Source organism: Apodemus sylvaticus, chromosome 2 (genome assembly GCF_947179515.1).
Source record: "Apodemus sylvaticus chromosome 2, mApoSyl1.1, whole genome shotgun sequence".
Taxonomy (NCBI): domain Eukaryota; kingdom Metazoa; phylum Chordata; class Mammalia; order Rodentia; family Muridae; genus Apodemus; species Apodemus sylvaticus.
The window spans coordinates 175,661,453-175,805,631 of record NC_067473.1 but is presented as its reverse complement, the minus strand read 5'-3'; the positions used below and the strand labels follow the sequence as shown (position 1 = coordinate 175,805,631).

The 144,179-nt window shown below is 42.3% G+C and overlaps 1 protein-coding gene and 1 pseudogene across 1 annotated transcript; both read left to right on the top strand.

Annotated features, from left to right (window-relative positions):
* Positions 1–23,066: 23,066 nt before the first annotated feature.
* Positions 23,067–23,265, top strand: LOC127677730 (translation machinery-associated protein 7-like; annotated as a pseudogene).
* Positions 23,266–24,642: 1,377 nt separating this feature from the next.
* On the top strand, positions 24,643–115,800 carry Slc15a5 (solute carrier family 15 member 5). The gene is made up of 9 exons (XM_052172743.1): positions 24,643–24,982; positions 30,762–30,984; positions 41,982–42,151; positions 58,482–58,705; positions 64,569–64,755; positions 76,822–77,004; positions 83,373–83,504; positions 112,698–112,806; positions 115,653–115,800. Exons 1-9 carry the CDS (start codon positions 24,643–24,645, stop codon positions 115,798–115,800), a joined length of 1,716 nt encoding a protein of 571 aa, XP_052028703.1.
* Positions 115,801–144,179: the final 28,379 nt, after the last annotated feature.

Below are 144,179 nucleotides of genomic sequence, written 5' to 3'. Positions count from 1 at the left end.
GTTAGCCCAGCAGACTCTCCTGGCACTTTCAGGGAGCGCGCACATACCTCCATCCTGGCCACCTGCCAGAACCAGTTAACATTCATAGCCCGAGGGGAACTTTGCTCGGGCCTTGGCCTGCCAGGTTTTTGTCTAGACTTGGAGCCTTAGCAGCTAGGCTAGCCTTGTGTGCACCAACACAGTTGGGAGATTGGCTGCCCAGCAGAGTTATCATCACTCAGAAAAGGTCCGGCAGCATACACCATCGGCACTCCCTGAAGGAGCAAACGGGCACCACCTGGTTCACAGAGACAATCTAGAGCAAGGCACACTAGGGCTGCAAGGGCACCCAAGAGGAGGACAGCACATCAGCAATCTGCTACAGGGAAAACCCAGCCATCCAGTGTTGCAGAAATAGCCCTAGAGATTCACAGGAGGGTCAAACACCAGCCAGAGACAAGACCAACTAACGCCAGAGAACAAGATGGCAAAGGGCAAATGCAGGAATGCTACTAACAAAAATCTAGGCAATATGGCAGCATCTGAACCAAACTCTCCAACATCAGCAAGTCCTGGTTACGCCAACACACCAGAAAAACAAGATTTGGATTTAAAATCACTGGTCATGATGCTGCTAGAAGAACACAAAAAGGACATAAATGAATCTCTTAAAGAAATACAGGGGAACATGAATAAGCTAGAAACCAATATAATGGAAACACAAAAATCACTTAAAGAAATTCAGGAGAATAAGGCTCAAGAGATAGAAGCCAATAAAGAAGAAACGCAAATAAAAAAAAATTAATGCAGGAGAACTTGAGTCAACAGGTAGACATAAAAGAGGAAATGCAAAAATCTCTTAAAGATTTAAAGGAAAACACAAAAAAACAAATGAAGGAACTGAGCAAAAACTTCCAGGATCTAAAAACAGAAGTAGAAACAACTAAGATATCACAAAGGGAGAAAGCTTTGGAGATAGAAAATCTTGAGAAGAAATCAGGGACCATAGATGCAAATATCAACAACAGAATACAAGAGGTGGAAGAAAGAATCTCAGATGCCGAAGATACCATAGAAACCATTGACTCAACAGTCAAAGAAAATGCAAAATGCAAAAAGCTTGTATCCCAGAACATCCAGGAAATCCAGGACACAATGAGAAAACAAACCTAAGGATTATAGGTATAGATGAGGGTGAAGATTTACAACTGAAAGGGCCAGCAAATATCTTCAACAAAATTATGGAAGAAAACTTTCCCAACTTAAAGAGAGAGATGCCTATGAATATACAAGAAGCCTACAGAACTCCAAACAGACTGGACCTGAGCAGAAATACCTCCTGTCACATAATAATGAAAACCCCAAATGCACTAAACAAAGAAAGAATACTAAAGGCAGTAAGAGAAAAAGGCCAAGTAACATATAAAGGAAGACCTATCAGAATCACACCAGACTTCTCACCAGAGACCATGAAAGCTAGAAGATCCTGGGCAGATCTCATGCAGACTCTAAAAGAACACAAATGTCAGCCAAGACTCCTATACCCAGCAAAACTCTCAATCACCATAGATGGAGAAACCGAGATATTCCATGACAAAACCAAATTTACAGAATATCTTTCCACAAACCCAGCTCTGCAAAGAATGATAGGAGGAAAACTCAAATACAAGGAAGGAAATTACACCCTGGAAAAAGCAAGATAGTTACCTTGTTTCATCAAACCAAAAAAAAGATAACCACTCAAATATAAAAATAACATCAAAAATGACAGGAAGTAATAATCACTATTCCTTAATATCTCTTAACATCAATGGACTCAATTCCCCAATAAAAAGACATAGACTAACAGACTGGATAAGGAAACAGGACCCTATATTTTGCTGCATACAGGAGACACACCTCAGTGTCAAAGACAAAAACTACCTTAGAGTAAAAGGCTGGAAGACAATTTTACAAGCCAATGGTCTTGGGAAACGAGCTGGAGTAGTCATTCTAATATCATATAAAATTGACTTTCAACCTAAAGTCATCAAAAGAGACACAGAAGGACACTTCTTGTTAGTCAAAGGAAAAATCCACCAAGAAAAACTTTCAATTCTGAACATCTATGCGCCAAATGCAAGGGAACCCTCATTCGTAAAAGAAACTTTACTAAAGCTCAAAGCACACATTGCACCTAACACAATAATTAGGGGTGACTTCAACACTCCACTCTTCTCAATGGACCGATCAGGAAAACAGAAACTAAACGGGGACACCGTGAAACTAATTGAAGGTTTGGACCAATTGGATTTGACTGATATTTATAGAAAATTTCACCCTAAAGCAAAAGAATATACCTTTTTCTCATCACCTCATGGTACCTTCTCCAAAATCGACCATATAATTGGTCACAAGACAGACCTCAACAAATATAAGAAGATCGAACTAATCCCATGCCTCCTATTAAATCACTATGGAGTAAGAGTGGTTTTCAATAGCAACAAAAACAACTGGAAGCCCACATACACATGGAGGCTGAACAATACTCTACTCAATGACACCTTGGCCAAAGAAGAAATAAAGAAAGAAATCAGAGACTTTTTAGAATTTAATGAAAATGAAGGCACAACATACCCAAACCTTTGGGAGACAATGAAAGCAGTTCTAAGAGGAAAACGCATAGCCCTGAGTGCCTCCAAAAAGAAAATGGAGAGAGCATACACTAGCAGCTTAACAACACACCTGAAAGCCCTGGAACAAAAAGAAGCCAATTCACCCAGGAGGAGTAGAAGACAGGAGATCATCAAACTCAGGGCTCAAATCAATCAAGTGGAAACAAAGAGAACCATACAAAGAATCAACGAATCCAGGAGCTGGTTCTTTGAGAAAATCAACAAGATAGATAAACCCTTAGCCAAACAGACCAAAGGGCACAGAGAAAGTATCCAAATTAACAAAATTAGAAATGAAAAGGGGGATATAACAACAGAAACTGAGGAAATTCAAAAAATCATCAGATCCTACTACAAAAGCCTATACTCAATGCAACTGGAGAATCTGGAGGAAATGGACAATTTCCTTGACAGATACCAAATACCAAAATTAAATCAGGACCAAATAGATCATCTAAACAGTCCCATAACCCCTAAAGAAATAGAAGGGGTCATAAAGTCTTCCAACCAAAAAAAGCACAGGACCAGATGGTTTCAGTGCCTTCTATCAGACCTTCAAAGAAGACCTAGCACCAATACTCTTCAAACTATTCCACAAAATAGAAACAGAAGAAACACTACCCAATTCCTTCTACGAAGCCACAATTATGCTGATACCAAAACCACACAAAGATCCAACAAAGAAAGAGAACTTCAGACCAATTTCCCTTATGAACATCGATGCAAAAATGCTCAATAAATTTATCAATAAAATTCTTGCCAACCGAATCCAAGAACACATAAACACGATCATCCACAATGATCAAGAAGGCATTATCCCAGGGATGCAGGGTTGGTTCAATATACGGAAATCCATCAATGCAATCCACTACATAAACAAACTCAAAAAAAAAAAAACCACATGGTCATTTCATTGGCTGCTGAAAATGCATTTGAAAAAACTCAGCATCCTTTCATGCTTAAAGTCTTGGAAAGAATAGGAATTCAAGGCCCATACCTAAACATAGTAAAAGCAATATACAGCAAACCGGTAGCCAGCATCAAACTACATGGAGAAAAATTGAAGCAATCCCACTAAAATCAGGGATTAGACAGGGCTGCCCACTTTCTCCTTATCTTTTCAATATTGTACTTGAGGTAGGTACTAGCTCGGGCAATTAGACAACATAAGGAGGTCAAAGGGATACAAATTGGAAAGAAGTCAAACTATCATTATTTGCAGATGATATGATAGTCTACCTAAGTGACCCAAAAACCTCCACTAGGAACTCCTACAGCTGATAAACAACTTCAGCAAAGTGGTAGGTTATAAAATCAACTCAAGCAAATCAGCAGCCTTCCTATACTCAAAGGATAAGCAGGCTGAGAAAGAAATTATGGAAATGACCCCCTTCACAATAGCCACAAACAGTATAAAGTACTTGGGGTGACTCTTACCAAACATGTGAAAGATCTGTATGACAAGAACTTCAAGACTCTGAAGAAGAAGGAAATGGAAGAAGACCCCAAAAAATGGAAAAACCTCCCATGCTCATGGATCGGCAGGATTAATATAGTTAAAATGGCCATTTTGCCAAAAGCAATATACAGATTCAATGCAATACCCATCAAAATCCCAACTCAATTCTTCATAGAATTAGAAAGAGCAATTCTCAAATTCATCTGGAATAATAAAAAACCCAGGATAGCTAAAACTATTCTCAACAACAAAAGCAATTCTGGGGGAATCAGTATCCCTGACCTCAAGCAATACTACAGAGCAATAGTGTTAAAAACTGCATGGTATTGGTACAGTGACAGGCAGGCGGATCAATGGAACAGGATTGAAGAGCCAGAAATGAACCCACACACCTATGGCCACTTAACCTTCGACAAAGGGGCTGAAAACATCCAATGGAAAAAAGATAGCCTTTTCAACAAATGGTGCTGGTTCAACTGGAGGTCAGCATGCAGAAGAATGTGAATTGATCCATCTTTGTCTCCTTGTACTAAGCTCAACTCCAAACGGATCAAGGACCTCCACATAAAGCCAGACACTCTGAAGCTAATAGAAAAGAATCTGGGGAAGACCCTTGAGGACATCGGTACAGGGGGAAAGTTCCTGAACAGAACACCAATAGCGTATGCTCTAAGATGAAGAATAGACAAATGGGACCTCATAAAATTACAAAGTTTCTGTAAGGCAAAGGGCACCATCAAAAGGACAAATCGGCAACCAACAAATTGGGAAAAGATCTTCACCAACCCTACATCCGACAGAGGGCTAATATCCAATATATACAAAGAACTCAAGAAGTTAGACCCCAGAAAAACAAATAACTCTATTTAAAAATGGGGTACAGAGTTAAACAAAGAATTCTCACCTGATGAACTTTGGATGGCAGAGAAACATCTTTAAAAATGTTCAACTTCACTAGTCATCAGGGAAATGCAAATCAAAACAACCCTGAGATTTCACCTTACACCAGTCAGAATGGCTAAGATTTGAAACTCAGGAGACAGCAGGTGTTGGCGAGGATGTGGAGAAAGAGGAACACTCCTCCACTGCTGGTGGGGTTGCAAATTGGTACAACCACTCTGGAAATCAGTCTGGGGGTTCCTCAGAAAACTGGGCATGTCACTTCCAAAAGATCCTGCTATACCACTCCTGGGCATATAACTAGAGGATTCCCCACAAGGTTGTTCTTAACTGCCTTACACAGAAAGTGACCTCATGGTCTCTCAGCAGAGCAATAAATAAACTACAATATATTTATGCTGGCTAGCTTCATGTCAACTTGGCACAAGATAGAGATAACTGAGAGGAAGAAACCTCAGTGGAGAAAATGCCTCCACAATATTGGCCTACAGACAAGTCTGTGGCCTATTTTCTTGGTGACTGGTGTGGGAGGATCTGGCCTACTGTAGGTGTGATTCCTGGGCTCGTTTCCCTGATTTGTGTAAGAAAGCAGACTTAGAAGCTATGAGGAACAAGGCAGTAAACAATACTCCTCCAGGCCTTTCCTGTGGCTCCTGCCTCTGGGTGAGTTCCTGCCCTGACTTCAGTTCAGAGATAGTGTGATTGCGAAATGTAAGCTGGGACAAATCCAGACCCCAATGCCCCAGGGTGGTTATGGTCATGTTGTTTAGCATGGCAATAGAAACCCTAAGACAATGCTCAGCTGACAGAAATAAAACATAAGAGTAAAAATTAATTGATTACTGCTACACAGCCAATACCTGGATCTAATGGTACGGGTGACTGGGAAGTTGCCTGAGAGAAAAGAAAGCCGGGTGGGTCCTATGTCTCACTTCATCCACCCTCCCGGTCTCCTCGCTGTTTGTTTTCCTTATTCTTTATTCAGATGAGTTTTACTCACTTTTGTGTGCTATGTATTTCTTGATAATCAAATACCTTCTTAAGGAATCAGAACAAACTTTAAAACTCTTGGAAAAAAATCCCAGAAGTACACTTCAAATACCTCGGTCTGAATTGTTTTAATTGGGTTGAGCCACTGGAAATCAGTGCCCCTCGGCAGTGTTCTTTCAACTCAAGTTAAGTATGGAATAAAAACAGAGGCTGGGCTGGGGAAAGGCTCCGTGTCTAAGTCCTTCCAAGTATGAGGAGGGAACGCTGCATTCCCAGAACCCACATAAATATCAACCTGGCAGGGCAGCTGGCCTGTAATTCCAACCTTTCAAGGTGAAGCTTTGAGACAGGGAATCCCATGAGGAAGCAGGTGGGTGAGCTAGCCATATCAGTGAGCTCTGGATTTGCCTGAAAGATCTTGCAAAGATCTTTGCAAGAATAAGGAGGGAGCACAATTAAAATAATTCCAAAATCATCCTCAGGACTCCACACGTGTGTGTACACACATGCACTCATACCCACACACTGTGTGCCTATTCATGTGCACGTACACATGCATACCCACCTGTAATGGTTTGTATATGCTTGGCCTAAGGAATGGCACTATTAGAAGTTGTGGCTCTGTTGGAGTAGGTGTGGCCTTGTTGGAATGTTCTGGTGGGTATGGGCCTTCATCCTAGCTTCCAGAATTCTGCCAGCAGCCTTCAGATAAAGATGCAGAACTCTCAGCTCTGCCTTCACCATGCCTTCCTGGATGCTGTCATGTTTCTGTTCCTTTATGATAATGGACTGAGCCTCTGAACCTGTAAGCCAGCCCCAATTAAATGATGCCCTTAAAAGACTAGCATTGGTCATGGTGTCTGTTCACAGCAGTAAAACCCTAACTAAGACACAACCCCACATACATGTATATATACATGCATACATGAGCATATAGTACATATTCAATAAATATTTGCTTAGTGGATTGATGTGAAAAAGAAACCATGGGACGATAGGTTAGACTTTTAAATTCCATTCAGATAACATTCATGGGCTGAGTGTGAAAACTGAACTACCAGCAGTTCACCCAGATTCTAGCACATAGGAGAAGGGATGGAGAAATAAAAATGATTTCCTGTAAAGGAATGGAATGTCACACTTGCATCACGTTGGCTTGGCAAGAATTTATTCATGTGAACATGCATAGCTACAAGGGAGGCTGAAAAAAAATCTCATCTCTAGGTATCATCCATGAGTGCTTTTAAACTGATGTGAAGCTTTCTGTTCCTCACTGAGAAGAAAGACAATAATAGAAAACTACAAAACAGAAACGTCTCCCTTCCACCTACCCCTACCCAGTTATATTCCATTTATTATATCCTTAAAGATGCCCTATAATGTGAATTTGCTATTTATAATATTTCATAAAAATAATAGCTTTATATTTTAATCTTTCCATATGTGGTACCATTCTGGATTCCGCATCACCCCGAAAGCTCCCTTTTTTTTATCCCCATTAAACATTTTGAAACAATTTTCCTGGTCAATACATTCATTGACTTTTCTTAATTTAGCTGATACTGGACAGTGCTTGTTATGTGGATGCCGTGCAAGCTGCTCATTAATTTCTTCCAAGTTTTTTTTCCCCAAAATCTTGAGCTCTGAAATCAGAGACATGGACAGAGGGTGCTGTGCTCCACGCTGAGATTGGTACTAGGAAATAGCAGATCTGGAAGAAGGAAAGCTTGTTTTTAAGCTCCTTTATAGATAGTCCTTCCTGTACGTGCACACGTAGATGTGTGAGCAGTCACACAGCAATCCCACTTTCTGTTTCCCTCACAGTCGCAAGCAACTCCTGTTCTCCTTTCTTCCTGCCCTCTTTTTTTAATGAAGAAAAAAAAGCATTTATTTCATATTATATATATTTTTATTACAATCTCACAAACTTCTGGGCTCCAAGACTATGTTTATATGCTCTTTCAAATGTCAAATCAATGCTTGTGTATTTTCTTTTTCTTTGTTTGTTTCTTTCTTTCTTTCTTTGGGTCTTGAATATTTTTTTAACTTTTTTCTTTTTTTTATTGGATATTTTCTTTATTTACATTTCCATTGTTTTCCCCTTTCCAAGTCTCCCCTTCAGAAACCACCTACCCCATCCCCCATCCCCTGCCTTTATGAGGGGCTCCCTCACCCACCCACCTATTCCCACCTTCCCTGCCTGGCATTCCCCTACATTCGGGCATCAAACACCCTCAGGCCCAAGGGTTGCTCCTCCCACTGCCTTCCAACAAGGCCATCCTCTGCCGCACTTCTCTCTCTCTCTCTCTCTCTCTCTCTCTCTCTCTCTCTCTCTCTCTCTCTTAGTGGCTCTCTGGAAACAAATACCACCACCACCACTGACTCTTCCTACTACCTAAGTTCCACACTGAACAGTGTGTCCTGTTTTGTGAGATCGGGACTTATCTGAAAACATGACTGTAATTATGAAGGAAAAGCTATATGGAATTTTGGTTGAACTCTGTGCTTCAAGCCTAGGTGCATTTGATACTATCTATGCAGAGTGCTTTCTGAATGGTGCATGAGGGTGGGGGCTGAGGTAGGATCAGATGGGAAATGGCTGCACTTCCTGTTTCAAGTGTAAAGCGATCTATAGCTGATATTCCCCTTTGTGTGTGAGGGTCTGGATGCTTCCCCTGTGTGTCTCCCCTAAGCATGGATAAACCCCGATTGACTTATATACTTACGTGATTCAGCCATGTTCACACTTTGCATCACAAGTCTAAATAAAGTTTACAGAGGGAGCACTAATTAGTTAATGATATTTAATTTTGCATAATCTGGAGGACTTCATGGATATTAATGCAAATGTATGTAAAAGTAACAAAATCCATACTGCTGTGATCCTTCTTTTAAAAGGACCAGAGCCCACCCGTGTGTGTCTTTCAACCAAAGTTAGCTTTCCCCTCTTACTGGACTGGGGCTCTCCTGCAGTCATGGCGGTATCATGGAGGATATGGGAGGCTAAGGAACAACGTGATCACCATGAGTTTAACAGTAGCCTAGGTTACAAGGAGACGCCCCCCTGAAGATAATACTGATTAGCCTTTAATCTCTTGCCTTTAATCTCTTGTATAGATTTGTTCCAAGAAATACATATATGTACAGCAGTGAGCAGAGAAGAAAGAAGGCTGTCATCATGAGTGTGGGGGATTATGGGATGAGTGCGGGGGATTATGGGAGGTTAAAGAGAGGGAGACGAGAGAGGCTGGAGGAAGAAGGAGAGAGAATGATGTCATCTTATCACAATTAAAAACAAATTATAAAATCAGAATTAGCATGTTTTAAAATATGAACACAAAGATGATACTAAGCTGACAATGTTTGTTTTTTAAAGAACAAATTAGAGGAAAGAGGGAAAGCTCCTTAGCCTAGAATTACAACATGGCTTGAAACACATCAGGGTTGTGAGGCCTGCTTTTGTATTAGGCTCTAGAGGACATCGGTGCAAGACAAACGTCAGCCTGACTTCTTGAAGGCCTAATTTATACCAGGTTATATGCACTAGACCTTCCTGCCCACACCCTCTGCCAGATCTACATCTTAAATCCTGAGACTCGGGTGCCTTTGATTGCTTGCACAACAAAGAGGGATATAAACCCTCTTTATAAACTAGTATAAACCAAATAAGGAAGCTTCGGAGATGCCACAATGCAGCTTGGATAATTTATGATTTATATGGTAATTTATTTAAACATATCCTTCTTGCTAGACAAATAAATTGTTTTCAGAGTGGTTTCTATTACAAAAAAATAATACAATGTGCTTATGTAAACATGTGTATTTACCTAAAAGAAATACTTTCTTACACTGGGAGAAGATGGCATCCTGGAGAATGATGGGAGTTTGAGAGCCTGGATCGAGGCAGACGGCATTACATTTCCGCAGCCTTTTTCTCAACACTTAACATCCCTTCCACACACATGCACTTTGGTTGCTTTGAGAACTTAATTAATGTTGATCAATTAATTGCAAGCAAGAGGGGAAGCAAAAGCCTCAAGAATGTCTGAAATACTTTCTAGTATGCCACATTTGCATATTCTTCCCACAGCAGGCACAGTTGACGTGCCTCAAGTAATATTCGAGAATATAGTTGTGTACGTTGAAGGAAAAAGGTCTAAAGGTCTGTACAGGTCAAGAGGAAGCTGTTGGAAGAGTTTAACAGATTAATAAGCAATAGTATTACCAGCAGCAGGTGTAGATGGGACTTATGTGGAACTTCCTATTTAATGTCATTCATAGTAATTTATTGATAATTAAATATACTTTGGTTTCCTATCTCTGTGAGAAGCATATTCAATTTACCTTACAGGTTCACATATATTTCCAGTCTGCCCACAGTGATTTTTACAGTAGTCTTTTTGGTAAAAAGGAAAACATATACGTATGGATTTTACTGATTGTGTACAGTGTACCAAGACATACTACACGTCACACCAGTTAATCCCCCGGCAACAGCCTTATTGTCACATGACCACTTTACATCAATAAATGAGAAATCAGAGGTTTGTAAATGCCAAGGAACATCTTGGATATTTCACATGTAGAAAGCTGGAGATTAGGTTTTTGAATTACAGTTCAATTGGCTTCAATTCTTAGCAAACCTTCTTTCTTTCCTTTGTGCTAAAAGAGCCCCCAGCCCCAGCCCAAATGCATGTTGATTCTGCTTCGAAGAGGAGAAGACAAGGAAAACATATCTTCAGGCCAGGCCAGTTGAACTTTGGGGGTTATCTTAATGGAGAATGCTGACATCAACCCAGGTAATGAACTGGGAAGGAAAGCCACCCAGGACCACCCTTGAATAGCCATCTCTGTAATTAACCATGCGACACACTCTGCTTCCTCCTCTGAAGTCATTCCCAGGCAAAGCCTTCAGCTGGAACACTGCAAGTGACTGCCAAATTCAAACAAACATTTTAAGTCTATTTAATAGATCAATATAGCAATTCACTCCCAGACCTCAGAAATCATTTGTTTGGACCTGATGCTTATGAAGTCAGATTGAGGTTGTGTAGGAAATCACACACACACATGCACACACACACACACACACATACACACACACACACACACACACATTCACACACACACACATGCACACACACACACACACATTAAAAAGGACTCATATTAAAGATGTTAAAGAAAGGAGTTACTCATTTCCAAATGAGTAAGTCATTAGAAAGGCTGTGTCTTCAAGGGTTGTTCCTTCCCTCCACAGAATACACTCCAGCATATGGAGACCCCTCAGAATTCAGCCAGGTAGAGACTATAAGGGAAACCTAATATAAACTGAAGGAAGACTTTTCTTCTTTTTATAAAAAAATTACTTCTATTTGACAGCAGAAGGATCTCCCAGAGGAAATAGTAGAGAACCTGTTGGTTCTTCACTTAAAGTCAGCAGACGAAATGCCCAAAGGGAACAATTTTGCCCCAACTCCCTAGAGGAGCAGACTCAATGTGAAACTAATAATTATTTCCTATCTCTAACCTTGATGACACGAAAACCAGAGTTATGTTCTTATTTGATCCAATGTTGAATTGGACTGAAGTCTGCTAATTGTGTGTGCTGAAACAGCAGCCAGGAGTCCACTACCATGATACAAAGGGATTTTTAAAAAAAAAAAAAAAAAAAAAGGTTTTTGGGTGGATCCTCAGGAGCAGAGCCATGGCACTATATGGAAATTTTCATTATAGCTGAGAAGTGCGTTGAGGTACTGAAGTACAAGATTTCCCATTTGAGATGAGTGTGCCTGTAGCTGCAGTGCCAGTTACAGTGAAGCCCTACACAGTCATTCAAGATCACAAAACCAGCCACTCGGTCAACAGTGCTTTATTACCAAGGCCCTTCCTAGGTGCTGCCTATCCAATGAGGAGGAAGGCTTAGCTCATGCATGTAAATCAGGAGGAGGAGAAGGAGCAGAAAGACACACAAATAGATCATAATGAGGTACCAAAGACCTACCACACTGCTATGGAAAGTCGGAATCAGCACACATCCCCTGCCATTGTCTGGGCTATCAGGATCCCCAGCACACAAATAAAAACACAGGGTATGGTGGCATATGCCTGTAATCCTGTCACCAGCACAGCAGAGTCAGAAAGGCCTCCGAGGCTTGGTGCCAAGCCAGTCTGGCAGGATTGCTGAGTTCTAGTTTCAGTGAGAGACACTGTCCCAGAAAATATGGTGTTGAGTGATTGAGGAAGATACAGGACACACACACACACACACACACACACACACACTGTCAAACCACAACAATAACAACAATAACAAACAAACACAAACATGCAACTGTTTGTGTTTGTTCGTTTGTTTGTTAACCATGATATAGATATAGTGACAAGCACTGTATGAAAGATCCCAGGAAGTCATGTCACTTGCTTGGCCTAACATCCTCACTTCCTCGATTTGATGCCATTTAATAACCTTTCCAGTCTGCTGTATTCCTTTGCTGATGCTGGCTTTTCCACTTGATAACTGTACCTGTGCACTCTAAGTAGAAATGCTAAGCACAGTTCAGTCAACCGAATTTCGATCTCAGTCTGTGGGTGTGCCCTGTGCTGTGTGCATACCCTATGTGAAGCCAGCCACTATACCAGTTCCAACACTCTTTCAGTCCCGTCATTTCCTGTTCTTGCATTTCTATCAGCATCTTCAACAGCCAGTGACAGGACTGAAAGAGCCCATCTAATATGATCATCCTGCAGGACTGTTCTGATAGGAATCAGTATTTTCATTACCTAAATCTCAATTTTCAGTCCAAACTGTGTGTATAAGACATTGCATTTCCTCCCGTTTAGAATCTCTGACTCACACAGGTTACCTGTGAGCATGTGAAGATGATAAGGATCAAGACATAATTTTGGTAGCTATTTGGACAGACAGGACAATGTCAACATGGCCTTTCTATTCTCATTTTTACTAATCTGCCCTGACATATAGATTTTTTTTCATTCATTTAACAAATACTCGTTGAGATTTATTTTTGTGCCTTAGGAATGCTGCTGTGGGAATAGGGGAATATAAGAAAAACAAAACAAAAATGTACTGTTGTGGAACATAATTCAGTTCAATTAAATAAAGGTATGTGGATGAGTGGGTGGGTAGATGATAGATAGATAGATAGATAGATAGATAGATAGATAGATATACAGATAAATGGATGAATAGATAAATAAGTGGATGGATGGATGGATGGATGGATGGATGGATGGATGGATGGATGGTAGATAGATAGATAGATAAATAGATAGATAGATACATAGATAGATAAATGGATGGCTAGATAAATAAGTAGATGGATAGATGGTTGGATGATAGATAGATAGATAGATAGATAGATAGACAGCTAAATGGATGGATAGATAAATAAGTGGATGGACAGATGGATGGATGGGTGGATGAATGGATGCTAGACATAGATAGATGATAGATAGATAGATGGATAGATAGATAGATAGATAGATAGATAGATAGATAGATAGATAGATAGATATAGATAGATAGATATCAGAGCACATTGTGTGGGTGGATGTATGAATGAGTAAAGTAGAAGGGTAAATGGATAGAATCGTTGAGACCACTAAGAGATCACATTCAATGCAGGTGGTAGGTGTACAATTTTTGATATTCAAATACAAAGACTACCCAGAAGCTAAGGAAAATTGGTTACGCTTGAGCAGTAAGTAGGGATGTGGTGGGTTATTTTCAAGAAATTTAGAGTAAAGCAAACTGAGAACATTGTCTCTCAATAAAGGCTCCGTAGAAAGCACAGAAGGAAGCTAGGCGTGGAGATACCTGGGAGTGAGGCATTCTGAACACTAGGAAATGAGATGGGAAAGACCCCAGTAGACCTAGATTACAGATGGACTCTACCTGATCCCACAATGCAGAGTGATGTGTGTTCACTGGTGATGTAGCTGCCACTCAAGGGTAAAATGTGAATACAAGAGAACTCAAATCTGCATGCCTCCACATCCCAGTTGTCCCTTATGGCACCTCCACAGACTCTCCAAGGAAATAGCCACACATTTTGGGAAAAGAAAAATGAGAGGCTCAAACTATATGGAAACACATAAAATAAAATTATAGTTATGGTGGACATGTAGAAAAGCTACAGTAAAAAAGTAAAATGAGAACTTAGACTCAAATTTCATTGTAGATTTTCTTCCACATCCTTTGAGCTTTGACTCATACCACTTAAGCTTTGGCAATAATCACAAGCCCCAAGTGAAAGCATGGTTTCCCTCATATGTAGCTCTGGCACTTAGACCAGTCAGTGAATATTCTGTATAACCTTAGTAAGTCCTAATTTAATCGACATCAAGATGAAGTCAGCATTTCCCAAGAAAAATAAAAATGAGCTTTATTCTCATTTTTCTCAACTTTGTTGACAGTGATATTGATAATTCACAACCATGAAAATCTTTAGCCCAAGAAGCGCCGTGTAAGAAGTAATAGAGTGATTGTTTTAGTAAGGTTTGCAACCATATTAAATTTATATTCATTTTATACAATGTAAATATAATCTACATGTTTGACTGGAGTGAATAACTAAGGCCAGAAGACAAGACCAGTTCTTTTGTTCTTGGTCATTTCCTACTCAAGGATACATTGTAGCAAGTTTCAATGGAAGTCCCTTTTCTTCCTTTCTTTCTTCTTTTTCTTTTAAAATCCTATTCTAAGCAATTCCTCCAAGGACTTCTTCGGAGTTATCTGTAGATGGGAAAGGCAATTCGCAATGCAATAAAATTTATAGCTCATAAAATTATGAATAAGCCGAACGTAAAAGAAGAAAAGTTAAACTAGGTTTAAAATGATTTTTATAATATCAACCACTTGAATTGACACAGAAAATGAGTCACAAATGTGAGGAATGCAACAGCTAAGTGGTAACTGTGGTCCGGGTGTTAAATGGAGACATCAGCACAGCCGAAGAGATTCTTGGGAAACAGTTGCTCATTTGTCTCAGCAGAAATGGCCGAAGTGATGTTGGAGTAGATTTTTTTAAAACATATTAACTGGATATACCTGCAAATAAACAAGCAAGTGTTTTTTAAAGAAATGTCTGGAAACTAGAACATGAACTTATGGGATTCAGTCAGCCCAATTACGGCTGCTTTCATATCAGAAAAAAAAATACAGCAAATAGAGAATTAAACAAAGCTGTGTGGTGGAGGCACACATCTTTAATATTGGCACTCAGGAGGCAGAGACCAGCCTGGTCTATGGCGCTAGTTCTAGGACAGCCAAAACTGCATAAGGAAATCATGCCTTGAAAATGATTAAGTGGGCCTGAGAGATGGCTCAGGGGTTATAAAAGGCTTGCTACTCATCCAGAGGACAGAGCTGGGCTCTGACCCCCAGTCTTTTTGCACCTCGCAATCTCCTATAGCTCTCAAACACCAAGGGACTCAGCCCTTTCTTTCCACCTCTATGGGTAGTCACATAACATGCGGTATTTGTTTACTCAGATGCACACACACACAAATAAACCTTAAAGAGAAGTTAACCATGTAGACATCTTTAAGTTTTAAAAGCAGCAGAGTTCTTTGCTGTTTCATGTGTCTACAGTTCTGTGGAGGGACAGATCTCAGCTGTCACTCCTTGAGTACCCTACACCTTGTCTGTCACTCCTCAGTGGCCTGGAACTTGCTTAGCAGGCTAGGTTGGTTGACCAGAAAGCCCTAGGAATCTTCTGTCTTTGCCTCAAGTGCTTGGACTTCAAAACCATACCACTATACCTGACTTTCCTTTACATGGGTTTTGGGGTCAACTCAGACTCTCAAGCTTACAAGGCAAGCACTTTACCCACTGAGCTATGGCCCTACCGCTATGATGCTCTTTTGTAAAAGAAGTACTAACATTTACATCACATTAGAAGAGTTGCTGGTTTTCCACTATTTACCTACTTATCCTATGTCTGAATCAGTTAGCATTCCATCACCTTGACTATATTTTTAGGAAAACAGCCTAAAGGAGTATAACAGTTCCTATCCTGTAGCTATGAAAAAAAAAAACATTCCCTGACAAAAATCAACTTAGAGGAGAAAGGATTAATTTGGGCACACAGTTTCAGAGTAACTGGAGTCCATTACAGTGGAAAGGGCATGACAACAGGAACAGGAAGCTGGGAAGCCACATTTTTATACACACAGGATGCAAGGATATAGAACAGGAAATGGGATGGGGCTCATCAAAGCCCATCCCCACTGATGTACTTCTTCCTACCAGGCTCCACCTTTTAAAGCTTCTGCAACCTCTATAAATGGTGCCACCAACTGGGGGATATTCAGTCAAACGCATGTGCCAGTGAGAAACATTTCTCATCTAAACCCACAGAACAAGGAGAGGCTTATTTTGCCTCCTGATTTCAGAGGTTTCCATAGACAGGTGACTCCATTGCTTTAGACTGAGAGGAAGAAAACACTGTGAGACTAGGAACATGTGACATAAGAGGCTGCCAACCTCGGGGCGGACAAGAGACACAGCAAAAAAGAGGAAAGGAGCAGAGGCAAGCTGTACCTTGACATTCCTGTGACCCTACTTCCTCCAGCTAAGGCCCAACTCCTAATAATCTCTTTCCCTGTGAACATCTGTTTTTTGTTTTGTTTTGGTTTTTTTTGAGGGTTTTTTAGGCTAACATACCTATAATCCAATCACATCTCCACACCTTGAGCTAGGGAGCAACTCTGTAGTGGCTATTCCTGGTTGTCAACTTGACTGTATCTGGAATGAACTACAATCCAGAATTGGAAGGCTCACCAGTGATCCTGATCTTGAGGCAAGGAGATACACATTTCTGACCTGGATCGTGGCATGGAGATCTTGAGGCATCATGGCTACAAATCCCAGGAGACTAAGGCAAGGAGATCTCTGAGTTCAGGTCATCTGGGACAAAGCAAGTCCCAGATCCAGACGTAGTGGCACACACCTTTGATCTGGGCTACACCCTCTGGGGGAGATATACATAAGGACATTGGAAGAAAGATGATTTCTCTCTTCTCTGCTTGCTTACCTTGTGTGACTGAGCAACTGCTAGATCCTTGGACTTCCATCCACAGCTGCTGCTGACCATTGTTGAGGAATAGGACTATAGACTATAAGTCATCAATAAATTCCCTTACTATATAGAGACTACCCATATGTTGGGACTCCAGAGAACCCTGACTAATACAAACCACTAAACACATGGCCTTGTGAGGGTACTTCCTATCCAAATCATAAAACCATGGATATTATTAGCTGTAACTCCCTCAGAATATAGAAGAGTATCTTAGTCACTGTTCTATTGTGCTGAAAAGACACCACCACCACATTGACTCTTATAAAGCAAATCATTTAATTAGGGCTGGCTTATGGTTTCAGAGGTGTAGCCCCCTTCCTCACTGTGGAAAACATGGTGGTGCACAGGCAGACATGGACCTGGAGAAGTAGCTGAGAAATCAACATTTGCCTCCATAGGCAGCAGGAAGTCAGAGACACTCGGCCTGGCTTTAGCCTTTGAAAACGCAAAGCCCACTGGAATAACACACTTCCTACAACAAAATTACAAAACAAGGTCACATCTCCCAATCCTTTCAAGTACCCCTTGAAAGTGCCACTCCCTGGAGACCAAGCATTCCAGTGTATGAGCCTCTAGGGGCCATTCTTATTCAAACCATCACAGAGGCCAAGGAATATAGAAATCCTGTCCAGAACTTTTGGTCTGCCATGGGGTTTTGTCTCTGATAGAATTCTTGTCCAATTGCACACACTTTTCCAAGATGACCTCAAGTGTCCCATTGACTTTAATGATCATCTGGATATTAACGATTCCCAGATGAAGATCATTATCATTCTTGTGCCCTAGGCCAAAATATCTATCACTATTTCATTTTCCCATTGGAAACTTTGATTAGAACACCCAAATTCAAACTAAATATTCAACCATAACCTGCTTTTCCTTCTAAATTCTCCAACCATGTTAAATATCCCTCACCTGAATCTATGTGGGCTGAGAGGCAGCAGGAAAAGAAAGTTAGCATTTGTAAATGCCTCTGGTCCCAGCCCAGTGAGCTGACATGTTTATTCAGCAACATTTATGTGTATGGAACTTTTATCTTTCAGGTTTTAGCATTTCTGGGTCTCAAGTGCATTTCCGTTATTTTTACCATTTTTCTCTTTTTGTTTGAACTGTGAACTCTATTTCTAAAGCCCCTTGGAGAAGAAATGAATGGGTAACGGGGCCTCAGAAACCCACTCATTTCTTCCTCACTCCGATCCACAAAAAAATGAGAGGGAAATCCTCAGCCTGGTGGAAAAGAGGGAATCTGGCCATTTTCAGACACAGAGCCAACCTAGCATCCCATGGTTATCAGCTTCTAGATTTAAGTCTTGATGTTGCGGTAAGTGGGATTCCTGGCTTAACCTTTCCCAAATGGTAGTCCCTTGCGTTCCTTTGGCTCCAGTAAAACATCACCTGACTGTATCCTCAATCTCAGACTTTATCTTCTAAGGTCCTGCGTTCTTTGAAACACCTCCAGCACAGCACGGGCTATCAGGGAAAGAGCTCCTTGTGAAAAATATCGGAGCCATGGCTATCAGTGAGAAAATCAAGTCACTGCACCTCCATCTCCCAAACAGGAAGAAGCACTGACTCCTTGGTCCTTTCAAACATTCCCACCCAGAGCATTTTTATTTCCCTAAGCTTCTGGATAAGCAATTCCTCTTTCTGTCTTAAATATCAAAACCCTTCCTCCTCAGGTTTCGCTGTTTTCCCTGTCTCACTATCTATTTACCCCAACCCCCACCATACCCCACCCTGCTCCTCGCTCCCCCCACTCTCTGCCCCTTGTGGCCACAGCCATTCCTATAGCTCCTTCTATTGTGTGCAAAGGGCAACTGTGGCTAGTTTTCTGGCTGAGCTGCTTCTCATCATCAGACATGAAACAATACCTCTTCTGAGCCTCTTGCATACATTTGCAAAGTGCTAGCTATCATGAATGTGCCACTACTCCCAGTTTATGTGACACTGGGAATAGAAGCCTGGCTTTGTATAGACTAGGTAATCCCTCTACCAACTGAACTACATCCCCAGCCCTGAAGGTAATCTTATCACAACTATTTGTGCATATAGGGCATATCTAAAAGGAATCGGAAAGTTAACTTCTTACTATCTGGCAGAGTGTCTGACACAGAGCAGATGCTCTCTGTGTGTTGAATTTTGATTCCCTCTAAATGGTCTAAATTGAGGAATTTGTTACCTAAGTTTATGGTGTATACATGCCAGCCTTATGCTGTCTCGTCTTATACCAAATTATTATGTAAGTTGCTTGAGGATCTATTTCATAAAATGTAACTACGAAAAGCTTCAAGTCTGCATTTTGACAAGTTGTAGATCTCCCTAAGAGTCTATTACAAGAAGAAGTTTATAACTAAGGCTCAGGACAAATCATGGGAGAGGAATCAGGAAGATTGTAAAAGCCGGACGCTCAGGGCACTTGTTGCTAGGTGGTATCTACTTGACAGGGCAAAGGTGCCCTGGAATCTCAACAGTTTGGTTGTCTGAACAAGGCCAGAATAATGACAAGACCAGTTTATATGCCAACATGTGCAGGGGACATTCTACATGGCCCTGCCCCTGGAAGAGCAGCAGATAGTGCATGATTCCTGGAGGAAAGGTCAGTTGTCTTCAGGGACAGGTTTTCACACTAGCTGTCTAGTCTTCAGTGGTCAGCCCTAGATCTATGTGCACACCAACAATGCTAAGAGGATGCAGTAGACCATGCCAACCGTGCTAAATGGCCGCATATGCATGAGTAGTGGTAGGAAGGGACTTGGAGTTCTTTTAGAATTTTATGATATAAACATATACACAAAACTCTATGCAAATTTGCTATGAAATCCATCATATGGGCCAGAAATGCAGAGCCTTCCCAGGCCTGTGAAAGAGCTCTCTATGGCTCCCACAGTCCCCCAGCTCTAGAGAAGACACTGTGCCTATTTGTGCATGTCGCTTTCCAGTACAAAAGTCTATTTCTGAAATCTGTGTCAGGAGCTAGGCAAGGAGTTAGCGAGAGACACCTCACTCTCTGTTCTAATTTTCTCATTAGTGAGGACGACATCATCGAAAGAATATCTGCCAACAATCTGATATAAAAATGTACATGTGTCGTGAAAAATAATTGCTGTTCAATTACCACTGAATTATAACGCTGCCACACAGGTGCAATAATGCAGGGGCCCTGTAAGTATGAAAAACCGCAAAGCTTAGGTAATTATGTGTATTTCTATAAAGACCCTGCAATAAAATTTTCAGTATTTAAAGAAACAATAAAACCAGGACCAAAGAGCTATTTATAACTGTATATTTTTAAATTTTCTTTTCTTTCTTCTATATATATTTTGAAAAGCCAGGAATTTTTTTTTAACTCTGGCCTCCAGGAAGATAGAGAAGTAATATCTCTTCCTCTGCTTACAACTGTACCCACAGGGACAGTATTGAAAAGATAGTCATCTAGACAGAACTATGATAATTGCATTTTTAAAAAATAGTTAAATCTTACTTACACTCTGTGCTTAGTTTATGAATATGAAGAGTAGAATTTATAGGCAGATGGGTCTATCAGGACTGCAGGAAAAGATATATTTCTTATAAATTCCCAGTCTTTAGCAGGGGAAATTAGATTCAGATAGTGAGTCTTAAATACCATCCAGTCCGCAATCTCTACTCACTGCAGGAAGCAGAGCGCCCTGTGAAGTGAGGGTTTTGTAGCTCAGATTGTAGCTGCCCTGCCGGCACACAACAATCTAAAACCAGATTTCCCCAACACTGTATATCTGACTAGTTCTGAGTTTGGTGGGCTAACTACAATTTTTACTTTTTAAGTCAAATAGCAAGGTTCTGTGATAGACTTTTACTGGTCATTGTTGGACTAGAGGCTGTCGAAATAAAAATTGTACTCACAGCAAAGGGGCATGGATTTTATTGTAAACAAAAAGGTTTTAATTCATTCCATTTGTTTGGATCCGTCACTGCCCACTGTCCCAGTTTTATTTCTTTTGCTATGACAAAAACCTTTGACCAACAGCAGCTTAGGGGAAGGAATGATGTATTTGGCTGTGTACTTCCAGGTTAGTTCATCCTTGAGGGAGTCAGAGCAGGAACTTTAAGCAGAAACTTGAAGCAGAGAGCCAGGACGACCTCTGCTGCCTGGCTTGCTCTCTGACTTGCAATCTAGTTTATAATTTGGTTTGTTTTCTGGCTTATTTGACTCTGTCTTTCACACAGGCCCTATTTTGCTAACTTTGATGTGTAGCCCAGAACCACATTCTTCAGGGATGGTACCGCCCACAATTGGCTGGACCCTCCTGGATCAATTAATATTCAAGACACTCTCCCAGACAGGCCTGCAGGTCAATCTGACCCGAACAATTCCTCAACCAAGCATTTAAATATTCTGAGAGGCTGCAGCTGAGGCTGTGTCTGTGTCTGTGGCTGTGTCTGTGTCTGTGGCTGAGGCTGAGGTTGAAGCTGTGGTTGTGGCTGTGGCTATGGCTGTGGCTGTGGCTGTGGCTGTGTCTGAGGCTGTGTCTGTGTCTGTGGCTGTGGCTGTGGCTGAGGCTGTGTCTATGGCTGAGGCTGAGGTTGCAGCTGTGGTTGTGGCTGTGGCTGTGGCTATGGCTGTGGCTGTGGCTGAGGCTATGGCTGAGGTTGTGCCCATGCCCGTGCCCATGCCCGTGCCCATGTCCGTGCCTGTGGTTGAGGCTGTGCCTGTGTCTGTGGCTGAGGCTGTGGCTGTGTCTGAGGCTGTAGCTGTGGCTGTGTCTGAGGCTATGGCTGTGGCTGTGGCTGTGGCTATGGCTGTGGCTGAGGCTGTGGCTGTGGCTGAGGCTGTGGCTGTGGCTGTGGCTGAGGCTGTGGCTGTGGCTGAGGCTGTGGCTGAGGCTGTGGCTGAGGCTGTGGCTATGACTGTGGATGTGACTGTGGCTGTGGCTGAGGCTGAGGCTGTGGCTGTGGCTGTGACTGTGGCTGTGACTGTGGCTGTGGCTGAGGCTGAGGCTGTGGCTGTGGCTGTGGCTGTGGCTGTGGCTGTGACTGTGGCTGTGACTGTGGCTGTGGCTGAGGCTGAGGCTGTGGCTGTGGCTGTGACTGTGGCTGTGGCTGTGACTGTGGCTGTGGCTGAGGCTGAGGCTGTGGCTGTGGCTGTGGCTGTGGCTGTGGACAGTATATAGCCTTCATGGACTCCCCCAGTGACCTGCTTACAGTCAATAGACTCAGCTCCTCTTTTGTACAGGATTCTCTGGTTGTCAAGCCCACAATGGCCTCCTGTGACAGATGAGAGTCATTCTCCATCACAGGCTGGACTGTGCCCCAGACAGGCTTCATGGATATCCATTTTCCAATAATAAATACACAACACAGAACGTCACTGTGGTCTCACAAAAGTGCCCAAGTTCAAGGGAGGCACTGTGTGATCATCTTATACAAATCAAAATAGGACATAATATTAGTTTCTCTCCCATTACTGTGATAAAATGACCTGATAAAAAGAAACCAAAGAGGAAATGGTTTATTTTGGTTTGCAGGTCTAGAGGGCAGACTTCACCATGGAGGGGAAGACTTGGCAACAGACAGGGAAGGCACAGTAGTGTGAGAAGGAAGATGGTTGGTTACATTGCACCTGCACAGAGGAGAAAGAGAAAACAACACCTCAGTGTCTCCTCAAAGTCCCAGCAAAGACCTTCTTCATCAAGGCTCTGTCTCCTAAAGGTTCTATAATCTTCCCAGAGGTGCCGAGTATTCAACACCTGAGCCCTTGGGGGCATTCCTGCTCAGCCCACAGCAGTTATGACAACCAAGCAAGGGACAAAGGCTGGGCAGATCAGAGAGAGCATCAACCTGACCATGGAGATGGCCATTAGAGGCCAAATCAAAACATTTCACTCTGTCCTGATGGGACAAATAAGAACCAAAGTCCACAGCCTTGATGAATCCTTGCTTTTATACTCCAACATGAAAATAAACCTTGCAGGGTCTGGTGAAGGGGCTGGAGGTGCCATGTCGGGCAGGGAAGGTGGCAAAAAGAACCCCCCCCCAGAAACAGCCCAAGAAGCAGGCCAAGGAGATGGATGAGGAAGATAGAGCTTTCGAGCAGAAACAGAAGGAAGAACAGAAGAAAGTTGAGGAGCTAAAAGCCAAGGCCGTGGGGAAGGGTCCCCTGGCCACAGGTGGAATTAAGAAATCTGGCAAAAAGTAAGCTGTTCCTCACAACTGAAGTGATGGTGACCCTCCTCTTCCATTCCTATTTAAACATCTGGATTCTCTGACATAACATCTTTGCCACCTAATAGCTAGAATGAAGTGTTATCCTAGAGCCTGTTGTTGTACATTGTAATAAACTTTTGTAAAAGAAAGAGAGAGAGAAGAGAAGAGAAGCAAAAGAAAAGAAAAGAAAAGAAAAAAGAAAGATGGGAGGGGAGGGGAGGAGAGGAGAAAGGAAAGGAAAGGAAAGGAAAGGAAAGGAAAGGAAAGGAAAGGAAAGGAAAGGAAAGGAAAGGAAAGGAAAGGAAAGGAAAGGAAAGGAAAGGAAAGGAAAGGAAAGGGGAAAGGAAAGGAATCTTGCTTGTTAACGTTTTACAACCCGATCCAGTAGTTCCATCCACTGCTGTCTCCCAGTAGTTAAACCCCCGAATGGTGAGCTATTCTCATCCACTGCTGGCCTTGCGAGCCTGACTGGTGTCCTCTTACTTTCCACCATGCAATGTCCACTACTATTTTCTCAGCTACAGAGTCAGAATAATCCTCGACTCAATGTTCCCGTTCCCTGAGCACGTGTAGGCTGGCTGCTGGGTCCCTGACCATTGATTACTAACCAGTGAGGCAAATGGCACCTTCTGAATCTCATTTCCTCAGAGAGGCTGTTCGACAACTATGGGGTCAACCTAAAGGAAGCAGAGTTTATTCAATATTTTCTCCTTTCATTAGTGGGTTTAAATTACTTCCTTGTAAACTCTGCTTGTTACCTAAATGTACTAGCACTTTTGTTTCTTAATTAACTTTCTTATCAGAATCCCAACCAAAAATAACAAGAAATGCAATCGTGATAAGGTACCCTGCCCCCCTCAAAACACATTTCCTTCTGTGCTTTATCTCTTGGCATTGTTCTGGCTTCTTTAATTAAAATATCAGAAATTATTAGACTCAAATTATTTCTTGATCTAATGCTCAAATTCCCCTGAAAAACTGCTTCTTCTGCGTCCATATTTAAACCTTTATCTTCGTGAGGCAGATGAGCTCCCATACATACGCAACTGGATTCACGTGATTCAATATAATTTTGGACGAAGCGTCTAATTTGGTCTCTAAGTAATGAAACAAACAAATCAGATGTGGCTGTGCTGAGCTTTGAGTGTTTAAACGCTCAGGTCTTCTCTCTTGGGCTTCCAGATCATCAAAATAAATAGCAGTCATGTGCAAAATAGCTCAAGAATTTTTAGCATGGAGATGTGAAATTCTAGGCAGCCATCTTTTTATTTCTTTTTTTTTTCATTAGAGGAATAGGTTAAAAAAAAAAAAAAAACAGCGACACTAAGTCCAAGCGACTAACATAAGCAGTAGTCAAGGAAAAGCAGTCATGTCCATTACAGACTTCATCATAAACGATGAAAAAACACCCTTACCCTTACATGGTGGCGCTGCACAGTGGAAGACAGTGGGACATGTTGGGTGTTTCCGAGTTGGAATCTGCTTGCTTCTGGTGGAGCTGTGTGAGAGGTTCACTTTCTTCGAAGTCGTCTGCAACATGATCCCCTTTTGCACAGAGAGGCTTGGCTGCTCCAACCACCAGGCGGCCATGCTCAACTTGGGCTTTATTGGAGCCTCAGTCCTTAGCCCTGTGTTCATGAGATGGCTGGCAGATGAGTCCTTTGGAAGGAGCAGACTGGTGTACATATCCTTAGCTCTGCATTTCCTAGGTGAGTGGCTCCTACTAACAGTGGTTGGGGCAGGACACAGAGATGCATATGCTCTTGTCAATTCTTGCCCCACCTGGTTCTTAATATAAATATAATAAGCATATAAATATAGCACAAAATATAATAAGATATGTCATTTCAATTTATTTCATTCCTTGTATTGTTTAGGCTGTTCATAGATGTGTCTATTGAGTTTTCCAGGATTTTTAATACTTAGAGCATTGTGATTATGATATTTTATGCTAATTATATCTTTGCATGTCAATCTCCTGTATGCCTAGCAATGCCCCAGCCTGCCTCTTTGTGCTTTAACTCAAATTTGTGGCAGATCCTATATGAAACATGGAATGCATTTGCTTCACAACTGGGAGAAATATGCTGAAAAGGTTATGGAAGTTCATGTAGAATAACTAAGAAGTGTTTGGCTTTTATAATTAATCCTGTGGTAATTAGGGTTCATAGTAAGATATGATTTCTGTGTTTTAAGATCCAGTGATATAATTTAAAACTAAGCGAATTCAGATAGGACAGTGTAATTGTTTACACAAAGAACAATGAACAGAGAAGCTTGGGGATTCTTGGTGAGGCATGAAGAGCAAGCTGGTTGATACTCTACAAGTGTGCAAGTGTGTGTGTGTGCGTGTGTGTGCGCGCGTGCACATATATGTGTGGTGTGTGCTAGTGCACACACACAAGTGCACACACACACACACATACTTGCATTTAGGACAGAGAACAACTTATGGAAGTAGGTTTTTACTTTTCATCTTGTTTGAGGCAGGGTCTCTGAACTGGCTGGTTTTGTGTGCCAACTTGACACAAGCTGGAGTTATCACAGAGAAAGGAGCCTCCCTTGAGGAAATGCCTCCATGAGATCCAGCCGCGGGGCATTTTCTCAATTAGTGATCAAGGATGGGAGGGGCCCTTGTGGGTGGTGCCATCCCTGGGCTGGTGGTCTTGGGTTCTATAAGAAAGCAAGCTGAGCAAGCCAGGGGAAGCAAGCCAGTAAGGAACATCCCTCCACGGCCTCTGCATCAGCTCCTGTTTCCTGACCTTCTTGAGTTCCAGTCCTGACTTCCTTTGGTGATGAACAGCAATGTGGAAGTATAAGCTGAATAAACCCTTTCCTCCCCAACTTGCTACTTGGTCGTGATGTTTGCTCAGGAATAGAAACCCTAAGACAGTCTCTCTTGTTTCTGCAAGAGAGACACATATCCCAAAGTAGCCTGCCTATGAAATTCCAGCCAGTTCGCCCACCTCTGCCTCCTACCTTAACCTAGGAGTGCAGGAACTTAGGATGTGTGCTACCACATCCAGCATCTTACAGGGCTTTGGGGGCTGTCAGTTTACAGTATAAGCACTTTTACCCACTGACCTGTCTTCCTGCCTCTGGTCCACATCCATATGCTAAACCATGCAGTCACCCTTCCTAGACAAGCAGCTGTCAAGGGAAGATGGAAACAGCAGCTGTGAATCATTTACCTCAACAAACAGCACACGCAGCCACTGAAACTGCTTAAATGGAGACCCCAAGGGTTTTGCATGGTGGTTTAAGCAAGAGTAACGAGCAAGGCATGATACCGTGGCGACCGTTTCCAGAAAAGCATTAGTGTGAGGAAAGATTTGAGATGAACTCCAAGGTTCTGAGCTGAAGAGCCTGGGTATGTGCTGTTGTAGGGAGAATTTCCTGGTGAAGAGGTTCCCTGTCAGCGGCAGTAAGGGTGAGACAGGCAGACCTGGGTGAGGCGGCCCTGGCAGGCCTGCTACTGTGTGTCAGGGAACACTGATAAGGAGAAAGACAAAACAAGATAAGGAAAGATGAATTCTCCTTGACTGGACAGCAGGCCACACCACCGGCATTAGGTCATTTTCTTGTTCAATGTTGCTATTTCTATAAGTCTGAACTCCTGGATGAATCACCACACTGGGATAGAAAATGGAGATCTTAACTTTGGAATTTTTCCAAGCAAAAAGAACCAGATGGATCCCCTGCCACATGTGCTCTTGTTCTTAGTAGGTTAGTTGGTTTTCTTCTGTCTCTCTGTCTCTCTCTCTCTCTGTCTTTCTCTCTCTCTGTCTTTCTCTGTCTCTCTGATTCTATATCTGTTTTTGTGCCTCTGATCTGTCTCTCTGTCTCTGTCTCTTTGTCTCTCTGTCTCTCTCTCTGTCTCTCTCTTTCTCTCTATCTCTCTGTGTCTGTCTCTCTCTGTCTCTCTTTCTCTCTGTCTCTTTGTCTCTCTCTCTCTCTCTCTCTCTCTCTCTCTCTCACACACACACACACACACACACACACACACACACTGAGTACTGAAGCCAGGCTCCATGCTACACAAACCCTCTACCACTTAGCTACATGCCTTCCCTTTTCACCTTCTTATTTTGAGACGGGGTCTTTCTAAGCAGCTCATACTGATGCTCTGTGGCTCTTTTAGGCTGTGAAACTGCAGTCCTCCTGCCTGAGCTGCCCATGGTGCTGAGCTTGGCTTTGTTTCCTTACTATAAGTCACACCCTGATCTTTCCACTCACTGCCAGGACACTGCAAGCTGTTACTAAATATTAGAGATTTCAACTAAAGTACAGCCTCTGCCTGAAATACATGTTCTCCTTGACCATGGCGTATCTACTGGGCTACCAGGCATCTGTCCAGCTCCAGCCCATAGAACATTTTACCAATACGACTTCGTCAAAATATACATATTGCTTCATAATTACACACATTGTTTCTATTAACTAAAAATAAGTCCAAATTCAGCATCTCAGAACCTTTATAATTTATATGAAATGTGCTCCTCTGGAAGGGTAGGTGCTCACCTCCGATGATGCTGGGATCCTGGCTACATCCCTACTTTTTCCTTTTCTGTTCATTTTCCTCTCTGCCTGAAAGAGTTCACTCCTTTCACTCTGTACCTGAGATTTGTGAAATCTCCTGCTGTTTTGTCAAGACCTCTGTTTGTTGCTAGTTTCTGAGTTTAGCCATGCTGTTATCAGACGTAGGCGATTGCATGGGCTGTGGAGGGAGATGGCTCAGTCAGTAATGTCAGCTGAGTTCACCCCCAAAGCCAGTGTCCATCAAATACAGGATGTGGTGGTACCCATGTTTAGCAACATTGGGGGATTAAGACAGGCTGCCTGCTATTGTGTAAGAGGCCTCTCTTAGGAAACACTAACCTTCTCTCTCTCTCTCTCTCTCTCTCTCTCTCTCTCTCTCTCTCTCTCTCACACACACACACACACACACACACACACACACACACACATCTACTTACTCCAGATAGAGAACCTATAACAAACCAAAGTAATAGTTACATCAAAATTCAATTTGGTGAACCAATGAATTTTCATTTGGGGTTACTAACAGGAATGTGGGTGAAGGATTAATTATAGGAGTGTGGAGGACTCAAAATAGGGGCACCACCACTCTCCAACATGTGGAAGGACTTGAAGCCAATGTCTCTAAAGCTCTTTCCATGACTTTCAGACAGCTCCAGGCTCAGAGTCTCCCCTCTCTGCATCTTGGATGGTCCATCTCCTCCTTCAGCACCTGTTTGTTGCCTCTTTGACTATGGGAAGGAGACTTGGTGAATCTTCGAAATTTCATCTTTTCCTGGAAATGGGAATTTAGGTTACCTCCTAGATCTCCTGACCTCCTCTCTTTCCTAGAAAGAATGTCCCAATTCAGAGGAAACCACTACACATCTAGACTACTTGACAAGCAACAGGCCATTGAGAGGCCCCCATCTCCGAAATCAAAGTGGGTGGCACCTGAGAGATAAGCCCCCCAAAGTCCCCTGACCTCTACAAGCAAAAAACACACTTACCTTTCTGCTATGCAACTGCTTTCTGTATGTCTGCCTTTCTGACATGCCTACTCACTCCTGAATTGTCCCCCCACCCCGTAACCTCCCATAAGATATGACAGCACCCCTTTCACAGAGCTTATAGATACAGGCAGACACCTTATGCAGGACACAATGCCTCGCATCAAAGAGATAAATTCTTATCAAACGTATTGCAGATTTATTTGCATTTTTATCACACATCAGTTTTACTGAAGATAGAAGTGAAGTCTTGCTGTAATGAAATCAGAGTGTTGTGACATTTTCCCAAAGGATGCAGGTAGAACATCTTTGTGACATATACAGGGGTATTATGTGGTCTGGAAGTAGATTGCCCTTAAATAGGCGGTTACTGAGTGGACCAGCTGGACTGAGCACGCTCTTGGAGAACTTGGTACTGGCAAACCTCACATCATACTTCTGGGGAAGAAGATCAAATACCAGAGAAATATATTGATTCACATCTGTCTGACCTTGAAAGAAAATATTTCAAAGCCAGTGCCTTACAGGGTCCACCCTTACCGTCAATCAGCACATTGCTGAGTGACAATCAAATGCATACATTCGTCATGTGGTAAAGCCATATGAAGAATATGTTAAATGTTAAATAAATATGTCAAAATTGTATTTCTGTAGGACTTCTTGTGTCATTGAGAACTAACCACCCACAACAGCTTTGCAAAATTTTATACCAAAAGTGGTAATGTCAGAGTAATTGAATGGAACAAAAGTAATCAAATGAACTAAATGACATTAATAGTGTTAGGGATGTGACAGTTACATAGTTACACAGTGTTAAGGACAGTGACAGAGAGCATGCCTAACATATAGGAGAGTCTGGAGTCTGGGCCTAGTACCTCAGGAAGGGAGGGCAGAAGGAAGAAAGGGGAAAGAGGAAGGAAGGAAGGAGGAGGAAGGGAAGGGAGAGAGGAAGCAGGGAGGGAGGGAGGGGCAAGAGGACAGGAAGAAGGAGCTTGATCACCTGACATCCCAATGTTAGTTTCAAGAGGAAACAATCTAGCATATGAAAATGCTTGGCAAGGAATGGACAAGTTAGCAAATGAGGGGGCTGGTCAGTGATTCCCATTTGATGAGCAGAGTCACCCAGCCAGGAACCACAAGGTAAAAGCGGGGATGATACCCAAGCTTCCCTGTCACGCTGTGCCCTACCTCCTCCTCGTCACTGGTCTGCACGACCCAAGACACACTCCTGCACCCTGTCCCTGGGCTCTCTTCTCTCTGTGTGTGCCTAGAAGGCTCCAGGAAGCTATGTGAGAAAACTGGGAAACAAGGACATACCCGCCCAGAGGATGCCCTTAAACTCCTGACCTTCCCTCCCCCGGAGAGCTAAGACTACAGGTATACTCTGCCTGCCGCCGCCGCAAACGTCTTAATTTTCACATGAAACGATTCTGACTTATTTTAACGTTCTTAAAAATTGACATAATTTCTTTATACATTTTTAGAGGAAAGATGGTTTAGACAGGAATCAGAGGATGGCGTGGGGGTGGGGGAACAAAGCCCAGAACCTTGGACTAGTTGAAACATGCAATAAAGAGAATTCTTTGATATAATTTCTTTATATATATGAGTCAATTACATATGAACCAAAAATTTTGCAAGTTTGTTATTTAATTTTCAAGTATATGTGTGGGAGAATGCAGTATGTGCATTGGAGTGAAGCCACAAAGACCGAAAGAGGGCATCCGACATCCACACCACAGAACTGAACCTGAGTCCTCTCATGAGAGCAGAGCAAACTCTGAACCGCTGAGCCGCTTAGGGAAATCAAGCCATCCCTGAAATTGCAAAGATCAACATTAAGTATGCTAGTAAGACACCCACACAGCCATGAGCCTCCGGAGTAAAGCGCTTATTTAGGATATGCTCCGGTGAGCCTGCGTCTGTGCCACAAGCAGTCTCCTTTTCTGTCTACCCACAGCCACTGCCTTGTTATCCGTGCTCGCGTTTCCCTTGGAGGATCTCTACAGAGGCGCTTATCCTGCGTTTAACAACACATCCGTGGAAGAGCGGACTAGGCTGTTTCATGTAGCGCTGCTGACCCTCTGCCTGGGCACAGGAGGAATAAGGGCTGTCATTTGTCAGCCGGATGCGTGTGGCTGTCCGGAACAGGAATCAAAGAAGCCAGTGTCATTTTGTAACTGGTAAGTGGCATTTGTTGGGATAGAAGACAGAATTACAGCATCGGGTCCTTGTTTAGGTTTTCTCACTGTTTGGCCTTTGTCATTAGTTGGGCTGGGCAAGTGACAGTGTGGTGACATCTGTGATGATGGGTCAGTCAACAGTCATGGTCAAGGTTGGAACACTTGATGCCCTTCCAGAGGACTGCAATTTGGTTCTCAGAACCCAGCTCAAGTAGTTCACAGCTGTCTATAACTCCTGCTCCAGGGGGTCCAGTGGCCTCTTCTGGCCTCTGCAGGTATACACATGTCTATGTGCATAAAGGCATTCAGACACACACACACACACACACACACACACACACACACACACACAAATAAACAATAAAATAAGACCAAAAACAATCATGATCAGATATAAACCAAGATCAGCAATCCCCCAAGAAAAGCTAATTAATTTATTCTCCAAGTAAGAAGTTATTACTGACTAGGTCGTTTCCTCTCTAGTTCATTCCTATCTGAAGGTGGCACCAGCACTTTCTCAGATATGACTGCTGCAGACAAAGAACTTGGTGCTAGAGGTGCTGGTCAAAGAATGATAGCTAACCTAGTTATGCTGGCATTGCCACAGACCAGACAGGCAGGGCTGGAGAGTTCACAGACCAGAGGAGATGACAACGGAGAAAAAAGTGTTTCGGGCATGTTAGATATCTGCCAGGATCCTTATTTCTCATCCATTTCACCCCAACACCTGAAGAGTTTAAGATTTATGACAAGCAAACTATCTTTCTCTGACGGTTGGCAACTTGGCCTGGAGAATAAGAAGGTGTGTGTGTGTGCAAGTATGTGTATGTGTAGGTGTGTCCGTGTGCATGTGTTCCCATGGTGACCAGAGGTTAACCTCTGCTCTCATTCTTCGAGAGCTATCGAGATTTTGAGAAATGGTCTCTCATGGTCCTCTGAAACTTGCCAATTACCTAAACTGGATGGTTAGTGAGTTTCAAGAAGCTGCCTTTCCCCACCTCCCTAGAGCTGGAATACAAGGGTGCATCACCACACCTGGCTTTTTACGTGGGTGCTAGGACTCGAACTGAGGCATTCATGATTTCACAGCAAGCCCTTTACCTTCTGAGCCATCTCCCTAGGCTCTGTATGTTTTCAAAGGAACCCATTTACATATTATGAAATAGAAATTAAAAAAAACTATTGTCATATGAAGTTAATGAAGACTCACTGTTCATAGATTACTATGAATTTCTTTTGGGTCTGAACTACTCATTAGTGGGTGCCAAACATCTATGAGCCACCATTAAAGTCCACATGACAGTCATTTCAAACCTTCCACCTAGAGGACGGATTAGTTAGTGTTTGAGAAAGTGCCATTTAGATCCAAAATGCCTTCCCAAAGGCCCATGTACTGACAGTTTGGTCCCCAACCTATGATGTCATGGAGGCCCTTTACACAGCAGAGTCTCATAAGAAACAAGTGATGGTTTTGAAGGAGATGCTGGAATCCTGGCTCTCTCCTCTTGCTCTACTTGCTCCTTGGTTACCACTAGGTGAGCAGCTCTGTTTGAGCATTTGGTTACAGCCACAGCTGCAGTAGAGCCTCACCAGAGGCTCTAACACAATGGGTCAGCCAGCAAGGACTTGCTAAATTCCTGAGAGCTATGAAATCACACTGTCCTCTTTTGAAGGACACATTAGTGCATACATTTTTTCACAACAACTGAAAGCAAACATGGAAGCATTGTGTTTACTCTGGTTTTTTTGTTGTTACTTTATTTTGGTTTGGTTTGGTTTGGTTTGGTTTGGTTTGGTTTATTCTTTGTGTGTGTGTGTGTGTGTGTGTGTGTGTGTGTGTGTGTGTGTGCATGTGTACATGTGTGTGTATATGTGTGTGTGTGTGTGTGTGTGTGTGTGTGTGTCCCAGTAAATCAGGTTCCCAACATTGTCAAGAATAGCTATATCTCCACTACCATTATTTCACAATACATCATGGCAGACGCCAGCACCCAGACAAAAATGTTGAAAAAAATAATCTTAACAACATTGGATGAGGGGCTGGAGAGACAGCTCAGTAGTTAAAAGTACTTGATGCTCTTCTGAAGGACTCAAGTTCAGTTGCTACTAATGCCCATGCATGGCTAAAAGCTACTAATGACTCTACTTCAAGGCATCGGACATCCTCTTCTGGACTAGGGAGGTACCATGCAGGCACGAGGTTCATGCAGACATGGAGGTAAACACTTGCACATTTGTCAAAGCTGCACTAAAGAAAAATGTTTAGAGTCAATGCTATCTATGTATGCAACTATCCAAGTGAATTCTTCCTCCTCCTCCTCTTCCTCCTTCTTCCTCTTCTCTCTCTCTCTCTCTCTCTCTCTCTCTCTCTCTCTCTCTCTCTCTCTCTCTCTCATACTAATATTACAAAACACTGAAGCCTATTTTGGATTAGGTCCTAATATCTGGGAAGGATGCAGTTTATCAAAGGGAGATAGGACGCTCACTCCCTAGTAGGAAATTTTGCCTCCTTGACCTGCCGGAAGGAGAAAGAAATCCTTTTTCATTCTATTCAGAAGTTTTAATCCTTAATTAGCAACATCATTTTGATTAAATAAGGCTCTGGAGGATTAAGACTGGAGAGCGATCAGTTGTTCTGAAAGATAGCTCCAGAGACTTTATTGTACTGTGGTTTTAGTCATTCAGGGTTGTGTTTAATCAAAGTGACATTTCTCGGTGTTGATTACAAAGGGGACATTACATGAATGAACTACTTTCTTTGGGAAACAGAGAGGGCTCCCAGTGGATTTGTACTTTAGGGGTTTGGGTAAGAAGATGGGGACAGGGGAACAATGAATTTGGGAGGCTGGGAGGAGCCAGGCCAGATTCAGGAACAACACATTTAGCAAGTACTTTCTATTATTGTCTAATTTCATTAAAATCTCTGATGAGAATAATCAAGTGGTGTCTCTGGAGCCTGAAGACATGAGAGTCTACAAAAGTAGATAAGGCGCACTTTTACTCTTAGATGTGATTAAACACTGCCTTCCGGGCTCACTTAAGGCAGGACTTCATTGTTTGGGGTTTGCTTGAGTTCTTGCTTTAAATACCAAACTACAGGACACATTTTATCATAATCTACATTATAAAGTTTGTAGAGAAAAATGACACAAATGAAAAAACTCTGTTCTAGAACATTCTGAGTGGGTTGGTGGCAAGATGGACAGATACCCTACTGGTGGGCAGGCAACTCACTGGCAGAATCATGGACTGTCACTTGGGAGGTCTATGGCTTCCAGCAAGGTTGGTTGCTCAAAAAGACCTGTGTTTCCCAGTCACAGTGTAGAATACCCCAGAGGGACACGTCGGTGCTCATACACAGAGTATCCTAACCTACAATTGGCATTTTAATCTTAATATCTGTTATTATTATTGAACATCGAACATGTTATAGCTAAAAATATCCTTATCCTTTTTGCTAGGAAAGAAAAGGCATTTGATAGGCAACCGTCGTTAAAATGGACTGTCTGTTAAATCTATAGTTTTCTCAAAGTCCAAAAATCCCCTAATAATCTGAGTTTATAGTTGAGGGGTAGAATGGTTGCCCAGTGTTCATGAGGCCCCGGGTTCAATTACCAGTGCCACAAAAGAAAAATAAAACTCTAGATGTTGCAAATGTGAAAAAAAAAAGTCAATTTCAAAAGTACCTCTCAAAAGACACCGCGCCACTTAAGTCTCTAACAGCTGAAGCCTGCGTTTAGCCCTGCCTTCCACACACATGTCAGACGTTCATAGCTGTAAGACCTTCAGTGAGTTGTGCTGGTGCTCTTTACCACCCAAAGCTTCCCAGCAACCCTGGTAAGCAGTATAGACTGGAAGTTTTAGCAATTGAAAGCATTGATTCCAAGTAAGGTTGCCAAATGTCGTGGAGAAACCCACTCCTAGCCAAAAGTGCCATCTGGAACAGTCTTCCACTACGCCGTACCTCACGGGAAGCGTAAAGCTGAAACTCTCTGAAGTCGAGATCTGCCAGCGTCCTGGTGTACGTATGTACGCAGATCAGAACCCATCTATTTCAGGGATTTCTGGGTTCTGAGGCAAGGAGTTCGGAGCCAGCACTCTGGAGATTATGTAAATGAGTGCACCTGAGCAGGGTTTTTTCTGGAAGCCAAAGGATGGTGGAAAATTAAATCTGTTCATGGCCATAATTTTAAAGCCTGCCACCTCCCGCTTCAAATCGCTCTTCACATTTTTCCCACTTACTTTACTTGATAATTTACATTCTATCTCTATTTCACGGTGTGATGCTTAAGGGTTCCTACAGCGAGTCAGACAGAATCAAATCCCAAGTAAATCATTGGGTTCTTGAAACGGACAGAAGATGAATTTATTCCATCCCCCAAGTTTCAGAAATGTGCACCTAAACTGACCCAACCTGCTGTCCATCCCAGACAGAAATGCTCTGAGTTGAACGTGGACTAAAATGTAGAATCTTTATTTTAAGAAGTGTTTGTTCTACCAATTTTTCCAGAAGCCAAACCTTGAAGGTAACCAGTTTCAGCTTTAGATGCACATTAAAGCTATCAAAGTATTCCTGGGAAATATCCCAATTCCTGGACCCCAGGGCTCTTGGTTATATCAGTTTGATATAGGACACAGGGAAGGGAAATTGCTTTCTACATTTTCAAGCCCACAGAATACAGCTGAAAACCACTGGTGGGTGCTTGTCCAGGGGTCGAAGGCTCTCCTCAACTACATGATAATTTAGAGGCCAGTCTAGGTATAGAGAGATCTTATCTCAAAGAAGCTAATAAATAAATAAGAAAAAAAAAAGCAGATTTTATCTATTGTTTGGGGGAACTATGTACATTTTGTGGTGGATAAAATGGTTATTTACAAATGAATTATTACCAGTTAATCATGTGTGTGTGCACATGTGCATGTGCATGTGCGTGCACATGTGCGTGTGTGCACGCGCGCGCGTGCGAGAGTGTGTGTGTGTGCACATGTGTGTGTGCATGTGTGTGTATGTGTGTGTGCACATGTGTGTGCACATGTGTGTGTGCATGTGTGTGTGTGTGTGTGTGTGTGTGTTCTGAGAAGGAAGCAGTAGAAAGATCCAGAGTTCAAGAACTGCCTTGCCTATGTACCAAGGGTGCTGTGATTCTGAGCTACACTTGAAACCTTGCTGCAATCTCCTACTGCCCCTTAAACACAGTAATTCTCAATCCTGACCCAAAACATCCCACATTAGATTCCTGACAGAAGGACTGGGCATTGGGAAAAGAAGGAGCAAAGGGGGAAAATGGAGGGCAATAAAATGGAGAGCAGCACCAGGGACAGAGGCAGGGACAGCAGGAGAAGCTGCCATTAATCAGTTCCATCTACAACGTCTACCTGACCCTTGGTGCTGACTCAAGATTGACAGTCATCTGTCAGCGTCTCTGCCGTCTCTGCCAAGGAGAACAATTCCAGGCAACAAGAAGAGCTACAGAGTTTCTATTTGTTCCTTGCTTCTGCAAATGCACATTTGCCAGAATATTCTTTCAAGCATTTCGGGAGACTCTGAATCATGCTAGAACAGTACCACCCACCATGAAATCAGTGTCCATGTGTTTCAGTGGCCCTTCTGCATGCCCCAGTCCCAAATCTACAAAGTCATCATTACGTCTTTCGGGGAAGAATACAATAATCTCTCTGGGGTCCCCAAGTCATCGTTTCACATTAGGAAGACTGGAAATTTCCAGAAAGTTGCCTCCTCACTTGCATAGTTTCTTAGGTTAGTCAAGACCTCTTCTGGTTATTTCTGTTAAAAAATCATGTAAGGTAAATCTGTCCATCTAAGAAATAGCAAAGCAGCAGTGTGACTTTCAAAGTATGATGAAATAAATTAAGAAAATGTTTAAAACAAAGCCAAAATTCTCGTTTCATGAGTATTTTTTAAGTTTTTATTAGATATTTTCTTTATTTACATTTCAAATGTTATCCCCTTTCATGGCTCCCCTCCGAAAACCCCCTATTCCATCCCCCTCCCCCTACTCACCAAACCACCCACTCCTGTTTCCCTGTCCTGGCATTCCCCTATACTGGGGCACCAAGCCTTCTCAGGACCAAGGCTCTCCTCCCTTTGATGTCCAACAAGGCCATCCTCTGCTACATATGCAGCTGGAGCCATGGGTCCTTAGTTTTTAAAATCACCCACACAGTTCCAGTTATTTGCAGTTCCATTCCCATACTAAAACGTGGACTAAAGAATTGTGTTCCTGCCACGGCTTTCAATTTCCCTTAATCACGGTATTTGTTTTGCTTTGGTGCTTTGCTCTCTGACTTTCAGTGTGAGAGGTGTTTTATACTTTCAATTTACTGGTGAACTCTGAGATGAAATGAGACTTAATGGTAAGCTGTAAGACTGTAGGGTTTTCTTTTATTTATTTATTTATTTATTTATTTATTTATTTATTTATTTGCCAGTGATACATACATAATTTCACCCTTAATTATCTGTGGCTTGTCCTATCCATGGAACAGCAAAGACAAATGTAGAGTGTGTCTGTGCTAAGTAATTCTTTTAGAAAAATTACACAATCAAATAGGTGGGGTGGCATCTGCTAAACTACATTTAGTGCTTTAAGTGAAATCCCCTCCCGCACACAGATAATTCAGCTCTGCCCTTCTTTGGGTTTCCAAGAGAGCTCTCCCAAGATTTAAATCGTGGAGTATTCTTCTTCATCTTTCTTGACCCTTTTTGGAGCAGTTGAGTGTTTATCAGCTTGTGGTACACTGAGGAGCCGCTGCAGGACTTCTTGCATTTTTTCAATAGTGCCTGCTTATCTTTGAGAGGGGAAGGTGCGCTACGAAGTGGACATAACTAAACACTGCTTTTGGCTCCCACCTCTCTGTTGCTATAGCCACAGTTCAGGAGGACAGCTTGCTACCGCATGGAAGGTTAACCCCAGGCTGAGTCTAGGGAAAATTCTAACTTGGCGCCTCACCTGAGTTATGACAAACAAATTCTTGTTCACGGTTTACATTAACCCAATTTGGTTATCATGGTTTTATTTCACATTCTCCCAGCCCTTCCCCCGTCAATCATTAGGAGTCTACTGGCCTACATTTTTCTTAGATGTCAATGTCTTAGGTATTGCTCTCTCATTGTGGGTGTATAAGAACTAAAATGGTGTCCGTGAGGGGCGTGACAATCCACATGTGAGAAGCTGAGCTGTCACAGGTGAAATGGCTGTTTTCTTTGGAAGGACAGGGCCGGGAAGAAGTAGAATATGTCAGAACACTGAAGAGACCCGAGGTGAACTTAAAAGGCAAGACAGGACAAGCCAAGGGAGAATAAAAAATGTCACAGACACAGAAATGGGTGGGTGTCTCAGACAGTGCCAGCCGGTGGTATACCCCCTTCCCACTCGTACATCTCCCACCTGACACCCCAGCCCTTCCCTGTGGTGCCCCTGGCCAGCTCTCTCTGACCTGTGGTCCAGACCATCACCATGGCTGTGACTCTGTGCCAGGCCTTTTCTACAATCATGGCGCTAACCACACGGTCATTTACTTCGTTTTCATTTAAAGTCCGACATAATCAATTCCAGGTTCACTGTCCCCCAAGTAGCAACCCCCAGCTATCTGATAATAAAACTCCAACAAATGCCCATGGTCAACCAAGCTCTGCAGGACCCTCTTCATCTCCAGACATTGTACCCTTTTCTTCCAGACCTGTCAGACCTGTGCCACAGTTCTTGTTTCCTAAATAAGAATTGGAGGAAAATGGAACAGAGGCACTTGCTTAGCGCCCTATACCTTTTTTTTTTTTTTACTTAAGCTCTTTAAAATAATCTTTGTCTAAAAGACGTGATCTTTATTTTTAAAATTACACTCAATTCCAGGGCATGGGGTGTGAATGATTGCCAAAGTTTAGCTCCAATTCATGTCTTCTGATTACCATTTCAAAGAAGAAGGACAATATTTATAATTAATGATAGATGAAACACGCTGATCAAATGTCAAAGCCCGGATGAATAGGGAAGTAATAGTGTCATAAAACTGGTAACTGCAGAGTCCGGGAAAGGGGCGCCAAAAGATCACTGAGCCAGTTCCTGCTTTTAGGCTGCACAGTGACAAATGGCGCTGCCTCCTGGGCCTGCGGCACAGCTACATCAGGGCAGATAGTTCATCTCAGTTCTCCAAGTCTCAGGTTTCTTTCCTGAAGAAAAAGTGGGAGAAAACTCTGTGAACTCCTGTCTGGCAAAGAATTTGTAGAAACCACATTGGAAGCTTGACCTGTAAAAGACAATAAACCTAGCAAGTGGATGCCATCCAGAGCGTGGTGGGACAATTTAATGACAAATCCCAGGCTGAAAGGAAAGAATTGTAAAACTACCTAACTGATAAAGAACTCATTTACAGACACATAAAGATTTTAAATTCAATATTAGGGGGCCAAAGTAACCTTTGAAAATTGTGTGTGTGCTGTGTGTGCTGTGTGCACTGTGGTGTGTGTTGTGTGTACTGTGTGTGCAGGTACACACACTCATGCATAAGTGTGTGCAAGTGAAAGGCCAATGGTGGGTGTCTTCCTCTGTCGTTCTCCACATGGCGTTTGAAGCAAGGTCTCTTACTAAACATGGTGTTTGTGAATTGGCTACAGCAGCTGGCCGGTCAAGCCCACGGTCCTCCAATCTTTGCCTCCCAGCACTGGGATTACAGGGATTTGCAGTGCTGGGCTTTTTACATGGAAGCTGGAACATCAACTAGGCCCCCAAGGTTGCAGAACAGTCACATTATGCACTGAATCATCTTCCCAGCGCCAACTTTCTTTTTAGGCAGGAGACATATTTTCACAAAAGCTTTATCAAGGAATATCTAGAAAGCCAGAACCCATTAGAGGAAGTTGTGTGTCATTAACCACAATGAAACACTGATACAAATCTACCACCCTCAATGTTGATCATGATGTAAATGGATTAGAGCATTCGCAAATATGATCATGTTGTAAAATGTCTCAGGGTCTCAAAAACCATTTGTTTCTTCTGCTATTAGATATACATGTATTATAAACCTCAGCTGTTCCACTCCTCGACTTTTACCTACAGAAATTGAATGCTCATATCTGTACAAACACTTGAGCATCAGTTTTTGTAATAGCTATGAGCTAGAAAAAAATGTTTATCAACAGATAAGTGGACAAATAAAGAGTAAATGTTTATATAACAGACAACAGATGCTACTTGGTAGTAAGAAAGAATATCCTGATGAGACAGGATGAGGGAGGGGTGAATGAGGGAGGTGGAGAGGAGATGAGAGTTGGATGGGGTAAGGTAAGATGGAGGCGGATGGAGGAACCAATGGGAAGGTGGATTAGAACAGTGGTTGGATGAGACATTAGTAGAGTGTAGAGGAGGATGTGCAGGAGTGTGCTGTGGATCTGGATGAAATGGTGAGGACCAGGTGAGAAACGATCAGGTCAGATAGCAGTCGGACAGGGTGGATGGAAAAGCATGAGGCGGACATGGGAAGGAATGGGACTGGATAGGATGTGGATCTAGGACATAGACATAAATGGTAGAGGTGGAGAGGGTAGACCCGGAAGCTGATGGGAGTGGTTGCTGATGGGTAGTATATGAGCATGGTGGGTATGGATGTACGGATGGTGGATCTCAGTGGATAGGAATAGATGATTGGAAGTGTGTACGGAGTGGATGTGAGCAGATGAGGTTGGATAAGGTAGAGATTGGGACTGTTGAAATGAATAGGAAAGGACGGAGGGCATGGAGAATTGGTGGAGATGGACCGAGGATAAATACTGTATTAAAAAGATGGATGCAGATGGGCGGTGGGTGGGTGTGGGTTTGAGGGGGCATGGTTGGACTGGGTAAACGGATATTGCATTATGTGGATAATGGATGGACAGTGAAGTGTGTGGGAAGGGAGGTTTGGATGACTGCATGTGGATGAGTATTGAGGGATGCGCATGCGCAAAAGTGAATGACAGGTGAACAATGGAGGGGGACCGGAGCAGGGTAGAGGAAGGAGGCATGGGTGAACATGGCAGAGTGGGAAGGGGTTCAGGTGGGAGGACAGGGAATGGAGAGGAGGCTGGGTGTTGGATGGATGGTAGAGCCGTTTGTGGATAGGGGTTCTGGGGGCAGACGGGGTTGGTGGAAGGAGTAGCAGGTGGAAGGCTAGACGGGTTGTGGATGCCGGATTTCGATGGAGGGTAAAGGGGTTTGTGAGGGACAACGATGGGTGTAGAAAACATGTGAAGGGGAGTGGGCAGGGAGGGTAGGAGAGGCAGCTGGTAGCAGGTTGGTAAAGGGAAGCTTTCACAAACAAAGCAAGAATATGACAGTGTAATGCCATTAGAATACGCACAGCTGAAATACAAATGCTCACATAACAAAACTTCATACATGAGGGGAATATCTGTAACTAAATGAGTAAATTGTATCATATCATATCACATTGCGTCATATCGTACCTCAACAAGATTTTTCACTTGACATGGTTAGGATTATAACTTTGAATTCTAAGCTCTGATGCCAAATGCAGATCCCGTGAAAGGTTGGGAGGTGAGAGTTATTTCCCAGAAATAATTTGCAAACGCCAGGGTAGGTAGCTTTTCTTGATGCCAGTCATTAGGAAAGGAGGTTTTGTTCAAACCTCTCTTTTCTTTGACTAAATGCCTAACCTGACTTTAAACAGGGTAATCCCAAAATTTCTATGTTTTTTTCCTGTACTTAGAGATATATCGTTCTTAAATGATAGGCATTTTCCAGGCTCCCGGGATCCACTCTCTCCCTGCCTCTATTCTAAGCAGAAACAAGGACAAGGAACATAACAGGGAGGCGGTGCTCCTAGGCTTGTGAAACAATGAGGAAATGCTAACTGTGGGAGACGAGTGGTCCCTGGTACTTGTTCTTAGTCCATAAGTGAAATCAGTTGCCGCGACTCAACTTGAGATGTTATGTACAATGACCTCTGGGATTTTTCTTGTCACTCTCTCTGTGCCACAGGGCCTCCTGGTCCATGAACCTGAATGCAGCTGTTGTCTTTCTGGGAATCTCAAGCATCCAGTACTTGGGGTCCGGGGCCCTTGTGGTCCTGCTTCCTACTCTGTCTGCGTTTGCCGCATTGGTAACTCTTTACATGAAGTACTGCGACCTGATCTATCGGCCAGAAAACCGTGAGTCTCTTACCTCCTTCTTAAGTTCCATACGGTGTCTTTGAACTCTCAGATCTGCATGAGCCTAGTTACTACACCCGAGACCAGCAGAGCCGGACAATGTCTGTCTACCTTTACCTCCCTCGTGCGTGGGGACTCCAACTCCAGCTCCCAGACACTCACCCACTTTCATGGCTACTCTGTCCTGCTCTGGCAATCACAAAGCACAACTGTTCTAGAATTTCACTCATGTATGTCGTGACAAACATTTACATACAGACACAATAATACACACTGTTAGTTACACACTATGTGGATACTTACGTCTAATACTTAAAAATAAACTTCTCAGTGTCATCACTGTCTATAGGTAGAAACAGGGAAAAGAGTGAGAGACACGCCTGCTCGCACTCTTAGGAGTCCCACAATAACAGCAAGCTAACAGCCGTAATGTACACACGGAGGGCCTGGTGCAGAGCCCTGCGAGCCCTGTGCGTGCAGTTTCCCGTCTCTGTGAGCCCCGACTAGCTGATTTGGTTGTTCGTCCGGTGTCCTCCATCCCGTCTGAGTCCTATAGGACTTCCTCCCAGGTTCCCTATCTCCAAATCTCTGAAGGAAGGACCTGAGGACACCTCCCTCCAGTTTACACTCTTTCCACATAATATCTGGCTGTGGGTCTCTTCACCCCGATCCCCTGCCAATCTTCTGACAGAGGAAGCCTCTCTGAGGACGAGTGGACAAGACACCTACCTATCTACGTGCACAGTAGAACATCATTAGCAATTATTTCATTTTTTCCAGGTCTTTGGGTGGTCTAGTCTCCAGTTCCTGACCATCTAGACTGTGTAGATAAACCAAACACTGATTGGCCACTCCCACAAGCTCTGTGCAACCTCTGCCCCAGCACAGCTTGCAAGCAGGACAGATTGTAGGTGGAGGGTTTTGAGACCGGGTTGGTGTCCACATTTCTCATTCCTATTTTGTTTTCTGAGCCAAGATCTCATGCAGAGGAATTCAAGCCTAGTGGCACATGCCTGTGATCCAAGTACTCAGGAGCCTAAATTCTAAATTTATTTATTTTTAAAGGTTTATAAGTTACATATTAGAGAGAGAGAGAGAGAGAGAGAGAGAGAGAGAGAGAGAGAGAGAGAGAGAGATTAGATACTGGTACTTTGTGAGTGCATTTGCCAGAAGTGGCCAGAAGAGGGCATCAATATCAGATTTCCTTGGAGCTAGCCTGTAAGGCTCCTTTGTAGGCTGGGAACTGAACTCTGGTGCTCTGCAAAAGCAGCAAGTGTTCTTAGTCACTAAACTAAGTGACTAAGCTTCTCTAAAGTGTCACTAAACTAAGTTCTGAATTCTCAGCTTCTGAACATAATTTTAAGAGATACATAAAATAGAAAACATGCATATTATTGGGATATCATGATTTTCAATCTAGGTATACATATATCACCTGTAATGTTTAAATTAGGTCTAACCCATATTATCTCATTATAGTTAAAAAACATTCAAAGTTTTTTTAAAGCTTTTTTAAAATATTTGAACATGTGGTACACACCTGTTCTTCCATCATTTAGAAGGAAGAGGCAGAAAAATCAAGGTCTCAAGGCTGGGGGTAGGTACTACAGCAAGTTTGAGGCCAGGTCACTGAGGTGCATGAGACCCTGTCACAACAAAATGAAACAAAATAAAGCACACGACACACTGCTGCTCTCCATAGTCTCCCTGCTTTGCGATAGCACCAGAACATCCAGACTCATCTGACTGTAGCTTAGTGCCTACCGGCCAGCCTTCCCCAACATCCTGATGTTAATCAGCTCTCCAAAGGAACAGAACTCATGGACTTTGTTATTTCCTTAAATCAGGAATTGTAATGTCTTGCCTTTCGCGGTCATAGTCCCACTGACTTACCTACATGTAATGTTACCTGTAAGGGAAGAAAATCAGGTCTGTACTCAGTACTCATATGAGTCCTTCATGCCGCATTCCTGTGGGCTCAGCAAAGCAGGTTTCCATACACTTTTTCCCACTCAAAACACAGAATATCTATGTCCACTAATTCCTCCCATCTCTCCTGGAAGATCACAGGAACTGACTTTCTACTTTCTATTTCATTTCTGGGCTTTAGTTTACATTAGCTTCTTCTCTTGTGGTTTTAACTTTAATATGAACCTATACGTTTATGTTTTAATTTTGTAATGTGGTTTTGGTGTCTTGTCAATAGATAGTATCTCTCCCTTTCTGACCTACTCTCTTTAAACAAAAACCTTCACATTTCACATATATAATAGCATATGACAACATTTTCTTCATTTTTAAACTTTTTAAAAATTATTTATTTATTTTTATTTTTATGTGCATTGGTATTTTAACCTGCATTTATGTCTGTGTGAGGGTGTCAGATCTTGGAGTTAGGGACAGTTGTGACACAAGTAGGGACTTGTGGGTGCTGGAAATTGAACCCATGTTCTCTGGGAAACAGTCATGCTCTTAACTAATGAGATCTCTCTCCAACCTTCATTTTCTTCATTTCTAACACTGGATAATACTCCAGTGTATAGAACATATTGTCACTGGGTATTTTAAGACAGGTTCTCACACAGCCCAGGCTGACTTAGAATTCACTGTGCAGTCAAGAATGACCTTGAACTCCTGATTCTCCGTCACCCAAACACATGGATTGCAAGCATATTTTTTTTTGCAAGAATACATTTTTTCTATCCACTCATCTGTTACTGGACAGTTAAACTGCATACACCTCTCATGTAACATAAAGGATGCTGTTTTGAATACAGTCACGCAGACACCTTCAGAGTCCCACCCCTTGGAATCATATGCCCAGAAATACGTCTGTCTCCTCCTCTTTTACTGCCTAAGAGCATGACCTGCTGCTTCCCTCAACACCTGCCTCTCCTGCACTCCCATGCCCGGTGCCCAGGGACTCCTCACACGCTCAACATGTTCTACCAGCATTTAGTGACTTCTTTTACCATTAACTGTGGCCACACTGGTGAATGTGAGCTGAGTTCTTATTTGATTTGCATCAGCATCTCCCAAATGATCAATCATCAAATCTTGTTGATGTTTATCAGCCACTTTTATGTACTGTTTGATAAATTATATTTTCAAGTCCTCTGTCCATTTTTAAAATCAGGACATTCGGTTCTAGTCATTTGAACGTGTAGAGCTCTGTTATGTCCTGAATATTGACCTTCCTTGTATTGGATGTGTAAGCTACGGTCAGTTCCTTCCATTCTACATTGCCTTTATGCCTCTTTCCTTTGACATGAAGTTTTTACATTTACCCTTCTCTCTCCCTCTCCGTCTCCCCCTCCCTCCCTTTCCCTCTCTCTCTCTCTCTCTCCCTCTCCCCTCCCCCTCTCTTATCTCTCTCTCCCTCCCTCCCTCCCTCTCCCTCTCTCTTCTTTCTCCTCCCTCCCCCTCCCTCTCTCTTCTCTCTCTCCCTCCCTCCCTCTCCCTCTCCCTCTCCTTCTCTCTTCTCTCTCTCTTCCCTCTCCCTCTCCCTTTCCCTCTCCCTCTCCCTCCCCTCTCTCTTCTCCTCTCTCTCTCTCTCTCTCTCTCTCTCTCTCTCTCTCTCTCTCTCTCTCTCTTTCTCTCATTAGCTTTGCCTTGGATGTCATATCCAAGGAACCAAGACAAATACAAGGTCTTGAAGAGTTTTATTTTAATGGTTTCTCTGAGACTTTGCTGTCTCTGGGTCTCTAATCTCTGTCAGTTTAACATTTTGCAGATAGCATGAGGTAAATGTACAAATTTGTCTTCTGTATCTGGATATTCCTTTTCACTTCTCACTTTCCTTCTGTGGAACATTTGCATCCTGTTGAAGATCCATGATTACTTGGTTTCAGGAACTTAGTTTCTGTTCTCGGTCCAGAACCATGCATTCTCTATTACCATTGCCTTGTAGTGTGCTTTGAAATCAGAGAGTACTGAGCATCCAAATTTATTTTTCTTTCTCCAGATTATTTTGACTATTCAATGGTACATGAGATCCTATACATGTGTTTTTTTGTTTCTCGTTTGTTTGTTTTTGCTGTTCTGTGTGCGCAACACACACACAAATTGTTGCTATGGTCCCTTTGGATTGAGTTAACAATATTAACAGTTTTAACAATATTAAGACTTTCAACCAGCAACCACTGGCTTTTTTCCATTTGTTAGTATCTTCTTTAACTTATTTACTTATTTTCACTTTTTGGGTGGAACAAGATCACATGTAATCCAAGATGGCCACAAAGCCAAAGACAACCTTGAAGTACTGATCCTCCTGCCTCCACTTCCCAAGTGGTACTGATGTGCATCAACACACTCATTCTCCTCCATTGCTTTTTACATTTTTTTTGTATTTTCCATTAAACTGCACTTTCACCTGCTTGGGTAAATTTATTTCTAAATATGTATCATTTTTGTGTATGTGCTACCGCCTCCTTAACTTTCCTTAAGAGTAATCATTGCTAGTATCTTAGTTCACAATCGTCTTTTGGTCAATGTGAGTGTATGTGCACATGAGTGCAGATACCAGTGAAGGTCAGGAGGGGGCATTGGATCCTCTGCAGCTGGAGTTAGAGGTGCTGCTGAGCCTCCAAACAAGGCTAAGAATGGAGCCTAGATCCTGTGGTAGAGTTAGCAAGCACTACCAACTGCCAAGTCATCTCTCCAGCTGGGTCATTAATCATTCATTTTAAAGCCAAAAAGTTGCTAAATTTACTAATTAGCTCATAGGTGTGTGTGTGTGTGTGTGTGTGTGTGTGTGTGTGTGTGTGCAATTGTGCATTAGTATCCCTCATCTGAGAATGATGTTTCTGTTTCCTGAAATTCTAGCTACCTTTCTTTCTTTTCTTTCTTTCTTTTCTTTACTTACTTACTTACTTTAAATCTAATTGCTCAAAGCTAAGACAGTCCCACAGTGTTCAGTACTAATGGCAGCATCTGACCTACTAAAAGGCCTTCACTCTCCCCTCACTGATAGCTGCAGGTTTTCACATATACTTTCGTTGTGTTGTGTTGCTTTTCCGATATTCCCAGACTGTCAAGTATTACCATTCTAGGTCACTACATTTTGTGAAAACCCTTTCTGCATCATTGCATTGACCAGACCTATCCTTCCTTCCTTTGTTCCTTCCTTCCTTTGTTCTTTCTTCCTTCCTTCCTTTGTTCCTTCCTTCCTTTGTTCCTTCCTTCCTCCTTCCTTCCTTCCTTTTTCCTTCCTTCTTTCCTTCCTTTCTTCCTTCCTCCTTCCTCCCTCCTTCCTTCCTCCTTCTTTCCTTCCTTCCTTATTCCCTTCCTTCCTCCTCTTGTTAAGATGATATAATGTTTTTAAGATGTCAAGCCATCCTTGCATTTAGATATGAATTTCATTTTTTGTGGAATATTGTGTTCTTGAGTTTACCTTATTTGTTGCTACTTTATCCATTTTGGGCGCTAGGTTAATGCTGCACCACACAGAACACTGTGACCTTTTTCTTTTAAATTCTTCTCTGGAGTTTGTAAAAGATTGTCATTGCTTTGCCATTAATTCTTCTTTAACTGCTTGGTAGCATCCTCTGTGCTTGGCTTTCTCTTTACTATGAGGTTTCTGATGTGACCTCAAACCCCTCCCTAGTTAGAAGGCTTTTCAGATTATTTATACTTTATGATTCCATCCTAATAGTTTGTGTCTTTTTAAGAACTTTAACCATCTCTTTTCAGTTGTACAGTCAACTTGGTTGCTTAGGGTACCCTCTCGCTTACCTGTGACATCACTTGTAGTGTGAATTTCCGTGTCTTCCACTTGTAGTTTTGGATCTGGCACAGTTTTCTCTCCCAGCCTTTCATGCTGCATATAAAGGTGTGTCTATTTTTTCTGGTATTAACAGAATCAAAACATAGTTTCTTTGGTTTTCATTTGTCTGATAGGGTTGGGAGGTCAGCTGATCTGTTTGTCTGTCTGTAATTGTTCTGTTCATGGGCTCTGCTCCCCTCATCTAATGCTGGGCTTTAGTCTGTTCTGATTTCTTTAGATCCCTAAATCAGGACTTACTGTTTTGCTGAATCCTATGAGTTTTGCTCTGCTCTATTTGTTGCCATGTGTCTCTGAACTTTTTCTAAGTCCTTTTGGTTTCTTTTCTAACTGGCTATTTAAGAGAAGCTTGGTGGCAGGCAGATCTCTGTGCGTTCAAAGTCTGCCTGGCAGGACTATACAGTGAAACCCTGTCAAGAGAGAGAGAAATAGAGACAAACAGACAGACAGACAGACAGACAGACAGAAACAGAGAGGCTGTCTTTTAGCTGATCCTCATCAATGCTTATTTCAATCTTTAGTATATGTACTTATCCATTATCTATGACAAAAATTCTATATGTTATCTCTAATGTATAATATATATTTTAATCTAGGCTTGCGTGTTATTTTCCATGCAAAGGTTTTTGTTTCCCTAAATATAATTGTGTTATCTTTCCTTGGATTTAATGTTTATAATCAAACCTCTCTACTGTCTGTTTCTGGTGGATTCAGAGCCTTATAAAAGAGTTCACCCGTGTTCTCTTTTAGTTTTCTATTGAGTTTTTTGTTTTTTAATTTTTTTTTTTTTGGCTTTTTACCTCTGAACCAACAGCAATTATATTAGAATAGATTTTAAGGATAAAAACATCTTCTGTCTGTATTACTATCAAGTTATTCCAATCTCATTTATCAAAAAGTCCCCGTCTTTGTCCTCGATTTGACATGCCATCTTCATTGCATCTTGAAGATTGGAAGTTTCTTTTGTCCCTTTGATCAGTCTTTCTGTTTACCTTGTTCAATCTTGTCTTCTTTCCCCATCCCTCCTGTTCAGCTACAAAGTCACCAGCAACCACAACTCCATGAGCTGTACTAGTTACCAATGTCAGTCAGCAGTGTCACACCACCCTTCACTGTCACTTACCAGTGTGACATCACTCACCGTTGTCCCCCACTGGAACCATCCTGCAATGTGACCCACCACGATCACTCACCGTGGTCACAAATGAGCATCACCCATGAGCAACATCTTCCAGTCACCCTCCAGCCACAGTCTCTCATTAGCATCACCCACGAGCGTCGTCTTCCAATGTCACTCAGCACCATCACTCAGCCATGTCACATGTCACTTTATTTTACCGCGAGCCTGTGCAGCAGGTAGGAAAGGCAGCAGTCCTGCCTTGCTGGCAAGGCTCCCATGCACCACGTCTCTGCTCCCGGTGCACCCTAAGCTCATCATCTCAAGTCCATTTGCTAACTTGTTCAATCTGTCCTTTCATGGCCCAAATGAGAGATTCCTGTATCTCATGCCACCCAAGACAGAAAAGGCTCAGGGTTTGGTATTGTTCACCAGAGGGTAGAAGCGAAGAGCTACGATGACTTTCTTATGACTAAAGCCCCACAGAAATGAAAACGGAACCCCTGTGTCTCAGAACTCCAGGTTCTGTTAACCATGACTTCATGGTTCCTGCTGTCTTCTTAGGGTTTTACTGCTGTGAACAGACACCATGACCAAGGCAATGTTTAGACATTGTAAAGGACAATGTTTAATTAAGGCTGGCTTACAGGATCAGAGGTTCAGTTCATTATCATCAAGGCAGGAGCATGGCAACATCCAGGCAGGCATGACACAGGAGGAGGTGAGAGTTCTACATCTTCATCCAAAGGAAGCCAGGAGCAGACTGTTTGCAGCAAGCTAGTAGGAGGGTTTCCAAGCAAACCTCGCAGTGACACACTTCAACAAGGAAACATCTACTCCAACTAGACCCCTCCCTGGGCCAAGCATATTCAAACCATCACACATGCCCTCCTGATAACCAATAAGCAGAGTATGTATACAAAAAGTTATCTCTGTAGATCCCAAATACCAAACAAATACCAAGAAGTGTAAAGTATAGGCTTTTGGAAACTATGTTGGCATTTACTGGAATGCCTAATTACCAAACACTATCAGGGTTTTATGGATATGATTTTATACACAAATATAGATACACATGGGAAGGGTTATCTAGGTGATATTGTTAGTTGCCTAAAATATTCTGAGCCCTGGGTTCAACCCTCACGCACAATGACAGAGACAGAGATACAGAGACACAGAGACAGAGACAGAGAACAATAACATGGGACACATTTACAATCCCAAGATGTCAAACTCTAGGCCAGCCTGTTTACATGATGATGCTCTGCCTCAAAAAAATAAAAATAGCAAACAAGCACACACGTATCCATCACTTTAGTTAAACCTTTTCAGAACAATTCAGAGTATGCCCATTTACTTCCCACTACCCTATTTGAAGAATATATTTATCTGAATAATGAAGTACTTTCCTTCAAGTCTTGCAGATTCATAAAATCAACTGAATTCTTGCCAACTTAGTAGAGCCAACAAATTTCATATTTTGTCATATGTTACGGTGATCCTTTTTGCTTATTAATAAAAAACAAATTTGTATGCTACAAGAATACAATTAGCCTAGAAGATATTCGGTGGCTTATTCATTGAAAGTCTCTCTACACGATGACTACATGAGAGTGGGTGCTTTGTTTCTTCATTTGATGTTTTTGTTTGTGGTTTCTGCTTCGCTGGATCACCCAATGATTGTGAGGTAAAGTTCTGTCTTTTCCCCAGCAAAGGATATAATCCTTATTTTGGCTTCTTCCTCTCTGATGACTAAATTGGAAATCTCTCAAAGCTGTAATTCAAAGCCATAGGTGACCTTAAAGAAGTGATTTTTTTTCCTATGCTACCTTTTATCTTAAGGTAACTTTTCAAATGTAGACCATGCATCCCATTATGTTTAGCTGTCAAGCACGCCCTTCATTTGCATTTCTTCCCACTGCTATAATTTTGAGAACTGGCAGGTGACCAAAGGAGAAAAAAATATGCCTCTACCATGGAGAGTGCAATGTAGGCGGTTTTTTTATTATTATAATTAAGTACCATAGATATTCATGATTAGATCAAGGTCAGAGGAGCAGAACATCAGAACCAAGGACTCAGAGGTACAAAGAATAGAAAAATGGCTTCCTAAAAGTTCTTTTTTTCAATAGTAATAGCTGCAATCCTTGGGTTTTGCAATAAAACATTTAAAATGGCTCATCTGTTTTATTTTAGAATGTGAATGCCTGCTGTGTGTGTCCTGAGCCTTTGAGACAGAACTCTATATCTCAGCTGAATTTTCTTCCCAGATCTGTGTGTGTGTGTGTGTGTGTGTATTTTATAAGTGTACCTTGCCCCGCCTGCCCACACACACATCTCCCCTTTCTCCTCTGGGTGCACAAAAATAATTTGAGAATGGTAATGCCAGTGGAATTTTCTTTTAAGGCTGACTCTCCATGGCATACAATTATCTGGACAGTAGATGTGAGCTTTCTCTTAAGCCTGCTGGATTCATCCATAAAGAGAGTATAGTGTGGGTGATTTCAACAGGGGGACCAACAGTGGTGGGGTCAGCTGACATGCCCCTGGCAGACACACCGTCTCACAGCTTCTTTTTCAGAGTGGCCTATTGAGACTGACCAGCCCAACACTATAGGGTTCTGTCTTGCTGTGTTTCCACATACAGCACACACCCTGTCTTATACCTAAAGCATACCTTATATCTACAGCTCACCCTGTCTTACATTTACAGCACACCCTGTCTACTACAGCACACCCTGTTTTATATCTACAGCTCACCCTGTCTTATATCTACAACATTCCCTGTCTTTTTCTTTTTTAACTATGTTTTATTATATTTAAGACAATATATATTTTATACCAATCATAAACATGATGGACATGTTATAAAATGAACATAAAAAGATAAAGTCTTTCTGTTTTTTTGTTCCTTTTGTCTTTAGTAGAGCTTGAAATCTTGGCTCTTACTGTGGTACAAACCCAAAATAAGAACAAATTTTAGACATTGGAGTTCACTGTAATATGGATGTATTTCAATGTCCCTCATATTACCAAAGGATTTTACCTCCATAGTAGCTAAGCTAAGAGTTGAGTTTTGCTGCGCCAAGGAAGGAATTGTAGGCACAATTATTTGAATACAGATTTCCTGCTATGGTCAAACCTATTTGACTTGAGTGATTGTCATCATTCTCAGCCCACGGGGAACAGGTTACAATTCATTTAAGAAATGGTGTGTGTATTAAGATGGTCCAGTCATGAAGTCATTCATCAACTGTTTCAATGAACAGAGGTTCTGCTTGGAAGGTGGCACAGATATCAGGTGAGAGTAAGATTCTGGTTCATTGGCTGTGATGATTTTAAAAAGCATTCATTTCAGAAAAAGAGTAACTTATAAGGTCATCTTCTTCAAAATTGATACAATAATTATAAATATCAAGCAAAACATTCAGTCTCACTCTTTGTTGTTCTCTTACAAACCACCTCACAAGTCAATTGTCTACATTTCTTTTGGCTGTATAAATAATTTTGAAACACATAAGCTGTTCTGAAAAACCATAGTATAGTGTAAAAATATCAAATAAACAATCTTACTTATGGAGAGGTTGAGATAACAGAAGCATGATTTCAAGACCATTATGTGGTGCACAGCAAGACACTGTCCCATACAAACAAGCAGAAAGTGTATTGGACATATCTCTCCAATTACCAAATTAGAGAGACCACTGGGAGACAGCCAACAAATTTCTAATTCCTCATATCTTTGAATTCCAATCAATTAGGATATGTTGGTAATATTAATTTTCATGTTGAGAGATATTAAGGAAAATATCTGTTATTTTTGGTGTTAGAGGTGGAATTATGTTTTATGGGTTTGTTGAAAGATTACTTTCTTGCTTTTTCTAGGGTATAATTTGTTGGTATTTTCCATCTATTATCCTTTGTAGGGCTGGATTTGTGGAACGATATTGTGTAAATTTCATTTTGTCATGGAATATCTTGGTTTCTATTGTAATTGAGAGTTTTGCTGGGTATAGTAGTCTGGGCTGGCGTTTGTATTCTCTTAGGATCTATATTAAATCTGCCCAGGATCTTCTAGTTTTCATAGTCTCTGGTGGGAAGCTTGGTGTATGATAGGCTTGCCTTTATATGTTACTTGACCTTTTTCGTTTACTGCTTTTAATATCCTTTCTTTGCTTAGTGCATTTGGTGTTTTGATTAGTATGTGATGTGAGGAATTTTTTTGGAGTCTATTTGGAGTTCTGTAGGCTTATTGAATGTTCATGGGCATCTCTTTCCTTAGGTTAGGTAAGTTTTCTTCTATAATTTTGTTGAAGATATTTACTGACCCTTTAAGTTGTGGAATCGTGGCTCTCTTCTATACCTATTATCTTTAGGCTTGGTCTTCTCATTGTGTCCTGGATTTCCTGGATGTTTTGGGTTAGGAGATTTTTGCAATTTGCTCTTTTTTGACTCTTGTGTCAATGTTTTCTATGGTATCTTCTGCACCTGAGATTCTTGTATCTATTGTATTCTGTTGTTGATTCTTGCATCTATGACTGCTGATCTCTTTCCTGGGTTTTCTAGCTCCAGGGTTGTCTAACTTTGTGATTTCTTTATTGTTTCTAGATTCAGTTTTAGATCCTAGATGGTTTTGTTCATTTCCTTCACCTGTTTGATTGTGTTTCCCTGTAATTCTTTTAAGGGATTTTTGTGTTTCCTCATTAAGGGCTTCTAGCTGTTTACCTGTGTTCTCCTGTATTTCTTTAAAGGAGTTATTTATGTCCTTCTTAAAGTCCTCAATCACCATCTTGAGAAGTGATTTTAGATCCAAATCTTGCTTTTCCAGTGTAATGTTGTACCCAGGACTTGCTATGGTGGAAGAATTGGGTTCTGATGATGCCAAGTAACCTTGGTTTCTGTTGTTTATGTTCTTGTGCTTGCCTCCTGCCATCTGATTATCTCTAGTGCTATCTGCCCTTACACTATATCTGACTGGAGACTGTCCTTCCTACGATCCTGGTTGTGTCAGAACTCCTCAGAGTCAGGCTGTTTCTGTGATCCTGTGATCCTTTGATCCTATTTGTGATCCTGAAATCCTGGGTGTGTATCCGAGTTCAGGGGAGTCAAGCTGCCTCTGGGACCCTGAGATTCTGGTGTGACCACGCTACTGGGATCTTGGGATCCTGGGTGTGTAAAGGGGCCTGGGAGTTGAGCTTCCTCTGGTTGTTGTGGGACTGGCTGCAGAGTTTGTGACCAAGGTCTGCTCAGTGCACAGGCCCAGTGGGTCCCAGTAATTCCTGGTGGGACAGATGTTGTGTCCTCCTCAGCTCTGATCCATGTCTGGAGGTCTGAGCTTGCTTTAAGTGCACACATCATCCAGCAGAGGCACTCAGGACATGTCAAACAAGACCAGCCATGCCTCAGTATACCCTGTCTCATGCCTAAGCACATTCCTGCCTTTGGTTCTCCTCTCCAGTCCTAATCATTCCCCCACTTTGATAACCTGATGACAGCAGAGCTCGGGACTCCTTTCAAGAACCACGTCTCTTCTTTATGCCTGCCTCTCTCTTCCAGCATTCCCAGGACTGTGACTGGAGTGGTAGCCATGGGCCTTTCTCCCAGCCTTAAAGCACATTGTTACTTTCCAGTGAACTTTTGGACTTAGTTATCCAGCGTCATCTTAGTTATCCATGTGTCAAATGTGATGTCAGCTCAGCTCCTAGTTCACCCAGCTACAAATGTACCTCTCCCTTTCTTCCTATCTCTGTGTGTCTCTCTCTGTCTCTGTCTCTCTGTCACTCTCTGTCACTCTCTATCTCGCTCTGTCTCTCTGTGTGTCTCTGTCTCTTTGCCTGTCTCTGTTTTTCTGTCTCTCTCTGTCTCTGTCTCTCTGTCACTCTCTGTCACTCTCTATCTCGCTCTGTCTCTCTGTGTCTCTGTCTCTTTGCCTGTCTCTGTTTTTCTGTCTCTCTCTGTCTCTGTCTCTCTGTCTCTGTCTCTCTGTCTCTCTCTGTCTCTGTCTCTGTCACTTTCTGTCTCTGTCACTTTCTGTCTCTCTCTGTCTCTATCTGTCTCTGTCTCTCTCTGCCTCTCTGTCTCTCTGTCTCTGTCTGTCTCTCTCTGTCTCTGTTCTCCTGTCACTTTCTGTCACTCTCTATCTCTCTGTCTCTCTGTTTCTGTCTCTGTCTCTGTCTCTCTCTGTCTCTCTGTCACTCTCTGTCTCTCTGTCTCTGTCTCTCTGTCTCTGTCTGTCTCTCTCTCTCTCTCCCTCCCTTCTTCCCTCTCTCTCATCTTTCTCTGTCTCTTCCTCTCTCATCTTACTATGAACCCCTGGTTGGCCTGGAACTCACTATATATACTAGAGTGGCCTTGAGCTCACAGAGATTCACCTCCATGTGCCTTGCAGTGCTGGACTTGAAGGCATGCACCACCATGTTCTTCCAGTTCTTTCTGAACTTATTTTCCGAAATACCTCACAGTCTGCCCCACAGAACAGTGCTGCTGATTTGAGGATTATTACTTCTGCTCAATAAAATGGGTACAGGAGAAAACGTGTAGAAAATTATGGAAAGTTACATTTGATGTCTGATAAAGCTAATAATAAGCTATCAGGATATACCTTTTAATGTTTTTTTAATATTTACTATTTTGGTGTATTTCACAAACATGTTGACAATCATACTTAGGCTTTTCCTCTGTTTTCTATAAGAGAGTCTCATAATCTTGCTTCTACCTTCAAAGTGCTGGGATTATGGGCATCTGTGTGATTTTTTTAACTGATTTGTTAAAGATTAATTTATTTATTAATTAATGTTGTCTATACATGTGTCGGGGTGGGATATATACACATGTGTGCAGGTGCACTCAGAAGACACAAGAGGGTGAAAGAGTCTCTGGAACTGGAGTTAGAGGCAGTTGTGAGTCACCGGAGAGTGCATGAGTGCTGTGGACCTAACTCAGGTCCTCTGGAAGAACAGGAAGTGCTCTTAACCACTGAGCCATCTGTCCTCCATGCCCGAAACTGATTCTTAACAAGGTTTAATAAGCACCAATCTAAGCTAACTTTCTTTAGAAATAACATTGTAGCAATATTTAAATTTGTTTACGAAGAGTGTAAGTGTATAGCATATATTAGAAGCAAATTCAACTTTTCTCTCTCAACAAGGTATGCCTGGCTTATAGTAAAGTCATAGTGTGTTTAATACAGATATTAATACAAGACCCTGAATTTATAAATATGGGAGAAAAGTGGGAAAATATCTTTAGGAACTAATGACTAGCCTCCTATAAATAATTGTTGTTTGATGATAAACCCAGAGTAATTTGGATCAAATTGAATCATAACTCTGCTGTCTACATAGCACTGTTTTTCTTCCAAGAGTTGATCAGTGTTTTAGTTACAGTTCCTATTCCTGTGAGAAAACACCACAGCCAAAAGCAAACTGTGGAGAAAGTGGTTTATCTCAGCTTCCAGGCCGCCATAACACTCCATTGCTGAGAGAACTCAGGGCATGAACTGGAGAAGAGACCATGGAGGAGTGATGCTTACTAGCTTGCTCCTGGTGGTTTTATTAACTTGTTTTCTCACAGCACTTGGGATCTCAAGCCCAGGGGTGATACCATCCATGGCAAACTGGGCCCTCCCATACCAATCAATCAAGAAATGTTCCACAGGCCAGTCTAGAAGGGGCACGATCTCAGTTGAGGTTCCTTCTTCCCGGATGACTCCAGCTTGTTTCAGGCTGACATAAAACCAGCCAGCACAAGCAGTCAGAATCTGAGCCAAGGAGAAACACAAACAAGAATGTAAGAGTAGGTCAAGGTTAACTCACCTAGCCCAGGCCTGCCCATGTCCAACTTCTAGACTTCATCAGCACACATCCTGTTCCTGTTTAACTTAAAGTCAAGTATCTCACAGAAATAGCTAGGATCACCTTGTGACTGAGCAGCTCGTGCTGTGATGATGAAGCCCTTTCTATATCACTCTGTCTCTAAGGAACACAAGCGAGGTCACTCCCACCTGCTTCTATCTTCTCAGCTCCACCAATCCCAGGCCTTCCTCGGTGCTCAGGGACAGTAGCAAGCAAGAGTAGAGAAGGATCTGAGCCTCTCCCCGTCAGCAATTATCCCGACGCTCCTGCACGTGACCTAAAGATACTTCACAGAGGCCACCAGAGAGCCACGAGTGTAATCATTCTTGGTCACTACCAATTTAGGCTGGATTTGATTCAGTGACTTGAGGTGAAAGGGTGCATATTCAATTACCAGGCCCCCAGCTCCTCAATTAATCAAAGGCTGACATAATCAGCCTATTACGAGTCTTACGGAAAAGATCAGACAGAATCAATATCGCCAACTTTATAACCATAGAAGGAAATGTTGATAAGTATTCCTTATTTAAATGTAACAACCAATAATTTGTCGGATGCCTATCATTCATCTCATCTAGAATTTTCTTATGGAAAATTTGCACACAATAAAATGACACTCATTCTATTTGAAGTGTCTCTGGATGACTTACTGAGAGAAACTCAAATGTTTTCACGTGTACTGTGCCAAATTAGGTGTCTATAATTCATGGAAGGATTTGTCTGGTCAAAGGGAATAGTATGAAAAAGTGGCCCAATCAAGATGGTGCAGCTGGACCACACACACACACACACACACACACACACACACAGTCTTCCTTCTCACAGGAAGGCTTTGTCTCCTAAGAGAGACAAAGAAAATGTGTAATCTCATCAAGGAAGAGGCCTCAGTGATGTTCACACAGCTATGACTGGGCAGATGCTTACATTTGAGCCAATACAACATTTCCATGATGTCCTCTATGTCAACTTGAAGGAAACTCCTGGAAAAGCAACACATACAGCCTGAAGTTTTAGTAACATTGTCAACATTTATGAAGACATTTAAAGAGCTGGACATTTAATTTTATGAAATTCAGCCGTGAAGCCAAAGAAAAGAACACAGTTGCCCTTATGTCAGTGTCAAAAAAAAAAAAAAAAAAAAAAAAAAAAAAAAAAAACCTGCTACCTGCCAAGTAAAATGAGGATTATTTATATTTTACAGAATAGCCCTGGTTCCTGAGTAAACGATGTGAAAGAGCAGTCCAGGTTCTCTTATTCATTGATGAGCAAAGTTAGAGACTTCTAAAAGACTCTGAAATTCCCTGCGCTGGGCGCCATATTTTGCCTCACGTCTCCTTTTCTAATGTGTCACCATTGATCTTACCTGTTCCATTTTTTATATCAGCTGTCAGGCACCACCCTGGGCTGGTCATCGGGAGCCATCCTGTCAGCAGCGCCTTTAAATCCAGCCCCTCGGGGTGGAAGCCTTCTAAGCTGCTTTTACTACCTGTCGTCCTTGGGAATCAGTTCTCGCTTCACTTCAAGGAGGGCTGGAAAGCCATCAGCGTGCTAACACATGCTATCTCCACTGCTTTGCAGATCACTCCCTCCTGACTGTCTCCAGGACGTTTGTTAGGGCCCTGAAAACACGCTGCCTGCGGTACTGCCATCTTGGGCGAAATGAATCAAGTTGGTTAGACCACGTCATGGAAAAACAAGGTGGATATCGCAGTGAACTCCAGGAGAAAGAGACAGAAAATGTCCTCTCTGCCCTTTTGCCTCTCTTCAGCTTCCAGCTCGTGTATAGAATGTGCCTTATGCAGGTAAGGATGCCGGCCAAGAACACACCAACAACGATGTGGCAACTGTGTATTTTCATTTTGTAGCAATCACATTTTACCAGGATAGAATATCAGACAAAAGTAACTTGAGGGGGAGGGGTCTGTTTGGGCTCTCGGTTTGAGGGGATACTGTCTGTGGCAGTGCGGAAGCAGCAGCAGCCTGAGGGACAAGGCTGGTCAGAGTCCACAGACAGGAAGTAAGGCTGGCTCTAGGAAACCCAGGTACTTCATCAAGGCTCCACCTCATAAAATTCCAGGTGGCCCAAACAGCGCCACCACCTGGAGTTGAAGTGTTCCAACAGACGAGTGTAGAGGGGACATTACACCTTCAAACCACCACCACCCAGCAGGCACCTTCAACCACCTTTCTGAGCCTTTGTGGTTCCTTCTGAACAAAGCAACCCCTGGTTTTAAGAGCTCAGCAGGGTGTCAGGAAACCCTGGACAGGACCAGCTCTGCAGGACTGTACAAGGCTGGCCAAAGGTGTGGGCAGGTGTCTCGGGGGCAGTGGTGGTGCACGCCTCTTTAACCCGGATACTTGGGAGGCAGAGTCAGGCGGATTTCTGGGCTCGAGGCCAGCCTGGTCTACAGAGTGATTTCCAGGACAGCCAGGGCTATATACAGAAACTCTGGAGAGAGAGACAGACATACACACACACACACACACACACAGAGAGAGAGAGAGAGAGAGAGAGAGAGAGAGAGAGAGAGAGAACACAGCCCTAAGGTTTAGAATCTTCATGGCAATCCCAGACCTGGAGGCAATTCCCAAGCGACAGATTTCACCTCCCCCTTCATTAAACCTTTAGAAAGCATCCCTGAGGAATCAACTTCCTCCACCTTTAGTAACTCTTCAAGTGTGAGTACTAATGAGGACTCAATTCTCTTCCCACTCACATACGAGTCTTCCGGGATTCACTCCTTACGCTGGGAGGAAATCAAAGATTAAACACTAAGCCCAGGGTGTATTTTGTAGATATATGTGATTTCAAACAAATTAATGTAACTATGGACAAAAACCAAGTTATTTATGGAGCAGGAGATGGTTATAAAGTCTTTAAACAAACTTAGGACTTTCTTGATGGCTACCCCAACCCCCAGCTTAGAACTTAGAAAGCTAGTGAGTGAGTTGTATGCCTCAATCACAGAATGATAGAGAGGGAGAAAAAGAGTTTGTCTAACCCCAGCTTTGTGTGCTGAAAAAGAGACATGCACAGAAAGTTAAATGACTTGGGGATGAGAGGCTCAGGTGACCTGTCAGCTAACAGCCATGAGCAAGAAAACTAAAGAGGCCTGTGAGTCTCAAAATAGCCCAAGCCTGCTCCTGCAACCCCAGATGAAAAGGTAAGAAAAGTCCCCATAGGCTCAGGTGTTCCTACATCTGGGCCCGGGGGGAGGGGGGGGCAGTGGAGGAAGGTTTTGAGAGTTCATAGCCTCACTCCATTCTGTTATTTCTCCATGTTTCCTGTGTGTGGTCAAAATAGTGGTCAGCCAGCTCCTGTTCCTGTCACCATGCCAGGATTCTTAACCTTCACCCATTTTTACAGACGGTGCCTCTGGGGTCCTAAGTTAAAATAAACCTTCTCTTTCTAAAATAACGCTTTTTCCTGGTGTTTTATCACCGCAAAAGAAAAGTAAAAAAGAAAAAAAGAGACCCAGAAAACTGCTGCCTCCAAATCAGACTGCCCATGACCTGTGTTTAAAATATATATTATTATTGCATTCGCACAAGTGTGCCGTGTGGGAAGGAGACATTGTGACTCGGTACTCTTACAGAAGTCAGAGGACAAGAGAAGTCGGTTTTCTTCTTCCACCTTTATGTGGGATCTGGGGATTGAACCCAGGTCACTGGATTTGTGTGGCAAGCACCCTCTGTCCTCAGAGACATCTCTTGGTTCTACTTTTCATTTTTGTGTATAGAGCCAGTTATGATGTTTTAATATTTTGAATCAATGGGGGGGGGGGGAAACAAGAGTAGTTTGTGGTGCTTAAAGATTATATGAAAGTTCAAATTTAATGTCCACAAAGTTTTATCAGAATACTGCTATGCCTGTTGGTTTGTTATGTCTGCGGCTGCTCATACTTAAAGGTGGAAGAACTGAAAAGCTATCAGAGAACCCCTGTGTGGACATCTTCATCACCTGGTCCCTTACAGAACTTTCCTAACTCCTGGTGTAACAATGCGTGGGAGATGTAGATCTATGCAGATTGAGGGGCCTCCTGATTGTACACCTAGGAGCAGGCACCAAATCAAAGCCGCAGAGCCTGCTGCATTGACATGGGCATTGCGTGGAAGGCCCTAGGCCTGAGAAAATAATGATGACCAAAGGACCAAGTTACTAATCAGTCCATAGCTGAGAGAACAGATTATAAACTCCTTGTGTTTCTGGAGAAGTGATTTCTCTCCACTCAGTGTGAACGTTTTTGTGAATATTATATATTAATTATATATGTAGTCAGACCTCACATTATCTGTTCTTGTTCCTTCCCATCTGCTTCTGACCCCTTCCCTCTTCCCATCTAGTGCTCATCTCTCTTACTCTCTCTCTCTCTCTCTCTCTCTCTCTCTCTCTCTCTCCACACACACACACACACACACACACACACACACACTACATATACACACTCTCACACACCCATACGTACACTCATACATACCACATACACATATACACACACTCTCACACACCCATACACACATGCACCCACATGTGACACACACACATATACACACACTCTCACACACCCATATACACACTCACACATAAACATAGACATACACCACACACACACACATACACATACCAGACATACACATACATGCACACATACATATATCAGACATACACATACATGCACACGTACATATATCAGACATACACATACACGCACACATACACACAGACCACACACAGACATACACAGACACACACACACCCACACACACACACACACACACCAGTTAGCTATCTTTTCCATGGGTGAGGTGTTATTTTCAGGAACATGGACAGACTGTACAAGTAAAGAAAACGTTGACAAGCTAAATTTTAATGGGAAAAAAAACCCTCAAGTATTTATTGAATATTTATTGTTCATCATTGCTTCTTAAAGATGACTTCCAAATAGCTACATTTATTTGATGTGGGGAGATGGATCCTGCCATGACCTATGTTTGGAGGTCAAAGACTCCACACAGGAGTGACTTGTCACTTTTCAATGTCATGTGGGCTTCAGCTGAGCCAGCTCACCAACTTAGCTTCTGAATATCTACTTTAATCCTTACAGAAAGTGCACAGCCACTGTGATTGGCCACAGATCAGAGGCTTAGAACATGAGAGTAATGCACATGTATATAACCACGGTGCATTAGGGAGGCTGAAGCAGGAGGATTACTGTGAGTTCAATGCCACCCTGGGCTACAGAGTGAGCTCAAGGCTAGCCTGGATACTTGGCCTTACTTTGAGACCTTGCCTTTAAAATAAATAAGTGTCTAATGTCCCAGTGAATAGAAGATTAAGTAAATGTGAACTGATTAGCATATATCGCCTGGTTGCCCACATTCAAGGCTGATATCGAAACCCTTCACCATTATCCATGATCCTGCCTTACACTTGACGAAATATCCTTGATACAGACTCTGCAGGTATCAAAATTATAGAGAATGGTGTTTTGCTGGAAATAAAAAGAAAATGTTAGAGTATACTTCTCCAGATTGACCAAGGAAATCTCCACCAGGACAGGTTGAGGCTAGATTTTTGCTGCCAGATGAAATAATCATTAATACAAAAGGAAATCAAAATGCCAGGAATAAAACATCCCAGAATTCCACATTTTAGATTTAGTAGCAATAATTGACCTTCAGGTCCACACCATATATTTAAAATATGTTGATATTAAGGCCGACAAGGTTGCCATTTGACATTAGGGCCTCTCAAAGGTGAAAATGAATCTCTATTGACAGCAATTACTGCTGAATACTCAGAGGCCTGTGTGAAATAAAAGGATTTAAAGTTTTAAAGGTGGGGAGGATTTCAGAACTTGAGGCAGAAGCAGGAACGACTTCAAGCTTTCAAGAAGCTGCAGCCTTTCCCAGGATCAGGCGATATATTAATATCGCCTCAGTAAAGATTAATGACACATTTGCAACATTATCAAGTTAACAGGTTTCAGTGTCTGTGATTCATGCCGATAATAACTTTATTCCGATTAACAATAATTCTCATTTGAAACCAGTAACAGAAACCTGCTCTGATGCTGGCCTCACACTTAAACTTATTCAGCTGCCAGAACTTTTAAAATGACATATCCATTGCTCATTTTCCCTCTGGTGTGTGTGTGTGTGTGTGTGTGTGTGTGTGTGTGTGTGTGTGTGTGTGATGATTTTATGGAAGCAGAGCACAATTAGCTAACGTGCCCTATGTACTCAATCAAAGCAACCCTTGCTTATTATCCTAAGGATTACATTAAAAACTTCCAGATAACCGATCAGCAGGATGTGTTTTATGTAGACATGAGGGGCTATATGGAAAGGTGGTCCAGCCCTATGTCTGAGCAGATAAAATAGCAAGAAATGCCATTTGTCACTGGTTAACAGCTGCAGACTCTGCTGGTATGCCTTGCAACCTCCCGATGTGTACAGTCGACTGTAGAGAAGCAGTTAGTGAGAAGCACCCACCATGATGTGGGTGCTGGAGCAGAGTGGCTCTCCCGGGATGACGGGAAGGCAGTTCCCACTGTGGTTCTAGTACTGTATGAAATGCAGTTTGTAAAATGATTTCCTCAAGGAAGAGATATGCGGGTCTTTGCCCTGTGCCTCTCAGTGGCTTTGTGCACTCCTGGGGCACTTAGAAGCATGAAGCAATGTCCCTGTCATGTGTGGTCTGTCTGTCTTGGTTCTGATATGTTTACCCACCAGAGGCTTGTCATACAGGAGGAGACCAGAAGTTAGTGTTATGGATTTAGTTAGAATGAAGACTTCCTTAAATATGAAAAAGTTCTTGTGGTCCATTGAGACTGTCAGGTGGATCAAAGGAAATTTTAAAATTCTGTCATCTTTTGAGTGAATATAGAGACCTATTCCCCACAGGTTCTGTAGAGGTTGGCTAGTCCACCAGTCACCTTTCCCATCGATGTAACAAACCACTTAAAGGAGAAAGGGTTAATTTTGGGTCCCAGTTCAAGAAGGGCCATAGAGTTATGACATGGAAGACATGAAGCAGTTGGTCACATTGCATCTATAGTCAGAGCACTCAGAGCAAATAAGAAGTAAAGACAGGATACCAAACTTCAAAGTGTTGCCCCCACCACCACTATTTCCAGTTAGGGTCCCAATCTTCAGTGGTTTACAACCTCCTACCCAACACCACGTTCTGGGGACCAAGTGTCCAAGCACATACTGTTTGAGAAATGGGATATTTCACATGAAAACCACAACTATTAGCACATCAGAGTCAGCTTAAAAGTAAGCAATAGGGCTGAAGAGAGACCTCTGGCTGTTCTTACAGGGACCCTAAATTCAACTTTAAGCACCCACGTGGTGCCTCACAACCAGAATCCAGAGGGATCCTAGGCCCTCTTCTGGCCTCCGTGGGTACTGCATGCACACAGTGCACAGACAAAGTACCCGTACACATAAAACAAAGGGTTAAATAAAAACAGTTTAAAGCGAGCCACAAACACTGAAATGTTGTTCTTAGTTTCTTCAGGTTGCTTGGCTGAGGTTAGAAACACAGCCCATGTGGGAAGCTCACAGAGATAGCCCTCAGCAAGTCACGTGTCTCCCCATCAGTCCCTTCAAAGTTAAGCCACTCCCTCGGTGTCTAACTCTCCTCTTCCTCGAATGCAGATTCCTTCGGGATATTATCTTCAGACCATGAATTCCAACCGGAAGTTGGGTGGATTTCCTCTGCCGATTGCACTAATGAACGCCATCAGCCTTCTGCCGTTATTAATTCTGGCTCCCCTTATGGATTACTTCAACAGCTGTCTACTTCCCTCTAAGAGAGACGGACCATTCCTGTCAGCGTGCATTAGTAAGTAGGAGTCTGAGGGAATTGTTTGCAACTTAAAAGCAACACACACACACACACACACACACACACACACACACACACACACACACACCACTGTTAAACTAGCTAGATACATGCTCCTGAGTGGAATGCAGCGTTTCCAAATTTCAAACCGACATGATGATCTCTTCAATCCATCCTTTCAGTCCTCTTCAGAAGTCAGTGAAGCTCCAAACAGCACTAAACGGACTTTCCTTCAGGAGGGCGAGCCTCACTCCCGAATTTGTCCCTAACGGTGTTCTTAAACCAAGAAGGTACTTAGTGAGTCTCGAAAATTAATAGTCTTAATTTCTGAACCAGTAACAAAATTTATTAAAAATTAGTAGTGTGAGCATGGAGATACGGCCCTGAAGCACTTGCCGAACATGAATAAAGCCACGGGTTCTGTCTCTGACTCTGAAAGGGAAAAATTAATTCTCTAATTCACAGCCCCTGTATAGTAATTCTTCAGATAGTAAGGAGTATAGAGATGATTTTTCAAAGGTTTTTCATAGTGAAACAATTTAAGATAGCTTCCTTAGGACACACGCATTAAGCCATAAAATAAAATCATCTGGTTAATGGAGAAAAGGCAGCATAGTCAATTCTGATAGGTCTGTTCTCCATCCATTTAGCAAGGCATTGTCAGGGAACCACAGGGCAAGTGCAACAGTGTATGTAGCCCAGGCATTCTCTGCCACTCAACGGCTACTGTGTGACTTTGAAACACACACCTGAGCTCTCCAGTCTGCACATGGCTTACTCTGGATTTCTTTAAGAGGAATAGCATATATAAATCTTGGGTTACCTTGTTACAAAAGATTTGAAAGCATGTGGCATGCCACAGGTGCCCCAGAACAAAGCACTGGTACTCAGTGGAACTCTTAGGAACTGTTAATGAATGGATGGATGGATGGATGGATGGATGGATGGATGGATGGATGGATGGTTGGATGGATGGATGAACGGATGGATGAATGATGGTTGGATGGATGGATAGATGGTTGGTTGGATGGATGGATGGATGGATGGTTGGATGGATGAACGGATGGTTGGATGGATGGATAGATGGATGAATGGTTGGATGGATGGATGGATGGATGGATGGATGAATGGTTGGATGGATGGATGGAAGACCCAAACTGAAAATTCATGGGAAACATCACACAAAGCAAAGGTGATGCTTGATAGTTGAGACATGATTCCCTTGAATGACTCAAAGATCAGACTACAGACTTCTTTTTCTGGCTGGTTGACCTGTTCCATCTTTCCTTAAAGACCAGAGGCTATGGCCTTCTGGCTACACAAGCTTCCTGCTGTTTTCTGTACAGGAGACACAGCTTCCTGGGTATTTCCTCAAACCCATGGGCACAATTCTTTCACAAGGTGTTTGGTCTTGGTTAGAACTCAAGGTGACTAAAATCATCATGGTTTCTATGGCCATCCTCACTGATAGAGACTTACAGTTCACAAGTTTCCAGAACTTATTTCTCAACAGGTAGACCTGTTAGTATTGTAATAGCATTTAGCAAAATACAAATCCTAATTTTTTTTGACAATCTATGTGTTTCAACATGCTTCTTAGGTCTTCTATTGCATAACTCTAAGAAAACACTATTATTTAGAGAATGCCCTGGATTCTCTTTTGAACTATGAAGACACAAATGAAAGTACATAGAGCCTTGTACATTTGACTTTTGTGGAATCACTATTGAATAAAGAGCCCACGGCGAGGGTCCATTGATGTTAAAAAATGTCAAAAAAAAATCTTAGCAGTTTTATGCAAGTATCATGAAACTTCCAAGGCAGAGCTACAAAATTTATACATAAAAGTTTTACATCTGTCCTGTAGGGAAACAAACAACCCAGCTACAACAGCTTAATTAGACATCCTTCCTTAGAATAAAGTATTTTTTAAGTTCAGAATGAATTTGCTCAGCTTTCTCTATGACGTATTTGAAATCGTGGCCATTCTGCAAGGTACACTGTCATAGATAAAGGGGACGTGCTTATCTAGCACATCATTTGATGTTGCTGATGAGCTAAATTATTCCCCTGCCAAATGAGCATCAAGACCTATATTGGGCAGGAAAAAAGAAAGCTCGAGTCACTTCAAAGGAAAGGAAGTTTTGCTCCGCTGGGTACAGAATAGTGAATCCAGTTGTTTCTAAGCCAGACTCCATTCATTCGTTCATTTGCATACATGTTCATTCATTTGCATACTTGTTCATTCATTTGCATACTTGTTCATTTATTTGCATAATGTTTTGCTATGGGAATATGAACATATAATAATATGCATCTTTTAAACTAGATATTTGGGTGGGTTTTCCATATTCTGGTTATGATTATGGAAGATTAACAAGTTTCACCAGGACATGAAAGCCAAACCAAGAGTACCTTCTGATACCAATTTGCATAATTGAATCCGTCTAATACTAAAATTTTCTTCCCCTTTGAACTCAAACGCCTGAATGTATGAGTGAAGTATACAGGTACATAAATTATGAATGAGCATGTATTTATGAGTTCCTAGTTTGATCATGGGTTATCATTGCATATATAATGCATTTAGATGCATAATAAATCATAATTTAATGTACCAAAGCTCATCATAATAGTGTCATCTGAATTCAGGTGTTCTAATCTGCTTGTCGTTATACCATTGTTATTATTATTGTTATCATTAGAATTATTAGTATTATCCCATTATTCAGCTATATGTGGCTGTTGCATTACAGATGTTAAATTATCAGCATTAATTTGGAATCTTCACTGCTGCTTTCAATTAGCAGAGGAAAGTAAATTAAATGTTCCCCTACTGGTGAAGTTCCTTGAAAGTGTGACAAAATGTCTGACCGGAACAGTTCATAGGAGGAAAGGATTATTTTGGCTCACACCTGGAGGGGACGAAGTCCACTGGAATGAAGACGGTTCGATTACAGGAGGGTGTGGCATCAAATGGTTCTGCATCACACAGAAGAAGGGAGAAGGGACGCTGGCACTCAGCTCAGATCTTCTTACTCAGCCTGGAACTCCAGCCCACAGAGGAGTGTTGCCATATTAGGATTGTGCCCTAGTTAGCTCTAACAGTCATCGTGCCACAGCCTGGACTGTAGAAAAGGCTCTGTTGAGGAATTGCCTGATCACATATGCCTTCTGACAAGTCTATAAGGGATTGTCTGGACTACTGATTGATGTAGGAAGGTGTAGTCAATTGTGGGCAGAACTACCCTTAGGCTGGTAATCCTGAGTTGTACAAAAAAGCTAGCAAGTAGGAGCCTGGGCCGAGTCAGCAGGCAGCAGGTCCCATGGTTTCTGCTTAAGGTTCTGACCTCCCACAGTGAAGACCTGTGAGGTGGAGGCTCACCCCTGTGAACCCTTCCCTCTGCCCAGTTGCTTCGGTATGTTGTTTTTCACAGCAACATAACAGGACCTAGAATAGGGTGGGTCTGTTGGAATCTGTTTCCAACCATTGGAATCTGTTTCCAATAAGATTCCAGATGAAGAGTCGACAGTGAACATTATCTAAAGGCTCCTCTTGCTATGACAGTAGGTAGCCATTTCTTACACTGTCCCACGCTTGACAATATCAAGTTGCTCCCCCTTCGGGGACTGTCATATTCTATCAAAGTGGGTGGCTAAGACAATAGCAGTGTCTGAGAGGCAGTACCACAGCCCAGATTCCTGAGAGATGGGGAGATCTCACCTAATTGGTCAAACTTGAAATATAATAAATCATTTGCATTACCTAGCATACAAACAATACAATGGAAAGGATTTCTAATTTACAATATAAACTATTGAATTCATCATTGAAAAAAATCACAAAGTATGTCAGTCATTAAAAATATCTCTCAGAGTTGGGGATGTGGCTCATTTGATAGAGAGCTTGTCTGGCATGCACAAAGCCCCTGTTTTGGTCCTAAGCACATTATAAACCAGACATGGTTATGCCTGCCAACAGCCCTAGCACTCAAAAGGTGTAAGTAAGATAAATAGTTCAAGGTCATCTTCAGCTACAGAGTGAGTTTGAGGCCAACTTGGGGATACATGAGGCACCATCAAGACAAACAAATAACAGCAGCAGAAAAACAACAAATAATTGAGAAACAAAACAAAACACCTCTACACCTTCCAGAGCTATGCCAGACAAAGCCTTGATATGCTCAAAGTATTTCTAGATTATATTCCCTAATATTATATATGCATAGATGTATCTATTTAAAGGTCAACCTTAATTTACCAAAATTCTAAAGTTGGTAATATCACCTGTCATACCTAGCCATACTTTTGATTCAGACTTTCACGGTTCAGAGTTGTTTACACTATGAGTATTTCTTTCATTTTCATTGATTACATGGATTCCATTTCTGTAACCTGTGCCATTCAGGAGTCAGTACTGACACACTCCTGTATTAATCTGATTAAAACGAACACAATTAGGATTACTGATCAGTCCCATACAAAGTCTGACCACGGGATTCTCTTGACGTTAAGGTACCATTTATGTAAAAATGTAGTCAGACAAAATACATTCAAATACTAAAGTAAGATCTACTTTAAAATAACCCAAAAATTCTGACTGTGCTGAAAATTGGTTGCAATACAGTTCAGCCACATGTGGGTCCCTTTACGCATCAGCAGTGCCTTCCAGGACATCATATAAGTGGCTGTCACATGATGTTCCCATTGGGTTGGAAAGGAAGTGACAGTCAGTGTAAAATCAAAGTCCCGGCTCCAGTCACCTTAACTGAAAGGACATTTAGCTCTGACAAGATTACATTTTCCCCCTCCTTTCTCTCTTCTACTTTTAAACAAGTACATGCTATTATAGTCCTGGATATCCTTGAACTTGTGACTTATGACATTCCTCCTGCCTCAACCAGGAGCACTGGAAATACAGGCATGAATGGCTATTCCTGGTTGGAATACCTGTTTTCTGTGAGGTTTTGGAACTGATGAGTTTTTCTAAGAAAAATATGCCCATTGCAAAATATATGATTGAACAAACTGTGCAAGCAGGTAAAGGAGTCTCTTTAGGGTCGTCTGCCGTGGTTAATTGTCTTCTTAGTTGTTCATTTGTTAACAGAGGCACATCAATACCTTCAGGTCTTAATGCTAACATAAAATCGGAATTAAGTTTGAAGTGAAGTAGATGAACCATCTGAAGTGATAGTTGATGCTTCATAGAGAGCAATGCTTGGACCTGATCTTGTTAAATAAATGATATGCTCCACATTCAAAAATTAAAAGAGACCGAGGCCCATCTCCTGAAATGAGTTCAGTGGTCCAAAGAGAAACAATGCAGTGCAGGGCGGCTCCACACAAACACAGAAGCATACACGAGTAAAAGCAGTAAACGTTTAAAAACACAGGCCAATTTTTGAGAATTTATTATTTTTGTATACCACGTGCATGCAAAACACCCTTGGAGGCCAGGAGAGGACAATATATGCCCTGGGACTGACGCCTGTAAGCCGCCATGTTGGTCCTGGGAATCAAACCCTGATCACCTGTGAGATCCAGGAGCACTGGAATGTGCTGAGCAGTCTCTCAAGCCCCGACACACACCATTTTAATAGTGGGAAGTATCTTCCCCAAAGGCAGAAAACACATGGCAATGAAGTCATTACCAAGTTCATACTCTGTTCTTGAAAACTGCTAAGTGAAGGATCTGAGGAAAATGTGCTAACCTTTCAAGAGAATTTTACAGCTATGGAAGAGCAAGTAACTTCAGGCACACACATCAGACTACCCACAGACACTCCATAGTCTTCCTAGTGGATAAGGAAGACATATTAATATTTTTAAGGTTAATCAATACCTTAAAAATATTAATATGTCCATTATTCATTATTAGACTTTTGCTCTGATATAAGACATTAAATGAAGGACTCATTCTGGAATGAATTTCAACTTTCTTTTATTTCATTGTGTCCTAATTTTGAAAGTGTCACCCGGTGAGATAATAATATAAACTATGAGAAGTTTGAGATGCTTATAGGCTTGTCCACAGTCGCACAGCCAATATTAAAGTATATATTATTTGATATCTCCTCTGGAACCATGTGCTCAATCTTGTAAATATAGATCTACAGGAACTTTAAAATGTGCACATTCTGATCAATGACACTCTGCTTTTGGTTATGTTGTGATCTCACCCAAGTTTAAAAAAAAATTCAGTGGAGTAGATTAAACTCAGATTAGAATCAAACTTTGAATTTTTAAAGTCATTTTTCCCCTACAGGCCTAGGGCTGAAGCAGCGAACACAGGCTTTTAGATCCTTCACATACAATCAGTTCTGTCCCAGGTCACCTAAGTAATGTGCGTTATAGTTTAAATGGGCTTGTCCTCTCTGGAAGTCACACTGAAATTTAATTCCCAATGGGACAGTATCGGGATGTTTGGACGGTGTGTGGTGACTGAGGCATGAGTGGAACTCCATGCCCTTGCAAAAGGACCCAGTGGAAGAACTTTGTCCCTTTTGCCCTCTGTTTTATACTCTATGACGTCACAGAATCCATGCTCTTCAGAGGACGTAACTAACATTTGAGGCACCACCTTGGACCAAACAGGAACCTGCACCAAGCAAGAGAAGTTGCTGAGCCCTGATCGTGGGCTTCCTAACCTGTAAAATTGAGAAAATAAGTACCCTGCTCTTTATAAATGTCCTGTCATAGGCGTTTTGCTTCAGCAGAGTAAGTAGACCATTCGGAACATTGAATCATATGTGTCTTTTGCCCAAATTTGTCCGGAGCAGGACCATTGGTCAGATTGCACCAGATCAGCTGAATGTTGTTATATGCTAAGGAAGAGCACCTCAGGGTTTACCGTGGACAGGCACCATCTGAAGGTATGGTTTCAGTGCAGTTCTGCCTCTGTTGTTGGGTATGTGTCTGAGGATCTCCATAGCTAACAAGTTCTAGCCACACAGTGAAGTGCCAATGGCAGAGAGGGTCCAAGATGGCTTTCTAAGATTCCATGCAGGCGTGTGTAGCAGTAACAGTGTGCTGGTAAAAACCTTTCATTTCTTATCAAGTCAAAGAGAAAATCCAACACCAGCAAACACTAACGACCAAGCAAGCAACTCACTGTAATCCTGGACCACATCTGGCCCCACATCTGCCTTTAGACATGGAAGCTGAGAAATACCTGCACACATGAACATTTCAAGTTATTTGGTCATAAGAAATGTTAATCTTGAGCTCCAGCTGTGTGAAGCTACCCAGTTCCCTCACAGATTGTTATTTGGAAATCAATTCACTAAAAGCTTATAAATTCTTTTTCTCTGGTTACACACATATTTGAGTCTTCTTAATTTTGCCTTTTGGCTTGTGGGAAGTGCATTTATTACTGGTCGTTACAGAAAAACCCAAACAGCAGACCCAGTCTAACAAATTGGCAGACACACCACAAAACTTTCTCAGACAAATTATAAACCTTTTGACAGAGCAAGTGGTAGTCTCCCGTCTAAGAACTGACAACCAACCGTGCTGACCCTCTGAGATGAGGTGAGGTCTAGGCAGTGGGCCTGCAGACCATGTGATACTCATGGTGTGTGATTTGTGCCCAGTGTGTGTGATTTTTGTTTGGATTACATAACATCAAAGGCATCCCAGAAGACACTCCTAGAAGTCAAATTCTAAAACAAGTACCTGGAGAGGTATCATAGTAAAACCACTCTAGGCTCCCAGCAGGCATGTGAGCCTCCTCTGCACCAGCCTGAGAGCTCTGGATTCATGAATGAAAGATATATATATCTTGCCAGCTTATTTTTAATATGCTCTAAGCAGCGCAGTGGCTGTGTGGTTCCAAACCTACCCCTGACTAACATATTAGCTGTTCTAATATCTCTGGATTATTACTTACTAAATCTATATTTTATTTTTGCCAACTTGGACCCTGCTGGGCAGCCCTTCTGGGGTCATTTTCCCCTTTGCACCTACAGCTCAGCTGAATCTCTCTACTGCTCCTTCCCAGCGTGGTCCATCCCCTATGTCCTCGTCCTGGTGGAATCCTTCTCTCTCTCCTGTGTTTCTTGCCCCAGAATCCTAAAAGTCCCACCTCTGTCTCCCTGCCCATGATTATTGGCCACTGGCAACTGTATTGCCCAATCAGAGCCAACTGGAGGCAGGGACCCTCAGTGCAGACATATGGGTTCCCGTGTGATTTGGGGAGCCAAATTAACACAGGTAACATTAGAACCAATCCCCACCAAGCACCTCTCTGTGGTGGGTCTGAACCAGGACCTCATACATACTGAGCATATGTGCTACCACTGGGCGATGTCTTCAAGCTGCAAATTACAATGAGAAATCTACTCGACACTCATTTCTAAGATGTCTCAAAATCACCTATTATTGCATCTTGGTAAAGCACTTTTCAACCATTGTGCAGTTGATCTAGGCAAACTCAATTTTTTTTTTAAAAAGTCTATTAACACTTCTTTTTTTCTTTTATTAAAAATAGGGTTTTTTTCCTCACATAATACATCCTGATAATGGTTCTCCTCCCCGTACTCCTCCCAAGTCCTCTCCATCTCCCCTTCCATGTGGATCATGCCCTTTCTGGATCGCATTAGAAAGAACAAGAAGAGGCTTCTAAGGGACAATAATAAAATAAAACAAAATAAAGTATAATAACGAGAAAATCCACCACGCCAGTGCTGGACCAGACAAACAACAGAAAGAAAAGAGCCCAAAAATCAAAGACCTCCTCATTCACACATTCAGGAATCCCATAAAAACAATAAACTAGAAGTTCTAGCATATGCACCCTGTGCAGGCCCGTGCAGGTCTGTGCAGGCCCGTGCAGGCCCGTGCAGGCCCGTGCAGGCCCGTGCAGGCCTACACAGGCCACCTCCGTCCCTGTGAGGTCATATGAGCTTCGATCATGTTGATGTAGGGGCCTTGTTTTCTTGATATCCTCCATTCCTCTGGACCATACATTCTCTCCGTCTCATTTCTCACAGAGTTCTCTCCTCCCTCAGGGGATGCACTGATGGGGTTGCCCTGTGTAGTGCTGACTATTTCCAGGTCTATCACTTTCTGAATAAGGTCTGGTTTGTGTCTATTTCTTTTGGAAACCTTGTCCTTCTTTCTGTTTTCTCCATACTTCAGTGTTGAATTCCTGTTGAACATTCCTAAGACAATTGAGTTTGTATCTTAAAATTCTTTTTTCAAACGTCTATAATCTTGAGATTTTTGTCTGCTCAGTTAGTTGGTCAGGTGATAGATGACTGAATAGAGTAAAACTACCAGCACACAATGCAGTGGATAAAATGTGTGTATAGACAGATGAAACATCAAATTTCATTGAATTGTGGGAATCATCTTTTCCCCAAAAGACGGGATGGAGAGTGGAGGGTGTATTCTACTAGGGAGAGAAAACTCATTCTGTCTTGCATTCAGAAAACCCCTAATGCCCAGAGTAAGGCTTGAGGGGCCAAGGCGCTTGCTGTCCAGAATCTTAATTTTAATTATCATCCTTCCACCCCAAGTCCAAGGTCACCTTATATACATATGGAATTATCTCCAGCCCCTCATCAGAGAAAGAACAGGAACATGAGTTCTTACCTGTCCTTTATGGTAAAAATGGAACTTTGAGAAATGTTTATGTGTGTGGTATGTATACTGGCTGGTGTTGTGTCAGCTTGACACAAGCTGGAGTTATCACAGAGAAAGGAGCTTCAGGTGAGGAAATGCCTCCATGAGATCCAGTTGTGGGGCATTTTCTCAATTAGTGATCAAGGGGGAAGGGCCCTTGTGGGTGGTGCCATCTCTGGGCTGGTAGTTCTGGGTTCTATAAGAAAGCAGGCTGAGCAAGCCAGGGGAATCAAGCCAGTAAGAAACATCCCTCCATGGCCTCTGCATCAGCTCCTGCTTCCTGACCTGCTTGAGTTCCAGTCCTGAATTCTTTTGGTGATGAACAGCAATGTGGAAAGTGTAAGCTAAATAAACCCTTTCCTCCCCAACTTGCTTCTTGGTCATGATTTTGTGCAGGAATAGAAACAGAAATGATGACTAATACAGTATGTTTATATATGTATGTTGTGTTGTATGAATGTGTATAGTATGTATATGTATTGTATGATTCGTATATGTAAGTGTGTAGTATGTGTATATATATATATGTGTGTGTGTGTGTGTGTGTGTGTGGTATGCATATGTATGTGTGGTGTATATATGTATGTATGCAATATGTATATGTATGGAGTGTGTACATCTGTGTGTGAAAGAACACACATCCATGCATGTACATGTGGAGGCCACAAGTGTGTGTCATGTGGTATAGTCTGTCAATCTTTATCTCATTTGTTGCATTGCTGAAGAATATCATACATGTGCACAATGAATATTGATCCAATCAACTTCCTGTTTACTTCCCCTTCAATTCTTCCAATAAACAAGATCACAACTTTTCAGTCCCAACTTCATGTGTTTTTCTATTGAAACCCAGATTCCACTTATTGATGCTTGTATAAATTGTGGGGCCATCTACTGGAGCATTGATTGCTTCTCCAGGACTGCAGGCCTGAAGAAAACTGGTTTTCCATAAAATAAAATAAAATAAAATAAAATAAAATAAAATAAAATAAAATAAAATAAAATAAATACTGGTGTGATTGAAGGAAAGGGGAAACAATTATTGCCATTGGTACAGAGACTACAGTAGTAGGTGTGAAGAATCCTCAAAAAATTAAAGATTGATTGCCCGCATGACCATATGCTAGGCCACACCTTGGCACACACCCAAAGGACTCTGTACCCTGCTGCAGACATGCTTTCTCAGCTCTGTCGTTCTTCTCCTGTTCACCACATCCAGGACACGGAAACTCCCTGCATGTCCTTCAAGTCCTAAAAGGACAATGAGAATGTCGTACATATACAACGTGGAATATTATTCAGCTGTAAAGAAAACTGAAGTGGGGCTGATCTCTCTGAATGGGAAGCCTGTTGGCCTTGGGGCTGAAGTCTATTGAATCATGTTGGCTAGGTCACAGTGTCTGTCTGTCACCTCAAATGCTGGGGACACACACATGACCATGTTCTGCTTTTCATGGGATCCCCGCGATTCAAACTTGGGGTCACTGCTTTCATGGAAAATATCAAGCCATCTCTCCACCCCTTCTCTCCCTTTTTCATTAGCAGTTTCTGGTCTTCAATTTCCTATTAGGTACAAAGATCAGAACCATCTTTTGGATCTTATGGTTCTGATTTGGGACAGTGAGGCAGGAATTTCCACACATTTGATACCAGCCTGGGCTACAGTATGAAACCGTGTTTCATAATAAATAATGGGAAGCTACCTTTAACTAGAATTTTATGTGTGGGTTAAAAGTTGAAATCTATTGCAGTGTCTCCTGAAATCATCACTATTTGTGATCAGGAAGGAATCCTTATAATGTTAACAGGACAGTAGTATTCGAATTATGTTTATGAAACCTCACAACTTCCCTACAAAGCTAGCATTATTGCTGACCTTACAGCTCAGGAGACTGACAATAAGCTAAGGCCAGGAAGGAGTGGCCTCAGTCCTTCCGTTCAAGAAGCACTCAAAAGGTCAAGGTGTAAGGAATGTTTGTGGCTACTTAGTGTGCCTTAGTGTGTGTAAGTGTGTGTTAGTGTATGTTAGTGTGCATTAGTGTGTGTGTGTTAGTGTGTGTTAGTGTGCGTTAGTGTTCATTAGTGTGAGTTAGTGTGTGTTAGTGTGAGTTAGTATGTGTGTTAGTGTGCATTAGTGTGTGTGTGTTAGTGTGTTAGTGTGTATTAGTGTTCATTAGTGTGAGTTAGTGTGTGTTAGTGTGAGTGTGCATTAGTATGTGTGTTAGTGTGTGTTAGTGTGCGTTAGTGTTCATTAGTGTGAGTTAGTGTGTGTTAGTGTGAGTTAGTATGTGTGTTAGTGTGCATTAGTGTGTGTGTTAGTGTGTGTTAGTATGCGTTAGTGTGTATTAGTGTTCATTAGTGTGAGTTAGTGTGTGTTAGTGTGAGTGAGTGTGCATTAGTGTGTGTCCAAGCTCTCTTTTCATTTTTTTTCTCCTGCAGTTGCTGGTAACATCTGTGCAGCCTCCTCTGTGGCAATGGCCGGCTTCCTAGAAATATACAGAAAACTTGCCCAGGAGCAGTCCCCTTCAGGCAAACTTCTCTCTGTTTCCTCCATGGCCTGCGTCTATCTGGTTCCACAGTATGTGCTGCTTGGAGTGTCTGAAGTCCTGGTAAACCCAGCAGGTGAGTATCATTATCAGCGAATGCTCTGAGGGGAGCACCACCCCTGGCCTGCATCCTCAAAGATGCTCAAGAAAGCTGGTTTCACGCTCATTTAAAACAATGTCTCAGTTTCCTCTGTTCTTCTGTTTATAACCAACTATTAATTCTGTCTGGATATAGGAAAAGGGACTCGTTAGCCTGATTAAAGCCAAGACCTTTTGGTCAGACAGAAGTAAACAGAAATGAACCTGGAAGAGCATGAACTATACCCTGCTGTGGAAATTCACCCGCCCTAATCCCTCCCTCCGTCTAACTCAGATACACTCACAAATTCGCCCATGCAGAAGTGGTTCATGGACTTAGAGAGTATATAAACATGCAAATGAGATGAGAATTTGATGCAATTTACCTAATAACTTGATGTCTTCAAATGAAATTACCCTAGATTAAGTGTAATCACCAGTATTTCATAAGACATGTTTAAATTATATTTATTAAATATTGGAAGTTTCTAGATTATCTCAATTGCTTATATTGATTAGACTAGCTGCTTTATACTGTACCACAAAGTTTCGAGAACTTCCTGCAATGTAGGGATATATGTGTCTGTGTGTCTGCACAAAGACCAGCATGGCCTGGAAGTTCATCTTGAGTTCTGATCTTCCTTGTGGTTCCTCACAAAGTTTCTACATGAAAGTCAATCATTACACTTTACTGAGAATATTTTCACAAGCTTTAACTAAAGAAAAAATATATATTATGGTTTTCCATGTATGTGCACTGTGCATACACTGCCTTTGGGTGCCAGAAGAGGGCATCTGATCCCCTCGAACCAAGGTTACAAATGACCACCATATAGTACAGGAATCAAACCTGGGTACTCTAGAGAACCAGTGCTCTTAACCACTGGCCCATCTCTCTACTCCCTGTAACCATCTTCATATATCCAATGTTTCCCACCTGTTTCCCATAATTACATACATAAATATCCTAAATTAAAATTCTAATAATTTTATTTTTTACCTAAAATCTTTAATAAGTCTATTATGCTCTGTGTTATTTCAGACTTCTCTATGTATATATTTAGTCAATTTATATCCACACACACACAATGTGCACATATATGAAACCAGAGCAATTAGCTTAAAATTTTAAATAAATTAACAGAATTTGATCATAGTCACTCACGTATTCACCATTCTTTTCCATTCCGTTAAAACACATATTTTACATGCTCCATACAAGTCATTTAGTAGGTTTTGTGAGGGGAATACCATAGTTCAGGCCTGGCCAAGAATACACAGGATGAGTGAACCAATGCAGCCACACAGGCGTTTGTGGACAGCCCAATATTTTCTCTGGAAACAAATCCTTGAAAGCAGATAAAATTCAAAATGGCAGTGAACAATGACACAGCAGAAATTCCTAGCCAGCTCAACGCAAACGAAAACTTTCAACCCGGGTTTTCTGGGTAGCAGTGTCTTCTCCAGCTGACTTCTCTTCCCAGAAGCTTCCCAGTCACCATCAGTAACAAAAACACAAAAAAGAAGTCAAGACAAAAACCTATCAAAACACCGTAATTGTGGAACTTACAGCTTTATAGTTGTTGAGAAGCAGAAAGAAAGCAGGGAAGACAGAAGGTAAGAGTGTACAGGGGAGATTAGAGTGCAGCCTCAGTTACTAAGTCAGGAATCCTTTTGTAAAGTGGTCAATAGATAAGAGTTTGTGGTCCAGTCTTTATATTAGTTGTTCAATTATTTATTCTGGTACATACCACACCACAGCTAGTGTATCATGAAGGATATGGCCATGCTTTAATACAACTTGATGTACATGGGTGCTGGTCTGGATACTTTGTCACCACAGCTCTCCTGTCCCTTCATGGGTTCAAGGTATGGTGACTATGATGTAAATGAATTGGAAACTATTAGTGCATGGAAGACATCAGTGGGGAACAGACAGAGAAACCAAGATTTGGGTGAATTGAAGGATGGGCTGTATGATACTAAAGCTGCCAAGAGCTAGCACCAGTGGTACTGTAGACCAGGAAGGGGAGACGATTCTGTCAATTTAGAGAATAATGAACATGACTGACAGGTGACAACAGAAGTCGTGGATAATGTGATATCATGAGATCCCAGACTGAAGTCTTCAAGCATAAGGACAGAACCATGCTCTACCTGTCTAATGGTGTACATTTTGGGGATTATGGTCTTTCACATGTTCTAAAACTGCTTCTCATCAAACACAATAAACACATTTTAAACTGCTCCAGAAGAACTGGAGTAAAAAAAAAAAATGAAGAATTCCGGCGATGAGTTCCCAGTCACAGGTGCCTCAGGAAGTTGGTTATGTCTCCATATGCTACGGAGCGCACCCACGCTGCAAGTGTCATGAAAGCCATAGCCTACTGCTCTCTGGAGGTGCGTTGTTAGCCCTCGTTGGCAAGAGGACCAGTTTCTGTACACACTTTAAATCTTTTGTTTACTGGGTCTCCCTAGTACAGTGGTTATTTTAAAGTAGTGGCTGACTTGTTGATAATATCTGCACCATAATGGGCTACAAGAAGCATCTCAGAGCCTGGGAGTGTAAGTTGGTGATCACTGAAGTTGAACAGGATCAGAACATGCAATTAGGCACCCGAGATTTGGAGATCTGAAGGCCTGGGAAGCTAAGTCCTATAAAAGGGAACTGGAGGCTTTCAAAAAAATGACTAAAACGACACCAAAGAAAGATTAACCAGCAGGCAGAGAGCTGGCAAAGTGCACTCATGAATTATACACTGCACCAGAAACTCTAGCAAGAGAAAAGCACGGAATTAATAATTAAGTAGCAGAGTAATCATGGTCTCCCGCATTGTGCTTCTTCCCTGGGAAAGGAATCATCCCACTAACTCTTCCAGGATTTGTCTCCCAGTATTGATGGTGAGCAGGAGTAAAAAGCCAAATCCATTGTAACTGAAATCAATTCTTTTCACAGCTTCCTACACACATGTGAACCTTCCTAAAAGTACTAGAATGCTTGGCCTTAGGACCCTGGTGGTGACTTGTACTATACAGAACATCTGGAGAGGCAGGCCACCAATATTAGCCACCCTCCTTTGCAGTGTGTTATTTACCAATATCCTTGTCTTCACCCGCAGGCCATGTTTGTTCACATGAGGGCCCGTGGAACTCCATGCATTCTGCTGTTCACCCTTCTGGGGCTTAAATCAGAGAAGGAAGGGACACCTCTTCCCATCTCATGCCCACCTTTCATGGAGCATAGACAGGGACTCCACTAATTGTTTATTGGATGGGTAAATAAAGACAAGTGGAGGACACATGGAAAATAAGCCATCAGTGTTGTGCCACTGTAGGAAAGAGCACTGATATGCATGTCTGTTATAAGTTCATTTGAAGTGCTGGACAAGAGCTGGCAAGGTGGCTCTGCAGGTGCGCGTGCTTCTCAAGCCCAGTGACCTGAGTTCGATCTCTGGGAGCTAAGGTGCGGAGGAACGAACTCAGCCCAGAAAGTGGTCCTCTGGTTTCCACACGAATGCTGTGGCCCACCGACACACATTAATCATGATAACGTCATCGGAGGTGTGGAATGCTGTGCTGAATAATAGAGTTTTTCCAGGGAAAGCACAAGTAAGCCAGGTATGGGCATTTCTCATGAGGCAATAAAAAACACGCCTTTCTTCTCATTGACAAGACAGGAAAATGTTTAGCATTCCTAGTTCATCCGTTTTCCATTATCATTTCTTTTAAAAATGAGTTTTAATATTAATTTATGATCTCATCGTAGGAAAGTTCTCAAAGCACAAAAGAGCAACAAGAAGAAAATTTAGAAACCAAATAGTTCAACCACTGAGAATTAAGATGGCCATTTTATGTATTTTTATTTGGTGAATAAAAACAGTAGGCATTAGCAAGATAGGCTCCATGCTGCCAGCCACAACAAATTCAACAAATACAACAAATACAACAAATGCAACAAATGCAATTCACGGTGAAATGTTTCATGTCTACACTAGTTTCTATGTCATCTCCCTTCTTCTGATGTAATTCTGAAGCAACTCTCAGATACCATTGTATGGTAAATATCAAATGTTTTACCAGGAATAATTTAACACAGCTATCATAATGTCACATAAACATAATCCTATGTTTACATATTACATATTTACATATATTATATATTCACATATTAAATACATACATCTACTTAATCCATTTCTAATTTCAGGAAATATTGATTCTAGCCAGTTTTTCAAAAATTTCCTCCTGACTTTTCCTGATGGCCACCATCATGACTGGGAATGAAGAGATATTCATTCCAGATAGACAATGCCTATTCTATTCCCTCTCTAGGAATACCTCCCCTAAAATGGGGATTTCCAGTTTCCTTCTTTTGCCATGACAAAAAGACTGTGACCAAAACCAACTTAGGGGATGAAGAGATATGTACTTGCATACAGCCCACCATTATAAGAATCAAAGTGGTAACTCACAGCAAGAACGTGAAAGGGCAATGCTCGCCAGCTTGCTTACACAGTCCAGAACCACCTGTTTAGGAATGGTCCCACCCATGCTGTTTGGAGCCCTCCTAGATCAATTAAAAATCAAGTGGCCCTTCCTGGCCAATCTGGTTTAGGTAATTTCTCAGTTGAGGCCCCTCCTCTCAGATGACGTTAGCTTGTGGTATATTGACAATGTAGGCTAACCAGGACACAGGAAATACATATAAGTGGTTTTGCACAGTGCCCTGCACAGTAGGATAAATATTGTTTATGATCTTTATAAGCATATGTATATATTTAAAAGATAACCTTAACACAAAAGCTCACAACTGGTCAAAGTGCAGAGAGCAGCAGCAACAGTGGAGTGCTCTGCCACAACTGAGACATCTACGTCACATGCCTCCTGAGGCTCGGGGACCACTGCTGAAGAGGAGGTGGAAAGACCGTAAGAGCCGGAAGTGGAAGAGGGCCAAGAGAAAGTCTTCTTTCCAGATGCGATAGGACCACTGCTCCCGTGAGCTCACCGCAGCTATGGCAGCCGCACAAAACCTGCGCATGATCAAATATGTCAGTCTAGCATTGAGTAGGAAGGAATTCATGCCTAAGTCCCCAATCTCTAACAGAGGATGGCTTCTGGGGAATGGAGAATCAGTCTTCTTTAAAGGTGTGGTATGGCCTTGAGAGATGGTTCAGCGGTTAAGAGCAATGGCTGCTCTTCTAGAGGTCCTGAGTTCAGTTCCCAGCAACCACATGGTGGCTCACAACCATATGTAATGGGATCTGGTACCCGCTTCTGGTGTGTCTGAAGACAGTGATAGTGTATTCAAACATATAAAAATAAATAAATCTTTAATAAATAAATAAATATAAAGTGGTAGGTCAACCTTGTTCCAGTGGGTGGTGCATACAAACTGGAGTTCACAAGTTACTCCAAGGAGGAAGAGGAGGAGGAGAAAGAAGCGGAAGAGGAGGAAGAAGAGGAAGGAAGGAAGAACAAGAAGAACAAGAAGAAGAAGAAGAAGAAGAACAAGAAGAAGAACAAGAAGAAGAACAAGAAGAAGAAGGAGGAGGAGGAGGAGGAGAAGGAGAAGGAGAAGAAGAAGGAGAAGAAGAAGAAGAACAAGAAGAAGAACAAGAAGAAGAAGGAGGAGGAGGAGGAGGAGAAGAAGAAGAAGAGAAGATATGAAGTTGGAGGAGTGGGTGGGTAAGTAAGTGGGGTGTATCTGGAAGGAGTTCAGTATTATATGAAAATCTCATACAATCAATAAAAATGCTACAAAGAAAAAAACTAAAGGTAGTTAGACTTATTTAATACATGCAAATCAGCATTAAACTCATCACCCTACAGGTATCCCATCAGGTCCCACCTCATCTACCCAGACATGAGTAATGATAATATTCCCATTTCAAAGAGGAAGATGCTGATTAATCAACGTGCATATAGTCACAGGGTCAATAAATCAAGATCTTTGAGCACTTTTATTTAACCCCAGAATCCTCGTGAAAATATTCTATGATAAATTTAAGCTTTCCATAGGCCATGGAATCCTAGGCAGAGATTTCATGACAGTGTGATATCCAGAACATGTCGCACCTTGATACAAATGTGTCTGAAATATTCAAATATGGCTGGAATTTGGAGATGACGTAACAGTGCTTGACTACTGAGCAATCCTGATAGTTGTATAGGGCTTCATCCTGTCCTGTTTTATTCCCTAATGCTATCTGTAAATTGCATCATAACCTGCCTGTGCTCTAGCCTTAAAAAGTCTAACCCAGGGATTTTGCTCATTGGTAAATTTGATGCATGATCAATATTCATTGGGACACGATCTATGAAAGCGAGTTATGTGTGGTCTAACATTTTGTCCTCTTGTTCTCCCAGTCTCCATGGTAACACACAGAGTCACTCCAAGAACCATCAGAGGAACTTCCGTGGCTCTTTTGACACTCTTCCATGGATCTGCCTGTTTCGCAGGGGCACTGCTGATAGAGTTGGTTTATCTCATCTCGGAAGGTAAGCACACTCTCGTCGTATGCGTATACCCCTGGAGCTGAAAACTAGAGAGCTGGCCGATGAAACCATAAAGTCTTTTTATTTTTAATTGATCCACTTTTGCAATTAAGATAGAATTAAGATATGAAGTGGACTCTTGCTATATTCATTAATTTCTGGGAATTGTTTTTCTTTTGATAGGAGGAGGTAATTACAGAATGTCACTTCCCATAAGACAGTGTTTGGCTGTCTTTTGAAAGTGTGTTTTAAAGCTAACGGGTCATCACATCTGCATTAGATCTCACAGGGAGGCCATATTCAAAAATGGCTGGTAGCTATTGCAGACAATGTGGTAAAGAGTTAGCAGCTGCATACACTTAGGATGGCTGGGTACCCCATGGCCCACTTTGCTCGTTATTGGCCCCAAATGTTGTCTATACATCCGAGGAGAAATCAGCTAACAAATGATCTGGATATTTTTCCCATTAGAAATTTTGGACAAAAAATAAGAAATATGAAAAATTCAGATGCAAATGTTAAAATACTCTAGTTTTAAATTGGCCTGTGAGTGGAAAGAGCAAGCAACATGGAAGTCACAGTTAATGGTAACAGAAATGCCTTTACCGTTTTTAAGTCTGCCAATCTTTTTTTGTATCTTAATTTTTTTATTCGATATAATTTTTTATTTACATTTCAAATGATTTCCCCTTTTCTAGCCCCCCACTCCCCGAAAGTCCCGTAAGCCCCCTTCTCTTCCCCTGTCCTCCCACCCACCCCTTCCCACTTCCCCGTTCTGGTTTTGCCGAATACTGCTTCACTGAGTCTTTCCAGAACAAGGGGCCACTCCTCCTTTCTTCTTGTACCTCATTTGATGTGTGGATTATGTTTTGGGTATTCCAGTTTTCTAGGTTAATATCCACTTATTAGTGAGTGCATACCATGATTCACCTTTTGAGTCTGGGTTACCTCACTTAGTATGATGTTCTCTAGCTCCATCCATTTGCCTAAGAATTTCATGAATTCATTGTTTCTAATGGCTGAATAGTACTTCATTGTGTAGATATACCACATTTTTTGCATCCACTCTTCTGTTGAGGGATACTTGGGTTCTTTCCAGCATCTGGCAATTATAAATAGGGCTGCTATGAACATAGTAGAGCATGTATCCTTATTACATGGTGGGGAATCCTCTGGGTATATGCCCAGGAGTGGTATAGCAGGATCTTCTGGAAGTGAGGTGCAACCCCACCAGCAGTGGAGGAGTGTTCCTCTTTCTCTACACCCTCTCCAACACCTGCTGTCTCCTGAATTTTTAATCTTAGCCATTCTGACTGGTGTAAGATGAAATCTCAGGGTTGTTTTGATTTGCATTTCCCTAAATAGTGACATTAGCTTAAAATGTCACTATTCCTTAGATTTTTGTCCAATAGGCTTTTTCTTACTTTAAGGAAAATGCTATTAACTTACTCTTTTCTATTTTCAACAATGTTGTTGGCGTACACTTCAAATCACGAAAAGAAAGGAATGATTTGTGTGATCTCTTAAACAGATTCAATGCACCACCTGCTTTCAGACTATACAGAAAATAACCCCTCCAACAACAAATTCAAACAAAGTCTCCATTCAAACATTTAAGTGTTTCAGGCACTGTATGAAGTATTGGGGTGCCAGCACCAGCAAAATAAGTAATCTCCAAGCTTCTAGAAAATTCCTAGTAATTCAGGGAAACACTGACACCAAGAACAATAAATACTGCAAGTTTGAAAATACCTACCAGTTTTAATTGGTTGGGTGTCAAGGATACCCTTTAAACATCTGAGAAGGTTGAACTAAAGCATATATGTGGTGCTTCCTGTGTCTCAAGAGCCGTGCCACATAGAATGGTACACAATGCTGTTGTACTTCTCAGAGAACTCAACTCCAAACCAACAGCATTTACCTCCGGAAGTTACAGTGTTTACCCTCCAATGGTCAGTTTCCCTGTGATAAATTATGTCTTTTCAAGAATTTATAGATGACCTTAAGTCTCACCTAAACTTGCAACTAAAACACTTCAGATGCTAAGCATATTTCCTTATTTCATGTTACTTAATGAAAGTAATTCTGAAAGTTTAAAAGATTTCTAAAAATGGTGGTATGGCCCAGTGGGTGGAAGGGGCTTGTTGCCAACCCAGGCAACCAGCATTCCATCCCTGGATCACACAAGGCAGAGGGTGAGAACGGAACCGTCTCAGTGCGGCACTAGTACAGGCAGGCAAAATAAGTAAATATCTAGATCATTGCACAAAGAGACTGTCTATAATCAGATCTCATCTGATATACAAAGAAGAACTACAAAGTCAAATATCATCACCAGCTTATGTCTTATATAAACTGAAACAGTCTTTCCTGCCTTAGGCATCTTACCCAGAGTTAGATCAAACTTCCTAAATTCTCCTCCAAATTACTGCATTTTATCCACTGGCCACAACTTTGGAGATATCACTGAACCCAAGCTCATTTAATCCCGACTATCAAAGGGGGCTCAGCGAACAGAAGGTGGGATATAGAAGGAAAAAAACCATTAACAAGAAAAAACAAAAACAAACCAACCAAACACACACACACACACACAAGAACAAACTATCCTCACAAGCCAGCGAAAGTAAGCCGCGTGGAGCAGCGTCACAAAGTCTGCCTTAATAGAGCACTGAACTCCATCTTGCTGATGCGCACTCCTGTGCAGCTAAACTCACCTCGTCTTTTGCCAGCAGAAGCGCCGCCACTCGGCTTCCTGTGCACTGGGTTTACAGCGGTTCCCCACCATGCCCACATTAGGCGGGATAAGGGACTGAGCCTCCTGCCGACCAGGCAAGCACTCCACCAACTGTGCTGCCAACTGTGTGAGGACTGAGGTACATCCTCAGTCCTCAGTCGTGTTCCCTCATTTTCTCATCTGCATTTACTCACTTTGTGTGTGTGCTTATGTATACACATGTGGTTGTGTGCCACGCTGTGCATGTTAAGGTTAGAGAAATATCTGCAGGAGTCAGTCCTCTCTACCATGTAGATTCTGAGAATCAAACTTGGGTCTGGGGCTTAGTGGCAAGTGCCTTTACCCACCAAGCCCTCTTGCAGGTTCCCAGGTCCAGCCTTTCTGATTATTGCTTTATTATAAAAAAGAATACAAGAATACAAATTCAAATAACCTTAAGAAGCACAAAGTCCAAGCCCGAGAGGACCCCACAACTGAGGATATCTCATGTTCAAGGATGAAGTGCCTGCCAGCCTATTGGTGATTCACAAAATGAAGACTTCTCAAGTCCCCCCACATTTGCTTTACCAAGTGCTCACCATTTTTGCTGAGGCTCTGTTAGGCAGGCGAGGTTGGCTGAATCATTAACATGTGGGATACAGGCTCCCCAGAGCTGCCCAAGGGGTTGGATGTCTAAAACCTGGCTCAGAGTCATCGACTGGTGTTTCTGGTTAGTGGGTTTCATTCTGAGTTATTTCACTCACACAAACTTTGACACCTCTCCCCTGCCTGGAGTCATACATTGCATCGATTAATATTTAGGGTATGAGCTGCCCACCATGACAAACAAAGGCACTGCACTCTCTTAAGAAATTTAAAGACAAAAATGTCAACCAGGATCTGGGTCTGTCAAATTCTTCAACAGAGTTGTTCCTACAAACATCTCTTTTTGTATATTGATTTAAAAAAAAAAAAAAACTCCCGTATACATATTGCGTGTAAACGCATAGTCTCCCAGGCCTGCTGCCCCTACAGCACCTTTTGTTGACCATTTCCCTTCCCTTTTGGGCATTTGCAGGGATATTACTTTCTTAGTAAGCATGATTTTCTTGATAAGATGATCTTCAGCTGCAAGCATTTCCGTGCAGATGGCATGACCCCATTCTGCATGGCTGGAAAGCACACCACCGTGTGCAGAACCGCGCATTTTTCTCTCTGCATCCCCCAGTCGCACACCTAGCTTGTTTACATAACGTGCCTACTGTGAGCCTACAATAAACATTGAGGTGTGAGTGTCCCCATGAGTGCTGGTTTGGAGTGATATACCTAGGTTACAGAGTTGATCTATTTTTAGTGTTCTTGAGAAACCTCCACATGGGTGTCCACTGTGAGAGGGCTCATTTGTCTTCCCGCTAGCAGTGTAGAGGAGTTCTTGCTGCCCACTGTGGTGGTTTGAATAAGAATGACCCCCATGGGCTCATATATTTGAATTGTTAGTCATCAGGGAGTGGTGCTATATGAAAAGGATCGAGAGGTGTGGCCTTGAAACCAACACCAGGCCTCTCCCTCTCCCTCCCTCCCTCCCTCTCCCCCCCTCCCCCTCCCTTTCCCTCTCCCCCTCTCTCAGCCTTCAAACAGAGCTTTCAGCTACTGCTCCAACACAGTGTGTGCCACCATACCCCATATCATGATGATAATGAACAAAACCACTGAAACTTTAAGCAAGTCCCAATGAAATGTTAGGGGATATACATACATACACACACATATACATACACACACATACACATATGTGTGTGTGTGTGTATATATATATATATATACACACACACACATATGCATATACACACATCATATACATATACATCATATATACATACATCATATACACATACACCATATTCGCATACATCATATATGCATACATCATATACACATACATCATATATGCATACATCATATACACATACATCATATATGCATATATCATATACACATACATCCACATACATCATATACACAAATATCATACACATACACCTACACATATAATATATGGATTGCCTTGGTCCCTGTGTCTCTTCACAGCAATAAGATAGTAACTAAGGCCAGGCAGTAGTGGTGCACACCTTTATTCCCAGCACTTGGGAGGCAGAGGCAGGCAGATTTCTGAGTTCAAGGCCAGCCTGGTCTACAGATTGAGTTCCAGGACAGCCAGGGCTACACAGAGAAACCCTGCCTCAAAAAACAAAAACAAAACAAAACAAAACAAAAAACAGTATCTAAGACAGCCACATCCCCACTCACAAATTTATCTACATTTTTGGTTTCTCATTGACTGACATTCTGACGAGGGTGACAGATGGACTCTCCACACAGCTTAGGTTTGTACTTCTCCAGTGGCTGCTGAGGTTAAATGTCTCTTCACGCGTCTCTCAGTCATTTGTAGTCCATCTTTTGTAAACTGTTCATTATTAGGCCATCTTTAATTGAACTGTCTTCTCTTTTTTAATTCTTTGCACATTCTCCATATCAGTCCTCTGTCAGATGCCTAGCTGCCGAAGACCTTCTCCCTGTCTGTAGACCACCCATTTGCTTGTTTAATGTCTTCTTCCCTGCAGAAAGATCTCATTGGAAATCTAAATTGTCATTGATAGTCTGCGTAGTATAGTAGATGCTTTTATTTTCATTGTTAGATTGATTATAAAACTTCTGTGTAGGCCCTAGCACTATACTTGTTTTTTAAATGCTATAATTAAAGTAGAAAAAAAGTGCTCCAGGCATCCCAGCTTATGTCTGAAAGAGACCTGATTCCCTCAGCATGCCCAAATCATTTAACATACTAAGCAATGTAGGAGGAAGTCCCCAAGCATAAAGACCTTAGAATGACATCTTAATTCCTGCTATGTAACCTCTGTCTGCCAGTGAACACATGAGGTAATATTGATCCTACCCTAGATAGAGTAGAAGATGGGGAAGCACAGTGTATATTATAATGGGCAACGTTTTAGTGACCTTAAAAGATAGGTTACCAAAGACACTTTCCACATTGGACTCTGAGGTCAGACACTCTCTAAACACGAGCTGACATTACTACCATTTAAGCTGGCAATCAGCCAATTTGCTCCCTTCTTTCCGAAGCTCTCCTTTTCTGTTCACAATGAAACCATAGAGCAGAAGATCACGTCTTGAGAAATTAGAATCTTTCAGTTGGATGATACCTCTCATGGCACAGAGTCTAGGCATAGAGTCTAACCTTGTGCCAAAACCAGAAATTGAGTCACCCCCTCGTATTCAGGAGACATCTCTGCGTGGAGATGGAACTCTGGCTCTCGTCTGTAGATAAGTATATTCAACAGACTCAACCTGGCTTCTTACCATGTAAGTTGCTAAGTATTCGCAGCGACACCATGTATAATAAGCTGAGGGTCCGGCCACGTCCATCTGAATACAGAGAGGCTTCCTCCCTGTTCCGTGTCCATCATTATCATCACAACAATAATTCATTATGTTGTTCTGAGAATTAGTAACTAATGCCCACAGCTATTGCTCGATGTTTGCTCGATAAACATTTCTGTCACCATCCCCTTCTGTTGTATAGAAAAGCTGTCTCCTTTTCTCTTCAGCTCCATAGCTCCTGTTCTTTCCCTGTCAGTCGGCATCTATTAAACAATTATTTGTCAATATCTTCAAAACACAGTTTCCAAATTGAAGCACAGCACTCAGAAATAGGCACATACAGGATGCTCATCTGTCTTCTGTCTGCCTGTGTCCACCAGCACACAGAGAGTGTGTCGAGTTCTCTGAAGTTACATCATGCTTGTGGTCAATTAAAGCCTAATCCTCCTCTTCCTTGTTTTGGCATTTGCTATCCATTAAACTCCACTCATCCTGGGTTGTTTCCCCCTAATTAAATATAGGATGTTATCCTTCTTTTTAATAAGTGTCAACCCATCATGCTGGAAAATAGACATTTTTGGAACTTGATTCTGTCACCCAGTGAATTGCTGATCTTTGCTGTGTTGTCTGCCGGTTTACTAAGCAAGCTTGCCCCTCAACTTCTCCCAGGTAATTGATACAATTGTTGAATTGGACAGACCTGAAAATAGAGCCTTGTGGGTAATTCCCACAAACTTCATGGCACGTTAATGACAACCAACTCAATCCTCCCCTTGTGGGTCTAATCAGTTCCCAGTTCACCTAATTACGCTCATCCCACCCACGTCCCCTTCCCTCCCTAAATGACATCAAATGGAGGTTTTGTCATGCTGCTTTACATTTCTGTTTGTGACAACCCCCTTACCCATCATAATATAACTCCAGAAAGGAAATGAGTTTCGTTTAAATGATCTGTTCTTGTGATCCTATGCTGGCTTACAGTGACTAATTAGTATCTCCCAAAGGAAATGGCTCTTTGACCACAAATATCACTTTAGGTAAGTCATTATCCCTCTAAGACTGTTCCCTCTTAATTAAAAATGGGCAATGCTTTTCGCTTTCCTCAGAGATGGTTATGGGATAAAATTAAATGAAGCATTTCAAAATTCCAACACCAGGGTTTAGTTTCAAGTACAAAACCGTCACACGCTGTAACAGAACATTCTCTGAAAACTAGGTAAGCCAAGTCAGTCATGTGTTCAGATGTTTTGTGGGATGGGATTGACCAGAATAACTTGGTGTTTAGAAGCTGACACCCTTTCCAGGTTCCACAGGGCCATTTACTGTACTTTCAACCTTTAAGAATCTGTGTCAGTCATGGGGGGCTGAGGGGCTGGGGGTGGGGCTAGATCAGCTATCACAGTCCCAAGGCTCCAAGCTACATTAGTCATTTTTAGCACAGTGGGGGAGAAATGGTGTGAACGCGGTAAATTCAAAGGGTTTCTCAAAACTCAACTGTGCAGTGAGATAGCTGTTAGAGTGACATTTTCAGTACAAGTGAGAAATCTGATCCTTCTGGGATCGCTCGCTCAGAGCGTTTTAAAGGAGAAGACACGAGACTAAACCCGTCCTCCTACACTAATCACTTCAGGAATAGTTTCTCTAAAAGCAGCCATGCTAATGTAAGGCATCGGTAAGTCAGTCAAACCGCCTGTGTCAACTCTATCCCATTAGGAGCAAGATCAATTTCCTCAGACTCCTGACTCCAAACTCACCTTTTGACAAAAATAACAAAACAGAAATTCAGGAGGAAATGACATCTCAGTTACAGATGAGTTACAGGTGATGGAAAGTGCCCGAAAGAAACTGGGAAATTGGGCAGAATGAAGAGGTCAAGCTTCGAGTCCCTGTCCCCTCGCTCTCACCTCCTCCAGTTTCAAGGAAAAGTACAAAGAATTTGGCTGTTTAATTCAAATCAAGACCATTTTAAATTAAAAATGAGATCTTTTTAAATTCTCATTTAAATATCTACAAGAATTGAGGGCACTGACAGCCGTGTCAGCATGAATCACGGAGTCGCTCTTGAAACAGGAATTTGCAGTTACAGGGAACTTGAAAGGAGAAAATACTTTTTCTGGGTGGAAAAGTATTCGACTGAGTTTCCTGGGTCTGGGTCTTTTTCTAAGAGACGTGTTTCTTCCAATCCGGGTCTATAACTGGGCTTTTGATTAGATATGTGTTTTAAGATTATGGATTCATAGACCCCAAAGTGGGAGATCAAGAGCCTGCTGGCCCCGGCGCCACCTGGGGTCAGGACCAGGTCCAAGTGGTCAAGCCCTGTGTTGGTTCACAGGTAAACTCTGCTTGTGCTTCTCAGTCAAAACAATGCACAGGATCCTCAAGATGTGACAATGTCATGAAACTCGGTGTAGTTTGCTCTACATCCTCAACCTTAGATCCCACACAAATCCGTCATGCTACTGAGGAATGTTTTAGTTCATAACAGTACCAAGGAGGAGCCCAAATTATCCATCAGGCTATAGGCAGTCACTGAGCCCTGCTATTGGCTCACAAAATATAGGAAATATAAGGAATATAATATTCTCTTTTTGTTTTATTTTGTGGCAATGTGTATGTGTCTGTGTATGTGCATGCACACACACACACACACACACACACATATGTATGTAGAAGTCAGAAGACAACCTCAGGTGCCAATCCTTATCTTCCACCACGTTTGGGGCGGGGTCTATTTGTTCAACCCCCGCTGTGTTTGCCATGTTAATTTCCTGTCTCCAGGTGCCATCACTGCATAAGTGCCCTGGGGAAACAGACAAGTCTATTGGGAAACAGTAACTTGATTCCCAAGTAACATGACGCAGGTGTGGCATATAAACAAAGATAATGGCTTCTGCCATTAAGACTGCTGTAGTTTGAACGAGGTTCCAACGTCTTCCAGGACAGTGAGGTGTATGTTTGCTGTCGTATTTCAATAATTCTTTAGGAAAGAAAACATCCATGATGCAAGAACTCAGTTCTCACATTCTATCTGAGTCTGAGATGCAGCTGTGAACAAGGTGACATGAAACAGTCACTTTGCCCTCACCCCTGCCCTCCCCCATGACTTGGACTCATACTGTAAGTGACAGCTCTTCTGCATGGCAAATACACAGAGCAGGGTAGAGTCAGAGAAATGTGAATCTGCTGGAGAAGAGAAGCTAGACATGGGACTAAAGCCAAGACTAGAAGAGCGTGTGGTTTTCTGCATGGGGAGCGAGGTCCTGATCTATTCCTGGTAAACAGTTCCTAGAGAGAGCCTAGAAGTAGAGAATCATTGGCTGCATGGGAGGAGCCCATATGATTTTAAAAGGCTGAAAATATATAGCAATGGAGAAATTGACATAACATTGTAGAGTTATCCAGGGGTCCAATCATTTGGGACCTTTGACGGACAGCTTAAATGCACTATATCATAAGACATTGGGTGAATGGCACCTCTACTGGTATTTTAAGGCTTCTGTGGATGTTGTGTGATTTTGAACAAGGAAAAAAGATACATTTGGAAGAAGGAGGAATGAACACAAAATACTCCAGGCAAATAAAGATATTAATGAATCAGAGAAATAGGCAGGGCACACAACTCTGCTTCAGAGATGGAACCAACACTGCTTTGGGATGGTTTTAAAAATCAGAAGGTGCAGGAGGGAGGTGATGGAATTACAGAAATACCAGCTGCCCAAGAATTCACTGGATGGGAAAAGATTTGGTTTACTAAATGGAAAAGACTTGGAAGCAAAATACGCTGCGACACTTAACACATTACGTTTGGTGTACTGGAATGTCATCTAGATAGAAACAGCCAACACTTAAAACAGAAAGACTGACTAGGTATGGAAATACAAAAATGTTTGGCACAAAAATAACATTTCAAGCCACAAGACTGAATGAAATTACCAAGTGTGAACATTAAAAATGAGGGGGAAAAAATCCCTAGACTCGAAGTTTAGACTTGAAGTATTCAAGAAGATGATGAGATAGGAGAGTTTGCTGAAGAAAGCTGAGGAAAGACGGCCCTCCCTGGTGTGTTAGTGTGTTGGGGTAGCATTGTGTGTGTGTGTGTGTGTATGTGTGTGTGCATGTGTGCATGTATGTGTGTGCATATATGTGCATGTGTATATGAATGATATAGAGGGGTATATAGTGAATGTGGACTTGTGTGCATATATGTATATTTCTTTCACTAAACTTAAGAGGTTATGTCCAGTGTATCGTGTCTTCAAATGCTACGGTGAAAGCAAACAGGATGACAAATAGAGTTCTTGATGTTTAGGCGCTACACTACGGTCTCTCACAGCATCCATAGGTGCCATCTCTATGATGGGGGTGACAACTAGACTGAAGCAGGCTGCAGAGTATCTAGGTAAGCTCAGAAACAAAGGCGATCTTTTGGAGATGAATGACAGCTGGAGAGGGGTGTGGCCAAGGTTGTCAGATTCACTGAATCGAAATACCGCATGTGCAATTAAATTTTAATCTCAGACACAAAGTGAATAAATTGTTTAGTGTATGTCCCCATACACTACTGGGGACATAAATATGCAAAGTGTGATTAGTACAAAGTTGAAGGCATACTTATCCTAAAGTAGAAGACTCCTGGTCCCAAAGCTCAACTGAGAAGTCCTTGTTTCTGAGGGAATCTCAGGTACAGGCTCTAGCTGCTTTTACTCTATGACTGTGTGTGAGACTGCTGAGCACATCCAGTGTAGGCAGAGAGAGAAAACATCACAGGAGAAAGAGGGATTCAAAGGAGGAAGGAATGGAGGCCCAGTCAGGCCACGACGCCAAGAGCTGGACTTCTTCCCAGAAAGAAGGCTCAGGGGAGGATGGAGAAAGCAGGTGAGGATGCAGGCAGGCACCACCCCATCTTCTTTATGAAACATGCAGTAAGCCACCTAGGGCAGACACAGGCTGAAAAGGCAGGAACTCCACGCTCCAATTAATGTGAGGAAATTTTTTTCTTTTAAATATATGAACAAAGAGAGGTTTTTTTGCAAAAATTTAAAGTTAGTAAAGAATCCTCTCAGTGACTTGAGTTGCAAAGAAAGGAAAGACTTCACAAAGGAGCAGCTACTAGACAAAACCAACTCAATATCTGGAACTAGGGAAGAGGGCTCAGTGGCTAAGAACGTGTACTGCTCTGACAGAGGACCAAGGTTCAATCCTAAGTGTGAGGTCAGGGTGCTGGCAACTGACTGTAACACCAGTCTTCAGGTATCTGATGGCTCTGCACTCATGGTCAGAGACCCATACAGAAACACATAATTAAAAATAATTCGAAAAAATCTTTAAAAATTAAATTTTGTTCTACCCATGAAAGTACTTAAATTTAGCATTTAATTATTTTTAGTAACTCCACTTAAGGATTGATTTATTAATTCACTCTACAAATACATATTGGGTGCCTACTGTGTGCAAGGACTGGATAGATGGTGAATTAATAATGCCCAGGCTGATGTTTAATTAACAAGAAGAACCTTACAGAAATATTTGACACTCAAATTAATATCAGATATATTCATTTGACTAATGCTATTACAATTACAGTTCATAGCTAATGGCATTATCGGGCTATTATCACAAAGCATTACCTCTTTTCTGAAACTCATTTCCATGATAATTCATCGAAATCATCAAGAGAACACACTATCTTGATGGGTTTTCCCTCCCGACACTCTTCAGAAGAATGAACCCACCCTTATGAGAGAGCCGGTTATGTCAAACACCATCCAGGTCCTTCTCCCTGCCCCTTCAGGTGAACAATGCCTCATGATTTCTCTAACAATTCTGAAAGGCGCAGTGTCCCTTCCCAGAAACAGCAACTCTACTTCATTTTTATCCACAATTCCCAAGAACTGGAAATGCAAATTGAAGAAGAAACCCAGGACAAGTAGAGAGCAGGGTTGAACCGAGCGTGGATCTGAGGCCGATTTCAGTTCATCTGTTCACTCAACAAATATTGATTCTGTCTCCTTTATTTGACTTTAGGCAAACAGCTCAGCCCTTCTGTGCCTCTGTTTCCTTGTCAGTAAATTAAAGGAAATAATAATTTGAGTTTCTATTAGATAACTGTGAAAAAATGATAGAAAAGTCAAAGTTAGAATACAGTTGTTAGGTATTATTTCCTTCAGGTATCATGAAAATTAATGTGTTTTAAAAATTAACTCAGGTAGGCGAGCTATGAATCTCAAATGAAGCATTTAAATCAGGTTACTGGAAGGAGAAAGGAAAGAAATTAACATTTATTAAGTGTCAGTTATAGGCGGGCCTTGCTGTATGCATGCCACAAAGATATTATTTCACTAAATCTCCACAAGCCTTTGGGGGCAGATATTTGTAGCCCAACATATATAAGAAGAAAATGAGCTCCAAAAACATATGAGTTACCAGGATCATACAGCCATGGGGAATTACCAATTCCAAAGCTCTCTTCTCTGCCCCGGGTTTATTTCCCATGGTGCAAAAGCTGGACCACCTTGGAGAATGGCTTGTACATCTCTTTAACTGTGCATTTCTTAAACACACACACACACACACACTGGGGGGGGGGCTGAGAGGAGGGGGACAGGGTACCTAAAATACATCAGGGTGCACACCCATTTCATCTTATCTCAACAGTCAAGACACCTGTTCACTCTCCAGTCCTATCAAATAACTTTTAAAAAATAATAATGGAGTCTAAGAAAAATAATCAGTCGGGATCCGACTGCTTTTTTTAAGACATTCCAAAAGACAGATATCAAAGATTTTCAGTTCTTTTGCCTTCCAAATGAACTAGTAGTTAATGCAAAGGGGACCACAGCAACATCACCCAGAAAAGACAGAGACCGGCTTACAATCTAAAGGAGTGGAAGGTCACATATAAAATTACACCACATATATTTGCGGCATTTTGTGGTTCCCTTGGAGTTATACCTCACTGGAGCTAGAGACTGTAGACCTTGGAGCCATCTTGTTCTCTTCATGGCTGGGGAGGGGATACTAGGGCTTCTGAAAGGGCAGGGCAGATTTATAATTAACATACATACGTGTTCTAAGGTACAGCTCCAAGGCTGCTAATGATCTGCTGATGCATTGGTGCAGGTGGCCAAAGTCCAGCACTGGATCATTTAATTAATCACAAATGGTTTTGGCAAGTTCGATTTTTCCAGTGTTCTGCTGAAGACATAGTATATGCATAACTAAGTCCACTTATAATGGAAGTAGGCGGCTGGGTTTGAAAAGATGGTGCCCAACAAAGCTGCCAAGATAGCTCAGTTCTTGCTATGCTTCCAAGAAACCTGAGTTTAATTCCCAACACCCACACCATGACGTCATGACTGCCTATGACTCCAGCTTCAGGAAATCTGCCACCCTCTTCTGGTCTCTGTGGGTCCCCTCCCCACACACATTAAAATGAATGTTTAAATCTAAAGTTGATGGACAGGTTATCCACATGAATTTTCTTCTAACAATTTACTACCTGTGCACATGAGATTATGTGTGTATAGATAGTCTTAGAATAGGATTCTAGAGACTTGCTATAAATCATCACAGGCATGTCCAGTTCTTTCTTTTCACTTTCCTGTAAATTATACTGTGAGCATCGGTGTTGTTGGCAGTCACAGTTGCAAAAAATGAAAGAAAGCATTAAAGGCCCATATTTAACAACTGTTTGGGTAGAATTCGTGTGTGTGGTGTGCATGCACATCTTTCCTTTCTTTCGGAAGGCTTAGGCTGGCACCGGGTTTTCAGTGTCACAGATGTTACCGAGGTGAGCTTGTTTGTGTGTGTGCCTTAAGAACACCTCTTACCATCTCCTAAGAATGGACTCCTAGAATGGGATTCTTCTTCAGTGAGGCTGAAGGTCTTAGACTTCACAGATGAAAGACAGCCTCAAACGGCTGGGTCGATCGCTCTTGATGGCATTGGATGATTCCGGTTCTTACCCAGGTCCACACCATCTTGTGAAGTTTTTGAATTGACTTCATGTCCAGCTTCTTGTTCCCTCCAACCTCAGAGCTGATTCTCCACCCAGGCCCCAGGCTAGCAGGTTTCCTCCCTCCCAGGAATCAGACAGCCCTAGCACAAGTAGGTATTGAGAACCAGCTGCCAATCAAAGGGCACAGAACTTCCCTTCCTGTAAACGAGATAAGGGAGGATACTTCCTCTGCCCTGTGCACCCGATCGTTCCTCAGAGTCCTTGTCTTGTTGCTGTCTGTCATTCCGTCTATGGCATTAAGTCTTTCATTAAATCTCTTCATAGCAATCCACATTAGTGTCCCACTTAAACCCCAAACCTAAAACTTTCTTCTAGCTATTAATTTCACATGAGCATCTTATTCTAATTTTTGCCATTGCACCTAGCAGTAGATGGACTTCCATTGTTTCTTCATACTATTTGGGTTGTGACGTTGAAAGCATTAATATCCTCGGGACATCGATACTGTATTTCTTTGTCATAAAGCTTTGAGTCGAGTTCTTTGTTTGTTTTTTTCCTCTTTCGGTTTTGCTACCCTCGTGAGATAACTACAAAGAGAAACTTAATTCTTTTCTTTATATTACTTATTGCATACGATCCTTTAGTCATATTCGTCACTAAGGTGTTTCTAGTTTTGACTAAGTGTTTCGCTTTTAGAGATGCTTGTTTCACTGGTCCACTGACCGACACACACATACCCATTGGCCATGATGATGGATTATTATTGCATTCATCTTTCCATGTGGAATTTCCACGGCTGAACGTTTTCTTCTTAGTGAAAACAAGCCCGTGTGAGACCAACACCTTCTAGAGCCCCTTCTCATCTCCTACCCTGTTCAGCAGAGTGTCTGTCTGTCTGTCTGTCTGTCTGGTTGCACACCCCAAGCCAGATGGCATACCAAGCAGGAGACTCTCCTGCCTCGGCCTCCCTCCTCCTGCCTCGGCCTCCCTCCTCTCCCGGGCAGTGCCAGGATTGTAGCTGTACAACACCACACACAGGTTTTTACATGGGGCTCTCGGCATGCTGATGGCCAGACCCGCATGATGGGTACCGTCACCCTCTGTGCCATCCACCACTCTTGTGGTTGAACATTGTTTTTAATTTTCTTGCCCACATGAGCTTCATTTGGATTTCAAAGGAAATATATAATTTGCTTACAATAACCAACATTCACTGTGTTATTCCATATATGTTGGGAAAAGCTGGTTAAACCATCCCACCTCTTTAGGATACATCGATTAAATTAACTTATTGGCGATGCAGCATGGACGCTCACTTCCTGGTGGGGTTCGGGGCTCCTTCAGGGTCTCTGTGGTTCCGGCTCCTCGTGGCTCCTTCTCATTCTGAGCTTCCCTCCCAGAACTTTTCTTTTAGTTGTTGCGATGTTATTATACAGACTTCATGTCCGATGTTTCTAATCATCTTTGATTTATGGTTATCCTCGATTTGTTGGCTCTGTATTCTTTGTAATTTTACTTATAGATAAATTTTAGAATTGCTTTATCCATTTTCCCCCAGTCACCTCTTCTTAATCTTTTAAACATACCATTTTATTTAAACCAAATAAGTAACATTAAACTTTGGGAAAATGTGGAAAAATATGTTCCACTGATGTGGAATAAAGTTTTTCAAAAACAAAATTTGTTGAGTCACTGAGGACCAAATTTAGAGCCTTATAATGTGCTGGGCCAGCACTATACCTCGGTTCTCGGAACGTTTTAGTCTGTTCAACATTTGTTAATTCCCTTTAACAATATTTTGTTTACTTTATATATACACTAAACATATCATGTTAAATATACTATAAGAACCTTTTTTTTCTTCTTCCTTATCATCAACTGACTCCTTCCCTCTCAGAACAACTTGCTGAAGGATTGCTACCGACCCACACTGAGATAGCTTTTATTTGCATCTGCTCAAAATTTCTCAGATTTTCTTAGTAAACTTAAAGGTATTTATTTCAATCATTTCCCAATGAATTGGAATTAACTTCTCAGCAAAATAATCCCATCTTCAAACGAATGTGATGTTTCACTGTTTTAGAACAGTGTGCAATGGGAAAAGAGATGAAGGAGTGCCGAAGCGCACGTGGAGGCGGCGCAGAGCGCAGTGCGCATGTTCTGCGGGCTTGTGGCGGTAGAAGAGAACTCCTCAGAGGTGGTCCAAGCCTTCCACCTTGTTGAGACAGAGCCGCTTGTCCTTTCCTGCTGCAGTGCAGCATACTTACTCCCGGCTATCTAACCTGGGAGCTTCCAGCTGCTCTCCTGTCTCTGCCTCCTGTCTCTCTACAGAAATTCTGGGATAAGAGGCGTGCTCCACCGTCTTCGTCTTTTCACCTGATTAAGGACTGACCATCAGGATTCCATGGCAGGAGCTTTTACAAGGAAAGCCATCTCCCCAGTCCCTAGATAAATAAAATATTTTGTCCTTATTTCCAGTTTTTACATTTTACCTTACTTCGTTTTTCCAGAGTAACAAAACCACCAGAAGACTTTCACATGAGGGATGGTGGCTATTCCATGCAAGTTAGAGAAGATGCTTGCTAACTGGAGGAAAGAGATAGGCCACAAGTAGAGGACAATGACAAATGTCCTCTAAAACTCTGTCTTCCCTTTAAATTATTGCCAAAATACACAAAAATATATTGCCCTGAAGATTAATAATATATATGTATATATACATATATATTATATAAATTAATGAAGCAATTCTACAGTAGAAAGACAAACATACTGTATGCAATGATTGTGTCTACTCTGTTCTATTCATTTTTTTATTAAAAATGAAGCTTCCAATCTAATGATATGATTTAATAACTTACAGAATAAAAATACTTTTCTATAAGTAAAAAATAAAAAATTAAATACAGATCTGTCAGATTTTCCTCTTAAGTGTGTGTGAGAGCTTACAAACCCGTATGCTTTGTCATAAGTAATCTTCCTTCCAGCATCTGTACAAAACACGCTATAACAGTGCAAATCCACACGGTTAACAATTTCGAACTACAGAATTCATTACTATTAACTACAGCATCAAGTCATGCAATCATCTCTATGATTTATCCTTCCAAACTGGAATCCTTCTTTCTTGACCAACATCTTCCCTTTTTCTGCCTTCTCTTTTCTCCCAAACCTTTGTTAACCACCATGTTGTTCTGGATGTTATACCTTGACAACTTGATTTTGCATGGGAGGGTTTCACATGTAAGTGAGTTTGTGCACTATCTATCTCTGGGTCCTTGTTTATTTTACTTAGTACAATGTCCTTCAGATTCATCCCTTTCGGGATGAATAAAATGGAATTTTCTCCTTTTTAAAGGCTGGATAGTTTTTCATTGGGAATCCATTTTCAAATTTTTTCATACATTATGCATAATTTGGTGGGTTTTATGTCTTGGAAATCACAATTAGTATTTGGATTAGTATAGGAACAGGAGAGTGATGACATCTCTTCAACATATTGAGTTCAGTTCCTACTTGGCACACAGGAATGCTGGTGTGAGTGTCTTAATGAGCTCCAGAACGCTGTCCATTTCAGTCCCACTAACTGACCTTCCCACCCTCAGCGTGCGAGTCCTTGTACCTCAGGCCCCACCAGCATGCGTGATCTTCCCTGTTTCTCATTCAGTCATTCTCACGACTGAGAAGTGACTCTCAATTTTGCTTTTAATCTTTACTTTTCTGGTAATTATTAATTTAGTAAATTACTGTTATAACTAGTAATTAATAAATATCTGTTGGCTGTTGTGTCTTCTTTAGGGAAAAAATGTTTCCTTGGGTCCTTTGTCCATTTTCTTTTTTTTTTTTTTTTATTCAATATATTTTTTATTTACATTTCAAATGATTTCCCCTTTTCTGGCCCCCCACTCCCCAAAAGTCCCATAAGCCCCCTTCCCTCCCCTTGTTCTCCTACCCACCCCTTCCCACTTCCCCGTTCTGGTTTTGCCCTATACTGCTACACTGAGTCTTTCCAGAACAAGGGGCCACTCCTCCATTCTTCTTGTACCTCATTTGATGTGTGGATTATGTTTTGGGTATTCCAGTTTTTTAGGTTAATGTCCACTGATTAGTGAGTGCATACCATGATTGATCTTTTGAGACTGGGTTACCTCACATAGTATGATGTTCTCCAGTTCCATCCATTTGCCTAAGAATTTCATGAATTCATTGTTTCTAATGGCTGAATAGTACTCCATTGTGTAGATATACCACATTTTTTGCATCCATTCTTCTGTTGAGGGATACCTGGGTTCTTTCCAGCTTCTGGCTATTATAAATAGGGCTGCTATGAACATAGTGGAGCATGTATCCTTATTATAGGCTGGGGAATCCTCTGGGTACATGCCCAGGAGTGGTATAGCAGGATCTTCTGGAAGTGAGGTGCCCAGTTTTCTGAGGAACCGCCAGACTGATTTCCAGAATGGTTGTACCAATTTGCAACCCCACCAGCAGTAGAGGAGTGTTCCTCTTTCTCCACATCTGCTGTCTCCTGAATTTTTAATCTTAGCCATTCTGGCTGGTGTAAGGTGAAATCTCAGGGTTGTTTTGATTTGCATTTCCCTAATGACTAATGAAGTTGAGCATTGTTTAAGGTGCTTCTCAGCCATGCTCCCTGAAAATGCCGGGAGAGTCTGCTGGGCTAACAACCTCCTGGCTGGGTTGGCATACAGATGGCCCCACTGAGCCTGGGGTCAGTCCAGGGCCTATCTGGCTTAGAGCCCCCCTCTATGATAGCCTTGGGCTATGACTGTTAGCCGGCTTTGCCTGCTAGAACTCTCTGGCGCCCCGTAGTCAAAATAGCGGCACATGCACAGGCCTAGCAAACAACCTCCTGGCCAGGTTGGCACCCCGATGGCCCCCCGAACAGCCCAGGGCCTGGGTGCAGGCCAACACCTGTCGCGCTTAAACCCCCGAGATATTGGCCTTGGGTTATGTTTGCGTACCTCAGGCTGTCTGATCTCTCTTGCGGCCAAGAACCAAGATGGAGGCGAGTCTTTTGTAACTGACTGGCAGGAGGCAGAGTTCTGAAGTGGCTTCTGTGCTGTGAAAGGCGCTGTAAATCCGCCACCACTTGCAGTCCGGCTGGCCAGCGATGGTCAGTGGTCGTGGGCGCACGGCCTGCCTGGACCCTGTCACCTTGGTTGACTGCTGGTGGCCCTTCCTCTGGACAAGCCGCTGCTGCTGTTGCCACTGCCACCGCCCCACTCATCACCCTCCTTTGTCCATTTTCAAACACGCCATTTTCTCTTTAGTTGGTAGTCTTAGTTCCTTATATATTCTGAATATCAATTCCTTATCTGATATATTATTTGGAGTTTTGTTCTTCCAGTTTGTATATTTTCACTTCATTTTGGTAATCACTTTTATTTCTTTGGTGTTTTCTAAGTGTTCCGTGGAGTTTCTCTCATATGTTTTCATCTATTCATAACTACTGTTTAAGTTCTTGATGCCTGTTGACCTGATTTTGTATTCACCATGATTTCAGTCTAACTTCACACTTCTTTGTCATAGCCCAGTTTCTCAGGACGTACTGATGACACGCTGTGTTCTTGACACTTTTATTGAAAACCATTTGATTGTAAGTGTGTTCATTTAGTTCTGCCTCTGTTCTGTTTCATTGGTCTTACAGCTTCTGTGTCTACTTACAGGGCAGATGCCATTCTGTTTTACTTACTATAGTGCTGCGGCATACTTTGAATCAGATATTGTAATGAATGCAGTCTTCTTTGTACTCAAGACTGGATTAGTTCCTGGAGGTCTTCTGTCATTCCAGGGCAATTTTAGGACATTATTTTTCCCCATTTTTGTGAGAAACATCATTGAATTTTTGATGGGGATTATAGTGTCTGTCTTGAACATTGTTCTTTGTAGCTTTGTGTCATTTCTATTGGCCATTAACAATCCTCATTTCTCCGTGATTCAATATTGGCAAGAAAAGATTTCCTAAAGTCATCATCTGGTCTCCACAAGAGTTTTGACACCAACAGAGAACACTTGGGTACCACTGATCATCCATCCCTCTGCTCTCTGCATCCCTGTTACAGATCCAGATATCATCAGAGGACACTTGGGTATCCGCTGAGCATCCCTCTGCTCTCTACATCCCTGTTACAGGTCCAGACATCATCAGAGAACACTTGGGTATCCGCTGAGCATCTCTTGGCTCTCTATATCCCTGTTACAGATCCAGACATCATCAGAGGACACTTAGGTACCACTGAGCATCTCTCTGCTCTCTACATCCCTGTTACAGGTCCAGACATCATCAGAGAACACTTGGGTATCCGCTGAGCATCCCTCTGCTCCCTGCATCCCTGTTTCAGGTCCTGCCAGGGTTGCCAGTCTTCTCAAGCTTGCTGTGTTCTCACTCATCAGTCATCAGCTTTTAGAACTATTAAACCCACATATTTTTCCACATCAAATTCTTACTCTAACCTTCACGGGGCCCTCCTAGCTTCCTCGTGTCGTCCTATTCATTCTCCAGTGCTACTCTCGCATGGTTAGTTCATCTGTTTGGTGACACCCAGCTTTACACCAGCACTGGGCACTGTAGTTGGGGTGCTTACCTGCAAGCACTTTACCCCTGACTCTTCTCCCAGCCCACATTGTGCCTTTTGTTAGTATAAATAATCCTTTCCAAGTCTCTCTGGGTGATTTTTCACTTTGAATTCATCTTTGCTCTGATCAGTTTTCCTTCTTTGTTTTGTTTTTGTTTTTTGTTTTGTTTTGTAATGGTTTCCTCTTTTTACTCCCATTATTGTCATCTTAAGCTTTCACCTTCTGTCTCCTGCAACCAACAGCCATAATGCGTATTGTAGCCATGCTTCTTATGCCCATATTGGCCCTCCCTTTTTTTCCTTCCCATTTACTCATCCTCAAAAGAAGAGATTTATAGAGACAGGCAGTTTGCCAGTTGAGCATATGTGAGAACATTTTTGCAAGAGTCTACAGTTAAAGCACCCCCATTAAAACCCAAGATACTCCAAGAAACCTGGCTGCTATGCTGAAGGAAGACCTTGTATGCACCATTCCTGAGCTCCCAGACCCCATCCTGATCAGAAGGTGGTCTGTAGCCTATAGAGTGAAGCATGCATGGTGATCTGGGCAAGCAAGGACCCATACCTCAGGGTATGGCACTTCCAGGGTACCATACACCCTTTATATGCTCCATCCCATTTATTCTTGCCCTGTGAATTCTGGGATTGGTCTTCCCAGTGTGGCTCAGAAACAGACAACTCAGCACTGAATAACACAGGTGTGGTTTATCCACGAGGACACCTCCTTGTTCCAAAATTAAAAGGAAGAAGAGGGGATGGGGAGAGGAAGAAAGGGAAGGATCTTAGTTTCTTTCACTATTGCTGAGACAAAACAGAGACCAAACCCAGCGTGTGGAAGGGAGAGGTTTGTTTCAGCTCGAGGTCACGCTCCATGGATGAGTAAGCTAATGCAGGACCTGGAGGCAGGCGCAGAAGAGGAGGGCATGGAGGGCTATGCTTGCTTGCTGACTCACCTTGGTTTGCTCACTTACTTTTCTTATATTGTCCAGGACAAGCAGTGCCAAAAATGGCACAACCCCAGTGGGCTGGGCTCTCTTGCAACTATTAGTGATTAAGAAAATGGTGAGCCAAACCCACAGGAAACAGTTCCTCGGTTGAATTTTTCTCTAGGCTGGTGAATCTAGTTGTATCAAGTTGACAGAAACTAACCAGCAGAGAGGAGAAGACAGGAAGGGAGGGAGGGAAGGAAGAAGGGATGGAGGGAGGGAGCAAAAGAGGGAGGGTGGGAAGTAAAGAGACAGGGAGGAAAGAAGGAGGAAGGAAGGAGACAGGGAGGGAGGGAGGGGAAATGGGGAGGAGGGAAGGAGGGAGGGAGAAGAGGAAGAAGAAAGGATAGGGGGAAAGGGAAAGGGTTAAGGGGGAGGGGGGAAAGGAGAGCAAAATATATATCAAAGTGACCTTAATCCCTGCAGTTGAAGCTCACTCCATTACCTTCTACTTATCCCATGGTTGAGGCGACTTCCCACTGTTCCCAAACTAGAATACATGGCTAAAACAAGCACTTGATCCAGAACCTGAGGGTAACGGCAGCAATGTTTCAGTTTCTTGTACTCACAACTTGGGTTGGGGGACACAACTTGTCAGACACAGCAAGACCATGTGGAAGTGAGGGTTGTGCTCTGAAATAGCTTAAGCCAGCTAGGTCCATGGGTTAGGATTAGTGGTAGCAAATAGGCACGGTGACCTCTGGTTTGGATACAGAGGAAGATATGGTTGGTTTCTTGGAGGCACCTTGATCTTTGGCGGGAACGTGAAATTTGTTGGGCTGAGGCTGTGGCAGAATGTAGCTGGTTCAACTCATCATAGAGCCAGTCATGTGGGCATTTATGCTTTCCCTGTGGGTGCAGAAGATGTCTAACAAGAACCAGAAAATGTGTGGGTCAGCCTTTGGAGCCCTTTGAAACGCAAAGACAAGGCAGAAAAGGAAAGTTTGGTTCTTATGATACAGAGCCTGTGGCTAGAGAGGAATAGTTTTGTTTTTGTCTTATGAGTAGTGTTGCAGCGCAAGTGTGTCAACCTATATGCTTCTCATTCAAACGTCCAACCTTCATTTATTTTTGGTGAGAATTATTCCAAGAACCTCATTTGCCTTGAAAAATGAGTCTCAGAATTTGGAGAGGGGCCTTTTATGAACGAGGTGCTTGGGGAAGAACCTGAAACAAGCTATTTCCAAGGCAGCCATCCAGATCTCTTCAAGCCCTCCGCTGAGTGCTAATGGTAGGAGTTGCATCTGGCATCTACAAGGATTATCGATGTGTTCTGTAAGCACAGAGCAGGAGCTGCCTGCTGAGTGGTGGGTCACTTTCCCACCCAGAGCCTCCACGAATAAACAGAGGAACTGTCTATAGGAATCTGAGGTCTCTGTGTCTCTGAGACCTCAGTGATAACTCCACAAAAGTCGCAACATTGTAACAAGTGTGTATGAAGTCCTATACTCCAGAATAGTTGCCATTTTCCTCACTAAAAGAGAAACATCTCTTAAGTAACTTGGAGTGATGACTTCTTGGTACCCAAAATTTTCTCTAAAATTGGTTTCAATGAGCGAATAAACTGAGGTTAGCAAGTGTTCTCTAGGAAGATGCTGAACAATGCCAGATGTTTTGAACATTCTCTTACCTCGGCAGTGCAGTGCAATGGTCCTCCACTGACCTGCTTGACATGTTACTAAAGCAAGTACTGAGGTTCTCTGTGGGCATGCCCAGTACCACGTTATGAGAAGCCAGAAGACTCCCGTGGCGGTCTTCTTCCCATTCACTTCCTGCTCCCCTACGCCGCATGCCTGAGAGGTTTCCTCAGCGCCCTCCTCGACCTAAAGTCTTCACTTTGTCTCCCTTTGCAAGGCTGCTCCTGACTTCAATCAGCCCCTAGAAATGTCAGATGAAAAATGGCCCAAATGTGAATTACAACAATAAAAGTTTATAAGCTACTAAAATAAAGTTATAGCGCTAAGAGCTGAGTCAACTGGCGATGGTAAATGGAACATTTTACAGCTGGTCCTGAGATAATGATAAAAAAAAATGGGGGGGGGCACACAGAACATGAAGAAATAGCTGAGAGGAAACGAGGTCCAAATCTAGTGTGAGGTACCTGGCTTCTGTGTGAGCATTCTCTCAAGGGGGCGGGGAGGTGATGGCCTGCTACTTATGAAGGGAGGGCCTTTTAGTACCCAATTCTTTCCAGCCGCTCGCTTTTTAATTCTTGTAAGAGGGCACTGAGGAAGGCACTGCTGGCATCGTTCATGAGTGGGGAGACTGGAGCTTAAGGTTTCCAAGTGTTTGCTCAATCACAAAAGGCATTCAATAATACATGATATTTGATTTCCAAAGTCTGCCTTAAACCCAGGCACTTTGTACACCTTTCTGTTGCTACTTTGTTTCCAACCCAATTCCCCGGTAAAAGAAATCTCAACTCAATCAGTAACAAAACAAGCTATAAGCCTAGATTGGGCAGATCTCTCACTACACTACTCTATTTCCATCTATATTATCCCAGAGAACTTACAGTTTCTCTCTCCTCTTAGCTCCTCTCCATCCTCTTTATCCTCCGTAGCCCCTCCCCCTTCCCAGTGATCCTTTTCTCCTTCCCCCCCCCAAACACTCAGCTCCTCCCCCTTCCTCCTGCCCATTCATTGGCTCAAGCCTTTATTTGAAAAGTTAAGGTGGGGAGAAGGTTCACAAGGCAACTCCTCATCTGCAGTCCCTCTGAGGAGTGGAATTAGCATCAAAATACAAGCCCAGGGCTAGCCACTACACCTTTCTATACCCAATGTGCTCCCCCTCTCGCACCCCCCCACACCCACTATTGAAAAACAGGTATTAAATAAACCAACCTGTAGCTCTTAGGAAGACTGTCTAACCTGAGGCTTGATTCCTTCCCAAGCTGCCAATCCAGGCAAGGGTTCTGTTTATGGTGGTGCTAACCACAAAAGTCAGCCTTATCCCGAATGTTAAATCAGAGCTCAGAGGAAAACCATGGGGCTCCTGTGAGGATCAGCATTATGTAAGCAAAAGAACAGGGCAAGGCCTAAGGATGGAAGTTTGTAGCCCCAGCTACTCAGGGAGGACAAGGCAGGGCTACACACTCAAGGACTGTGTGGACTGCACAGTGAGTTCCAGGCTAGCCCAGAAAAAAGAAAAAGAGACTAAGGATGTAGGTTACTGGTAAGGAACCTGCTTAGCATGTGCAAGACCCTAAGTTCAATCCCCAGAACCAGGCAATAGGTAGGAAGACAGACAGACAGACAGACAGACAGATAGATGAATACAAAATAACTAGGAATTAGAATAGGCAATGCAGCAATCTGGTATTTTTTTTTATTAACCCCATTTACAAATGTTTAGAGAATAGCATGATTTTTCCACTAACATCGTGGTAATCCACCCTCCCTTCTCTGTCCCCCACATTCCTGTATACCAAGTCAGTCACAGTGATTTCTATCCATGCCCGCTGTGTCCCCAGTGACACATGGAACGGTGCTGCCCTGCCCAGGGGACTTGGTTCTGTCTCCTGAAAGGCTGGTATTTGCTGTAATTGCAAAATCTCTTAGAAATATGATGTTTTACCTCTAAAGATATTTCAAAATTTATATTCTTCTCCCTCATTTGACTTTGTTATAATATAAAGATAGTCTTTTCAATTACTTATTATGGGCCGAGAAATTCATGCTCCAAGAAGAATTAATGTCATGTTAATTCTCAGCCTTCATGTGCTCCGTGCACGCCTCTTACTCCAGCCAGAGGAGCACGATGATAAAATGGTACAGTCGCACGACACGGGAAGGGCCAGAGTGAAAGGGAAAGGACATAAATACGATTGGGATGTTAATTCCAGAGCAAAGGAAAATAGCACCATTTCAATGGGCTTGGTGGGGGAGCTCAGGTTTTCTGAAAATCAGTGCAGTGCCAGCTCACCTTTTCTTGAACTACACTCCAATTCCCCCATTTAGGTACAGCTGGGTATTTAGTCCCTATACATGGCATATGAGAGAGAGCCACACAGAGAGACAGAGACAGACAGAGAGACAAAGACAGAGACGGAGACAGAGAGACAAAGACAGAGACAGAGAAACAGAAAGTCAGAGATAGAGAGACAGAGACTAGACAGAGACAGAGACAGGCAGAGATGCGGAGAGATAGACACAGAGGCTGAGAGACATAGAAAGTCAGAGACAGACACAGACATAGACACAGACACAGAAATGCTGAAAAAGCAGAGAGACATGGCTACAGTATTCATTCCCAGACACAAAAAGGAAAGTGCTCAGTGCAACCTTTCATATTCATACGAAGACATCATCATGTCAAAATAGAGATGGAATCAGGAATTTCCTTTATAGTGGTACATAAATTAATAAGTTGGAGAAAGGCTGGAGAGATGGATCAGTGGCTAAGAGTGCTCTTCTAGAGGACCCAGCTTTGATTCCCAGAACCCACAGAGTAGCTCACAACTGTTTGTAACTCCGGGTCCAGGGGTTCCAATGCCTTCTCTTTTGTCATTCTAGAGTACGGTGTACAGAAGGCACTCAGATATACATATACGCAAAACACCCACACATAAAAACAATCTAGATGATGATGATGATGATGATGATAACAGAGATAAATTTAATGAAATAGGGAAGCAGAACCTGTAAAACAGCTCTAAACTCCCTAAGTACTTTTTCTTTTAAGATAGCATCTGGCATTGTAGTACAGACTGAACTCAGACTCCTGGTGAGCCTGCTGCCTTGGCCCCATAAGCACTGGGACTTCAGGTGTGCGCCCTATCAACATCAACTTTGATTCATAGGGTTTGAAAAGGTAATGGACTCAAGCTAATCCCATGGTTGAGACAGGAGCATGTTCCATAGGAGAACAACTTTAATGGTTTTTTTTTCTAGCAATTTATTAGTGATCAAACCCCTCTCTGGTGGTTTATCTTTTTTAATTTGTTTTTTATCAATTCTTTGAGAATCTCACACACCACATTTTGACCATATCCACTCCTCTTTCCTTCCCCAAACTCTTCCTGGGTCCATCCTCTCCTCTCCAGGTCTCAACTAGGTGTCCATCCCCCTCCCTGTTTGTTTATTTTTCTGCAAACTGAAAGCCACAGCTGGTCAAAATGCAAAGATAAACTGACTGTGTACAGCCCAGGCCCAATTAATAAATTCATAGCATAACCATTACACCTAAGGCATAGGAAACAGTGAAAAGAGAGGGCAGAAAGAGCAAAACAACTGGGATTTTTTGTAAGAGAGTCTCTTTTAGAAAGAAGTGAAAGAGAGGGAGAGGGAGAGAGAAGAGGAAGAGAGAGAGGGAGAAAGGAAAGGAACGGAAAGGGAGAGGAAGAGAGGGAGAGGAAGAGAGGAATAAAAGGAGAGACAGAGAGAGAGAGAGAGAGAGAGAGAGAGAGAGAGAGAGAGAGAGGGAGAGAGAGAGAGAAAGAGAGGGAGAGAGAGAGGGGAAGTTATCTAGGAAGTGGCACAATTAATCACAGCCATCTTACCTAGAATGTCAGCCTAAAGCAGAGAGTTTAATTCAAATCTGACCTGAAAGTGTATGCTCACCAGGAAAAGGCCAAAGATACCTTCTAGTTCCAGAAGCATCCTAAAGTTTGTGCAGAGCCCAACACTGATGGTCAAGGTTTTCAGCACAGAGATGGATTGCTGGAATCACCGGACGTCTTCACTAACATCTTAGACACTGTGTCTCTAAGGCCACACCCTGGCATTCCAACCTTCAGCAAGGATGGGCTCCTGTTCTCCAATGCCAAACAGTATCAGCTTTTCTAGCCACTCAGACCTGTGACTGCATAGATTTTCCTGCAAAGATCGAGTTCCCTTTAATTCCACAATACTAGACTTTATTCCTGGTTTTAGAGCATCAACTAAAATTGGGTGTTACATTTATAACATGTTTATTGTCCTTACCTAGTATGTTGAATAGCAATGTATCAAAATCCATTGAGGAGGGCTGAGTAGAGGCTCAGTTGGTGAAAAATGCTTGCTCTGGGACTGTGAGGACATGAAGATCAGGGTTCTAGGATTCACACAAAATGGCAGACACAGTACATCCAATAATCCAAGAAATGATGAGATGACAGACAGAGACAGGCAGACTTCTTAGAAGCTCTTAGGCTAGGCTAGCCCACGTGATAGAGTCCCAGGCCAATAAAACCCTCTTGTCTGAGAGGGACCTGAATACTGACCCTCAAGGTTGTTCCATGACCATCTCACACATGCTCTGCATGCATGTATTTACACCCAACACACAGGAACCTGTACACATATACACACATGCAAAAAGCATACAGTGGATACAAATTGACTTGGAGAAAGAAAGGGGGAAAAAGACATAGCAAAGATCAAAAACAAAAGTTGAAACCTAGTAGCAAATTAATCACCTTGAATCCTGAGTAACATCATAAATACTCAAATTGACAATATAAGAAAATAAAGACTCTCTGTTGGGTATTTGCCTTACTGTAATAATTACTCGTCTGGTTCAAAGAGATCTCTGCATCGATCAAAAAATTAATGTTATCTACCCAACAGGTTCGGTGACAGTATCTTAAGAGATCCCTGGATTCATTCCGTTAGTTAAATGGGTAATAGGCTTCATTCTCACAAGTCAACTTGTTGCGGGAAATATTTAAAAAATGAACCCGCGAACCCTCCGTGGCGCCGGACTGCACTCCCCCGCTGGTCTAGTCTAGCTTCTCAGGCACACTGCTTCCATTGGACCATCTCACTTGGTGGCCCTTCTGCACCACCCTCTCTCTGGCTGGGTTAGGGGAGTGGACGGTGGCCAAATTCATCTGGCTTCCAAGCAACGCCCCCACACACTCCACGATCAGCCATCTCACCACCTAATTACCAGGATGAATCAAGACTCTTAAAGTTTAATTAACCAATCAGATTTATATATAAATAATATCACAATTTACAAGGTGTCAATACAATAATTTTAGGGCCAATTGATGATAAAAGCTTTATCCCAGTATTTCTAACCTCGTGAAAACATAGCTACTTGTGGCTGGTAAATGTCACACAGGTCTGAAGCTATCTTGGTTCTTCCCCTCTACCTTCTGGCACACTCCCTCTCGCCACAACTCCTAGCTCCGCCCCCCTTTTACCTGTCCAATCACAGACCTTCTCTGTACTAAGGTAGTTGGACAGGGCAAATCCTGCAACATCATCTGACTGGTCTTACAATTAGAATATAAAGAAAACAATCTCATAGAAAACAGTGCGCAGACGTTGCTATGTATTTACTCTATGTGCTAGGCACAGAGCTAAACCCAAATCTGCGAGAATAAGTAAGACCAGAACAGATGAGGTGAATTACTACCACGATCAAGGTGCGTTGCTTATCAATTTTCCATTAATTCTCAATTAAATACATTTTGGCAATGAAATTTCAGATGAGCTTTCTCACTCTGGTAACATTAGCAAGGCACATAATGCTTTCGGAACTTCGGGATAATAAAATATTCACAGAAACTGCGAATCTGCAGTTGAGTGACAATCGCACGTTTGCTCCAAACAGGCAATTGGTTTCCAAACACATTAAACAAAGGCAGTCTAGAAGGCTTCTTCTTCCTGCTGGCATCCTTGACGCTGCTGAACATCGTAGGACTCTGGAGGGCTTCACCAAGGTAAGCGTGTGGGAAGAGGAGCGATTTCTGACTCTGTGAGATATGGGTCTGAGACTCGAGCCAACAGGATCCCTTACGCCATGACAAGATGAACTAGCATCTGGCAGAACTTGGATTATTCTTAACAAAAATTTCACCTTCCACTTCCCTTTTCCACCGATTCTCACACCAAATGAGTGCTTAATTCCATTCTAAAGCATTCGATGATGCCAAGGTGGTGGTTTTCTTTGTCTACTATAGTACTACCCTAAAGTTACAGATAGCCATGTGGATAAGTCATTACCATTAAAAGAAAGTATCATTAAACAAACAGCTAAGACTTTAAGGACCCAAGAGATTTGGGTTCCTTTCAATACTTTACATCGTCAGTGACCATTTCAAGGTCAATAGATGACAATCCCTTGGAGACTCACCTAAGCTGTCAAAATAATGTAATGTCATCTTCCTTGTGCACGACCTCACGTGTCTCACAATTTGCCTATGTGAAAGCCTCTCTAATGATGGTAATGGGTTTTCATTCACTGAAAGCCTGTTTGCCCAAAAAGTTTCTTGAATCAGGCACCTGTGTGGCATCTGCTACCCTTCCATCTGTGATTACCCTGCCTTTCTCTCCTCTCTTTCCAACCTACTCTAGCTATATGCGGAGAGCAAGGTGTCTAACTGTTACGGTCTTTATGTGTGTCAATCACAACAGCATATCAACAGCTGGTTTTAAGAAAGATCGAATCTCTGTGTGAGCTGCGTCACAGCAATTAGTTTTATTGCCCTCACCTGCCTCCATTTACCCAACGCATTTACCCACAAATCGACCCACTCATAGCCGCCTCTTCCTTGCCCAAACCTGTCTTTTATTCTTCTACCAAGTAAATGTTGTTTGGGTCAGCATCCAGATGACAGATGGGTGTGGCAAATCCAAAGTTTTCTGAGTCAAAAATCCACTTGCACTGGGTGCCATCCTATGGCCCTGATATGGCTGAGCTGCTGGGCCATCAGGGCAGACACTGCATCTTGGAGAAGAGAAGCAGATAAGCACGGGACCCGAAACTTGAATAGCCCCTTCCGTGAGTCTTCCTTACCCTCCAAGGAGCACAATTTCTGCCTCTCTCCACAATCTGTAATTTCTCTAAACACAAGGCTCTTGGACTATAAACAAAACTAGAAAATCAGAGAGTATTATAGGAAGTCCAACAGGGATTTCCTCAGCTTTGAAGCAAAACAGAGTCAGTCATGAAAACTGAAGTTGAAGACGTAGGTTCTGTTCCCTCCAGCCCCGTCTCCAATCCTGGAAGCTGAGTCCCTCTGCCAGTTTATACAGTCCTGCACTGCCTCTCCATTTATTTGTAGAGAAAAAAATTTGTTTTGTTTTGTTTTTCTCTATGTGTAGTTTTGGCTGTCCTAGAACTCACTCTGTAGATCAGGCTGGCCTGGAACTCACACAGAACTGCCTGCCACTGCTTTCTGAGTGCTGGGATTAAAGGTGCACCTCCACCACCTGGCTATAGGTGCTCCAGTTTTCATATCATGATCATTCTGTAAGAATTTGCCTATGTCCTTCACAAAGGTTATTTTCAGAGCCTGAGCTGTCGAGTTCTATTCCATTGTGTATACGCAGTATAAACATCAACACACTCCTTAACTTGGCTCGGTGTTGGTGTCTTCACCTCTTACTGAGTCGCAAGGCTGCTTGAAGTTGAGTAAATGCTCAAAAATGCTAACAATACTAACTAAAAGTGCCTACCAATTTGGCCTTACACACCCCGTTTCTTCTGCTTTATTCTTCTCTTATACTTATGTAGAGATATGGTCTAGTGGACTATGAGTGTGACTGAGTTCAAGTAAGTCTTACTTAGGATTCCAAATGTATCAGCTCATTCTGCTTGCCTGCATTCAGCCAACCTGTTAAGCACCAAAGAGACAAACTGAACCAGGGACCTTCATTAGTACAGAGGGATCTGAGATCAGTGTCCAGTCTAAGGTAGTCAGATATCTGCAGTTCTTGAGTGAGACCTTGGCGTGGGTGAAAAGGTCAAGAATGAAAATGACCACAGCAGAGATGAGAGCAAGCAAAGTCAAGGAACCAAGCACCACAGCAACTTAGGTTCAGAAACAGCCTGGCTCTGTCTGAGTCCTTCATAAGCCATAAGCATACTGATTTACATTCAATCTTTAGTCTTCTAGTCTGTAAAATGGAAACTCTCCTTCCCAGGATAGCATGGCATGAGAAGATATTTGAGTAGACATTTTTTAATGAGTAGACATTTTTAAAATGTGGCCATGTACTCCCTCTTTAACAATGATCTCAGCACCAACATCATGGGATGTCTGATACCTTATAATATAGTACTATTTATGTCACATCTGATAAGCTTTTAGAGTCTAAGTAGCCGTGGAATCCACAGCCAATACGATTTCAGGGTTTCTCTCACTGACAGTACAGAAGAGACTCACGGGTGGTCATAGGAGAGCATCATTCTGCCGGCCATGATGGTGGGTGCTTATCCTACAAGCCCAGCATTTAAGAGGCTAAGACCAGAGAATTCCCCCAGTTCAAACAAGCCTGGACTATACATAGAGTCCTCAGAGAGCTTGGACCACATGGCACAACCTTGTCTTAGTAAGAGATCACCGTCTAAAGGTCCTTACGGGAGCCTTACTCTGCCCTAAATAGCACTCTCCTGTCTTTGTACAAAGACTGCCCTGGTGAGCCTCTTAAACAATGATCTCCGCTGTGATAGTGTGTGCGAGTCCATCATAAAAGGCAGGCAGGCACGGGAGGAGGAAAGTCCGTGATTTATCAAGTCATCTACATCTGCTGCTAAGGAAAGCTTTCTTTCTTTCTCTTTTAGATATTGTAATCTAAATCATTTTAATGCCCAGTGCATCCGTGGAAATAATTGTGAAGAAACTCTTCTCCTCTCTGAGAAGTCTCTGAAGTTTTATGGCAGCACACAGGAAGTATCTTCAAGTATTGATCTTTGGGAGACAGCCCTGTGAAACGGGATTTGATTCTCTTATGAGACACACTATTTTCTTTGATTCTCTTACAAGACACACTATTTTCTTCTTCAACTGGATATAGTTCATTCATTTCATTGGGAAAGTCAACATAACGGGAAGTGTACTTTATTTATAAAAAACAATTATGGTCCTTCCAATAAACTATTATGACTTTTAATGATATATTATGCACTTGAACTAATAAAGTGACTTCAAAGTCTTGCTGATTACTCTGTGACCAGAAAATTATTATTTTCCATGTTAGCATGCTGATCATATTGCATATCCCTTATAGTAGTTTAGCAATTGAAGGCAACATGAAAGATTTATTTATAATTTTAATGTTATTGGAAGCTAAGAGATACTATGTTTCTATTTTTTTTCTTCCTGTGTATTCACTAAGGCTTATTTTGCACTCTAGGTATTGTAAACCATGAAATAATCTGCATAAATAATAAATGTGTATAGAGTTCTGCTATATTTGACCTTGGCATTCCGCTACAATACATCTTAAGAAATTCTCTTCGCCGGGCGGTGGTGGCGCACGCCTTTAATCCCAGCACTCGGGAGGCAGAGGCAGGCGGATTTCTGAGTTCGAGGCCAGCCTGGTCTACAGAGTGAGTTCCAGGACAGCCAGGACTACACAGAGAAACCCTGTCTCCAAAAAAGAAAAAAGGAAGAAAAAAAACAAAAAAAAAAAACAAAAAAAAGAAATTTTCTTCAGAATTTAAAAGCAATGTTACTAAAATAGAGGTAGTTTAGTTTGGTTTTGTTTGGTCTTATTAGGTTTGGGACAAGTTCTCATGCAGCCCAGGCTACCCTCAAACTTAAGCATGTAGCAGAGGATGACCAAAGAACTGCAATTACAGGCAGATGCCTCTGGGACATACTGTTATTATTATTAACATTATTATTAATATTATTGTTGTTGTTGTTGAATAAAGTTAATGTCCTGTCCCTTTGTCACAATTTGTCTCAGTATATGACAAAGTTTGGTTTTGAGCCTGCCATTTTAGGTGACTCTTCTCCCCAAACTGCCTGTCTTGTTGACCCTAACCCATGTTCCTCCATACTGCCCCCCAGACATTGAAGGTTCTTCCAGGCACCCTTCCTTGACTCCTCCCCACCACCACCCCACCCCCCCCCCCCGCCACCCCAGAACCATGCTAGATTGGGCAGGAGCATTTTTTTTACCGGTTCATTTCAAGAGACTGTGATTGAGCGCCTCTCTTGCTGATCTAGCCAGTATTTAGAGCTACGGAGTAAGAAACACAGCCATCTTGATTGGGTTACAGTGTGCGTTTTTAAATGCTCCCACAGCTGTAAAACACCAAGTGTTTTTCTTATTCCAGCTACTTGTTATTTGCTCCTTTGTTTGGAGGACTAAGTTTAAAAACTTAGCTCTTACAGGCAGAAATTCTTCCCCACAACTTTTTCCAATCCTTTGTTTTGCACAAATCCCTGGCAAAACAGTGGGGCTCGGCCTGCTGCTCTTACAACTTTCCTTGCTGTGAAAGGTTAAATGCCAAGCTTGCAGTTTTGGGCTTAATGAACACTCCGAAGGAGACTCATTAATGCAGGATCTAGTGCATCGGTCTCATAATGAACGTTCTGAAGATCAAGAACTTTCCAAACGCCTCATCTTGGCATAAATGAAAAAGTCATAGCGATCTCTTGCTGTTAGAAAAGGACCAGGACGACTTTGGCCCTTCCCCAAATTTCCCTTCATCTCCTTAATTTCTACATTGTAATGGGGAAAGGAAAAAAAAAAAAGGTGTTCATTACGCTTTTGCTCTTCCTTTGCGATGAAAGATCTGCAGAAATTATAAAATTGACCCAAAGCAAGCAGCGGAAGAGCTGAGAACTCGCAGGTTGGCGTTGACACTTGTGATTAGCTAAATTGCAGTAACTACACACGCTTCAGTTCGGAACAGGGTGCATTCACACGGCAGTTTCTTCTCTAGTGCCTGGCGACATTATCGCTGAGCACCTGGAATAGTTTAGGCATTAAGTGTAATTGGTTTTGCTTTACATAAATCTGGAGCTTTGTAAATAAGCGGAGCGTTTCAGCTTCTATATAACACCAATTAACTTAAAGGGATGCCTTGTTTGCAGAAACCCGCTGCGTTCGGTACTGTATTTCTCCCGTAATGTGCTCGATGGCAGCGAAGTCCTGTGTCCCTGCCACATGGCATCGGCTCCAGCCACTTCCTCCGAGGGCCTCTCCCAGTCATTCACTCTCTCCAGCTCACAGAGCTGCTGAGAGATTGAATGAAGGAGGCAAGCCTTCCCGAAGAACCACCCTGGTGCTGGATTTCTGTTCGAGACTGACACTTGAATGGAAGGCATTGGAAAATGTTTTCTGTGACCCACGAGCACACAGGTCTGACCCCAGCTGCTAATGACAGGGACAACTCTTTCTCCTTTTTCCCTGAGAACAATTCAGTGCAGCCCTAAGTCAGACATCGTGCCTACACACAATCTTTGAATGTGTTTTTAATACATAAGCTTACCAGGAAAAGTTTCCGCAACATAGTTTCTTAACAGGAACACAACCCTGATACCTGGAGGGAAAAGTAACTCAGATTTGGAAGAGGGTGGATTTTTCTCGCAGGCTCTTTGGCCATTTGTCCGTACTCTCTGTCAACTCTGCTACTTCCTTGTCTGTAGGATCCCCTCTGATACTCTTTGAGTTCTAACATTCATCCCGTCCTTGCCAACCTGGAATTCTCAGCACTTTGTAGAGCTCTACGGAGTGATCAATAGGTAAGAATACTTGCTCTGAGAACCTGAGTTTGACCCCCAGAACCCAAAAGAAAAGAGGTTAGCCTGACCACGCATGCACAGCATTGATGGGCGGAGACAAGCAGATCAGGGGTGTTCCATGCTAGTGCCACCAGCATAGCCGACAAGATGAGGTTCAGATTCAGCGAGAAACTGTCTCAAGGGAATACGTGGGAGAATCTTCCTCTCACCTCTGTGCACACGGACATGCGCAGACACAAATACAAACGTACACCACATGCATTAACTTTTAAAGTACTTATATTATTTAACAGAGTACACAAGTGTGTATGCACACCACAAAGACAAACCCGCATATCCCTACACACAAGTACCACATATACAGGCACACACACATACACACACACACATACACTGTCTTAATCAGAGTTTCTATTCCTGCACAAACATCATGACCAAGAAGCAAGTTGGGGACAAAAGGGTTTATTCAATTTACACTTCCGCACAGCTGTTCATCACTAAAGGAAGTCAGGACTGGAACTCAAGCGGGTCAGGAAGCAGGAGCTGAGGCAGAGGCCATGGAGGGATGTTTCTTACTGACTTGCTTCCCCTGGCTTGCTCAGCTTGCTTTCTTATAGAACCCAAGACTATAGAACCAGCCCAGGGATGGCACCACCCACAATGGACTCTCCCTCTTGATCACTAATTGAGAAAATGCCTTACAGTTGGATCTCATGGAGGCATTTCCTTAACTGAAGCTTCGTTCTCTGTGATAACTCCAGCTTGTGTCAAGTTGGCACACAAAACCAGCCAGTACATACATGCATGCATGCATACATACATACATACATACATACGTACATACACACACACATGAATAAAAACAAATTTTGAGCAGAGTTTCAAAAACAGTCATTTTCATAGTCAGCTATACTGTTGTCCTTCAGGGCGGCAGCTGCTGCCTTCACAAACACTTGATATCACCAACATTAACTCCCACACAGATGAAGCACTCTCCACCATCGAAAGGGAACAAAAAGGAGAAGAAAAATCACAACAGGGACAGAGATTGTGGCAAAACATTTTCCTCAGTCAGAACTCCCTATGGATCCTTACAGGGACCTCATGTGGACCCCACTGAAAGATTCTTCTGACCACAGTGGGAGCAAAGATGTCACTCGGAAGTGTCCCTTCAGCTCTGTCATCAAAACCATCTGGATGTTAGTCCTACGCTGGATTCTAAACAACCTTTAAGAAAGGCTCTTTGAATGATGGGTAATCGGGAAGATTCCTGTGCCACTCACTAAGTGCATAGTACTGTCCCATTTCTTAATATGTTTGTTTACTTAGTAATCAGAGTAACCAAAGGCTTGTAGGTAGTCTCAGGAGAGTTAACAAGAACTGTGAGCTGTCTCACCGCAGTGCAGTATGTATGCTCTTAATTTGCTGAGCCTCCAGCCCTGCACATAGTAGGTACCTTGATTGTTATGAATTTATGGTGGTCCCCAGTGCACACCAGATGGCTTTTCTCCATTCCTCGAGCGTTTCTTACTTTAATTAAACCTTCTTGACCCAATTCTCTGTGTCTCCAGAAACCAGCCTTTTGTTTCGCCTGCAGCCTGGGCTCTGCCTGATTTCACTGCCGTGAGAGGCAGGAACCAGTGCCGTGGCGGTGAATGAACCACTTTGCCGCAATTAGAAGTTCGCAGGGAATAAATTATCCTCGAGTTCAAGCTGTCCAGCAGTAATTCTCATTAATAATAACACTCCAACAACAGTCTGCTTCCCACAATGACAGCGAGTGCTAGAAACTTTAACATTATTCGTGAAACCAGAGTCACATCCCAGACGGCTGGCCCAGATTGCCATATGCAGCACAGAGGCGAGGTTTAGAAGAACAAAGACGTTTGGTGTTTAACTGGCCATGAAGTTCACGAGCCAGACAAGCCAGTGAAAAAATTCAAAGGGATTCTCTCCATCAAGCTTCCTCGTGTAATTCATGCTAAATAATAAGTTTATCTTCACTTTAGTGGATTTATCATAGGGGATAGTTTCCCAAAGCCTCTCTTCTTCCTGAGCAGAGACAAATTGTCCATTGTAATGCCTTCAGGATGCACATGTGACCTTGAGGCTACAGAAAATACATGGTCCATGAAGGCAGAGATGATGTGGAGATATATAGAGTTAGAGATAGTAGAAGAGAAACATGAAGATAGATAGATAATAGATAAATGATAGGTACATAGGCAGGTACATAAATAGATGATATATAGGTACTTATGTAGATAGATAGATAGATAGATAGATAGATAGATAGATAGATGATAGATAATAGATTATAGTTACATATATAGATGATAATACATGATAGATGATAGATTATAGGTAGATAATATATACATAGTAGATGATAGGTAGAGATAGATGATACATAGATGATGACATATAGATAGAGATAGATTATACATAGATGATGACATATAGATGATAGATAGACAGATAGATAATAGGTAAATAGATAATAGATGACACATAGATGATGATAGATGATAGTATGTAGGTAGATAGATAGATAGATATTAGATAAATATATGATAGATGACACATAGATGATGATGACAGATGATGGATAGATGATAGGTAGATAGACAGATGATAGATAGATGATAGATAGATAGATAGATAGATAGATAGATAGATAGATAGATATACAGACAGCATGAATGAATCTTGGCTTACTGTTGACACTGAATATCACTAGGACACTCTGCCCGTGAGACTCTTCATCTTGTCCATATATATAATTTCAAGTTTTGTGAGAGCTTAGGAACTGAGATCTACAAATGTCTCAAGAAAGAAATGTCTCCACCAGATTGAAAACCCAGTTTGCTTGTGTCCTAAGGCCACACAGCACTCCTACACTATATTCTGCTTGGGGTAATCATGGGATGCCACCTCAACTCAAAGAAAGGCAACAAACTTTCTTTCTGAAATAGCAAGATTCTAAAATGCTTTGTCAGCATAAAACTATCACTATGGAATTTTAGGTTTCAGGTTAAGTATCTGCTAGAATAATGTGTGGCCAGAGATGATTCTTCATCACCCAGTGTGGCCCAAAGAAGCCAAAAGTTGGTGCAGCATCCTTGACCTAATGAGCAAAAGGGTGGGGCAGAAGCATACCAGGCAAACTTAGGAAACATCATAATCAGAGCACAAAGGCAGGAAACAGAGGTCACAGCTTACTGTGAACTTGGCAGCTCATGTGCTGAACCCAAATCACAACTCTCTAGAGCATAGTTGTATGAGACATTTCTGTTTCAAAGCAATCACTTGATCAGAAATGTAATGGAGATAGAAACTACACAGCCATTAGAGAGCCTAGTTAGGTAATCACTGCAGTATAAACCTGAGCCAACAAGGACCTGGTTAATGGTAATGATGCCTAGCATGGAAACAGGAGACACAAACTAGGAATTCAAGTTTGGAAAGCAAGCAAATGAAATTGTTCAATTTCACCTTGGAATTTCACATTTTTCACCTTGGACTTATTTTTAACCACACATTATGTATCTGAAACCTTGAGACACAGAGATGTCGTTACTTTCCCAAGAACAGCCGTGCCTCGTGAGGGCTGAAAGATGGCACACTTAGTCACGAAGCAACACTGCTCAAATGTAACACAGGGAGAGAAGTGAAAGAGCATCATCAGGCTCCTGCCTTGCAAGACCCGGTGACTATCAATGCTGCTTAGCTAGACAAACATAGGAGAGTAGACAGCTAAACACTACAGAAGAGACATTTCTCACGGCGGACTTGATGTATCTCTAGGAAAGTGGTTGATGCCCGGTGCCCTGACAGTTATATATCTGAAGCTTTGTTTATAGAAAATCTTCAGTCATTAAGAATGTATATTTCAAGAGAATGTTAAGGAAAGTCTGAACAGGTTTTAACTTTATAAACGAAGAAATCTAAACATCAGGATATGCCCACAGTTCAACACCAAGTATTTAGCTGGTAAACTTCAAACACCTCTGAAAATCAGTGTAACCCAGTGAAAAAAGTATGTCCAAAAGTCACTGGGGAAGAAGAAAAGAGGCAGCGGTCAAGTGATTGGCTTATTTTTTTTAATTTAGTTTGATTTCTAAAAGGGATCATGGAAAGCTTTGTCACTTGTGCTGGGCATCATAGACACATGCTCAGAGCCTTCTCCATGCATGGGGAAGCGCTCATCTTCTTCACAGACTCCTAGCATGTGCTGGGACATCAAAACTGACCTCAGCTTAAGAATCAGACAAGACTAGGTGTAAACTAAGTCCCCAGCTGGTGGTAGCTGGGCAACCTTTGATGAACTATTTATCATCACAGAGATTCAGTCTGCACATTTGCAAAACAGGAGGGATATATTCTGCATTATTTTGGGCCTTGGAAGATATACTTGCATGCACCAAAGACCCCCAGACACTAGGCTATTCAATTCAAATTAGCCAGTAGTTATTTTCCTTCCCCACTAGCCAGCAAATGTTTACTGGAAATCATCTCTGCTCCCAAGTAATTTGTGGGTATGCATCAATTATTATTTTGCTTATTAAATTAGCAAAACTAAAAGTGTCTGCTTTTTCCATTTATGCTAATCCTAACAATAGTTTATCCACTAATAACAATCACCTTGATATCAGACCCAAAATGCATCCAATTTTCAGGCTGAAAGAAATAAAGATTCGGAAATCTCATTTATCAGAACTCAGAAGTCTCTGTTGGTTCATCATAGCATTTCTTAGCCCCATGGAGTTTGGAATGTCTCCAGATACACAATTAGAAGGTCTTCCCTGCATTCCTACGGATAATTAGATTATGGATGGAGTTAAGCATCCCACAGACACTCACCATAAGACATCATTCACATGAAGCAATGAAACAAATGAGGTCTTGATTGTCTATTGAATGTTTCCATGAATTCTTCATTAAAACAGTGAGAGCCTTCACAGACCTAACGAGTTTCCTTCTTTAATGAACAGCAGTTGTTAAATTCATCTGTCCTCCTATACAACCATTTTCAAAAGTAAACTGAGGCCTGCTTATTTGTCAGGAATTCTAATAGGTTTGGCTTGTGCTCTAGTTTGGCTGGAGAGAAGGACTCAATAAGCAGTTCTACGACATCTGCTGAGGCCCAACTTTAGTCCCAGGGCTGGAGAAGCAGAGAGGGATGCTCTTGAAAACTCACTGACTAGCCAGTTTAACCAGTCAGTGCATCCCAGGTTCAGTGAGCAATACTGTCTCAAATATCAAGTTGGAGAATATTGAGAAAAACACCACAAGCTTGTATGACAAGCACTTTACCAGGTGAGCAACTTCCTAGCCAAATAAAATTGACTTTAATGTGCTACAAATGGTATTATTGTGCTAATAACATATACAGTTTTTTTGTTCAAAACAAATACTTCTCCATAATTCAATTTTAGCATCTGTTTGGAAGATCTATTATCAAGAGCTAATCCCAGGAAATCAGATGCACACAAGAAATATATATGGCCTGGTAAGATATGCCCACTAAGGCAATAGTGCCACAAATGTTATTGGAGTAACCACTTACTGCTTTTATTTAAGGCCTACTCCACGTGATGAATCTTATAGTGTTAACAGGGCCAAGAACCTATGGCTGCAGAGATCACAGATCTTAGGCGAGAAGCTGCTACTATTACACTGCTAAATGAGCATCATTTAAAATCGGCTTCTCGGTTTATTCTTCTCAAAGATGAGCACTTCCCGCAGTCCCTGTTAGGGACGCTTCATTCTGCAGTAAATGAGAATCAATACAGAGACCCACAACTGGTCAATATCCAGAAAGCAAGTGGCTACACAGCACTTGCTGCTAAATAATATTGTATCACATCCTGTGCTCACAAGGCTCAGGGGCCATTGCGAGAGGGAGAGCTGAAATGGAAGAACCAAAAGCAGTGGAGAAATGAAAAAGCTTTTCTGGATACAATGATGCAGGTGCAGCTACACATGTGAACCCATGGGTGCTGAGACATCATTCAAAAGTCCTACGTAAGAAGAAGCCAGGCAAAATCTTAGCACAAATGGACAAGAGGTCACGAAGTCCCACCCTAAACTGAGGAATTTTGGTAAATGATGGCTCTGTGGGGCAGAAAGAGAGAGCATTTTCTTCAGGGATGTGGGCCCTGAGAGGATACCATGCTCCAATAGATGACCCCGTTTGCAGACACACATTGGCAGCACTGAGTAGGCTCAGTGTGTTTAGAAAAAGAACACACTAAATTTAGAGAGAAAAATGGCAGAGGGGCAGAGAAGGAATAGAAGAGAAGAAATAGAAGATGCAGTTGTTAAAATATATTTTATGCATGTATTAAGATTTCAAAAAATAAAAAATATAGATGAAATAAAACCAAAATGAAAGGAAGGAAGGAAGGAAGGAAGGAAGGAAGGAAGGAAGGAAGGAAGGAAGGAAGGAAGGAAGGAAGGAAGGAAGGAAGGAAGGAAGGAAGAAGAGAAATCACTATGTACAGAATTAGCTGAAATAGATAAGAATGTTTTAACAATAGGAATAAGGAGCCCTCTCACTTCCTTAGTTGCCAATTGTGAAATAATTATATAATTTCTGTATTAATCTAGTTATTTGGATTGAAGCAACTTGAGCTAAGAATATAATATGAAAAAAGGAGAATATAGAGAATAGAGAATATTCTAGAGAATAGAGAATGAAGGAAGGTAGAAAAGAGACGGAGAGAAGAACTCATCGGCATGCAGAACACTTCCGTTCTGGAAGTTTGGCACCCCTGTTCTCATAAAACTGTGAAGAATGAAGCCAGCTGGGCATTAATGGCTTCCCAGCCATCCCCAGTCTTCACCGTGCTGAGTGTGCACTGGAGATTTTTCTGCAGTGGTGAGTGAGGAGCACTCTTCCTTTCCAAGTCATTTATGGTCACTGAGGAATCTGTACTGTGAGCAATGGGTTGTTAGTTAGATAAATCAAAATTTACATATGATTATCAACCTGATTGCTTCTCAGGTCGTCTCAAAGCACTCTCCCAGGAACTTAAATGTGTGCAAAAAAAATGTTTTTAAGAAACCATCTGAAAAATGTATGTGCCATTTTAAAATTGGGTTGCCTCCCTATCTTTTGGACTACATAGATGACGTCAAGTTGCTCATCATAATCCTCTGAAAGAGAAGGCTGAGAATAAGAACCAAGGAAGAACAAGGAGAGAGGATAGGCGGCCCCACCTAGGTGTGGTCCTCAGGTGCAGCGGCAGGAAGCAGCGTGGAAGAACAATGGAAGGCATACATCTCAGGGAGCATGGTTAAATGTGTAAGGGCCAGGGGCTGGTCACCATCTGGGCTATTCTATTCCCACGAGCCTGTGAAGATCTCAAGCTTTACACCAGCCCCAAGAGAAGGAGAAATTGTGAGTTGATGAAGTTTAGAAATAAAGAAACAAACAAACAAACAGACTAACTTAAACTGTCATTCGTAGTATGGAAAATGCACCTCTGGGTGTGGGTTCAGTTGAATTGTGTTAAATGAGATTACATGTTTTATACAAGCAAGATATTTGGGATACTGTACCAGGCATACACACATACAAATAATCCCTCTGGTGCACTGCCCTCCCCGACCTTGAAAAGCTGTTTGAAAGGTTGTCATTGTTCAGACTTTTTAAAGCTTCCAATATCCACCAGTTTCACAAACCATATAAAAATGAAGAGATTACATTAAGTTATATCTGGACTTCTACTTTTGATTGTTAATTATAGCGATCAGGAAAAGAAGAGAAGTGGGAGGAGGAGATGGGAGGGGAAAAAGAAACAAGGGAATTTAAGGAAGGGAGAGAGATGAGAAGGGAGGAAGCAGGGGAGGAGAGGGGCAGACAGTGGGACTCTGTAGCCAGACCTGTGCCTCCGGTGGCTATTGATTGCCTGAATATTCTGTAAGTGAAGTTACATCATAAACGCCTTAGCTTAGATGACAACATTTATGATAGAGAGATGGAGGGAAGATGGGAAGAGAAGGGGAAAGGGGAAGGTTCACCTGAATTGTGGCTTTATCCTCTAAAATGGATACTTGCCCATGTCCAGCAATTTCCAAAGTTCAACAGACATTCATGAGCTCCAAGAATTAGGATACACCACACACACACACACACACACACACACACAATTTTAAGCAACAGCTGTTGTGTTGCTAAACATACATTGCTAAAGTGATGACTCTAAAAGAAGATGTTTAGATGACTGTATTAATATTCCCATAGGAAATAAAAACACAAAACATATAGCCACAGGACTTTCCAGTCAGGGCGCTGCTCCTGCTTCATGTCTGAGTTAACTCCTTTCCCATGGAGATTCGTGTTGTCACTGTCTGTTTCCCACAGTTTCATAGTGCCGTGTGTTTCTCCCCTTTGTTGTATGTATGTATTTACTTATTTAATCATTATTTTATTTATGATATTTTAATGCAGTGGTGTGTGTGTGTGTGTGTGTGTGTGTGTGTAGTACACATGCATGTGCACATATGTGTGGGGACATGCTTGCCTCTGCAGGCTTATGTGGAATCCAGAGGGTGATGTCATGTGTCTCCTGTCACTTATCATTTTTAATGATTCAGTTTTTAATCAGTTATTTGTGTATTTGCATGTATATGTGTAAGTGGGTATATATGTGTGCCTGCATGAATGTGCACTTGTGCATTTGTGTACACATGTGGATACCCAAAGAGACCAGAAGAAGGCATCAGATCCACTAGAACTGGCTGTAAGACATCCAACATGGGTGTTGGAAACTGAGCTTCCATTCTCTAAAATGGGAGCTATAGTATTCTTAACAGCTGGGCCATCTTTTATGGTTTTAAAACAGGATCTCATGCTGGAGATTCAAGAGGTTCTGTTTTTACCTCAACTGGCTGGCCAATCAGCCCCAGCATCTGTCTGCCTTTCCTCCCTCACTAAGCACTGTAGTTGTAGATTTGTCCTACAACATCCATTTTATATAGAAGCTGGGAATATGAACTTGGGTCCTCATGTTTGCACAGCTAGCCCCAGTGAGGCATCTCCACACCCAGGCTGGTCTTGTCAAAGGGGCCACAACACCGGTACTCTCGTGCAAGAAGGGAAGAAAACATGAGAGAGCCTCGGTCTTAAGGCCCATCTCCCAAACATGTATCTTTGCATTTTCACAAGCATTCCTCTTAATCTCATTTTTCATTCCTGTCTTGCGACCATACGCCTTCCTATTGATCTTAGTTCTGCTGCTTGGAGACACCAATGAGAAATGCTGAGAACATTCAATAAATAAAAAATATCCATCCACTCCGTACGTGATTCCCGCTTAGGAAATTGCGCAAGTGAAATTGTGTTATTCCTGCTGCCTGTTAGTTCTCGAGACGAAATTCTATGCCCTGCATATGGAATTAACTCCAGGGATGGGTGGAGGTATTCTGAATTTCAGATCCCAATCTGATTCTGAGGCCCATCATTGCCTTAGAGAAGTTGCCTTGTGTAATTATTGATTACCTCAAACACACTGTAATTGAAGTCACATCGCCAAGATCTCAGTTTAGATTGTAGCATTTGTGACTTCTTTTTTTTTCCCCTCTGAATAAGAAATGAATTCATTTGCATCGGTTACATCTTTTGAAAGTTCTTAACCAGGAAAAAAAAATTCCTCTACAGCACTGACTTCCCTAGCTTGGACTTAGCCAGACACCTTGATATTCTGGTGCATATTTTATTCAAAGATTCTTTGTTTAAAAAATACACAAAGGCAGCCCAAGAGAAGACTTTTGATCAAACAGGCACACCAACCCAAGACTCAAAACTCTCCCCTTCATCTCTGTCCTATGAGGAATCAAGGGGAGAAGCAAAAAGTAGGAGAAAAGAATGTGTTTGTGCTCCTGTGGCTATGGCTTTGAGTTGTTTATTCCTGACTCCCCCAAGCCCTTGTTGTTCTCTCTATTAAAATGAAATGGTGGATATCTGATTCTCTGGTAACACTAACACTTTCTGTGTCTCATAGGTGACATATAAAGATAGTTCTTCCAGCTATTCTGCCCATCAGTGACGCAATGCCAGACTCGATCCTAAGAAACAGCACTAGGATTTGCCCTCCATCCATCTGAGTGCTACATGAGGCAATCCCTAAGCCACCTTAAAGTGGACATAGACTGCAATGTGGAGCATTTGGGGGCAAAATCCAGTCTCTGAGTTAATGGGATCTGTGATTTATACCACTGCAAAGTACTAACAGGGGCTGCATACTATCCCTTTTACATTTATATAAATTCTTCCCTCACCCCTTCTGTTATTTTATCACGATTTCACTTACCTATCCTCAACCGTGGCCCAAAATTTTTAAGTGGAATTATCACAGAAATAAAGAACTGGTAAGTTTTAAACTCAGTGCTTTCTTTAGTGGTGTGATGAGTCTGCCTGGCATTCCATCTGCCCCCACAGGGAGCACTCACTTTTCCAACTCATCCGTGTTGTATAAGCTACCCTCTTGCTTGTCACACAGAAGGGACCGTATTTGTGAGAATGGATGGCTCCTGTATCACTAATACTTGTGGGTGTGAGACTAGCATTTGGTTGTAGATGCACATTGATAATTGATAATGATTGAGCACGAAATAATGATATTTAATAATGGTATCATGCAGTGATGTCTTCACGTGGTCTCTTGGCTCACAAAACTAATAAGGTGCTCCCAGAAGAAGAGTAAGCAATAAACAATTGGTGGAACTGCCTGGAAGTTGTTGAAGAAAACTCCATTGGCATAGCCTGGAGAAGCCACTGCCCGTGCTGAGGTGGGCTTTCCAGGGATGCAGCTGCCTGAGCTGTCGTTCTTGTAAGCAATATTCATCGATGCTCTGGGGTAATATCCACTTATCAGTGAGTGCAAACCATGTGTGTTCTTTTATGATTGGGTTACCTCGCTCAGGATGGTATTTTCTAGTTCCATCCATTTGCCTAAGAATTTCACAAATTCATTGTTTTTTAATAGCTGAATAGTACTCCATTGTGTAATTGTATCTACATGAATTTTACCACTAATCTTTATAATAGAAAATACCAGTTGGGGGTAGAGGTTTTTTCTTGCATTGGTGTGTGTGTGTGTGTGTGTGTGTGTGTGTGTGTGTGCATGGGTGTGTGTGTGTGTGTTAAATTCTATTGTTGTAATTGTTTTGAAACAGGATATCAGGTACCCTGGGCTCATCTCAAAATTTATATGTGGCTGAGGCCAGCCTTGAAGTCCTGATATTCTTAAGTATGGATATTATAGGCATACACAAGCATGCCTGGCTCTGCAATAACAATTTAAACACCAATATCAGAGCATAAAACTTAAATATCAAACATAGAAATTCCACAGTTCATATCTCATGCCTCATACACATGTGTATGTGTGTGTGTGTGCACATGCGTGCGCCTGTGCATGTCATTCCTATGCACACAATGGAACCTTATAAAACACTTGCCCAACTATTTTTACTGTCACTCTTTATACATGCACATTCTACCAACATTCCAACCCAGATACACATTTAAAGGGGAACTAAAAGTAACAAGTGTGGATAGTTCTTTCTATTTCCTTCTTTGACATCCTTTTAGTTGACTACAGACAAACGACACAAAGGAGTACACAGAGCTCATGTGTGTTTGTGTTTCTTGGACGGTCAACATCTTCTTTCTTCATTCAGAGCAAGTTCTTGTTCAGAAGAAAAAGTCTGGTGTTGGGACAGCCAGGACCCACTTATGCAGCTATAGATACAACTGATTTCCCTTTTACTCATATTGTACCCTACATGTGGACCCTTTGTGGAGACTGCTGGAGTTCTGAGCCCATGGAGCATCCTGAAAACCATATGCATACAGTGGTGAAGATTGGCAGACTTCCATATTACATGCACTCCCGTTCAAATGCATGCTCCACTTTTCTGTGGGATTCTCTTAAAACACACAGTTCAAAAAAAAAAGTTAAGAGTTCCAACATAGCAGAAATAGCAAAATGATATACTCTTGTGTTAATAGAACTTTGTGCAACTGCCCCAAACCAATCCTACTCCATGAATGGACACTATGGTAAGCTTACAACAGCATCAGGATTAGTTCCCTCCCTTCCTTCACATTGCCTTGGTCCTCCTTCATGATCAATAAATGACTACATGAAACCAGCAAGAACTAGCTGGGTGGAACTTCTTTTTGAAGAAGTTCCAGCAATTGACTCTATGCATCAATTCAAATAAGTTGTGCACTCATTTCTGGAAAAAACAAAAACAAGAACAAACAAACAAAATTGATATGGTCAAAGCAAAATCATTTTCTAATTAGCCAGGACTGTGTGATACTCTACACATCCAAAGCTGGCCAACACCATAGGAACTTTGGACATGAATAGAAATCTGGGAATAAAGGAGTCCCCTCAGAAGCAGCTCTAAATGTAGCTCAGTTTCATCTCATTGTTAGTGACATGGGGAGATGTTCTCTTCAGCCACTGGTCAGTCAAGCTGGCACTCTAAAGAATTCTTTCTTCTCTCTGCTTTTGGAAAATTCCAAAGACTATCAAAGCAAAATTATTACTGTTGAGGGAAATATTTAAAAAGTAGAACCAGCTCACTCATGCTCTTGAGCCTTTACCCCTGTGGCCTGCCCAGCCATGTACTGTTGGGCAATGGCCGACCTGGTTTTTTCTCGTGGAGATTCTAACCCTAAACTCCACATTCTCTCCACCCAGCTCACTAGGTTCAAATCCCCCAAGGCTTTTGTGGAGCACCTTAGGCAAACCCATACTTGGCCACCATACCTTTCTCTCTTGAACCCAGACGAGCCATTTCATGAAGGAAAACGCAACACAGACTTAGTTCAGAAACAATGGTAATTCAATCTCTGGGTGCAACAACTAAAACCTAATCTTGCAAGTCTTATTAAAATCTGATCCCTCTGGTGGCAAATCCTTGTCGATCTGCCATGATACTAGGAAACCCTAGCACCTACATCTTACCCCTCTGCTGTCTCTGTTCCAAAGAGAGTGAACTCTCTCCTCCTTCCTCTCTCCTTCAGTCCAACCTGGAAGTCCCGCCTACTTGCCCAGTGATTGGCTCCTTTATTCATTAGGCTATTGGTTCACAAGAACATCTCTAGGCCCATCCACAACATATTACCATTAGTATGGGTTTAGTATCTTTAATTTCCTCTGAATTATTTGAAATTTACCAGCATACAACCTATGCCACACATGTTTCTCTATCTGAAGATTACAAATGAGCTATGAAAAGCCCACAAGCTTCGATTGACATCTATTCCCTACATCTTTGTGACAGAGACTATTTTGTGCACATCTTACTCTCTGTAGCAAGTATTACTCCATCTCATTTCCATCTTGTTTAGCTCCATAAAAGTTGCTTTTTGTTACCCTGATAAAACTCACAACCAAGAGTGACTTGCAGAAGAAAGTTTACTTTGGCTTGCGATTCTAGAGGAAGAGTCAGGCTTGACAGCCAATGGCCAAAGCAAAAGGCAGGGAGAGCACATCTGCATCCACAGACATGAAGCAGAGCCGGTGAACTGGGAATGGGACAAGGCTACAAACGCCCAACCCTTGCTCCCAGGGACAAATCTGGAGTCACACCTCCGCATAGCCTCCCCTAACAGCTACACAACCAGAAACCAGATATTCAAATATGTGAGTTTATGCACGTCATTTCTCAGCCAAAACACCACACACCCAAAACAAGAATGTAACCCCAGAAAGCTAATGACCTCGCAGCTGCTTAAACCACATAGCTCTTTCTGATGATGGTCTCAGCTCTGACCATGGATTTTCAGAAGCAGGGATAGCTGCTCCTAGAAAATGACGCAGTAATCGTTGGGTCACTTTAATAATGGAGAAACTGTCCATGGCTGTAGGTATATGCCTGTACTTGTATAACTCAGGTGAATTGGGACAATTGTCATTTTTCCGGACAATCTGGATTATGTAGTGAAACCCTGCCTTAAAACAGATAAAAGCTAAGTAGCTAACCAATGCCTAGCCCCATTCTGCATGAGTTACATAGTAATCTTTTTGTTTGGAGCTTGGACCATAATGCATACAGTGTGACATTTCAAAATGCCCCAGGTGGCCCCCTGAGATGGCTCAGAAAGCAAGAGTGCCTGGCACTCTGATGATGACCTCAGTTTGTTTCCTAAAAACCATGGTCAAAGGAAAGAAACATTCTCAAAAGATGTTCTCCATGTGAGTATATGACACAGGCTTGTCCACTGTCATATACATACATACACACAAATACACATACACACAAACATACATGCATACATACATATACATACATACAAACAAACATGCATGCATACATACATATACATACATACAAACAAACATACATGCATACATACATATACATACATACACACATATACATACACATACACACACACACACACACACACACATATATATATATATATATGCACACAGTAATTTTTGAGAGTGTTTCATTGGGTAGCTTTGAATTTTTATAACTCACTATGTAGATCAGGTTGGCCTCAAACTCACAGAGATCTACCTGTCTCTGCTTCCTGAGTTCTAGAAATAAAGGCATGTGCCACTATACCTGGCACAATAACAAATTTTAAAAATAAAAAAATGAAGAAATGAAAAAAATGAAGAAAAATTGAGTGTGAACCAGTCACAAAGATATCTCTGGGTCACAAGTGGAGCATGTGTGATCTTGTCCCTGGGCTACTAGACAGACCTATATATTATTTAAGAACAATTGTGTTGTTGGCCCTATGATTTCTGCCTCTAATTAGGTCGAGATCAGAATCCCACTGAGGTGTGTGTGTGTGTGTGTGTGTGTGTGTGTGTGTGTGCACGCGTGCGTGCACACGCATATCTCATGGCATCCAGCTCCAAGTTTTCTATTTATAGTAACTACAAGGCTTCTTTAAGTTGACTTACTACCGTCACTTAATCCTGCCACCTTCTTCATTTATGTGACTAAATGAGAACCATGAGCCAGTCCCTAGGTCACCATCATGAGTGATTTGGTTGTCAACCTTTCTTCTTAAGCTGCCTACCTGGAACTCAATTAGTGCTAATTATTGTAGGGACTTATTGCCCAGGTAAAGAAATGTCTCCCTTGATAAAAATCTAGGCTACAGAAAAAGAAATTTAAATCTGCTGCTTCTGAACCAAACACCCAGACTGTGAAGGAGAATACCTGACCATAGGAAGGTAAGTGTTAAGACCCAACATGGAGTAGGGTACTTCCAAGCTACAAAGTCCTAAAGACCCAATACAAGTGTTGGGGTGAGTTCCCTCCATAAGCAAAAGGCACAGAATTGGTAAGAAGCCCTGGCTAGCGCATCCTAGAAGAGAGGCTCGTTTTATCTCTGGCTCTGGCAACTCTGCCCTGCCAAGTGCCTAGGGTCTCCAGAGACTCCTCTGGTTTTTAGTTGGGTTTCTGTGTAGATAACATGGGAATTCAAAAAAGCAGTCATGGGATGTAAAGCCAAGCTTCTTTCAATCGCTGGGAAACTAGTCTCAACTGCAGCGGTCTGCTTCTGAGGGCACTGCTTTCTCCACTGGCAGGGTTTCTCAGAGTCAGCACTACAGGCATCCAAACCAGATCGGTCCTGTTATGCTATGCTCTCTAGCCCTTAGGTGTCATCCATACCACCAGATAGCAAAAACTAAAACCACCTCAATCCACTGTCAAACTTTCCCAGAGAAGGTGGGAAGATCACCTCGGGGAGAGCACCACTCTTCTGGGGTCACAGCAAGTTGGATTGAGAAAAGATGTGGCAAACCTTGGGATTTTTTCTAACTGTCTGGGGATTTTCAGGGAATCTAGTGGAGAACTTTACTTAAGCCCTGATTAGACATGTAACTCTGAAGAATGTGAGGTTGTCATGTTCACTCCTTGATGTCAATGCTGGGTTTCGGGGTTTTTTTTGTTTCTCTGAGAAGCAAGACAAAGAAAAGCCAGAACACTATCTGGAAAGTGAACATTTAAGTGTGGATGCACAGAGACAACTTGAGCAGCAGAACCTGTCTGCCAGTGAGAGGGCATGAATTAAGGGCTCACAGATCTCTGTAACTTCCTGTTCTGGGTGATTCCATCCTGGTGCCCCTGGTACCATCTGGAAATCAATCTCTGATATCAAAGCACTGAACTGAAGGTCAGAGAACTGATATCGACCTTTGGCACTGATGGGTCAAAGGTCATAGTAATGATCATGACCTGGAGCACTGAACTAAAAGGCAAAGTACTAATAGTGACTTTGAGTACCAAAAGTAACCTCTAGCCCTGAAAAAACCACCTCATACTGTTGTAAAAACCAATAACCAAACTTATGAAGCCCATGCTCCAGCCCCTCTAACTTCCTACGCATGTCTGAGTGCACAGACTGAAGCCATTGACTGGTAGTCATCTGAGGGCGGCAGAAAGTTGTCCTGATTTCTCAAGATGACCAAATGCAGCCTTTATTACCACACACCATATCTACCCTGGTTTCTCCCCACTCTCCTCAACCCTGCCCTGTCACCTCCCTCCCTCCAGGAAGAAGATGACCCTGATTCCTCTCAGCATCTTCACCAATCTCTTCCCATGGATGTAAAGTGACTCAACCATCATCTGCTGCTCTCTCAGAGTTTGGACCAAGTAGGAATCATCACTGGTACTTGTTTAAAAAAAATTCCATTTTCCAACACAAAAGACAATGACAAATATCTGAGTGGTAGCTGATCTCATGATTTATGCAGGCACTGAAATGCCACGCAGTAGTAGCCCATAAATGTGTGTAATTACTATGTGTTAGCTAAAACTAAGAATATTCCCTTACAGAAATCCATGAGTTGTGCCAGACATCCTACTGAATACAAATATCTAGGAACAAACACCAAGACACTGCTTTAAACAACTTCTTTTTTTTTCTCCATTTTTTATTATTTTCTTTATTTACATTTCAAATGTTATCCTCTTTCCCCGTTTCCCCTCTGAAAACACCCCATCCCATCCTCCCCTGCCCCTACTCACCCATCCACCCACTCCAGCTTCCCTGTCCTGGCATTCCCCTACACCAGGGGCATCGAGCCTTCTCAGGACCAAGGGCCTCTCCTCCCTTTGATGTCCAACAAGACCATCCTCTGCTACATATGCAGCTGGAGCATATGTACTTCCATGTGTACTCTTTAGTTGGCAGTTTATTCCGCAACTTCTTGAACCCTCCTAGGACACACGAAACTTGGAGCGTGGTTTTCAGGTCAAAGCAAGTGTCAGAAAGGGGAGCCAAGATCGACAGGCAGCCCACCCTATCCTCTGCTTTGTTCAGCTAACTTCCAAACCAAGACACCTGGATGGCACTGGCACGTGGGAAAGAGACGGTGTGAGCAGAGGAAGGCAAGCTTGGGACACGCACTGGGGAACTAACCCCAGCCACATGAATCTTTAAGTCCCTGTGGATGATCACCCTGTCCCTGCTGTTGGTATGGAAGACATTAGAGCACATAGGTGTAATGTAGAATTGCCTCCTTTTTGGGTCCAATGATCCTTTTAATGTTTATACACTTACTAAGTTTTCTAAGTCCGCATAGACGGCATTAGGTTTCACCGTGGCATTTTCTATGCAGCAAGCCACACGCCTCACCTCAACCACCTTGCCCCTGCCCTCCCATTCTTCCTCTCCACCCTTGCTAGACCCCTTTGTCTCTCATGTCGCTGTATCCTGTTACTCTCCCTTATTTATTTCCTTCTCTCCTTCCTTAAGGTCTCTTTCTCTCCCTTCACAGCTCCCTCTCTGCTCCTGTGACAAATGCCTCATCTACCTATACTAGCACCAGCATACACATGCATACTCACATGCACGCATATGTACACATGCACACATATGCACACACTCACACACAGGCATGCACATGCATGCATATACACATGCACATACATACACATGCACAAACACACACACAAGCACACACATGCATTCACACATGCACATACAGACACATGCACACACATAAATACACACACATGCACATATACACATGTACATGCACAAACATAGCACACACACACAGAAGCACCTACACACATGCGCACACACACATAAATCCAGAGTCCACATCTGAGACAGCAGCACATGTACTATTTGTCTTCCTGGATCTGACTTATTCTTCCTTAACATAATGATGTCCAGTTGCATCTCGTTTCTTGCAGTCCTCATTTTCATCTCTCTTTACATCCCAATGTATGTATGAACCTCATTTGCTTTATCCAGTAGCATAAAGGCAGCAGAGCCCACCATTTGCTGCATGCAGAACCTTGTGCAGGTGGATTTTTTTCCTATAAAATATGGTCAATAAAAGATTTCAATTAGCTGTCCAAAACCAACTTATAAGAGAACTGGTCATGAATCCTCACTGAACGATTTTCTTCAACTATCAATCTTTTGGGCCGTTTAGAATCCACCAAGCCAGAACTCATGGGATCCTTTGCGTCCTATTTATAGTTGAAATGAGGTGGCGGCTGAGTTAGCGATCATGTAGGCAGAGAGATTCCTGGTAGTCATACACTCACTCATTCATGGTAAGCTGTATATAGAGACAGGGTGCTGAGTGGAAAAGACACAATACCAACAGCCAAGTCAGCTTCCTCCACTGAGCAGTACTGATTAGGAGCCTGGTAGTCAGCACTCCTGAGTGAGCTTGAAGGCTCTCCCTGCTGGTGAGTCCTGGTACTGCTCTCTCAGCAGGAGCATGCGCAGGGGCAACCAGCACTGTTTGCAGGGCCTGCTTTTTAGTTACAAACAAGTTTTGTTGCATTCCCTAAGTCAGGGATGGAGGGATGGAATTAGAGGAACATACTTCTTTGGGAGTCTGGTCGACTCTTCAGAGAGGGAAAGATTTGGTTTCCTGTAGTCAGAGTGTTTCCTTCCCTTGCTAAAGAGCAACCAGCATAAATTGAGCTGGCGCTTCCTACGCTGTGGTGTGATGGATGGCAGAAAGCTGCTTTGTTCCTGCATGGCACAGAGCTTTGGCTGCTTTCATTCCCTCCCGTCGCCAGAAATCCCAAGAATTAACCGGGTACCTATGGTACATTCTTTTTAAAATGGTACCACTTTTTTGGTCTTTGGGGCCACTCTTTGGCAAGACTGGGTATATATAATTCTCCATGTTGGACATTCACAGAGAAGCTAATACAGTTAAATAATTTTCATCAACCCTGCATAGATAATAAAATGGAAGTTGTAGTAAATCCTTTCTTTTTCCATTTTAACTAGACCAAACATCTTTTGAATATTTAAAATCTTTTTCTAACTTTTCATTGCTTCCCAAATCCTATCCACCTACCCCTCCCCAACCACTGGGTCCATATAAAACATCATTTAAGCTTCTCCAGGAATATGAAGGAAATAGTATTATCCTACCTTGTCAACAGGGCCCAAGTGTTAGAGACACAGCAAGTTTGTCAAACACCACAAAGCAATGGGACTTGACTACAGTCTGGTACCAATGGCTCCAATAGGCAGTCCGGTGGCCCAGGTGCTTCCTGGTTAGGTCCCACTACTGAGAATGAATGACAGATCCAAATTCAGACCATATAGCATGCCAGAGACTACCACATGTCCATATCCTGTATTCCCATGATGCCTAAGAGTTTTCAGTGTGTTCTGTAAGGTCAGTGTTCTTATCTGCCCATGTTCTCACCTCTCCCTTACTTCGCTTTAGAGATTTTTAGAAAAACTGGGTGTTGGGACAAATAATGAAAGTGAATGTGTACTGACAAGAATAGGCAAGATCAAACAAATGTCCCACCTGCAGCACACACACACACACACACACACACACACACACACACACCCTGAATTCAGTCTCTTTGGTCATTTGTTTCCAAGCCACTCAGGCAAGGCTGCTGGGCACACCCAGAACTCTTGCAGGAGCTTACTGAACTGAGGAATATGCATCATTTTTCTATGTGCCAATTAAGAAATGGCACCACTGCATTTTAGGAAGAGTGGAGACATCCAGTGGCCATGTATGTTGATAACAACTGAGTTATCCATAGAAAGATGTGATCTGGGTAGATTCTTGTACTCAAAGGTCTAAGAAGGTTTCTGATTAAGGGAATGACTCAGTCAAACAAGTACCTGCTGGATAAGCATGAGGACCTGAGTTCGATCCCCAGAATTGACATAAACGTCAGGCATGGTGGCATGCACTTACAACCCCAGGACTCTCAAGAGGGAGACAGGAGCATCGCTGGGACCCCACTGAGCAGCCACCCTACAGTATTTGGCAAGTTTCAGGCCAATGAGAGACACAATGATAAGAACCTATGTGAAAAAAAGGATAAAACAAACAAAGCCCCCAAGATGGAAGTACTTAAAGAAAGACATTTGAAGTTGACCTCTGGTCTCCATAAAAACAAGCACATATATGCATGCTCACACACACAAGGTTTCTGTTTCTGATCCTTTTGTTAAATAACGCAATTATGACCTCTGGGTAGCCAGTGTCCTTACATGTAGAATGTCACAGTCCAACCAGTGTATTTCTCCACAGAATCTTATCTTTGAAGACCTGGGTTTATGACTTTCCCCACTGCTCTAAATGGTCACTGTATTAAAGTGCTTTAGCTTTCTCCATAATAATCTAAACATAACAGACCATTTAACTCCTAGTCATAAGTATAGCCTTCTGGCCTTGGGTGTGCAGAATATACTAATAATAACATGAATCGACTTGGATCAGTATAGAAAAAACTTAAAAAGTTGAAAGGGTCAAGAGGGTCTACTGACTACAGTGCAGTCTGGGAATCAATGCAGGGAAGAAAGAACGCATGTGTGGTCACATTCCCCTGAAACAGTATCACTGGAAGTTGCTCAGTGATGCTGAGACAAAATAATTGGTCCAGGATATAATTATGTGTAAAGGTCACAGAACAAAATTTGTTTACTTATTATTTCTTGTACTGGAGAGATAGCCTAGCAGTTAAGTGTACATGCTGCTTTTCCAGGGGACCTGGGTTCAGTTCCCAGCACCCACACTGTAGCTTGTAACTCCAGTTCTACAGGGATCCGATGCCCTCTTCTGGCCTCTGTTGGCCTCAATCATGTATATAATGCACACACATAAATGTAGACTTTTGCACATAAACATCAAGGATAAACACATCCTTAAAAATAAACAGTTCTTCTTACCCACATATGGAAGAGCTTTAAACTCAACAGTCAAATTTTTACCTGAATGGGACAAGAAGCTACTGCAGTCCATCTGAGCAGACTGAGAACAGAAGACCTACCCCCAAGAGTATAACACTGGAAAGGTGTGTTGATGTGTCTTCCCTCTCAGCTAGTCAAGTCAGGAGCAGCCACCCTCTAACAAGCCAGGAGAACGTGCATACTTCTTTGAATTTTCTCCACTGGGGTGTACTATTACTCCTCATGGCTCTCATAGTAGAAAACTCATAGACTGAGCCCGTGGGTCCCATGAGTCCTGTGGGTCCCGTGAACTTTATTAACCATTCCACAGACTACCAAATAGTTTATATAGTGACAGCACCTTGTGTCCCATAACATGGTAGGACTCCAAAAAGAAACTTAGGAGCTTTTGATGTTGAGGAGTAGAGAGGTGCTGATTGAACTACCAGGAAACTTGTATTCAGATTAAAACAATGTACAGATAATGACCCATGCTCACTGCTCACCCCAGTTTTGTGAATCTCAGCACATCGACCCTCGGTTAAAAATAAAGCGAATCCAAATTATTTTACACTAACCGTAATTATTTATATCCAACCACTGAAATATTTCTGTGCTCTGTAAATGACAATGGGCAAAAGCGGATAAAGATCCAGGTTCTGACCTCTGTTCTTTAAGAAGATCTTACATTTCCCTATTTTTCTAGGTCACAGATTTGATGGGTCAGAAGATAATTTGCAGGAGTTGAGTTTGCTCCATCCACCAAGTGGGTCACAGGGATAGAACTCAGGTCATTAGGCTTGGCAGCAAGTGACCACCGAGCCATCTCATGGGCCCTTTTCGCTCTTGTTCTGTTTTCCATTTTAATAACTTTATGTACAAATTGTGGCCATGCTTACCCCAGAACCCACCCTCTTCTTCCCTCCCATCTCTCCTGTCTTCTCCTCAACATTTCGCTCTCTGTCTTTTAAATCTTTACTATGCGTGCAGGTCTTCTTTCCCCCGCTGCTCTGGTTCTGTCTGTCAAATGGTCATGTTAGGTCCAGAAGGTGAGAAGACTTCTACCCCTACCTATCAGCTGGCTCTTACAGTCTTTCTGCTCCTTCTGGAATGTTCCTCAGGCCCTGTGATGGTTCATATATGACTGGCCCGAGGAGTGACCCTATTAGGAGGTGTGACCTTGTTGGAGTAGGTCTATCACTGTGGGTGTGGATAAGACCCTCACCCTAGTTATCTGGAAGTCAGTCTTCTACTAACAGCCTTCAGATGAAGATGTAGAACTCTCAGCTCCTCCTGCACCTTATCTGCCTGGATGCTGCCATGTTTCTGCCTTGATGACAATGGACTGAACCTCTGAGCTTGTAAGCCAGCCCCAATTAAATGTTGTCCTTTTATAAGACTTGCATTGGTCATGGTGTCTGTTCATAGCAGTAAAGCCCTAACTAAACAGGCCCTTTAGGGAATGATACAGATGTTCCATTCAGGAGTTCAGAACTCAGCAGTCACCCATTTTCTGTCTGTCACAAGTCTGTGGACCCCTGAACTTTGCAGAAAAAAAACACCCACCCTTCTGACCCTGTCCTGAACTCTCCTATATTTGCTTGAAAGTCTCATTTGATCTGCATTCATCTTGCCTATTCTATTGCTGTGTACTCAATTTGAAAACAAAGTTTGTGTAGACAGTTTATCAGATAAAGATTTCCTTTGGTCTGCATCTCCTTGGCAAATGTATCTTCCTGTGCTTGGAACAGACAGAGGATCAGAGGTGAGTGTCAAAGGCCCTGTTCTCCCTCTCAGGCATCGCCTGACCCTATGTTAGTAGACACGGGCTCTATGCTTGGCTCTCCAGTTCAGAAAATTATCAATTAGATGGCTGGTAAGGTCCCACCACTATAAAACATTGGCTTGTCTCTTTCCCTGCCCATGATTAATTGTTCTATCTGAACTGCATTATGAGTACGCAAAAGTCAAGAGTCATCGGGCACCTTCAGGTCTTTGTAGGAAATCTCCTCCTTCCAAAAGCAAAAGCAATGAAGTTTTTTTTTCTTAAGAAAGTATTAGCAACATTTAGGCTAGGTGTGTGTACCACAGAAATATCTGCAGAATTTCCCTCTATGCCCCCCCCCAAAGCCAAATCACACCACCTATCTACTGTGCAAGGCAAAGGGGGGGTCACAAAGGAGAAGCCAGGAATCCTGAAACCTCACTTCCTGATATAAACACTAATATTTTTAGAAGAAAGGAAGAAGCAGGGTCAGGGATGGGGCGGGGATGGGTGGGTGGGGATGAGGGTGGGGGGCGGGGACAGGGTCAAGGGCAGGGCTGGGGCGGTGGCAGGGGTCGGGCAGAGGCTGTGGCGGGGGCAACAATTGCTGTTTATACTGGTTCTCAACAGTTTGCCATGGCACACATTTGAAGATCTTTCCTCCTCCTTGCCTGCCAAGCCAGGCATAGGAGAAAGATGGGCAGAGAGGGACCAGGCAAGAGTTGCATTTCCCTCCTGAAGCAGGCCTTTGCGCTGCTTCTTGCCTGAAGTTTAACTTGATTATGCATTCATTAAAGAGGAGCGATGGCAGTGATTAAACAAAACCATCTTTAAAATGCAGAGTTCATTTCAGCCCATTTGGTTTTGTTACACACAAATTGGATTTGCATGGCGTCCCGCACAGCAGGTACTCCACTTGAAATCAAAGACAGATGCTTTTACGGGATTAAAAAGAAAACCGAGGGGGGGTAGGGGAGAGGGCTAGAGATTGAGATATTTTGCATTTCGGTAATAAAGGTCCAGAATGAAATAGTGAACGTCTCGCCGCATTATCCATATAAGTGTTTGGGCTATAATTAAAAGGAAACAAGAATTCCCATCATAACTTGAATAATTGTCAAAGAGGAACATTTAATTTGCAGGGGGAAAAATGATTTCTCCCATAAATGTCTAATAATACCTTAGCATATTTGAAATTTAATCATAAGTGGCTTAGAATTAAACCGTGTGAATTATTACTGAAACATTTCAAGTGGTGACATTAAATGCTTTGTTTGAAATTAGCCATTAATCCAAAAGTCTTCGCTTGAGCTGATGTGAGAATTTAACTCCTTGTCTGTAAACAGCCCTCCCCACTTCTCACACAAGATAATCTATCTTCATCTCTCCAGCAGAGCCACGTGGCTGGCTACTCGCTCCGGTTCTGTTAGTGCGATGACTCCGGACGCTACTGTTTTATAATTGATGCAGTCTTCTCTTTTAAATATCTCCTATACATTTGTCAGCTTACTGGACATTTATTAATAATATTACTTAATAAAAAGAAAGACCAAAACAAAGGTCAGATGTGTCAGTCTTCTTCCCATACATACGTATATGCACTACATATGTATGTTCTTATGTCAAGAATCGTATGCTCCAAATAAGGTTCATTTGTATGATGTCTTAACATGTATGTATCTGACCCTGCAGATCACGTTACATCAGCATCCCTCATCCACCCAACACCGCCAACTGCCAATAAATTGAGTCTACTGGTGGCTACAATGACTGGCCTCTCTGTCCCTGTGCTCTCACCGAATGAATTTGTCAACTTATGAAAAGATGGAGTCTAAATGATTCACCTCAAGAACTTAGGCTTGCCTTGAATAGTGGAGTTGATCCTCATTCCATTCCTGACATCCTGACTCCATGTTCCACATGGCCACGCTCCTCATTCCTTAGTCCACATTGCACCCTCTATACCCCACACCCACATCCCACACCCACATCTCCCCACACACCCATACCCACATCCCACACTCTACACCCACACCCACATCCTTCCACACACCCATACCCACATCCCACACCCCCCACACACATCCAAACAAACACATCCCACATTTCACATTGTACATCCACATACACCCCACACACACACCCCACATACACACCCCACACACATACCTCACACCCACATTCCACACACATCCCACAACTCATGTCCTACATCATGTGTCATACATTACACACCCACATCCTACACACACACACATTTCCCATTGTACACACACCCCACTTCCCACCTTTTACATTCTGTATCACACATCCTACATATCACACTCCGTATTCCTCAGACAGCATGTTCTCTTGAGCTCCTGACTCTGCAATGGGCACAATTCCAAGTTAGCCAGATAAAAGAAGTGCTTGAGCAAGCCACAGCTCCCTCCAATATCCAGCCTTCCCTTAGGAGAAAATCTGCTCAGCCCAGATGTAGCTGACCATGCCTAAAATCCAGAGAACCACTGCGCTGAGTCTAACACACTTAAAAAAATCATTGACTTGGTATAATCTAACATTACATTAAGGCTTCATCTTACTCTACTCAAAATGGCTATTAGCTAAAAATCAAACAACACTAAGTGCTGGTGAGCACACAGGGAAAAGCCAACT

Coding starts and splice junctions, on each gene's coding strand:
- Slc15a5 (XM_052172743.1), top strand. CDS start 24,643: ATGTCCATTACAGACTTCATCATAAACGATGAAAAAACACCCTTACCC. Junction 42,152..58,481: donor GATCTATCGGCCAGAAAACC/GTGAGTCTCTTA, acceptor ACTGCTTTGCAG/ATCACTCCCTCCTGACTGTC. Junction 58,706..64,568: donor ATAGAATGTGCCTTATGCAG/GTAAGGATGCCG, acceptor CCTCGAATGCAG/ATTCCTTCGGGATATTATCT.